Genomic DNA, 144,179 nt, shown 5'->3' on the forward strand with positions numbered 1-144,179 from the left:
TGGTATAGGACAGTGTTCACAAATAAAATCTTGTAAACAACTATCAGGCTGGCAGCAACAAAACCATCAGGGAAGTTTTTAAAAAATGAAACCCTTTGAATCTTGGAAATTGTGGTTTGAAATGTTGGAAATCGTGATTCCTAAAGTTAGTGGTTTTTTCCCAACATCTGTAATTTTAAATGACTCACAAGTTAATTCAGTTCTCACACAACCAGGTTTTAGAACCTCGATTATCAGCCGATGTATCTTTATCAATTTGTAAAGCAAGAGAAGAGGAAAGTTCTAACTCATGCTTCAGTCTGTTGATGCAAATCTACATGTGGATTCCCTACATCATCAGAGGAAATTGATTAAACTTTGGCAATAAAATGTCGGCATATGACCACAGTAGAAAGCGTCCTTGAGGCCAGATCTCCAGAGTATAGGGTTAACACTTGTTGCCTGACTGTCATAAGCAAGCAACTTGTCTTGGAGTCATTGAAATCATGAGGGAATAAGCTATTAATCTGAGGTCATATCTTATCAGTAAATGTCAGTCACTGCTCTACATGTTAGGATACAGTGCTGAAAAACATAGACTCAGTAACAGCAAGACTTCTTAACACTCCCTCTGATTTCAACTCAAAACCCTTGTCTGACATCCCATTGAGTTATACCACTGGCCTGCAATGGATACGTAAAAATATTGGCCTGTATTAAAATATCCAAGAAAATGGAACTCTCACCTACAGAAATACCCTAGGATGCTTTGCTAAAGATCTTTTGTTTCAGGTAGTGTCCAAAGAACAAAATTGACAAAATAGACCATAGAGATGACAACATCTGCCCTTCATATTTACAAGGACCACCTGAGACTGGCATGGGCCTTATAAATGAGGTCAGGGTTGAGGACCTATTTCTGACTTTTGGAAGGAGTCCAGGAAAACATTCATCCCAGTTCAGCCCCTGTCCACCAGAGGGAGTGGCTTCCTAACACAAACTCATTTCCTGCTATCACTGTAGGTTTCACTGTGATTTCTTCATGTTAAGGATCAAGACCATTATTTGGGTAACACACTAAAGATGAACTATTCTCCAGGCTTAGTATCTGTGATACTCTTACTGCTTGGTAAGTAAGATGCCTTTTAAAATTTGGTCTCTGTCTTCTATCAAGCCAAAAAAATCTTTAACCATAATTTGACCTAAGAGCATTATGCTCAAGGCTAAACAGATCTCTCTCTCTCTCTCTCTTTTTTTTTCCCTAGGAAGAACCCGTGGAGATTCAGTGACCCAGATGGAAGGGCCAGTGACTCTCTCAGAAGAGGCCTTCCTGACTATAAACTGCACGTACACAGCCACAGGATACCCTTCCCTTTTCTGGTATGTCCAATATCCTGGAGAAGGCCTACAGCTCCTCCTGAAAGCCACGAAGGCTGATGACAAGGGAAGCAACAAAGGTTTTGAAGCCACAAACCGTAAAGAAACCACTTCTTTCCACTTGGAGAAAGACTCAGTTCAAGCGTCAGACTCAGCGGTCTACTTCTGTGCTCTGAGTGACACAGTGACAGGGACTGCAGGGGGAGCTGAGCACAAACTCTGAGCAGCACAGGGGGCCCAGCTGCTGAGTGTCAGCCACTGTGATCCACTCTGGTTCCAGCACAGTCTGTGGTTGTTTGTGCCTCAGTTTCTCTGATTGATGCAGTAATCATACACATGGCCAGAGGAGAAAAACAAGAAATGAACATCCCCAAACCCAGCTCTTGGTTAGTGAAATTAAAAACAGACATTGACACCAAGTAGTTCCTCATCCAGTGCCAAAGTAATTTCAAGGTTAAACCACAGAAACAATGAAGCTGTCTCTGTGATCATCCTTGCAGACAAAGTTCAACCCCCACCTCTTGTTCCAGGTCACTCTGGTAGATATTGGAGGTGGATGTGTTCTATTACATTTTTACAGAGCCAAATGTGCCAGAGAAGGTGGCGTCTGTATAATGTCTCTGTAACAGAGTACAGCAGGAGAGATGACAGGAGAGCTACAGCTCCTCAATTCAGTTCAAATGTCTATGCAGGATTCTTAATAGAGAAAGAAGGGAAGAGAAGAAAGGAGGAGGGACAGAATGTCACATGTAAAAAAATAATACAGAGAGGAAAGCGACAATTGTCAGAGAGAGGAAAGGTTTCTTTTTTGGTAAGCCAGATGGTAGAGAAAGGCTGATGTTCCAAAAAGAAAGGGAAGGATCAAAATCATTATTGAAGAAATGACTCATTTGTAAATCGTAAGTATTCCTTGCTTGTTACATTGATCAATTGGCTTTCTAACAACAAGTCCTTAAGTGAGTTAGTTTTGCAGTGCAAATGGAAGATTAAGCATACAGATTTATATCTGTATCCCTGTGAAATCCTATTAAAGACACAGTAAAGAAATTGAAAAGGGCATAAAACCACAAAAAGAATAGAAAAGGAGGTGACAGCAGATGGTGATACCAATACAATTTTAGAAGGCAGGAGTGTATGGAGAAATGAAAACTTGCATAGCAGACCAGATAAAGAAGAAACCTGGGCCTAGTGAAAGAAGACAACAAGGAACACCCAATGTGTGTTGAGCCTTTGTGGAAAGGTTTAGAAATCAGAAGTACCAATGACCTTTGAATAATTGGTGAAGATAATGCTTTGTGTGTGTGTTTCTATTTTGAGGGTATTTGAAAAGAGGGTTTGAAAAGAGGAGGAGAAAGTGAGAAAATGTATCATTAATTGACCACCCATGCTCTCCACCACTGCCTGTATAACAAGCAATGCTCACTTCCCAAACCCAGAAGAAAGTTGGAATTTAATATTTCATGAATTGAAGTGCAGAACACAATAACACAAGAAAGCAGAATAAAATTAAAATGTAAAAATATCATAGTCAATTATTTAATATAAGAAATATAAAATATTGTTTATGAAATATTCTCGTAGTAGTCTATGTGTTTCAACCCAATTGTCTTCTAGATAAGTTTCACTAATTTATACTATCAGTAGTGGTGATTTGGCAGGATACCTATTTTCCTTAAACCTTATGTATTACTAAACTTTTTGACATTGGCTTATCAGTTAGAATTTCTTTCATTTAAAGAATATTTCATTTATTTATGAATTAGATGGAGCATCATTTAATATACTTAAAAGCTATTTACATTTTTTGATATATTGCCATTTATATATCTGCCCCCTCCCTTTTTTTTTTTTTTTTTTTTTTTTTTTTTTACCATTTATTGTCTTTATTTTCCACATCTACCATTGTTCCAACTATGAGATACTGGCAAACCCTCACCCTTTGAAAAATTCTTTATTTTTTAAGAGCAGTTTTAGTTTACAGCAAAATCGAGAGAAGGGTACAGAGATTTGCCACATACCCTCTATCCCTTCCCAGATATATATCCTCTCCCATTATCAACATCCACCACCAGAGTGGTACATTTGTTACAAATGATGCACTTACAATGACATGTCATAGTCACTCAAAGTTCATAGTTTACATTAGGGTTCACGCTTAGTGTTGCATAATATATAGATGTGGACAAATGTGTAATGCCATACATCTATCATTGTAGTATCAGACAGAGTAATTTCGCTGTCCTAAATGTGCTCTGGTATTCATTCATTTCCCAATATAACCCCTGGCTACCTCTGATCTTTTAGTGTTTCAATGATTTTGCCTTTTCCAGAATGTCATATACTTGGCATTATACAGTATGTAGACTTTCCACACTGACTTCTTTCACTTAGTAACATGGATTTAAGGTTTCTGTTTCTTTCATGCCTTGATAGCTCATTTTTTTTAGTATTGAATAATATTCTGTTTTCTGGATACATCATAGTTTATTTATCCATTCTTCTTCTGAAGGGCATTTTGGTTGCTTCAAAGTTTTGGCAATGATGAATAAAGCTGCCACAAATATCCCTGTGGAGGTTTTTGTGTAGACGTGTTTTCCACTACTTGGATAAATACCAGTGAGGAAAACTGCTGGATCATATGGAAAGAATTTTTTTTTTTTTTTAAATCTGCCAAACTGTGCTCAAAGTGGCTGTTCCATTTTGCATTCCCACCAACAATGAATGAGAGTTCTTTTTTGTTTATATCCTTGCTAGCATTTGGTGTTGTCAGAGGTCTGGATGTTGGCCATTCAAATAGGTGTATCATGGTATCTCATTGTTGTTTTAATTTTCATTTCCCTGATGCCATATGATATGGAACAACTTTTCATATGCTTATTTGCCATTTATATATTTTCTTTGCTGAAATATGTGTTAGAGTCTTTTATCTATTTTTTTTTTGGTCAGACTGTTTTCTTATTGTTGAATTTTAAGATGTTTTGCATAACAGTTCTTGATCAGATATGCCTTTTGCAAATATTTTCTCCCGGTCTGTGTTTTGTCTCCCATTTTCTTGACATTGCATTTCATAAGAGCATAACTGTTAAATTTTAGTGAAGTGCAGCTTATCAATAATTTTTTTTCCAGAGAACATACCTTTGTCTTTGTATAAGTCATTGCCAAACCCAAGGTCATCTAGATTTTCTCCTACATTGCCTTCTTGGAGTTTTGTTTTGCATTTTACATTTACATCTATGGTTGCTTTTTGAGTTAATTTTTGTGAATAGTATAAGGTCTGTGTCTAGAGTCTAGACTAATTTTCTTTTCTTTTTCTTTTTCTTTTTCTTTGCCTGTGAATGTCCAGTTGTTCCAGCACCATTTATTGACAAAACTGTCTTTACTTCATTGTATTGCCTGTGCTCCTTTGTCAAAGATTAGTTAACTACATTTATGTGGGTCTATTTCTGGGTTCTCTATTTTGTTCCATTGATCTATTTGTTTACTCTTTTGCCAATGTCACAGTGTCTTGATTATTCTAGCTTTACAGTAAGTCTTAAAATCAGGTATTGTCATTCATCTGACTTTATTCTCCTGTAAAACCTTTTTTTGTTTTGATAATTCTGGGTCCTTTGCACCTCCATATAACCTTTAGAATGAGTTTATCAATATTCACAAAAAATTGCTGGGATTTTAATTGAGATTGCATTGAACCTACAGATTAAACTGTGAGGAATGAACATTTTGACAATATTGAGTCTTCCTACTCATGAACATGTCATCTGGGAACAAAGTTATACTTCTTTTTTTCCTAATCTGTATACTTTTTTTTTTTTACTTGTCTTGTTGCATTAGCTAGGACTCGCAATATGATGCTGAAAAGGAGTGGAGAGAGGCCCATCTTTGCCTTGTTCCTGATGTTAGTAGGAAAGCATCAGTTTCTCATAATTATGATGTTAGCTATAGATTTTGGAACATATTACTTATGAAGTTGAAGGAATTCCACTCTATTTCTAGTTCACCGAGAGTTTTTATCATGAATGGGTGCTGAATTTTGTTAAATGCTTTTTCTGCATTTATTGATAAAATCATGCGATTTTTCTAGAGACTTGAAAAGTTGAGAAGTTTATAGCTGATAGACGCAGGCTCATTAAAAGACTGAGAACAAATTGTGGGCCTATAGAACACTTCCTCTCCCCTCACACCTTACCACCATAGCACTAACAGCCTATTTACAGCGGTTCCTTTTACCAAGTACGTCATGTCTGGCTATCAAGTAAAAAATTACAGGGTGTATTAAAAGGGAAAATACAATTGAAAGAGACAGAAAAATCATCAGAAAAACACATCAGGGTTGTTGGAACTATCAGACCCAGGAATTTGAAACAAATATGCCAACAGCTCTAGTAATGAAGTAGAGAGCATGCCAAAACAGATGGGCAATGTAACAGACAGACCGACCTTCTAAGAAAGAACCAAGAAAAAAAAAAGCTAGAGATCAAAATACAGCAACAGAAATGAAGAATGTCGTTGGCTGACTTATTAATAAACTGGACGTAGCTGAGGAAAGAATTTCTGAACTTAAGGATATATCAGCAGAAACATCCAAAACTGAAAAAGCAGAGAAAACAAAGACTAAGAAAAACCCAGGAAAGAGTATCTAAAAATATTCAAAAACTGTGGAACAACTATAGAAGTGTACTATACATGTAATGGGAATGTCACAAGGAGAAGAAAGAGAGAAATTAACAGAAAAAATATTTAAAACAATGATGGAGAATTTCTCCCAAAATAATACCAGATGCCAAACCACAGATCTAAGAAGCTCAGAGAACACTTGGTAGCATAAATGCCAACCCCCTCCAAACCCTAAGCGTATCATTTTCAAACTAGAAAATCATAGATAAAGAAAACATCCTGAAAGAAGCTGGCAAGGGGTGGAGTGGGGAAAGTGCCTTACCTATACAGGAACAAACATAAGAATTACATCCAACTTCTCTTCAGAAATCATGCAAGGAGGAGAGAGTATAGTGAAATATTTAAGGTATTAACAGAAGAAACCACCAACCTAGAATTGTGTACCCAGAGAAATTATCCCTCAAAAGTGCAAGAGAAATAAAGACATTTTCAGACAAAAATTGGGGATATGTGTTGCCAAGTAGCCCTGCCTTGCAAGAAATGTTAAAAGTTCTTTAAAGATAAATTAAAAGTTCAGGTTTCTTCTATGGCAGAGTTGTGTAAATATGAATACATTCAAAATATAAATGTATAAATAAAGATAAACCTCAAGTAAGTCTCAGTTCAACTACAGAAAAATAAGAAAGTGCTTTTATGAGATATGTAGCTAAAAGTGCAATTCCTGTTTGTCTTTTGCACACTAGTTGAGACTGTTCCATAACCAGAGAACCCACTTGCAAATTTGAAAACCTAATTAGCTTCCTTCTTAGAAACACTCTGCTTATTCTTACATTTATCAGCTTCTGAGAACATGACAGCAGGTGTAAGAAGCTTCTCCATCAGTAATCCAAACTCGGTGCCTGTCATTGTAAGGAATATGCAACTGATGCTGTAGACCAGGGATTTCATTCCCGCTTTTGCAGGGACGAAGTGAGCTTGTGTAGACCATGATCTCTCTCCTGAATCTACAACAAGAATTCTGCTACTGCTTGATGAAAAGGGGGTCACTGAGAACTCTGGATTTTTTAATGCTTATTTGATTCCAATGAGGGGGCAAGTAAAGGCTCTGAGAGACTGATGGTTGCTCTCTCTGAACTCGGTAAAACATTGTAAAAATAGTACATGAAAATAAAATAATAAAATTTTATTATTGTCTTGTAAGTGTGCAGAAAATGATACTCTGTCTTAGTTTTCCCTTAGTCGTATCAAAGTCTTGAAAATTTAGCCTTTACCAAAGCATTTCCTTTTCCATCTAGGCATAACACTTCTGCTCTAAACTCATATAAACTATTAGAACATCCCTCAATTACCACAAAAAATCCTTCGATTTCCTAGTAATTAGTCACAGAAGAAAGCTATTATGATAAAAACAGATGGTATTTGTTCTAGCATATAAGTGAATAATTTATGTTTCATGAGAGTAGAAGTCACAGCATCAAATGATCAAAGCTGAATAGAATTTTTAGCAGTAGGTTTTTCGTATCCTCCTCTCCAAATTTCATCCTCTCCTTTCTTGAAGGGGTTAACAAAGACAAAGTGTGGCCTGCCTGTGTTCTCTCTCAGCTCAGTCACTTTCATGTCTTTGAAACCAAATAATGCCATGGGGCTGAGTCCTTCTCAGCTGAATCCATGAAAAATAGTTCATCTTTTCACAAACTGGTAAACAAGTGAAGCATTTCAATTCACACATTGGGAACGTCACCATTTACCATGTGATTTGTTGATTAGGGAACAAAAAGGAGAGGTGGTGAAGTGAGCAGTTAAGAGTAAGAATTTAGGAGCCTGTTTGCCTGGGTTTGAATCTGATCTTGAATGCTTATAACTGTATAATCTTGGCTAAGTTGCTTAACTTTCTGACTACCATTTGTTGTGGGGATTAAATGAATATATGTATTTGAAATTCTGGCCCATGATAAGTGCTCAGTAATTGTTAGCTGATTATAAAAGCTACTATAAAATCTTCTATAATATTGAGAAACTAAGAAGTCACTTGTGTTCAGGGAGAGAAAAATTACCATTTCGGTAGTTAATTATTTAGTAAATAAGCAAGAAAAGAAGAATACATGTTGACCTAAAATAATAATGAAGCCCTTATATGTACAATGTGCTGTATCAGGACATTTGTCTACTGATAGCAGTATAAATTATTGCTTTTACGTGGAAAGAACTTACCAGAAAAAAATTATTCCATAAATTGAGGAACAAGATAAAATACATAAAAACTTAACCAATTGTTAAAATTATAAGTATATGGACAATTAAGTTTCAAAGGTATTTTCAGGAGGAGATCACTGTGTTACAGAAAAGTCAAGGAGAGGCATCATGGGGAAATAGAAAATTTAATCAGGCTTTAAAGGACAGACACACATTAAATTTGTTCATTATACAATTATTTCTTAAATAGGCAACAGGGGTTTTTGTAGGTTTGATGAATAGAATAATAAACAAAATAGACAAATTCAGACACCAAAAGAGCTTCCCTCATGAGGCTTGAGTCTAGCTTTGTCTACAGTGTTCAACTTTCTCTTACAGAAATATCCTACGAAGTTTTCGTTCTAACATAGATATTGCTCTTGCTTACCATAACAATTGGCCGGTTTTATGTGATGATTAAAAGGTAAGATTTTTGTTTTGTTTTGTTTTTGGAAACAGGTATCACTACGTTGCCAAGGCTGGTCACAAACTCCTGGGCTCAAGCGATCCACCTGTCTCAGCCCACTGAGTAGCTGGGACTATAGGCCCACACTACCACACCTGGCCAAGGTCTAAGCATTTAAGTGCTGTATCTGTCACTTACTAAATTATGTGGCCATGGACAAGCTACTTAATTTAGAGCATCTACACATCATCAATTTTAATAACACACAACTTACCACATGATTGTAAAGATTGAATTAAATTAAATGAATTTAATTACGTGATTGAATTTAGTCAAAAATAATTTTTCAGCTGATGATAGTTATTCTGGAATGTGGATGAAATGTTGATAAAACAGAACATAAGATAAAATAACTAAAAAATTTAAGTATAGATTAAGGTTTAGCTTTCCACTCTCCTGCTATTGATTATGTTATTTTACTATGGTTAAGGCTGAGTCACCCTTTATTTCATATTGACCTTATTCCATCCAATTATTTGAACTGACTGTAATGGCTTTCTTGTTTGGTTTCTTTAGTTCACAGGTTTTATGCACAGAATGAAACATTCTTGCCCCTGGTGTAACTTAATGTAAATTCTAAGATGAATTCGCATGAGCCTTATGGAGCAGGTCTCGGATATAGTACTATTACATTGAGCTATGGTGCCAATAATTAGATCCGTATCTGGGGGCTCATTTAACAGGTTTCTGCATTGAAAGGAGAGAAAATAACCTTTCTAGGCTTTCCTTGGGGAGGAATGCTTTTTGGATATTCAATTTATGACTTGTACATACATGGTAGATGCTCAGGAAGGATTATAGAAGAAAAAAAGGAAGGACAACAATCTGGCAGACAAACAAGCATCACTCTCCAACAAATCAACACCTGGTCCTACCAAGGTCCTTTTCCATGTTACCTCTTCAGACATCAGGAGGAGCTGTGTGATCTGTGCCTGGGGGAATGGATCTTGTTTGTGGTTGGCTGGGAGGACTCTCAGCTTCCTGTAATAACAGAACTATGAATATTCACTCAGAGAAACAGGCTATTGGCTTGGTAGTGTTTGAGGGCTCCCAGACCCCAACCAGAGTCCACAGTAAGTCTCATGGATAAAGTGGAGAAGCCCTTGGGAGTTTTGTTCTTGATTTTCTCTTGGCAGCTGTGCTGTGAGTTTTGGGGCTCTGGAAATATCATTGAAAAGAGCAGTTTGTAGTATCTTCTTTAAAAGTCTGCACTTGGACACAGGAAGGGGAGCATAACACACTGGGGCCTGTTGTGGGGTGGGGGGACAGGGTAGGGATAGCATTAGGAGATATACCTAATGTAAATGACGAGTTAATGGGTGCAGCACACCAACATGGCACGTGTATACGTATGTAACAAACCTGCACGTTGTGCACATGTACCCTAGAACGTAAAGTATAATAAAAATAAATAAATAAATAAAATAAAATAAAATAAAAGTCTGGAAGTTATAGAAGGGTGGTTAGGGCCTCTGTGCTCACCTGTGGGAACTTGAAAAGAGAGTATATCTTCCAAAAGTAGTCAGCCATGAATGAATGTCCTCTGTTTGTGGTTCTCTGTTTAAACAGGGGTGAACAGCCTCCGTATTCTGGAGTAGAGTCCTTCATTCATTCCTGAGCATCCGGGAGGGACTGCACAACATTCTTAATTGCACTTATGAGGAGAGAATGTTCTCTTAACTTCTACTGGTTCTGGCAGGGTCTGGAAAAGGACTTGTGTCTTTGACCTTAATTCAATCAAGCCAGATGGAGGAGGGAGACAAACATTTCAAAGAAGCGCTTGGAAAAGAGAAGTTTTATAGTGTTTTGAATATGCTGGTCTCTCATCCTGGAGATTCAGGCACCTACTTCTGTGCTTTGAGGCACAGGGTCCCCAAGCACCTGCAGCCTGTACCACAACCTGCATCCGGGACCCTTGACACAGCCTTGCCTTGCAGGTGGGAGTGAAGGTGTTGTCTTTATATGTAGAGAGAACTTCTTTATAACCTCTGTCTCCAAACAGAAGCGAAGGGTAGTGCAGAATCTTTCTTATGTGATGAAGCTGAATTTATATTAAATTAAATTGCATTTTGTTATTATTGAAATTTCATTCTTCAATGTAGATTGTGCTGTGCTGGTTCTGGGCCTGTTTGCCCACCGATCCCTTCCACAGCTCTGTCCTTTACTCTAGAGTCGCAAACCACTGTGGCACAGGCTCTGAGGCCAAGAGGCAAGTTTTCTCCATGCTATACTCTCACCAACAGTATTTTACCCATTTGCTTGTAAATTCATGATGTTTCTTGTATTTGTATCATCTATACTATTATTTACTTTATTAAATGTTAAATTAACTTTTATGTTGAGTAGACTTCAAAACTATGTAAAATATTGTTCTTATTTTAATGGATACTATCAGTGAAATAATATTTTATATAAACTATACATCTGATGTGCAGGCTATGTTTGTTCCTGATACAAATTAAAATAACATTACATGTATAACAGTTAAAAAGACCATCTGTGTACTGCCTAACATGACCTCCTATGTTAACCACAATTTAGAAAATACTGATTCAGCTCATGTCCCTCATTTAATAGATGAAAAAAGTAGAATCAACAGGGACAGCATCACTTACTCAAAGGATGAATTACAGCAAAATGGAAGCTAGGAATGGAACACAGACATTGTGGCCCCTTGTCACTTGCTTTTTCCATGAAGGATGTAAAGTAGGATTCAGTGTTTGAAAAAAGGAGTGGTATGTTGTAATTTTAAATTAAATTATACTTTTATTACTTAATTATATGTTCATTAGAATAAATTAGGAGATATAAACACCCAGAAAACATAGAACACTCCTATAATTTCATAACCTAGAAATGATAGCTATTCGCATGCAAAAAAATTTTTGGTGCACATATAAAGCTATATTTTTGTATAAATGTGGTTTATAATACATCAAGTATTTATTAGCACACTTTTCTTTCAACTTTATATTTAGGTATTTTCAACTCAGGAAGCAAATATTGAGGAATAATTTTAAATTATTGCTTAGTTTCCATTACATAAATATGCTTTTTTAAAAACTCTTTTTTTTGGTATTGTTTCTACTTATACAGTATTACAGACAATGTTTTTATTAACATCATTAAAGTTGTAGTTTTAATGGAAGTGAAGTTGCTTGAATAAAGAAAAACACATGATACTGAATCCCTTATTTCCATGGAGCTATTTCTCACCAAACTGTAATTTCAACAGTAGCACATGATGATGCTAATTTTCCAATATTTTACCAATTGTAAACATTATTATTTTAGATTAGCTTCCATTTTGTTAAGTAAAATATTGTTTTTTATTATTCTTTTCTTTTAATTTGTGATTTTATACCTTTATTAAAATAAATAAATAAAACGAGATGAGAAAACATCAGATTCCATACACAGAATAGGTATCCTTTCATACAGTAACATGTATTTTTTGAAAGTGTGAAAAATACTGCTCTGGTCCAAGCTACCTTCTAACTGGTCTCTCTTTTCTCAAGGCAATCAATTCTCTATGTCCTTGCTACTTGAAGTGTGAGCCAGCATTGTCTGAACTTGTACTGATTCTCAGGCTCTACCCTAGGCTGATTGAATTTGAATCTGCATTTTATCAAGATTTCCAGGCGAATTCTATCACATCAAAGTTTAAGAAGCACCCATCTGATGAGTTGCCAGAATGATTTTTTAAAGTATAAATAAAGAGCTTTCTCCACTTGTCAAACGTGCTTCAATGGCTTTCTACTGCTCCTGGAATAAAGTGTGGTGGCTTTCAGGCTGTGATATAAAAGGATCTATATAATTGGAACCTCCCTTGGCCCTTTGGCTTTAAATTCTCTTTTCCTGGCTCTCTGTGCAGCAAAACTTCTGATTCTCTTTGAATTTTCTGAACTCGCTGTGTCCTTTCCCACATGTAGGCTCTCTTTCATCCATCTGAAATGCTCTTTCCCTAAATCTTGTTGAGCCTGACTCAACAAGAGTCATCCTTCAGGTCTCAGCTCAAATGTTACTACTGTAGAAAAAAACCTTACTGACCTCTGCTGCTCTTCCTGACTAATATATCTGTCTGTAATCCTCCCCCTAACTCTGTCAGAACACTTTAGTTATTTCTCCTATGTTAATTATCGTAACTTACAGTTACATTTTTGGTTTATTTGCCAGTATGTTCATTGGCCATACCTTCTATTAGAATGCAATCTTTATGATATCAGGGGTATTGTTGGTTTAGTTCATGGCTTGATTCTTTTTGTTTGTTTTTCTTTTTTTTTCCAATTTTTATTTTAGGTTCTGAGGGTACATGGAAAGGTTTGTTATATAGGTAAATTGCATGTCACAGGGACTTGGTGGAAAGATTATTCCATCACCCAGGTAATGAGCATAGTACTTGATAGGTAGTTTTTGGATCTTCACCCTCTTCCTACTCTCCACCTCCAAGTAGGCCCCAGTATCTGTTGTTTCCTTCTTTGTCTTCATGTATAATCAACGTTTAGCTCCCACTTATAAGTGAGAACATGCAGTGTTTCATTTTCTGTCCCTGTATTAATTTGCTTAGGATAATGCCCTTTAACTGTATCGATGTTGGTGCATAGGACATGATTTCATTCATTTTTATGGCTGCATAGCATTCCATGGTATATATGTACCACATTTTTTTCCAGTACACCACTGATACGCATCTAGATTGTTTCCATATCTTTGCTATTGTGAATAGTGCTGCAATGAACATGTGTGTGCGAGTGTCTTTATGGTAGAATGATTTATATTTCTTTGAGTATATACCCAGTAATAGGATTGATGTGTCTGATAGTATTTGTTTTATGTTATTTGATAAATCTCCAAATGGCTTTCCACAGTGGCTGAACTAAGTTACATTCTCACCAGTGGTATAAAAGCATTCCCTTTTCTCCCCAACCTTGCCAGCATCTGTTATTTTTTTTACTTTTTAGTAATAGCCTTTCTGATTGGTATGAGATGGTATCTCATTGTGGTTTTGATTTGCATTTATCTAATGATTAATGATGTTGAGCATTTTTTATATGCTTGGTGGTTGCATTGATGTCTTCTTTTGAGAAGTATCTGTTCATGTCGTTTTCCCATTTTGTCTGTTCATGTTGTTTGTTTTTTGCTTGTTAATTTGCTTAAGTTTCTTATAGAGTCTGGATATTACACCTTTGTCTGATACATAGTTTGCAAATATTTTCTCACATTCTGTAGGTTGCCTGTTTACTCTGTTGATAGTTTCCTTTGCTGTGTAAAAGTTCTTTAGTGTAATTAGGTCGCATTTGTCAATGTTTGGGTCTTTTTGCAATTGCTTTTGGAGTCTTTGTCATGAAATCTTTGCAAGGCCTCCAGAATATAATTTCATAAGTTTTCTTCTAGGGTTTTTACAGTTTTAAGTTTTACATTTAAATCTTTATTTAGTCCATCTTGAATTTATTTTTGTATATGGTAAAACAAAGAGATCCAGTTTCAGTCTTCTGCATATGGCTAGACAGTTACCCCAGTACCATTTATTGAATAAGGAGTCCTTTCCTCATTGGTTGTTTTTGTTGGCTGTGTCGAAGATCAGGTGATCATAGGTGCGTGGCTTTGTTTATCGGTTCTCTATTCTGTTCCATTGGTTTATGTGTCCATTTTTGTATTATTACCAAGGCTAAGTTTTGGTTACTTAGCCTTGTACTAGAATTTCAAGTTGGGTAATGTGATGTCTCCAGTTTTGTTCCTTCTTTTGTTAAGGATTGCTTTGGCTGTTCAGGCTCTTTTTTTGGTTCCGTATGAATTTTAGAATGGTTTCTACTAATTCTGTGAGAAATGACAATGATAATTTGATAGGAATAGTGTTGAATCTGTAGATTGCTCCGGGCAGTATGGACATTTTGATGACACTGATTCTTCCAATTTATGAGCATGAAATGTGTTTCCATTTGTTTTTGTGGTCTATGATTTCTTTCAGCTGTGTTTTGTAATTCCTATTTTAGGTATCTTTCACCTCCCTGGTTAGTTGTATTCCTAGGTAACTTTTTTTGTATGGCTACAGTGAACAGGATTGTATTCTTGATTTTGCTCTCAGTTTGGAGGTTTTCAGTTTATAGAAATGCTACTTATTATTGTACGTTGATTTTGCTCTCAGTTTGGAGGTTTTCAGTTTATAGAAATGCTACTTATTCTTGTACGTTGATTTTATATCCTAAAACTTTGCTGAAGTTGTTTATTAGGAGCCTTTTAGCAGAGGCCACGGGGTTTTCTAGGTAAAAAGTCATATAGTCTGTGAGCATAGAGAGTTTGACTTCCTCTCTTCCTATTTGGATGCCATTTATTTCTTTCTCTTGCCTGAATGTTCTGGCTAGGACATCCAGTACTATGTTGAATAGGAGTGGTGAGAGTGAGCATCTTTGTCATGTTTTGGTTCTCAAAGGGAATGCTTCCAGCTTTTGCTTGCTCACTATAATATTGGCTGTGGATTTGTCATAGATGGCTCTTATTATTTTGAGTTATGTTTCCTCAATGCCTACTTTGTTGAGGAGTTTTAACCTGAAAGGATTTTGAATTTCATCAAATGTTTTTTATGTCCATTGAGGTGATAATGTAGTTTTTTTTAGTTCTGTTCATGTAATGAACCACATTTATTGATTTGTATATTTAAACAACCTTGCATTTCAGAAATAAAGACTACTTGATTGTGCTGGATTAGCTGCAGGATTTGGTTTGGTAGTATTTTGTTTAGGATATTTGCATGTATATTCATCAGGGATATTGGCCTAAAGTTTTCTTCTTTTGTTGTGTCTCTTCTAGGCTTTGGTATCAGAATAATGCTGGCCTCATAGAATGAGGTAAGGAGGAGCTCGTATTCCTCAATATTTTGGAATAGTTTCAAAAAGTACCAGCTCTTCTTTATATGTCTGGTAGATTTTGGCTATGACTCTTTCTAGTCCAGGGCTTTTTTCTTGTTGTAGGTTTTTATTACTAACTCAATTTCAGAACTCCTTATTGGTCAGTTCAGAATATTTATTTCTTTCCGAGTCAATCTTGGGAGGTTGCATTTTTCCAGGAATTTATCCATTTCTTCTAGGTTTTCTGGTTTATCTGCATAGAGGTGTTCGTAATAGTCTCTGAGGGTTTTTTGTACTGCTCCTGTGTCATTTCTGATTGTATTTATTTGGATCTTCTCCGTTTTTTTCTTTATTAGTCTAGCTATCAGTCTAGCAATCATTTTTATTCTCTCAAATAAAAATCATTTGGTTTTATTCATCTTTTGTATGGTTTTTCATCTCCATTTCATTCAGTTCAGCTCTAAGTTTGTTATTTCTCTTCTTCTGCTAGCTTTGGGGTGGGTTTACCCTTGGGTTTTTTTAGTTACTCTAGATGTGATGTTAGGTTGGTAATCTGGGATCTTTCTAACTTTTTGATGTGGATGTTTAGCACTATGAACTTTCTTTTCAACACTATTTTAGCTGTGTCTCAGTGATTCTGTTATGTTGTATCTTTTTTTTCATTAGTTTCAATGAATCCCTTGCTTTTTCCTTAGTTTCACTGTTTACTGAAAAGTCATTGAAGAGCAGGTTGTTTAATTTCCACATAATTGTATGGCCTTGAGAGATCCTCTTGGTATTGATTTCTATTTTTATTGCAGTATAGTCCAAGAGAGTGGTTGATATAATTTGGAGTTTTTTGGAATTTTTTGAGAATTGCTTTATAGTCAAGCATGTGGTTGATTTTAGAGTGCAGCTAAGAAGAGTGTGTATTCTGAGGTTGTTGGGTGGAGTGTCCTATAGACGTCTGTTAGGTCCATTTGGTCATGTGTCGAGTTTATAACCCAAATATCTTTGTTATGTTTCTGCTTCAATAATCCGTCTAACACTGTCAGTGGGGAGTTTAAGTCTACCAGTATTATTGCATGGTTATCTAGGTCTCTTCATAGGTCTCTAAGAATTTGCTTTATGAATCTGGGTGCTCCAGTGTTGGATACATACTTATTTAAGATAGTTAGGTCATCTTGTTAAATTGAACACTTATCATTATTCATTATTTAATGCCCTTCCTTGTGCTTTTTCATCATTGTATTTAGAAAGTCTGTTCTAACTGAAATTAGAAAAAGTAACCTCTGCTCTTTTTGGTTTTCTATTTACTTTGCAGATTTTTCACTGTCTCTTTACTTTGAGCCTACGTGTGTCACTGCTTGTGAAATGGGTCTCTAGGAGACAGCATACAGTTGGGTCTTGCCTCTTTATCCAAATTGCTACCCTCTGCCTTTTAAGTGGGTCATTTACTCTGTTCATGTTTAAGTTTAATATTGATATGTGTGGATTTGACCCTGTCTTCGTGTTGTTAGCTGGTTGTTATGTAGACCTGATTGTGCAATTTCACCAGGTGTGGTGGGTGATGCCTGTAATTCCAACACTTTGGCAGGACAAGGTGGGCAAATTTCTTGAGCCCAGTAGTTTGAGACCAGCCTGGGTAATATGGCAAAACCCTGTCTCTACAAAAAAATAAAAAAAATTAGCTGAGTGTGATGCTGTGTGCTTATAGTCCCAGCAGGCTGAGGCAGGAAGATTGATTGAGCCTGACCGGTCAATGCTGCAGTGAGCCATGATTGTACCACTGCACTCCAGCCTGGGTGAAAGAATGAGACCCTGACTCAAGAAGAAAGAAAGAAAGAAGGAGAGAAGGAGAGAAACAGAGAAAGAAAGAAGGAAGAAAGAAAGAAAGAAAGAAAGAAAGAAAGAAAGAAAGAAAGATAGATGGTGGAGCTGTTTTACAGTGTCAATGGTCTGTCTTAATTGTGTTTTTGTGGTGGCTTGTAGCAGTCTTTTTCCCCCATGTTTAAGCATTCCTTTAGGGACCTCTTATAAGGCAGGCCTGGAGGTTACAAATTTCTTTAGCATTTGCTTGTCTGAAAAGACTTTTGTATTTCCTTTGCTGATAAAGCTTAGTGTGGTTGGCTATGAAATTCTTGTTTGGAATTTATTTCCTTTAAGGATGCTGAATATAAGCCCCTAATCTCCTCTGGTTTATGGGGTTTCTACTGAAAAGTTCACTGTTATCTTGATGGGGGTTCCTTAGTAGATGACCAGCCCCTTCCCTCTAGTGGCTTTTAATATTTTTTCTTTCCCATTAACCTTGGAGAATCTAATGACGATGTGTCTTGGAGATGGTTGTCTTGTACAATGTCTTGCTGGGGCTCCCTGAGTATCCTGAATTTGAATGTTGACCTTCCTAGTGAGGTTGGGAAAATTTTTATGGGCAATATTCTCAAATATGTTTCCCAAGTTCCTTTCTCTTTCTCTCTCTCTTTCAGGGATGCCAGTGAATTATAAATTTGGTCTCTTTACATAATCCCATATTTTTCAGAAATTTTTGTTCATTATTTTTTATTCTTTTTTCTTTATTTTTGTCTGACTGAGTTGATTCCAAGAACTATTCTTTGACCTCTGAGATTCTTTCCTCAGCTTGTTGTATTCTCCTGTTAATACTTAACAATTGTATTATAAAGTTCTTGTAATGAGTTTTTCAGCTCTATCAGAACAGTTTGGTTCTTTCTTAAAATGGCTATTTTGTCTTTCAGATCTCATATTATTTTATTTCTTTACATTGTTTAGATTCCTTGGATTGGGTTTCAATTTTCTTATGAATCTCGATGTTCTTACATCCAAATTGTGACTCCTCTGTGTGTCATTTCAGCCATTTCAGCCTGGTTAACAACCATTGCCTGGGAGCTAGTGTGGTTGTTTGGAAGTAAGAAGACACTCTAGCTTCTTGAGGTGCCAAAGTTGTTGTGTTGGTTATTTATCATCTGTGTAGGCTGATGATCCTTTAATATTTGAAGTTCTTGTCCTTTGAATTTTTTTTTAACTTTTATATTATTTTATGCCCTTGAGGGATTTGACTGTGGAATAAGTTGCGTTCAGTCAACTGGCTTCATTTCTGGATGATTGCAGGGGTCCCGGGTTCAGATGAGCATTCCTGCACTGCATGCTCTAACCCTATGGGGTTGGGACCAGGCCCACTTCTTTGTTCTCTGGCCCCTTTAGGTTAAGTACCGACTGAACCGGAGGGGCTGAGGTGTTACTGATTTGCTGACATCAACACTCCACTTGGGGGTGCTGGCAAAAGCACTTCATTGAACTTGTGGCAGCAGGATCAGGGCTCATGTACACCTGTGCCAGGGGCAATGGCGGGAGGGTGTGGATGTGTGTCAGCAGTGGCCTGTCTGCAGAAGCTCTCTGATGGTTAGGCAGAGTTTGCTGGTGAAGTAGCTATGACACCAGTCACCAGGAAGTGCCCTGGTTGGACACCTAACGCAGAGTTGCAAGTAGGCATGGTCAGGTAGGGACCCTGGGAGAGGTCGGCAGACAAGGGGGTGCTCAGATCAGACTAGTCCTGACCCATGGGCAAGACAACGCTACTCTGTCCAGGTCTGACAGTCAACAAAGGCTAGAGCCACGTAGAGGAGCATGGTGCACCTTGGAGAATGGGCATCCCTACTGGGCTCACTGCCTCTATTCCCATGCTAAACACTCTGGGCTTCACACAGTCTAGAGTCCTGTCACTGCCAGCACTCCAAGTAGCTCTCCCTCCCAGCTCAAATTTCTATGGGCATCATGGGGTCTCCTGCAGTTAGGATTCGAGAGGTCCATGGGAGGAGTTAGCAAATGCTCACCTATCTAATTCAGCCTTTCCTCTGGAGACATTGAGCATCATGAACGAGTCCCAGTGCTTGGCAGCCCTGTGCAGGGTTCCCGGGTTCCTCTCACTTTGGTCCAGGGTCTGAGTCTTCTCTCCATCCATTCTCAATGCATTCTTTCTGACGATACCCTCAGAGAATGCAAGTCTTCCTGATGGTCTGATCTCTTGGTAGGAGAAGCTCTTTCTAGCCGTGTCTAATTGACGATCTTGGAGCTCCTCTTCCTGGCTTTATTCTTAGTGCCTAGAATAATGACTAGCCCATAGTAATCAGTCAAAAAATCTACTGAGTGAATGAAGAATGAAATTTGTTTGGCCCTCCCCTCTTTCTCCCTTTTCCCTTCCTCTCATTCCCACTCTAGCAACTTTGACCTTTGTGTATGTTGTCTCTACTTCACTATGTGGGGCAGCTCAATTTTCTCTGGCCCTCACCCCCAGACTCAGAACCCAGTCTTTTTGTATTTAGTGGCTTCTGTCAAATAGATTCACTCAGGGCCTCAACCTTTCCTCACTTAATTGACCTCACCTTATCAGATGTGATGTGAAGGACTGAGTCAACTCTTAAGGCTAGTAACCCATAGCGAAATATCTAAAAGAAAAACGACATACCTAAAAGATGTTTGGAAAGTATAAAAGTAACTTCTCAAGCCTAATAATTATGAGCACATATCAAAGTTTTATTTCAAATTACTGCAAGAGAAAAAGCTCCTCAAGAAACAAATTCAAATAATTAGCCTTGGTATATTGTTACAGGAATCCAGATTTTTAAAAATCTGGTTAAAGATCATTATTACATTCAAATGACAGTTGCATAATTACCCTGCTTTTGACTGCCTGTGTAGTGGCTATTAAGCTTCTCACAAGATTAATGGTCATTTGAGTTTGTAACACTAATTTCCCAGAAGGAATCTTTATTTCATTAAAGGATATTAGAAAATTGCTCAAGCATTTTATTAGAAGTGATGGTTAATTACCATATGGGGCTATGTATATTATATCCTCCGAAAAATGCCTGCTTCATACCAGTTTGGAGAAACTTACCTTTCTCCGCTATGTATGTTATATCCTCCATAACAGGCCTGTTTCACACCAGTTTGGAGAAACTTACCTTTCTCACATGTAATTTAAATCTTTACTTTACAAATCTTTACAACTCCTTTAGTGAGGATTTGTCAGGTCTTGGATTTTGTCCTTTCTTACAAGCTAATAAGCTTGTTTCATTGAGGCTGTCAATAAAAACACAGGGCTCCTTAGTAAGAGACAAAGGATTTTTATTACTTATGGCACAACAAACAGCATGAACATTGATATATTTCCATCAGTTTCTCCTTCCTTTAAGTCCTCAAAAGATGATGTAATGGGTAGTAAGGGATGCTATCCATGAAGTGGTATTATGTCACAGGTGAGGAACTCTGAGCTTAGGAAGTTCATTGCTTTTATAACAAGCACTCAGCCAGCTTGCTCTTTGTCTCAGAGGGAGACATTACCTCATCTCCCAAGGTTGCTTGCTGGCATAACTCTGAGAAGCGATCCAGGTAGAATGCTCATGTCATTACACTGTTGGCACACTCATCAAGTCACGTTAGAGTACAAGAGAATCATGGTGGACTGCCTTTCAATAATATCCACTCCATGGTCCTACACTGGGTTAGTTGCTAGAAATTTATTTTATGAGTATGCCACTTTGTCAGTCATTCTGATTTGTGTAACTGAGAGATGTCATGACTAAATGCATTACATTTGTCTCAAATAGCATTTAATTAAGGCTACTATCAGCAGAACTCTAAGAAGCAGAATGAGACCAACATGCAGTATTAACCTTAATTATGCTTGATCCAGTCAAATGTAAGTTCCAAAGTACAGACAGTTAGCATGTAGTATTTTATCTATTATAACCCATACATGAAAGTTCAGACTGAAATGTTGGTCTTTCTTTGAATTACCACAAAGAAAAAAAACCCTACCATTCCCAATATAGAGATGTTATATGGCCCCTTTCCCCCGGGCATAACCCAAAATGCACAGGTTAATCAAATTTGGGATTTATTATTAAACTTGATTTGGATAAGCATTGCATCACTTTGGTTAAACTACGTGAGCAGTGTCAGTGAGTATTTGCAATATTTGCAACCTCTGTAGCCATTCATGACATAACCCAACTGTCAAGATATCAGGGGAAGCATATACATTTGTGTCAGTCAATTTGAGACAAGGTTGTGCTGATTCTTGTGTTTGTATACTTATGAAGATGGGGAATCTATATTGGAAAGCTGCCACTGATAAAATAGTCTGGGAGCCATATTCACAAGAGTTTTCCTGTTTTCATGGGATGTGGGAGGAGATAACAAACCAATAGCAGGTCACAGAGTTGCTGCTTGGCTCCAGAAGACAATATGTTTGTTTTTCTATACTTGTTCTAGCATACAAAGAGAGCATTAGACCCTCACTTCTCCCCACTGGCCAGGGTCTAAGAGTTTCTCTTGCTATGTGCTCATCATCACTAATCATCAGAGAGATATCCATCAAAACCACAATGAGATATCATCATCTCACACCAGTCAGAATGGCTATTATTAAAAAATTATAAAACAACAGATCCTGTTGAGACTGCAGAGAAAAGGGAACACTTATATGCTATTGATGGGAATGTAAATTAGTTCAGTGCCTGTGGATAGCAGTTTGGAGATACCCCAAAGAACATAAAATGAAGCTATCATTTTACCCAGCATTCCCATTGTTGGATATATATGCAAAGGAAAATAGATTGTTGTACCAAAAGGATACATGGCTTATTATTATTATTGCCATGCTATTCACAATAGCAAATATGTGGAATAAAACTCTGTGCCCATTGATGGTGGATTGGATAAAGAAAATGTGGTACATATATGCCATGGAATACTATGTTGCCATAGAAAAGAATGAAATAATTTCTTTGCAGCAACATGAATGGATCTGGAGGCCATTACACTAAGTGAATTAATGCAGAAATGTTAAACCAAATATCACATGTTCTTACTTATAAGTGGGAGCCAAACACAGAACCTACGTAAACATGGCAACAACTTTGGATTACCAAAGGGAGCAGGAACTGGGGGGTGCATTTAATAGTACCTATCGAGTACTATGCTCACCACCTGGGTGTAATATACACATGTAACAAACCTGCACATGTACCTCTTGTACCTAAAATATAAACTAAAATATTTAAAAATAGACACAAAATTAGCACCATTTTCAGAAGCGTTTATTTTAAGATAAATTGCTTTTAAATGAAATCTTGTTTTGCAATACTCTGAGGTTCACAAGACATATCTAGAAAATGTACTATTGCGGAAGGTGAAGACAGTGTAAAACCAGTGGGGGAGAGGTCAGTGGTTTTTCTTATTGGTTGATTATCAGAACACTGTTCTTTGGGGATATGAAAGAGTTTTATATATTCTTTAGACATAATTAGGCAAACAATGGTCCATAGGACAGGTTTGATGCTGTACAAAGTCTGTCATTTTGCTAGCACTGATACGGCTCTTGGGTCCACCACAGCATTAGATCTGTTGACGCATTTATATTATGTTTTGTTACAAATCTTGAAAAGAGGGGTGCTTCTTACAGACTTTGCTTCAGATATTAGATTTTGTTTTAGTAAATTTTCCAAGACTGTAGTGGCTGCCAGCTTGTGTTACTTTCACTTTTCCTCTGGTTTTTGTATTTACCGAGAAATGGTCATGGTTTCTGTCAAGTGCAATGTACCCTTGGAGAAAGGAATTTCAATATTAGCATCTATTCCCTCATTCTATTTCCTAGGTAGTTGTTGGTGGGAATGGGAAAGGTTAGCCTCAGCCATCTTTGGTGAATACCGATTGCATGGCTCTTGAGTGGAAAAAAGCCTGCTTCATTGTTGGCCTCTTCAAGGACATGAAACACGTTGTGGAACAGAAGAGAACAGTAGTTGTCTGTCCTTGTTTATCTATAGACTCAATTGAGTTTCTTGCATAGATAGCTCCCTGATAGATTTGGTTTGCTGGTTATGTCAGGATGAACAAAATCTATAACTTTTAGAGATTGATTCCTAGGTATCAGCTTTATACAAGAAAGGCAATAAGAGGGACAGGACAAATGAACAGGCACATTGGGTTTTATTGACAGTCTAGGTACTAAAGGCAGGTTCATCTCAATTGCACCAACCCAAGCAAGAGCTGTTTTGGCACAGATGCATCATTGGTGCAAAATGGAATGACAAAGTCCAAGCTCCTCCAGTTCCTGGCCTTGTTAAAAAATATTGCTTAGGCTGTGGGCTGCAACCATGTTTGTTTTGTTCAGCTAGATTTTAGGCCATTTCATCTTGGAAGACTTATTTTGAGTTATAAGAAATTTCTTTAAAAGTTGTATATAACAGAGTAGTATAGGAATATGTGGCCTGACATTAAGAAGAGCTATACAGTGTGAAATTCTCCTTGAATTGCAAGAATCTCACTCAGATTTCTATAATAGAATCTGTTATGTCTGATTTTTTAGTTCAGGAAAGTGGCTATTAGAAATAAGTGGTCTTACTGACACAAGAGTTGCCATTTGATGGAAACTCATACACACATATATACCCCTCTGCCTTTCTCACACATACATTGACTTTGACTTTTAATATAGCTTAAAAGCTTTATTAAAAGTTTTTATTTTTAATTGATTCATAATATTTGTACATATTTATGTGGTCCATGTGATATTTTGTTAGGTGCATAGAATATACAATAATCAAGGCAGGGTGTTTAGAATATCTATTACCAAGAGCACTTATAATTTCTGTATTGAGAATATTTCAAGTCCTCACTTCTAGCTATTTTGAAAGTACAATGTGTTGTTGTTAACTTTAGTCATTCTACTCTGCTATTGAAAATTAGAACTTATTCCTTCTGTTTCTACCCATTAACCAACCTCTTTTTATTCCCCCAACCACATCCATTTCCTTCCCGGTCTCTGATAACCATCATTCTAGTCTCTGTCTCCCTGAGATCAATTCTTTTTTTTTTAAGCTCCCACCTATGAGTGAATTCATGCAATATTTATCTTCTTGTGCCTGGCTTATTTCATTTAACATAATGACTTCCAGTTCCATCCATGTTGCTGCAAAGGACACGATTTCATTTATTTTTATACCTGAATAGTATTCCATTCTGTAACTATACAACATTTTCTTTATCCATTCACCAGTAGATAGACACTTTGTTGATTTAATATCTTTACTATTGAGAATAGTGCTGCAATAAACATGAGGAGGCAGGTATGCCTTCAAAACACTTCTTTCTTTTGGATAAATACTCAGTAGTTGGATTGCTGGATTGTATGGTAGTTCTATCACTAGATTTTTGAGAAATTTCCCTACTGTTTTCCAGAGTGGCTGTACTAATTTACATTCCTACCAACAATGTTTGAGAGTTCCATTTTCTATGCATCCTCATCACATCTATTATTTCCTATATTTTTAATAATAGCGATTCTAACTGGGATAGGATGATATCTCATTGTGGTTTTGATTCGCATTTCCTTGATGATTAGTGATGTTGAGCATGTTTTAAATACCTATTGGCCATTTGTCTTCTTTTGAGAAATATCAATTTAGATCTTCTGCCCACTTTTAAATGGGATTGTTTGACTTTTTTTTTTTGCTGTTGAGTTGTTTGAGTTCCTTGTATATTCTGAATTTAACTAAAGTGTCATATTTTCACTTTTAGCAGTTCACATAACACAGGTCTGTAGTTGGAATACATCTTTGATCACTTTCATGAATCCTCAAGATGGCAGTGTCTTCTCAGGGACCTTGAGGCAAGCTCTCATGTGCTCCTGCGGTGGGGAGGGGAGGGGATGCATGTGCACTTGCAAGTGCACACACACACACATGAATAAGAGCAAGACAGAGGGAGAGATGAGGGAGGAGCTTAATGATGGAGCAGAGGTGTTAAAAAGAACATCCTTTTTCTAATTGGTAGGACAGATTTCTTTTGTGATTCCTACAGCAGAAAAATGAGAAACATTTGTTATTATTTTTTTTTTTCGTGTTTAAGGTTTGAATCCTCAGTGAACCAGGGCAGAAAAGAATGATGAAATCCTTGAGAGTTTTACTGGTGATCCTGTGGCTTCAGTTAAGCTGTGAGTTTTGGGCATCTCTGTAGAAACATAATGTATATTGTTTGCAATTATTGTGTATTCTAGGCCTGTGGGTAGAAACATGAGTGGTTTTTTCTCTAACAAAGGGAGACTGGGGAGAGTGGGGGGCCCATGAAAAGATGATTTAAATTCTGGGTACGAAGTGTCCCCTACCCAATCTGTCTTCTCTGTCTGACTGCTGTCTTTTTTCACAGGGGTTTGGAGCCAACAGAAGGAGGTGGAGCAGGATCCTGGACCACTCAGTGTTCCAGAGGGAGCCATTGCTTCTCTCAACTGCACTTACAGCAACAGTGCTTTTCAATACTTCATGTGGTACAGACAGTATTCCAGAAAAGGCCCTGAGTTGCTGATGTACACATACTCCAGTGATAACAAAGAAGATGGAAGGTTTACAGCACAGGTCGATAAATCCAGCAAATATATCTCCTTGTTCATCAGAGACTCACAGCCCAGTGATTCAGCCACCTACCTCTGTGCAATGAGCGCACAGTGCTCCCCAGACACTTGCAGTCTGTACCCAAACCTGCTGGGCCCCAGGAATGCCTGATGTAGAGCTTAGACTGCAAGGCAATGAAGTTCTATTTGCTCTCTAGATGCAAATGAAAACTAAAAGCAGTAGTATTGAAGGTTTGATTAATTTGGGACATATTTTCATAATTCTGAAAATTATTGAGACCCCAAAGGAAAATAAAAGACACCATTTGGTCTACTTGAAATATTTTCTAGTCTTCTCTTTCCACTTTAGTTTTGAAATTTTTTTTTTGCTGACTTTGTGGCTCATGTCTGTAATCTCAACACTTTTGGAGGCATAGGGAAGAGGATCACTTAAACCCAAGAATTTGAGACTAGCCTGGGCAACATAGGGAGACCTTGTCTCAAAAAAAGAAAAAAAATCACCAAGAGTGGGGACATGCACCTGTAGTCCCAGCAACTTGGGAGGGAAGAGGTGGGAGGATTTCTTGAGTCGGAGAGGTGGAGGCTGCAATGAGCTGTGATCACAGGACTGCACTCCAGCCTGGACAACGGAGTGATACCCTGTCTCAAAAAAACAAACAAAAACAAAACACAAAACAACAACAAAAAACAAATAAAATATTTTTATTGAGGTGTTATTGACACACAAAAAGGTGCACATATTCACTTTATACAGACAATATAATCGTGCCATAAACATATGTACCATTTCTAAAAATTTGCTTCCTCCCTGGTTTCTTTTTATTAAGTTATTATTGCTATACAAAAAGGTACATTTATTTAATCCATGCCCAGTCTACTTTTATGCCACATCTTTACTTTATGAGATTGGTTTCATGATTCTTTTTATCAAAGACAAGAAAATATTTCCATACAATAACAGATATGCTCTCATGGTTCCTAAGACATTTTGCTCTTTCCCCAAGGCATTTGATAGGCATTGCTTTAGGAATGAAACAGCAAAGCAGAAATGCAAAGAGAAGAAAAATCATAAGCAGACTACTTTGAAAATCCCATAAGTCATAAACTTTTTAAGTTACAGAACCCTAACTCCATCTCCAGCCTCAACTGCAACATCACTCCTGAGTTATATAAGGGTACACCTGATGGACAGCTGGAAGAACTAGAGTGAGAGGGTGAGAACTGGTTGAGAAAAAGCCTAATTAGTTGCACAAACTAAAGATTAGAGAGGGTCTATGTTGCCATTTTGGGGTAAAGTTTTAATCAAATTCAAAACTCCCAGCTTGAGCCTGATGCGATAGTTTTTTGATTCCTATGTACTTGAGTGTGGCCTGGAAATGGGAGGGAGGATTGGCTGTAGTTATAGAGTGCCTCATCTCCCCAGGAGGGCATGACAGCACAGAAGGACTTAAAATTTTTTTGAGAAGGGTCTCTAAGTATCTTAAAGAGATCCAGACACCAAGGTCCTTTGTTATGATGAGTAAAGACCTGTATGAATAAGATACCAAAGACCATATGGAATTGAGAATGCTTCAGGAAATGTTTGTCTGGAGAGTTGGAAACACTAAACATCATATGAATATCTCCATCCCCTGACTACAAGGCACCACAGATTTGCCCTGCAGTGTATGTCAAGTATGGGGAAAGTATTTGTGGCCTGACGAAATAAGGCCTTTTAGTAGATATTACTTTGAATTACAGGCAAAACATTTGAGAATCATATTTACTGTAAAAATGAAGTTGTGGTCTGATAGGCATAACATTATTTATGTAGCCCAGAAGGTGGGAAAAGCTTGGAAATGAAGAATAAAGGTTTCTGTCCAGTTTTATTGACAGTCACTGATGAAAATGATGAAGCCAAGTCAGAATTTGCTGCAACTTCTTACTCTGCAGAAGTGAAGACTCTGAACAAATACTTCCCAGTCATAGAAGAAAGATTTAAAAAGCAAGGAGGAAGAGCAAACAGTTGTGCTGGAATCAAGGTACTTAAATTTTTATTCCACTTTTATGATTTGCCTTCTGGCATCATGGCACTCTGGAAAGAAGTCAGGCTGTGGTGCTGGTTTGAACATCGATCATATTACTTATGGTCTTTTTCATATTAAGCTCTACTATTATATATATTTCAGGACTGGTTTCAGGATTCCGTGAGACAAAATATTGTCTTGGGATGAGTTCCTTAAAAGCAGAGACTGCATTTGGAATTCTCTGTCTGTAATTTATTTGGGAAACCAGGTTGAGATGGGGGAAAGGCTAAGCATGGACATGGTCCAGCAGAGGTCTTGGTCCAGCCTGACCTCATGGGGAGCTCTGGAGCTTGAACTGTATCACAGGGTTGATTCCTCCCACCCTGAGGCAAGGAGGCCAGACTGCTCGGATCTATTGTGGGTAAGAATAAAGTCATCATTGGTTGTGGTGTTTCTTGGGGTAGAGGTATATGCTACTGGACAATGGTGACTCTCATTGGCTAAGGTCAATTTTCTAGGGAAAGAGGCAACTGTGAGCCAAGAGTAGCCAACACTCACAGTAGCCGGGGATGGCTACACTGTCCTAGGAAAGGGGATCTAGCTTGGGGATCAGCAGTGCTCATTATTAACATGGAACTTGCCTGGTATGTGGGTAGCATTTGAGAAATAATAGACTTTGAGCAGAATAAATGATATCAGAGATTGAAGATCAACTTACTGAAATAAGGTGTGAAGACAAGATTAGAGAAAAAAGAATGAAAAGGAACGAACAATGTCTCCAAGATATATGGGACTCTGTGAAAAGACCAAACCTACGTTTGATTGGTGTACCTGAAAGTGACAGGAAGAACAGAACCAAGTTGGAAAACACACTTCAGGATATTATTCAGGAGAACGTCCCCAACTTAGCAAGACAGGCCAATATTCAAATTTAGGAAATACAGAGAACACCATTAAGATACTCCTCAAGAAGAGCAACCCCAAGACACATAATCGTCAGGTTCTCCAAGATTGAAATGAAGGAAAAAATGTTAAGGGCAGTGAAACAGAAAGATCAGGTTACCTACAAAGGGAAGCCCATCAGACTAACAGTGGATCTCTCTGCAGATACCCTACAAGCCAGAAGATAGTGAGGGCCAATATTCGACATTCATAAAGAAAAGAATTTTTGACACAGAATTTCACATCCAGCCAAACTATGCTTCATAAGTGAAGGAGAAATAAAATCCTTTACACAGAAGTAAATGCTGAGGGATTTTGTCTCCACCAGGCCTGCCTTGCGAGAGCTTCTGGAGGAAGCACTAAATATGGAAAGGAAAAACTGGTACCAACCACTGCAAAAACACACCAAAATATAAAGACCAATGACACTATGAAGAAACTGCATCAACTAATGTGCAAAATAACCACCTAGCATCATGATGACAGGATCAAATTCACACATAACAATATTAACCTTAAGTGTAAATGGGCTAAATGCCCCAAGTAAGAGTCACAGACTGGCAAATTGGATAGAGTCAAGACCCATCGGTGTGCTGTATTCAGCAGACCCATCTCATGTGCAAAGACACACATAGGCTCAAAATAAAGGGATGAAGGAATATTTACCAAACAAATGGAAATATTTTTTAAAAAGCAGGGGTTGCAATCCTAGTTTCTGATAAAACAGACTTTAAACCAACAAAGATCAAAAAAGACAAAGAAGGGTATTACATAATGGTAAAGGGATCAATGCAACAAGAAGAGCTAAGTATCCTAAATATATATGCAACCAATACAGGAGTACCCAGATTCATAAAGCAAGTTCTTAGAGACCTACAAAGAGACTTAGACTCCCACACAATAATAGTGGCAGACTTTAACACCCCACTGTCAATATTAGACAGACCAAGAAGACAGAAAATTAACAAGTATATTAGGGACTTGAACTCAGCTCTAGACCAAGTGGACCTAATAGACATTTACAGAACTCTCCACCCCACATCAACATTCTTCTCAGCACCACATAGCATGTATTCTAAAATCAACCACATAATGGGAAGTAAACCACTCCTCAGCAAATGCAAAAGAACAGAAATCATAACAAACAGTCTTTCAGGCCACAGTGCAATCAAATTAGAACTCAGGATTAAGAAACTCACTCAAAACCACACAACTACATGGAAATTGAACAACCTGCTCCTGAATGACTACTGGGTAAATAACAAAATTAAGGCAAAAATAAATAAGTTCTTTGAAACTAATGAGAACAAGGAGACGATATACCAGAATCTCTGGGACACAGCTAAAACAGTGGTGAGAGGGAAATTTATAGCAGTAAATGCCCACATCAGGAAGTGGGAAAGATCTAAAATCGACGCTCTAACATCGCAATTAAAATAACTAGAGAAGCAAGAGCAAACAAATTCAAAAGCTAGCAGAACACAAGAAATAACTAAGACCAGAGCAGAACTGAAGGAGATAGAGACCCAAAAAACCCTTCAAAAAAATCAATGAATCCAGGAGCTGTTTTTTTTTTTTTGTAAAGATCAACAAAATAGATGGATGACTAGCCAGACTAATAAAGAAGAAAAGAGAGAAGAATCAAATAGACATAACACAAAATGATAAAGGGGATATCACCACTGATCCCACAGAAATACAAACTACCATCAGAGAATACTATGAACACTTCTACACACAAAGCAATAGAAAATCTAGAAGAAATGGATAAATGCGTGGACACATATACCCTCCAAAGACTAAACCAGGAAGAAGTAGACCAATAACACATTCTGAAATTGAGGCAGTAATTAATAGCCTACTAACCAAAAAAAGCCTATGACCAGATGGATTCACAGCCAAATTCTACCAGAGGTACAAAGAAGAGCTGGTACCATTCCTTCTGAAACTATTCCAAACAATAGAAAAAGAGGGAATACTCCCAAACTCATTTTATGAGGCCAGCATCATTCTGATATCAAAACCTGACAGAGACACAACAAAAAAAGAAATTTTCAGGCCAATATCCCTGATGAACATCCATGCAAACATCTTCAATAAAATATTGGCAAACTGAATCCAACGGCACATCAAAAAGCTTATCCACTACGATCAAGTTGGCTTTATCCCTGGGATGCAAGGCTGGTTCAACATACACAAATCAATAAACGTAATCCATCACATAAACAGAACCAATGACAAAAACCACATGATTATCTCAATAGATGCAGAAAAGACCTTTGATAAAATTCAATATCCCTTCATGCTAAAAACTCTCAATAAGCTAGGTATTAATGGAACATATCTCAAAATAATAAGAGCTATTTATAGCAAACCCATAGCCAATATCATACTGAATGGGTGAAACCTGGAAGCATTCCCTTTGAAAACCGGCACAAGACAAGGATGGCCTCTCTTACCACTCCTATTCAATATAGTATTGGAAGTTCTGGCCAGAGCAATCAGGAAAGAGAAAGAAATAGAGAGTATTCAAATAGGAAGAGAGGAAGTCAAATTGTCTCTATTTGCAGATGACATGATTATATATTTAGAAAACCGCATAGTCTCAGTCCCAAAACTCCTTGAGCTGATAAGCAACTTCAGCAAAGTCTCAGGATACAAAATCAATGTGCAAAAATCACAAGCATTCCTATATACTAACAATAGACAAGCAGAGAGCCAAAGCATGAGTGAACTCCCATTCACAATTGCTACAAAGGGAATAAAATATCTAGGAATACAACTTACAAGAGATGTGAAGGATCTCTTCAAGGAGAACTACAAACCACTGCTCAAGGAAATAAGAGAGGGCACACATACAAAAAAAGAAAAAAAATTCCATGTTCATGGATAGGAAGAATCAATATCATTAAAATGGCCATAGTGCCCAAAGTAATTTATAGATTCAATGCTATTCCATGAAGTTACCAGTGACTTTCTTTACTGAATTAGAAAAAACTACTTTAAATTTCATACAGAACCAAAAAAGAGCCCGTATAGTCAAGACAATCCTAAGCAAAATGAATGAAGCTGGAGGCATGATGCTACCTGACTTCATACTATGCTACAAGTCTACAGTAACCAAAACAGCACGGTACTGGTACCAAAACAGATATATAGACCAATAGAACAGAACAGAGACCTCAGAAAGAACACCACACATCTACAACCATCTGGTTTTTGACAAAGCTGACAAAAACAAGCAATAGGAAAAGGGGAAAGAATTCCCTATTTAATAAATCGTGTTGGGAAAACTAGCTAGCCATATGCAGAAAACAGAAACCGGATCCCTTCCTTATACCTTATACAAAAATTAACTCAAGATGGATTAAAGACTAAAATGTAAAACCCCAAACCATAAAACCTCTAGCAGAATACTTAGGCAATACCATTCAGGACATAGGCATTGGCAAAGTCTTCATGACTAAAACACTAAAAGCAATTGCAACAAAAGCCAAAATTGACAAATGGGATCTAATAAAACTAAAAAGCTTCTGCACAGCAAAAGAAACTATCATCAGAATCAACAGGCAACCTACAGAATGGGAGAAAATTTCTGCAATCTATCCATCTGTCAAAGGTTTAATATCCAGAATCTACAAGGAACTTAAACAAATTTACAAGAAAAAAAACCAAACAACCCCACCAAAAAGTGGGAGAAGGATATGGACACTTCTCAAAAGAAGACATGTATGTGACCAAAAAAATATGAAAAAAAGCTCATCATCACTGGTCATTAGAGAAATGCAAATCAAAACCACAGCGAGATACCATCTCATGCCAGTTAGAATGGCGATTATTAAAAAGCCAGGAAACAACAGACGCCGGTGAGGATGTAGAGAAATAGGAACACTTTTACACTGTTGGTGGGAGTGTAAATTAGTTCAACCGTTGTGGAAGACAGTGTGGTGATGCCTCAAGGATCTAGAACCAGAAATACCATTTGATCCAGCGAACCCATTACTGGGTATATACTCAAAGGATTATAAATCATTCTACTATAAAGACACATGCACACGTATGTTTATTGAAGCACTATTTATAATAGCAATAGCCTACCCTAGTAAAGTTTAATATTTCGAATGAAATATATTATGTTGTCTTACATTTGAAAAGAAAATCTACAGGCAGAATCAAGGAATAGATCAGAAGTGCAAGGGAGAACTGATTTCCGACTGGCATGAGTCAACAGAGTACACAGAAAGGAAGGAGTTTGTTTTGACCTTTGAATTCTTGTTGGCCTGTTCTTATTTCACCTGAGTTTTTTTCTTTATTTGATTTTTTCAATTTTAGGATCCAATGATCTCTATGCTAAAATAAGTTGGGTGAGGAAGTCTTTTCATTCAAGAATTTCATCTTCTTAGGCCATAGAGTTGACTGCTCTGGTTCAATGCATCCTGTCTCCCACCAACAGGGGACTGCTTCTTGCCTAGCTCTGTTGAGTGTCACTGTCAACCTATCCTAAGTCTTCTATACCTCCCATTTTCTTGGTCATCTCATTTCTTGTCTGCTGGTTGCACTCCTCCCAGCTTTACTGAGTTCACGTAGGCTTACTTTTCTTTCTTTATCTTTAATTCTTCCCATAATTACTTATTTATATGTTATATTTTATTACCTTCATTATTCTGCTCAAATTTCTCCATAAATGGGCTTCTGTTGATGTTCTTTTTAAGGCGAGATACCATAATTTGGCATAATGTATCAGTCTATTCTGAGTGTTGATAATTCAAATGGGACTTTTCTCTAAGTTTTTTCTCCTAGCCTTACAAACATCCAACTTGATTTGAAACCAAGAAGTCTTTTTCACACTTTCTGCTTCACAAAGAAAATTATTACCTATTAGTTTGCATTGATTAATTAGCTAATGACACGTGATCCAGGCTGATTTTAAGTATGAGTCTCTAGTCATTTTTTTTTCCTTTAGCACCTAATAAAAGAGAAATCTCTTCCATCCACTCTAATGCTCATGTGAATCCACTAGCACAGTGCCACACGAAGCTTAGCTAAGCCTGAGGCAATTGATCTTCTCCCCTCTCCTTGATGAGTGCCTCTAAAAAATAACATAGAGCATCTTAATGGTATTCCAAAATCTGGAATATTGCCTTCTGTGACTAATTTCTCAGTGAAGTAAATTACTTTTCTAGTTTTACATAACTCCAATTTCTTGTCTATTTTTTGAGGGGAAAAACATTTTTATTTTCTAATTTTTAAATTTTATTTATTTCAACTTTTATTTTAGAATCAGGAGTACATGTGCAGGCTTCTAACAAAGGCATATTGCATGATGCTGAAGTTTGGACTATGAATGCATTGTCACTCAGGTTGTGAGCATAGTTCCTAATAGTTTTCAGTCCTTTTCTCCTTCCCTCTCTTCCCACTCTAGTAGTACCCAGTGTCTATTGTGACTATCTTTATGTTCATGTGTAGCTAGTGTTTAGCCCCCACCTATAAGTGAGAACATGCAGTATTTAGTTTTCTGCTTCTGCATTAATTCCTTTCAGATAATGGCCTCTAGCTGCATACTTGTTGCTGCAAAGGACAGGATTTCATTTTTCTATGGTTGCATAGAAGTCCATGGTGTATATGTGCCACATTTTCTTCATCCGATCCACCACCGATTGGCACCTGAGTTGATTCCATTTCTTTGCTATTGTGAATAATGCTGTGATGAATGTATGGGTGAATGTGTCTTTTTGGTAGAAAATTTTATTTGCCTTTGGGTATATACCCAGTAATGGGATTGCTGGGTTGAATGTTAGCTCTGTTTTAAGTTCTTTGAGAAATCTCAAAACTAATCTCCACAGTAGCTGGACTAATTTATATTTCCACCAACAGTATGTAAGTGTTCCCTTTTCTACACAGCCTAGCCAACATCTATTATTCTTTGACTTTTTAACAAAAGCCATTCTGATTGGTGTGAGATGGTATCTCATTGTGGTTTTGATTTACATTTCTCTGATGTTAAGTGATGATGAGCAGTTTTTCATGTTTGTTGGCTGTATGTATCTTCTTTTAAGAAGTCTCTGTTCATGTCCTTTGCCTACATTTTAATGGGGTTGCTTTTTGCTTGTTGATTTGTTGAAGTTGCTTTTGTTTCTTTCTTTTTTGGAAAGACAGGGTCTCACTCTGTTGCCCAGACTGGAGTGCAGTAGCATGATCCTAGCTCACTCTATCCTTAAACTCCAGGGCTCAAGGGATCCTCCTGCTTTAGCCTACTGAGTAGCTGGGACTACAGGCACGTGCCACTATGGCCAGCTGATTTTTTTCTTGTCCTTCCTTCCTTCCTCCGTTCCTTCCTTCCTTCTTCCCTTCCTCCCTCCCTTCCTCTCTTTCTCTCCTTCTCTTTCTTTCTCTTTCCTTCCTTCCTTCTTTCCTTCCTTCCTTCCTTCCTTCTTTCCTTCCTTCCTTCCTTCCTTCCTTCCTTCCTTCCTTCTTTCCTTCCTTCCTTCCTTCCTTCCTTCCTTCCTTCCTTCCTTCCTTTCCTTCTTTCCTTCTTTCTCTCACTTTTTTTTTTGAGTCAGATTCTTGCTATGCTGCCCGGGCTGGTCTTGAACCCCTGGCTTCAAGCAATCTTCCAGCTTCAGCCACACAAAGTGTGGGGATTACAGGTATGAGCCATCTCACCCAGCCTGTTACTTATAGATTCTGGATATAAGACTTTTGTCAGATAAATAGTTTGCAAATAATTTCACCCATTCTGTAGGTTGTCTGTTTACTATATTGATAGTTTATTTTCCTGTGCACAAACTACGTAGGTCACACTTTTCAAGTTTTGTTTTGGTTGCAATTGCTTTCCAGGACTTAACCATAAATTCTTTGCCAATGCCGATGGCAAAAGGGTATTTTTCTGTTTTTTTTTCCCCTAAGATTTTTATAGTTTTGGGTATTACAATTAAGTCTTTAATCCATCTGGAATTAATTTTTGTGTATAGTGACGGGTTGGGGTCCAGCTTCATTCACATACACTGGTATGTGGCTAGCCAGTTATCCCCAGCATCATTTATTGACTGGAGAGTTTTTCCCAATTTCTTATTTTTGTTGACTTTGTCAAAGATCAGATGGTTGTAGGTGTGTTACTTTATTTCAGAATTTGCTATTCTGTTCCATTGGTTTATGTGTCCATTTTTGTACCAGTACTATGCTGTTTTGGTTACTGTAGCCTTGTAGTGTAGTTTGAAGTTGGGTAGTGTGATGCCTCTGGCTTTGTGCTTGTTGCTTAGATTGCTTTCACTATTTAGGCTCTTTTGGTTCCATATGAATTTTAGAATAGTTTTTTCCTAATTCTGTGAAAAATGGCATTAGTAGTTTGATAGGAATAACGTTGAATCTGCAAATTGCTTTGAGTAGTATGGACATTTTAAAGATATTGATTCTCCTAATCCAGGTTATGCAATGTTTTTCCTTTTTTGTGTGCCATCTCTGATTTCTCTCAGCAGTGTTTTGTAGTTCTCTTTGTAGAGATCTTTCACATCCTTGGTTAGCTGTATTCCTAGGTATCTATTCTTTTTGTGTCTATTGTAAATGTAATTTTGTTCTTTAGTCTTTAGGACCCTGCTCAAGGTCCTGCAGCATTGCCACTGCTGAGCCATGCTCCTGCTGCTCGTCCCAGCACTCCAGTGTCCCAGCTGTCAGCTTGAACGTTATTGGTGTATAGAAATGCTACTGATTTTTGCAAATTTGTTTTGCATCCTGAAACTTCACTGAAATCTTTTATCAAGTCTAGGAGCCTTTTGGCAGAACCTTGGGGGTTTTTCTAGATATCAAATCATACTGTCAGCAAAGATGGATAATTTGACTGCTTCTTTCCCTATTTGGGTACATTTTATTTTTTTCTCTTTCTTGAGTGCTCTGGCTAGGACTTCCAATACTACACTGAATAGGAGTACTGAGAGTATACATTATTTTCTTGTTCCAGTTCTCAAGGGGAATGGTTCTAGCTTTTTCCCATTGAGTATGATGTTGGCTGTTTGTCATAGGTGGCTCTTATTATTTTGTGGTATATTCCTTCCATGCTTAGTTTGTTGAGGGTTTTTATCATAAAGCGATGTTGGACTTTATTGAAAGCTGACTGCATCTATTGACATGATCATATGGTTTTGCTTTTAATTCTGTTTCTGTGGTGAATCACATTTATTGATTTGTCTATGTTGAACCAACCTTGCACCCCAGGAATGAAGCCTACTTGACCTTGAATTAACTTTTTGATGTACTGCTGGATTCAGTTTGCTAGTATTTTTGTTGAGGATTTTTACGTTTAAGTTTGTCAGGGATATTGACTGATATTTTCTTTTTTCATTGTGTCTCTGCTGGATTTTAGTATCAGAATGATGCAGACTACATTGAATGAGTTAGGAAGGAACCCTTCTCCTCCATGTTTTGGGAATAGCTTCAGTAGGATTGGTACCAGTTCTTCTTTGTACAACTGGCTGAATTCTGTTGTGAATCCATCTGGTCCAGGGGTTATTTTTGGTTGGCAGGTTTTAAAAAATTATTATTACTGACTCATTTCCAGAACTCATTATTAGTCTGTTCAGGTTTTCAATTTCTTCTTGGTTGAATATATAGAGGTTATTTTCTTCCAGGAATTCATTCGTTTTCTCCAGGTTTTCTCATTTTTATGAATAGTGGTGTTCCTAGTATTCTCATAGGGTCTTTTGTATGTCTATGGGATCAATTGTAACGTCTCCTTTGTCATTTCTGATTGATTGTGCTTATTTGGAACTTCTCTCTTATTTTCTTCATTAACCTACTTAGTGGTGTATCAATCTTGTTTATTCCTCCAGAAAGACAACTTTTGCTTTTATTGATCCTCTGTATGGATTTTCAAGTCTCAATTTTGTTCAGTTCTTTTCTGATTTTGTTTATTTATTTTCTTCTGCTAGCTTTTAGCTTCGTTTGTTCTTCTTTTTCTAGTTCCTCTAATTGTGATACTAGAATGTTCACTTGAGATCTTTCTAATTTCTTGATATAGGTATTTAGCAGTATAAACTTTCCTATTAACACCTTTAGCTGCAAACCAAAGACTCTGGAATTTTGTCTTTCTGTTTTCATTAATTTTTGCTCTACTTTGTTGTTTACCCAAAAGTCATTCAGGAGCAAGTTGTTTAATTTCCGTGTAACTGTGTGGTTTTGAGAGATCTCCTTGGTAATGATTTCTATTTTTATTACACTGTGGTCCAAGAGTATGCTTGGTATGATTTTGGTATTTTTGAATTTATTGCGATTTGCTTTATGGCTGCAATTTCTCATTAATTTTGAGATTAATACCATGTACCAAACAGAAGGTAACATCATCACAGATTCAGGAGGAAAGAAACGCTTTCTGTTGAAGTTTTGATATCATGTCTGAAATGAGAAGGAAACAGCTTGCTCCCTTGGATCCGTGGTTCCGCCTGTGGCCTCTAGAGGGCGATGTTGCATCAAGTAGGCATCTGTTTTCATCGCAGACCATCCTCATCCACTGAGCCTCCTCCCTGCAGCTGGCTGATGTAGCTCATTGATGTCTGTGTAGATAGGGAGCTGTGACGAGAGCAAGAGGTCAGAACACATCCAGGCTCCTTAAGGGAAAGCCTCTTTCTGTTTCTGAAACTTTTCAAAGCCAGGGACTTGTCCAATCCAACCTCCTCACAGCTCCTAGCTCCTGAGGCTCAGCGCCCTTGGCTTCTGTCCGCCCAGCTCAAGGTCCTGCAGCATTGCCACTGCTCAGCCATGCTCCTGCTGCTCGTCCCAGCGTTCCAGGTGATTTTTACCCTGGGTGAGTAACATTCCATTCTTTTTCCTTCCACAGAAGTGACTGTGTTGTAATTGAATCTAAATTGAGACACATTTTTTACTCAAACAGCATTGACGTTGCAGGAGGAACCAGAGCCCAGTCTGTGACCCAGCTTGACAGCCAAGTCTTTGAAGAAGCCCCTGTGGAGCTGAGGTGCAACTACTCATCGTCTGTTTCAGTGTATCTCTTCTGGTATGTGCAATACCCCAACCAAGGACTCCAGCTTCTCCTGAAGTATTTATCAGGATCCACCCTGGTTAAAGGCATCAACGGTTTTGAGGCTGAATTTAAGAAGAGTGAAACTTCCTTCCACTTGAGGAAACCCTCAGTCCATATAAGCGACGCGGCTGAGTACTTCTGTGCTGTGAGTAACACAGTGCCCGAGACTGCAGGAGAGCTGAACACAAACCTCCTGAGATGCTGAGACTTTCTGTGACTCAAGAACTCAACCTGTGGAGCTTTCAAGAGGGTCCCTTTTTTCTGTGCCCGTTTTGAAGGCACATAGGGCAGGGTGGCCTGAGCCCTTGGTAGGGTTTGTCTCTGGAATAATTGCTCCAATGTCAATGTCATGCCACATTCAGATATGCTTTGTCCCACATGGAGGTTCCCTGATGAATTTCTTCAGTGGGGACCTCCTCCACACTCTGAAGAAAGCACATCATAAGGTGTCAGAGCTCCGAGATAAAAGGCAACAACATTTTTATACAAAATTATTTCTAGCATCCATTATGATTAGTATTGCCTCAGGTATTAACTTGTGAATAACCGATGTAATTGATTAGAATGTTAGCTCAAAGCTGTGCAGGATGGATTCTCAATTAGGGTAACCCATACAGCACAGATTCTCAATCAGTGTTGCTGTAGATTCTCAACCTAGATTTGAAGCTTAACTTCTAGCACATACATAATATCCCACTGTGTGGTTGACATATTTAAAGTAAATTAGACATAATATCAAGATTTTTAATCTTGTGAGCATTATGCAAAACAGGAAATTAAACATAAATCTTAATACAATATTGAAAAACTAAGCCGTCAAGTTGTGATCTTTTTTAAAACAGCTATTCCAGTGATTTCCAAGTTACAAACTTGAGGGATAAAAATGTAACCAATATAAAGATATCAAATACACTAGATTCAACTACTTTAAAAACTACTTTAAAACTCTGAGGCATTTTATTTTAAGAGATTACACAGATTTATTATATAAAATTACACAACAAAAAATTCCAGTTACATTATCAGAGCGTATATGAATTCTAATGGGCATATCCAAGACCAGGGTACCCTATTACTTACTCTGAAATAATTATATCAAAAAACCAACATGTTTAAGATATTTTATGTACATGATTATTACTCCAAATTTTTATTTGTAGTTTGATCACATGGTAGAATTAAAAAATGCCTCTCAAAGTATTATAAAATGTTCACACATACAGAAGTTGTCTTCCTTAATTCAACATTTTATAATTTTTGATGACAAAAATTATGAAATGAATCATCTCACTTTTAAAAATATTTACAATTGCCTAAATCTCCTCTTTTAAAATGAGATGAAGTTGTATTCTTCCCTTATTATAAAACATGCGTTTAAAGTAGTTTAAAAATATTCCTATGAATTGAGCTAAAAGAGGGTAGAGGGTTTATAATAAAAAATATTTAGACTTGGCTTCTTCTCTTGCACCAAAGACTCAGGTTCTTGCTTATGGTTTCTTTGGCTGCTGACATTCTTTAGTTACTTCTTAGGGTGCCACCTCTTCCAGTTTTACTTTCGTCCTCATTTCATTTTCGTTTATAGTTTTTCTTACAGATTTGTCTTTTCATTGTGCCTTTTATGGCCTGTTATTTTGATTATGTTCAAATTTTACAGGCCAAGAACACTTAACATGATGTCTATTTTAACAAATTTTTGAAGTGTACAACTCAGTTAACTATTGGCCCAATGTTGAATAGCAGATCTCTAGTAATTCTTCATCTTATCTGATAGAAACTTTGTACCCCTTCATCAACACCTCCCCACTTCTTCTTCCCCCAGCCCCAAGAATGGTAACCACCATTCTACTCTCTACTTCTATTAGTTTGACAGTTTTAGATATCTCATGCAGGCCTTCTATGACTGGCTTATTTCACTTAGCATAATGTCCTTAGGGTTCATCCATGTTTTTGCATGTGGCAGAATCTCCTTTTTTAAAGGTTGAAGAATATTCCATTTTATGCATATATCACATTTTCTTTATTCATTCATCCATCAGTAGATATTTAGGTTGTTCCCATATCTTGGCTAATGTGAATAATGCGGCAGTGACCATGGGAGAGAAAATGTTTCTTCAATATCCTGAATTTAATTTTTTTGATAAATAACCAGTAGTGGGATTGCTGAATCATATGGTACATTTTTAATTCCAGGGGGAAACTCCTTACTGTTTTTCATAATTGCTGCACCATTTTGCAGCAAGGGTTCCAACTTCTCCACATTCTTATCCACATTGTTGTTGTTGTTTTATAATAGCCAACCTAAAAGGTGAGAGGCAATAACTCATTGCGATATCTAATTTCTCTGGTGATTAATGATGTTGAGCAGATTTTCATATAACTTCAGCCATTTGTATGTCTTCTCTGGAGAAATATCTACTCAAATCCTTTGCCAATGTTTTAATCAAGTTATTAAAACATTGATAGTTATAGGAGTTCCCTATATATTTTGAAGATTAGCCCCTTATCAGACATATAGTTTGCAAATATTTCTTTCACTCTACATGTTGGCTTTTTTTCCTATTGACTATTTTCTTTGATGGGCAGAATCTTTTAAATTTTATAAAGTCCTGCTTATCTACTTTTGGTTTTGTTGCCAGTGCCTGTGGTGTCACATACAAGAATTGGCTGTTGCTTAGACCACATGTCATGGAGAGTTTCCCATATATTTTTCCAATAGTTTTACAGTTTTGGGTTTTACGTTTTTAATTAATATTGAGTTGATTTTTGTGTATTATGTTAGCTAGAAGTCCAATTTCATTCTGTTGCAAGTGGATATTCAGTTTCCACAGCACAATTTGTTGAAGAACTACTCCTTCCCCATTATGTATTCTTGATGCCCTTGTCAAACATCAGCTGAGTGCATATGTGTGGGTCTATTTTTCAGCTCTCTATTCTGTTCCATTGGTTCGTATGTTTGTCTTTATGATAGAACTATGATGTTTTAATTACTGTAGCTTTGTAATATATTCTGAAACCAAGAAGTGGGGTGCTTTTAGCTTTGTTTTTCTTTCTCAGGATTGTTTGAGCTATTCTGGGCCTTTTGTGTTTCCACAGAAATTTTAGAATTAAAATTTTAGTTTTTTCTATTTCCATAAAAATTTCATTGGGATTTTGATAGGGATAGCATTGTAGATTGCTTTGGGTCGTATAAACATCTTAACAATATTAAATCTTCCAATTCATGAACATAGACTATCTTTCATTTATTTGTGCCTTCTTTAATTTTTCTTATGACTGTTTTGTTGTTTTCTGTGTACAAGCCTTTAGACTAATTAGTTAAGTTTACTTCTAAACATTTTAATCTTTTGTAGCTATAATAAATGGATTGTTTTCTGGATTTTTTTTCAGATAGTTTATTGTTAATGTGTAGAAATGGCACTGATGGGCCTGGTGTGGTGGCTTATGCCTGTAATCCCAGCACTTTGGGAGGCCGAGGCAGGCGAATCACGAGGTCAGGAGTTCGAGACCAGCCTGGCCAACATGGTGAAACCCTGTCTCTACTAAAATGTAAAAAATTATCTGGGCATGGTGGCAGGAACCTATAATCCCAGCTACTTGGGAGTCTGAGGCAGGAGAATCACTTAAACTCGGGAAGCGGAGGTTGCAGTGAGCCGAGATTGCGCCACTGCACTCCAGCCCAGGCGACAGTGTGAGACTCTGTCTCAAAAAAAAAAAAAAAAAAGAAATGGCACTGATTTTTGTGTGTTGATTTTTATACCCTACAACTTTACTGGATTCATTTGTTATTTCTAATAGGCTTTTTTGGTGGAGTCTTCAGGGTTTTTAATGAATTTATGTCATCTATGAACAGAAATAATTTTACTTCTTTTCTGATTTGAGTACTTTTAATTTCTTTTTCCTGTCTATTTACTCTGGCTAGGATTTCTAGTATTATCCTGAATGGAAGTGGTGAGGCTGGTTACCCTTATCTTGTTCTGATCTTAGAGGAAAAGCTTTTTTGTGTTTCACACACCATTGAGTGTGATGTTAGCTGTGGGCTTTTTATGTATGGCCTTTATTATGTTGGGATAATTTCCCAATTTGTTGAATATTTTTACCATAAAATGTGAAGCAGGTTCACTGTGTACTGGTTACCAACTCGTCTGAGTCCAGTGAGACAGAATACGCATGCATACAACAAGGTACGTGAAACAGGTTTATTAATTACAGATAAGCAAGGGACAACAGAAGCTTAGGTTTCATTGCAAACAGGTCCCCCAAGGCTCAGGAAAGCTGTCTAGGGTGGATAGGGTGTCATCTGCATGTGGCCCAGTTGTACCACACCTCAGGGACCCCAGAAATTAGCATGCCCTAGGTTTTAGACCCCTGGGTAATATGATACCCTGGGCCAAAAAGTACTGAAGGACACTGTTTCTAGGGGGTATCTGAAATACAGCCAGCCTGTTCCAGTCATTTCATTCCTGTCTGAAGATGTTACATTCCCAGTAAATTCTACAGTTATTCTTTTTTTTTTTTTGAGAAGGAGTCTCGCTCTGTCTCCCAGGCTGCAGTGCAGTGACGCGATCTCGGCTCATTGCAAGCTCCGCCTCCTGGGTTCACGCCGTTCTCCTGCCTCAGCCTCCCAAGTAGCTGGGACTACAGGCGCCCGCCACCACGCCCGGCTAATTCTTTTTTGTATTTTCTAGTGGAGACGGGATTTCACCGTGTTAGCCAGGATGGTCTGGATCTCCTGACCTCGTGATCCACCCGCCTCGGCCTCCCAAAGTGCTGGAATTACAGGCATGAGCCACCGCGCCCAGCCCATTCTACAGTTATTCTTGAGAACCACAAACAAGAAAGTGGAGAGAACTGGGTTGGTCCAAGACCACCCAGAGAACCATCCTGCATGAAAGGATGTTGAATGTTGTCAGATTCTTTTTCTGCATCTATTGAGATGATCATGTAATTTTTATCCCTCATTGTGTTATGTAGTGTGTCACATTAATTCATTTTTATACGTTAAAACATCCTTGCATCCCAGGGATAACTTCCACTTGGTTATTGTATGTGATCCTATTAGTGAGCTATTGAATTTGGTTTGCTAGTATTTCATTGAGGATTTTTGCATCTATGTTCATCGGGAATATTGGTCTGTATACCTTCTTGTAGTGTCTGGCTTTGATATCAGGGTAATAATGGCTTCATAAAATAAGTTTAGAGGTATTCCCGTTTCAATTTTTTGGAAGAATTTAAGAAGGATTAGAGTTAATTCTTCTTTAAATGGTTGATAGAACTCACTAATGAAGTTGTCAGGTCTTTTGTCTTCTTTATTAGGAGGTTTTGGATTACTGAATCAATTTCCTTACCAGTTATAAATCTGTTTAGATTTTTTTATTTCTTCATGATTCAGTCTTGGTAGGTTATATGTTTGTATAAATTTATGCATTTCTTCTAGGTTTTCCAATTTGTTGGTGTATAATTGTTTGTAATAGTCTCTTAAGATTCTTCTTATTTCTGTGGCATCCATTGTAATGTCTTCTCTTACATTTTTGGTTTATTTGAATCTTCTCTCTTCTTTTTCAGTCTAATTAAAAGATTGTCAATTTAGCTTATGTTTTCAAAACTTAGTTTTGCTTATTTTTATGTTATTTTCTACTCTATGTTTTATTTATTTCTGCTCTAATATTTATTATTTCCTTTTTTCTACTAAATTTGGACTTCACTTGTTCTTTTTTTCTAGTTCTTTGAGATGTAAAGTTATGTTTTTTGTTTGAGATCTTCCTTTTGAATTCAGGTATTTATTGCTATAAACTTCCCTATTAGTACTGCTTTTGCTCACTCTATAAATTTTGATATGTTGTGTTTTTGTGTTTGTATCTCAAAACATTTTCTAATGTGCCTTTTGATTTCTTTGACCAATTTGTTGCTCAAGAATATGATGTTTAATTTCCATATATTTTGGAATTTTCTAGTTTTGCATCTGCTATTTATTTCTAGTATTATTCCATTCTCATTAGAAAAAAGACGTGGTATGATTTCACTTTCTTAAATTTGTTGAGACTTGTTTTGCGGCTGGGCATGGTGGCTCCCACCTGTAATCTCAGCACTTTAGGAGGCTGAGGTGGGAATGCTTGAGGCCAAGAGTTTGAGACCAGTCTGGGTAACAGTGAGACTCCTTCTACACAAAAAATAGAAATATTGACCTAGTGGGGTAGTGTGCAGATACCTGTAGTCTCAGCTACTCAGGAGGCTGAGATGGGATGATCACTTGAGTCCAGCAGTTTGAGGCTGCAGTGAGTCATGATGGTGTCATTGCACTCCAGCCTGGACAACACAGTGACATCCTGTCTCAAAAAATGAAACGACGAAAACTGCCCTCTTTGTTTTCAGTGACCCTATGCATCAGGAATACACTGGGTCCTATCAATGCTCCTTGACAGGTGTGATGGAAGCCAGTCTCTCAGGTAGCCTGTGGCAAAGCTAGAATGTTGGATGTAATGTCCAAGTCTTTCCCTTCCCAGGGAGAGGCTGAAACTGGGGCTTTCCTCTTATTTATGGGACACAGTACTGGGGGTAGGAAAATGTCAGAAACCCTCCTGTCATCTTTGATGTGGCTGGTTGCTTGCTCATTCAAGGTACTGGAGACTCTGAACTAGTTACTGGATTTTTCACAAGTGAATTGATTTATTTATTGCTATTGAATTGGTGTGTCCATCGGGGAAAAGAGGGTCCAGGGATTTCTGTTCTGCCATCTTTCTGATGTCACACCTTTCACGGACAGAATTCTTCCTGTTCTCATGGGCTTCTTTATTTGCCCTTCACCAGAACTGACCTCCTCTTGGGCATCTAGTTGAATGTGGTGTTCACTGTGGGCATGGTGGTCCTGCCTGAGTGCCAGCAGGCCACCCTGCAATGAGAGCTCCATCGTACACTTTAAACTTTCCTTGATATTTCTTTTAGCTGTGCCTCTTAAGCAGTAGAAGGCTGGATATGAAAACCATTCAGATAATTTCTATATCTTAATAGAAAAATTTAGCCTTTTAAACTTATATATGCATGCATTTATGGCTACAACTAATATTTCTGACTTATCTTACATGGCATAGTGACATTTGACATTGTAGAACACTTCCTTCCTGGAATGCTTTCTTTATTGGCTTTTAGAAATCCCACTCCTTTTTCCCTCTGCTTCAGTATTGTCAGTTGTTCCTTCTCAGTCTTTTTTGCTGTTTTTTCCCCACATTTAACTAATCTTTAAACATTGGCAAGCCTCAGAAATTTATCCTTGAAAATCTTTTTCCTCTATAAATACTTTATTCACAGCTGGTTTTATTCAGTCTCTTGGCTTTAAATCCCATTTAAATATCCAAATTTATAACTGAATCCCAGATAACTCATCTGGATTCTGGATTCGAGTATCAAATAATCTATTTGACATCTTCTTTTTGACATCCTCCACTTAATATATCTGAAAATAGTCTACTGAATTTGACCTCTATACTCACTAAGTCTTCCTTACATCCCACTCGCTTCTTGTGAACATTTCTTCATTTTGGTGAAAGACAACTCCATTTACCAAATCTTCTAATCCCCTTAGCCAAAAACTTTGAAATCATCATTGTCTTATCACTTTTCTCACATCCCCACTTGATCCACTAGGAATTCCTATCAGCCATTTCTTCAAAATATCCCCATAATCAACCAGTTCTCATGACCTTTACTGCTACCACTCTGATCCAAGCCACAGTAATCTCTTGCCTAGTTGATTGAAAGAAACCTAACTGAACTTCTTTCTTTTGCCATTGTTCCTCTTCTGTCTGTTCTCCATGCAGCAGGAGAAGCAATCTCTTTAAAACATAATTCAGATAATTTCATTTCTGTGCTCACAACTATGAAATGTCTTACCATCTCACTCAAAGGAAAACCAAATTCTTTACTATAATATACAAGTCCATTTAGCTCCCTGCCATATCTTTGACATTTGACATCAGCTACCACCTTCCTACTTACTCCCACTCTCCAGCCTCAATGCACTTATTGTTGCTCTAACATACCAATTATTTTCCTGCCTCAAGGTCTTTGCAGCTGCTCATTTCTCTGCCTTGTGTACTAGTACTCCAGGTAACCACATGGCTTATTTCTACACTTTATTCCACCAAATAGCCATGCACAAAATATTTACTGCAGATTATTTTTGTAATAGTGAAAATTAAAACACAAGATGTTTCTCAGATAATGGCTACAGAAACTGTAATAAATCTTTACTATGGAATATTAGGAAGCAAACATGTTAACATCAATAGGTTATCAGGACATATAATTGGGTACCAAACACATTGCAAACTGCTGTGTGCTTGAAAGTTATAGTCAGACAAAAATTTAAACTGTATATATATTGAGTATGTATTCATCCATGTGTTCTGCAATACTTTTAAATTAATAATAAAAAATAGGCTCCAATTTCTTTCTACATCTTTGTCCATTTGCTCTTCTTTCATTTACATTTAGTAAGGGCCTCTATTCAACTCGCAAGCTTATTTAGCTTCTTGATTGCATTCTGTTTTATCTTTTCTAGGAACAGACAACAATGATCATATTCTCCTTAAATCTTTGTCTAACCATCCTTTGTTTTAAGAAATGGCTCCTTATTTCTGGGTTCATTTTGTACTTTTTGAGGTGTTACTTGATATATATGAAAACACACACATGTGCACGTTTGTCTTTCCCACTAAACCGCAATGTCCTGTGAGTAGAGAAAATGTCTTACTAATTTTTTAATTTCTTAAGACCTAGCACAAGATCTAGCTTACAGTAGACCTCAGTAAATTACTAAGGACTTACTTTGAAATAAATTGGAGAAATCACATTAAACCTTGAGGAAGCAATTTGATAAAATATTTTAATATGGTAATCTCTTTTACATGGAATTTGGAGGAAGAAACCAGTTTCCTTTTTAAAAAAAAAAAAATCACCATAAGCCTGACAGATTTTTTGCTCTTGACAATCTGGGTGGTTCCTCAGGAAAGAATTGGGATGAAGGCTCTGGGACTCCACAGATGAGTTAGTGGGCCTGATGATTTCAGACCACTAGGAGGCTCTCTAGGCTTTACTCTAAATGAGGAACTTTTCCCTCAAGTTCTGAGATAGCTGACTCAGCGAAAAACTGAGAGTTAGCATCAGTTAGCAAAGCATCTGAACTAGTCATATATGAAACGGACAGGGGGAGTCTCCATTTATTCATCTGCAAAGATGTTCTGTGGCTGTGATGGGTGTCACAGAGACGGTCTCCCAAGAAGATTGATCTTAGAAATCAGCAAGGGAAATGATAAAGCTGGAAGCCTTACAGCTTTAATTTTTATGACTAAAACTTCTAAAATATGAGTCTCCATTCTGACTTTGAAATTATTTCAATAATTTCCACCTTCTTTTATACCTCCTTTGAAACTAGAAAAACAAGAAAAAGGAAATGAGAAGAAATGAGAAAAAAATAATGAAAATATTCAGAGAGAGGATAAAAGAGAGTAAAAGAAATAAGAGGTTGGGGGAAAAAAAGATGACACATTTAATTGAATTTCAAAATGTGGTCTATGCCTCATATAGTTTCTGTGTTGCAAGTTTAAAAAGTTCTAGAGATCTGATGCACGACAATGTGAAGATACTTACCACTACTGAATTGTACATTTTTAAATAGTCAAGATGGTAAATTTAATGTTATGTGTTTTTTTACCACAATAAAAAATGTGACCTCTACCTCTTGTTCACAGAGCAGAATTGACCAGGTGGGGCTGCAAAGTGAATGGAGAAAGTGTCGGATAGAAGAAGAGAGATGGAAATAAGCTGGGGTGGCCATCATATACACGTGCTATTTCTCTATCAACCAAAGTCTCATTGGAGACATTTTATATGTTCATGATGACTATATGTCCTATGTTAACAGAATTCTCTTAATTTAATTGTATTGTATTTACTGCTTTAAGGGTGATTAAATAAACGATGCATTCGATGAGACATTCTTTCTTTGTGAGAGCTTTCTTATAAATAAAATCACAATCACTTTTCAAATCACATGTCCTGATTTTTTTGGCTAAGGAAATTGGGCCACTGACCCTGATAATTTTTTCAGGCTATACTTGATCCAGATGAGGCTCCCATTTGTCTCTGAGATATCTTTTCCCTTTCTTCACTCCCCTCCTGACTTGTCCGATTACTGGGTACTTTAAGTGGAGGCAATCCTGAGAGCATAAAAACCTAGACATTTCTGTGTCTCTAGTCAGCAGTGCAGCACTCAGCGGGGTACTGACGTCAGCAATTATGCCGGTACACTGCAGGAAAACAAACTAGAGGAAAATCTCTTTGCTCCCTGATCTCATTGTATTCCACCTCATTTAAGTAACAGCATATCTCTTACTTTTTCTCAGCTATTTGGAGGCCAGAGGAGAGACTTTCTCAAGAGAATTAGTTTTCTTTTTAGAAAAAAATATATCTGCAGGAGACGCTATCTCCATGACCCATAGTTTTCTGCTCTTAATCCCGGAGCTTCTGTCTACTTGACCCCAGATTTATATCTGACCCCAAAATGGGACACCTCACTTGAGCTCTCTCAACACAGCTTGACTGGGCCCGGAGAAAATCGTTGGTTAAGGACCAGGGATTGGGGACTCTTTCAATCTACCATTTTTCTAGAATTTCCGTCTTTCTGAGCCAAATGATTGTTCCTTTTTTATGGCCTTCTTTTCTTTTCTTTTTTCTTTTTTTTTAAAGTTTATAGAACTAAAATCCCAAAGGGCCATTTCCTGTGTGGGGAAGGTCAGAATCAATGATGGTGGACGGAAAATAAAACAACTTGATCTGGCAATGTTTAAACATTTCACTAAAATATCTGTGTAGAAATTTAAATTTCTATGAAATGTAATCGATCAATATTTTTTCTTATGTTTTTTGACTGTCATGCTTAGAAAATCCATCATCATTCTAAATTTAGTTTAAAAGTTTTTTATTTTACTTAAAATATTAAATGTTATGTCCTTGGAACTTTATTTGATAACAGGTATTAAGGTAGGCATCCTAACTTATCTGTTAACTTCCAAATGATTGTTAGGATTGCACATTTTCCCCCATTTTAACTAAGTTTCCAAAAGTATTCGTATATTTGAACTTTGTATTCTACTTCATTAAGCCCTATATGTGGACTTTAAAAATAACATTCTATTGCAATTAGTATAGCATCACACTTTTACTGAGGAGGAAATTCTCATTCTCTGAATTTGAAGGCTTCCTGAAGCCTGAGTTAGCTGCAGTATTGTATTTGGCCTCTAGAGAGAGATGTTACACAAATTGAATTTGATAGCCAAAAGCAACCTGATCTTTTTGAAGAAGAGCTTTGGCTGGGTAAACTCATCCACCTCTCTGTCAGAGTGTCTATGTGGCTGAATCGTTTCCAGAAAAGACCTCCAGAAAATAGCTTCCTGTTTCTACACAGGTCAGACATGAAGCCCACCCTCATCTCAGTGCTTGTGATAATATTTATACTCAGTAAGTAAAGCCTCTTTTTGTTCTATTTTTCTATGGTATTCTGATTCAGAATAACTTTAATGAATATTATCCCCAGTCTGTAAGACTTTTCCTGATCCAGAATTGGTGTTATAGGAGGAACAAGAGCCCAGAGAGTGACTCAGCCCGAGAAGCTCCTCTCTGTCTTTAAAGGGGCCCCAGTGGAGCTGAAGTGCAACTATTCCTATTCTGGGAGTCCTGAACTCTTCTGGTATGTCCAGTACCCCAGACAACGCCTTCAGTTACTCTTGAGACACATCTCTAGAGAGAGCATCAAAGGCTTCACTGCTGACCTTAACAAAGGCGAGACATCTTTCCACCTGAAGAAACCCTTTGCTCAAGAGGAAGACTCAGCCATGTATTACTGTGCTCTAAGTGGCACAGTAGCTGGTTTTGCAAGGAAGCAGAGCACAAACCCTTTAAATACACGAAATATTTCTTTGCAAACTCTCTGTATGGCCACAGCAGGGCATTCTTTCTCCAGAAATTAATATTGAGTTTATCTCCTAGATATTATATCATCAGTCGTCAGTTAGCTATAGATTAACCTCATAATTTTGTCCAAAAAATTCTCATTATTTACCCTGCTTAAATTAATTTTAAAAATAGTAAATGTATTTATTTTGTCTAGTAGTGCTGGAAACATACTTTTGAAATAAAAACTATATTGCACTGCATAAAAAGTATTCTTTTCTTTGTTCAGAGGTACTGTCCAGGCTTCCATGGTGCAGTCCTATCTCTTCAACTCCTCTGCTGCCCCACATGATCCCCACATGTGGTTGTCACCACATACCTGGGCACAGTTCCTTAAAGTGCTCTGCTGTTTCATGGCTTATGATTGTTCATCTTTCTATATCTATTACCTTTCTTTCCATGAGTTTCATAGACTCCTCCTATCTCAGTTGGGGTCCAGCCAGGAAAAAAGAAGCCCAATGAAGTTTAATATAAAGATTTATTAAATAATAATAAGTAATTAACTACTAATGGGTAAAAAAAAAAAAAACCTCTAAGGAATATAGGAATGCACATGTAAGCAGAAGTTCCTGTCTCTAGGACTAAGGTAGAATCCCAGGAAAGGAACAGATTGGCATAAGCATGACCCCTCCTGCCAAGGCTATGATTCAGATCTCATTGGGAGTGTGTAGCTGGAGCCTGCTGGATAGTGGAGTAGTTTGCTGAGGTGCCAGAGAAAAATACTGACAAGCAGAAAAATACCTACCAGGATTACAACACAATTCATGGGAAGCCCGCAAAGGAGTGCTGCTGAACTTGCTTGTGGTGGCTGTGAAACTTGCCAAGAAACCACCTGTCGGGCTTGCTGGAGGGGAGTGCCACTGGTGTCCTACAGGCCAACGAAGCATAGTGGACAAGAAGTGTGGAAAACATACCAGAACCAGGAAGAGAAGCGTCATCCTTCTGCGGGGTCCTTCCAGCCCCCTCTACTGACAAAGCTTAATATCAAATATTTAGAGGGTCCAGATCCAGTTCACAAATAGGGTAATTAGGGTGGATTTGGAGCTGAGAGGTAATACATTGATAACTGTCACACCCTATCCCTTGGGCTACTGATCTTTCATATGCATTCCTTTTTTTCTTTCTTCTTTCTTTTTTTGAGACGGAGTCTCATTCTGTCACCCAGGCTGGAGTGCAGTGGCGCAATCTCCGCTCACTGCAATCTCTACCTCCCAGGTTCAAGTGATTCTTCTGCCTCAGCCTCTCGAGTGGCTAGGACTACAGGTGCCTGCCACCATGCCTGGCTAATTTTTATATTTTTAGTGGAGACGGAGTTTCACCATTTTGGCCAGGCTGGCCTTGAACTCCTGACCTCAGGTGATCCACCCGCTTCAGCCTCCCGAAGTGCTGGTATTACAGGCATGAGCCACTGCACCTGGTCCATATGCATTCCTATATGCACATTTCAACTTCCAAACAACAGTGAAATGACACTATGTTTCTACCTAATAAGCTACAGCTGTCCTTGAACAAGTGGAGTTCTCATTCTTTCTCCCAAATGAGATGATCCATAGTCCCAACAACCACTGTATGAATCCCTGACTGTATCAGCCACATCTCAAGTTCAGAGGAAGTTCTACTGAATATGCTGTTATATACAGATTAAATTATAAAGTTAATCTCCAATAATTTACATATAAAATAATTATGATAAGAAAGAGAGAATAAAATGGCAGCATATACAAAGAAACACTTACATATAATGAGCAAAGATAAAATACAGAAAGCTACCACATTCCTTGATTCCAGACTTGGTCCTGGGCTTCAATTGACATAGACAGCTTCCTTCTCTTGCTACGTATTTTATATTCTTCTGCCCTCATCCACATCGTCGGTGGATTGGAGTTATTTACCTGGTGGAATGACAAAAATCTTCATTCTCGAAGAGTCTGAGTTCTCAATAGTCATGGCTTTTAATTTGTTGCTGTAGGTTTCCCTTAACTTTTACTATTGGGCATGAAAGTGCCATTAGGCTCCTTAAAAAAATCCCCCGGGTTTTAGATGTCGCTCTCTCTACATGTGTTGTATGGCTTCTGGAGCTACTCGCCCCCTTCCTAACAACTTTGCAACATGTTCTGGTAACCATCACGGTATATTAAAACTTCATCTTATCTCCTCTTCCTATTGAGCTGAATGTCCCAGAGAAGGGCCATTATGTTCTCTCTGGCTTTAATCTAACCTTCTAACACAGTATGGAGCACACAATATGTACACAGTGAAGGAATGTTAAATAAATTCATTTAAGCAAATATAAAAATCAGCAATCCTCTCCTGTGAGCATGTGAGTCAACCTCCACTAATGTGATTTCACTGGTTTCTTCAGGGAACCGTGTCAAACCAATTAATACAGGCAAACAATATGTTCATCTGGGCAAACAGATGCCTAATCAGGTTAAGAGTTTTCTTAATTGGAAAAATAGCTTGCTTATGAAGACAATAGTTTTATCAATAAAACTCACCTCAAGACCTTCGGCACATCATTGTACCAATCCTAAACTCGTATATCATGAACTAGAGAAAATAGCTGAGAACTAGAGCTAGATAGTGAGTTCTTGGACATGCACACAAAAAGTGCAATCTATAAAAGAAAAAAACGATAAATTAGCCTTAAATAAAATTAAAACCTTTGGCATTGTAGAAAGACCTTGTTAATAGAATAAAAGGCAGCCTATAGACAGAGAGAAAATGTTTATAAATCACACATCAGACAGAAGTCTTATATCTACGATGAATAAAGAGCACGCAAATCTCAATGTAAAAAAGAAACAAATAAATAATCCAATTAGAAATAAAATAGATATTTCACCAAAGTAGAAATATGGGTGAAAAATAAGCAAATAAAAAGATATTCAATATCATTCTTCACTAGCAAAATGAAAATAAAAATCACAATGAGATATCACTATAAACATATTAGAACAGCTAAAATACAAAACAGTAATAATACTAAATGTTGGTGAGTATGTAGAGAAATGGACACTTTTATACATTGCTGGTGGGATTGTAAAATAGTACAGCCATTCTGGAAAATAATCTGGCAGTTTTTTTATAAAACTAAACATGCACTTATCATACGACCACACCATTGTGCATTGGACATCTATCCCAGTAACATTCACATAAAGTCTTATACAACATTCATAGTAGCTTTATTCATAATTGCCAAAAACTGTAATCAACCTAGATATTTTTCAACGGGTAAATGGTTAAATAAACTATCGTAGTTCATACCATGGAATAATATGAAAAAAAAGAACAAACTATTGATACATGGAACAATCTGTATGGGTGAATTCCCAAAGGTTACATACAGTTTGATTCCATATATATAACATTCTCAAAATAACAGAACTATAAGAGATGGTTGCTAGGGGACAGAGACTGGGCATTGGAGGGTGTTTGTGCATATAGAGGGTTAGGATGAGAGAATTCTATGTTGATGGAACAGTCTGAATCTTGATTACGTTGGTGGTTATATGAGATAAAATCAAGAACCACACACAAGTATGCATGCACACACACGGAGAAAAGCAGGAAAATAGTGACAATTGAATAATACCTGTAGTGTAGTTAGTGGTATTTGAACAATGTCAATTTCCTGGTATTTATATTGCATTTCAGTTATATACGATGTCACCACTGGAAGAGGCTATGTGAAGAGTACATAGGGTTCTATAAACTATTTTGGCAACTTCCCATGGATTTATAATAATTTCAAAACAAATACAGTACTATAGTTTCAAAAATTGCATTCTTTACTCTCACCACCAATTTTATCAGTAAAACCGCTAAGAATTGGGAAGGTGTGAAGCTGATGGTAGTGGATGCAAATTTTCCAAAATTCTAATTTTCACTTGGAAGCTCAAATATTATCATGGGCAACAACCACTATTAGTTGTTTTCCTCAAAATGGCAGGCTCACATTTTATCATTTTCAAGAACATACCTTCCAACTACCCAAATCTGCTGTTCTGTCACTCATGCCTTCAAGTAAAAAAAAAAAAAAAAAAAAAAGTTCTATGAAAAACAGCTAGTTTACCTCACAACTCAAACAATGCTCCAGTGTCTTTCTCTCTTGAGGCACCACTGTGTTAGTACACCACAGATGAACTTTATGCATACGTCCTATGTCATCACACAGAATATTTAAACGGTGTACTCTCAAGGGTCAAGATTTAATTTAAAAAATTTTGCTTCTACATCTAGGACATTGTTGAGTAAAATCTTTTTCTCTCGCCAGTGTGGTGGTAATGATTATGTACAATGACTACTAGAATATTTTGGGTTCATTTATTTTCCCTGTGTTAAAACGTCAGCAATTGCATTTGCTTCATCAGTGTAAATGTCAACACAGTGAAAGACTCAAGTAATATCAGCACTATTATAAAAACAGTTTTATTCTACCTCACAGTTTTACCTCTATCTCACAGTTTTCCCAAGAGGTCAGCAATATTTCTGGTTACTTTTTGCAGATACAGCTAAATACATACAAATATTGAAAGTACTATATTCTTGACCTCCTCATTGTGAGACATTAGACACATCATTTAATTTCTTTGAACCAGGGTACATCTTTTAACTACTATTCTAAATTTCCTCACAGACTGTTTCAAAATTATCTGGAAGAGAGCAGACAGATTAAAATTTCAGTTTGTTAAATAACACTGGTTCTTTGCTCAAAAAGCTTTCATATGTCTTTATTTCGCACTGAAAAACATAAAGATTTATTTTGGCAGTCATCTGACCCAGACCCTTCCTCTAGACTTATGTCTTGGAACTCTCCAATCTACATATTGCTCTAGCCAGCAATCTCTTCTTCTCTTCATTTATTTTTTTCCTTTCTCTGTTCTCCTGTCTTCTCCTCTTTCCCATCTCTCCCTCTGTTTTACACACAAAATACCTTAAAATCAATTTTTGGGAACATTTATAAAATACTCTAGAAGATTCTTGCTATTCTTTTTGACTGCTCTGCATCAGGACCCATTTTCTTATAACAATAATAATTTTTCAGTCACTAATGAATGTCAGGCACTGCGCTAAATGACATTTTATGATCTCATCATTAACCTTCAACAGCTCTGAAAAGGTAGTATTATTATTTACTCATGATCCATGTTCTACAGCCAAGATAATGTAGGCACAGAAGACAGAAACAGCTACTGAATTGATAGATGTAAACCTGACTTCGATGGCCTGACTATAAAACTTCCTCTCTTCCTGGACCCGCCTGCCTCCTGCCATAGAAACTAAAACTTCTAGGTATTCACTGCTATGGGCTGAGCTGTGTTTCCACAAAATGTGTACGTAGAAGCACTAACCCCCAGTACCTCAGAACATGACTCTATTTGGAGACAGAACTTTTAAAGGTAAAGTTAAAAGGTGGTCTTGAGGGTAACCACTAATTTAATAAGACTGGCATCCTTAAGAGGAGATTGAGACAGATAGCACAGGCAAAGGGATGACCATGTGAAGACACAACAAGAAGGCAACCATTTATGAGTCATGGAGAAAGGCCTCAAAAGAAACCAAACTTGCCAGCACTTTGACCTTGAACTTGTAGTCCCTAAAATCATGAGAAAATAAATGTTTGTTGTTTAAGCCATGCAGTCTGTGATACTTTGTTATGGGAGCCCTGGTAAACTAATACAGCCTACTGGTTAGGCTTGATGTGGGCACATGGCTTGGGCTCCAACAATTAGATGAATTGTTCCCTAACTTTCACTCAGGAGTTACTTTTGCAAAAAAACAAAAACAAAAAATAAGTAAGAGTTTCCTTTTTGAGAGTGGTGGTAATTGCAACAAGGTGGACATGAGAGTTTACAGAGCTACAAGGCAGTGGAATTGTAGCTGCATACATTGTCCTGCGTGAACAGTCTTGCATAAACTACGGGCAGTATCTGGAGCTCAGGAGAGGAGCCAGTGGGATACTCAGAGGAGTGCTTCTCCAGAGTGATTTTCTGTACTGCTGCTGGCTTCATAGCTTTTGAGTTCAGTTCTCTGACCCTATTGGAGATTCTGAGGCAAATCCAGTATTCATTAATTTATTCCTTTTCTACTTAATTTAGGCAGAGTCCATTTCTGTTGCCCATCAGTAAAATCCCTGACTTGTATATAATCTCATTCCAGGGAAAATTTTTTAAAAGGAAGCTCGTAGGTACATGATCAGAGGTGATAGTAACTACAGGGAATTTAACAGTGCTTCTCAGAGGTAGTCTGCAAATATTGAGCACCAACTGTCTTTCGTAGTTGAGTTCTTACCTGAATTGAAATGTATCTGTTCCTATTCTAAGTTAGAACTAGATTTCAATAAAGGCAGAGACTGGAATAGCTTTGTAATTTCTTCTGAGTCAGCTCTGAACACACGTCCTGATGGCAGCAGGATGATGTTGCGATCACAAGAGGGCAGTGCCTCCCTCTCCTCAGACTAACTTGGCTTTAAATCAGCCTATCTGCATTGAAAGGAAAGGACTGAGCTTGCCTGTGACTGGCTAGGGAGGAACCTGAGACTAGGGGACAGAAAGACTAGGGATTCACCCAGTAAAGAGAGCTCATCTGTGACTGAGGAGCCTGGCTCCATTTCAGGTCTTCTGTGATTTCAATAAGGAAGAAGAATGGAAACTCTCCTGGGAGTGTCTTTGGTGATTCTATGGCTTCAACTGGCCAGTGAGTTGGGGATTTTGGTGATGGGAATGGCAAGACCAAACTTTAGAGCCCACAGGGCTGAGGGGTGAAGTGTTCTTATTAATTTGGAAATGTAATTTGAAAATGCAATGACTGACTCCTGGTCCCGGACCTGTGTTTCTGCCTAGGGGTGAACAGTCAACAGGGAGAAGAGGATCCTCAGGCCTTGAGCATCCAGGAGGGTGAAAATGCCATCATGAACTGCAGTTACAAAACTAGTATAAACAATTTACAGTGGTATAGACAAAATTCAGGTAGAGGCCTTGTCCACCTAATTTTAATACGTTCAAATGAAAGAGAGAAACACAGTGGAAGATTAAGAGTCACGCTTGACACTTCCAAGAAAAGCAGTTCCTTGTTGATCACGGCTTCCCGGGCAGCAGACACTGCTTCTTACTTCTGTGCTACAGACGCACAGTGTTCCCCAGGAACCTGCAGCCTCTACGCAAACCCTGCCAAAGCAGCTTCTTAGAAGCCCTAACAGTGGGTAGAATTAGTGGTTATGTCTTTCAGTCAAGAAGAATCTACAAACAGCTGGCAAAGTAAAAGGGGAACTCTTTCAAATTCGTGATTTTTTAAAAAGCATCTTGGACTAGGGGAAAAGGCATGAAATTTGGAACAGGAAATGGAAATGCCAGGCTCAGTTCTGCTAATCCTGGCTACATAGGGACATTGTCAGTGTAGCAGCCTTCAATTTCCTCACTTGAAATAAAGGATATGGATCAATGAGCCCAAAATATTACTTAATCCCTAATTTTATTAGGGAAAAAAATCACTGGGCACTTGTGGAAGAGGAGGAAGGCTGCACAGTTTTAGAAGGTCTCATTTGTCTTATGTGCAGCCCTCCCAAGACATCAGTGGGTCTTTAAGATGCATGAGGTGGCTCTTACATTCCTCTAATTCTTGTATAAGAAGCAGTAGATTCATTAGGCATTAGAATTGGAAGGGGTCCTAGGACTCTCAACCAAGCTTTTCATTTTAGAGCTGAGGAGTAAAACCATTGCATAATAAGACAGACAATTTTCTGAATCTTTGGAGTGATAGTGACAAATATCTGGATCTGATTTCACCATTTATTAGTTGTATGATTCCCAAGCTTCAATGTCTCTATTAGGTAAAATGGGAGTTTATAAGAAAGTAACAACTTTTCCCCATCCAAAGGAGAGATAGGTGTTTGACACTACCAGGTCCTAAAACGCTGTGTTTTGAAAGCAGGCATTTTTAGTACCAAATACATAACAGTTTTTCAGCTATTTATTCTTGCTCCTACTGAGAAATAAATACTGACTATAGTTTTCTTGACACAGTTTAGATACTACTGAAAATGTGTTTGTGGAGAAAATTAGAGCATTTGTATTTAGGTGCATGCTTTGGTGAGAAAAGTGGGGGAGGGCAGGGAAAGGTTGTATAGGACAGTGGTTCCCACAAGTCAGACCTTGACCCATTAATATTAGCTGTACCAGAATCACTAGAGTATCTTTGAAGATCTGGACTATTAAGCTCAATTCTGGCTTACTCAATCAGCCTCTGATAAAGTGATGAATTTCAATTGTAATGAATATCTTCTATATATGTAAGAGATTGGCTCAGGTTCACATTTAAAAAACCCAAACAATAATGTTTTTAACAAGATTGACGAGTTTTTTTCCACATAAAGGAGCTCTGTAATATTCAGGGCTGGTGCAGTAGCTTCATCATGTTACAAAGGAACTAGGGTCTTTCTAGCTTACTGTTTTTCACTCTCAATGTGTCACTCTTGTTTTTACACTTTCAAGAGACTGATAGAGATCCTTCCACTTTATACACCTTCCAGACTGAAAGAAGGAGAAAGTCAAGGGCACATGTACATGCTGGCTGAGTCAGTCTTTTCCAGAAGCTCCGCCCAATGGCTTCTGCTTACACTCATTTGCTAGAGTGTTATTCAATGTTTCCACCTCCTCCTATCTGCAAGGGAGGCTAGAATATCAGGATTATTATCTAAGTATATTTCTATTCACAGCAAAATTCGGGTTCTATTAGTAAAAAAAATAGGCGATGATGGACATTTTACAGACAATTAGAAGTTTCTGCCAGACCCTCAGTTTAGGACATATTAGGACTCATAATATTTTTGGTTCATAGTTATTTTTGAATTACCATATCCAATGTATTTTCAAGTTCTATTGAGTGTACCACCAAGTTTTCCAGAAGACATCACAACCTCTATAACCTAATTCACCTCCACACCCAAATTTAAAATTCTCCCTAATCGCTTGCTCCTCTGCCCCCAGCAAGCTTGACAGACCCCATCACTTCTCAGTATAGTGCTTTGTACACAGTGAGGGTGACCTTTTCAGAGTGCAAATTTGACCATGTCAACCACCTGGGTCCTCACTGGTTCTTAGAGTAGAAAAAAAAATTGCTTCATGTGATTTACAAAACCCTCCGTGATTTAGACTCTTAATACCTCTCCAGTATCTTTCCACAATAAGCTCCTACTTTATCTTTTTCTTCAATACTGGTCCTATCTACGTTTCTTGAATGCACTTTGTTTATCTTATATAACCCCCTCAAAGCAATTTTAGGATACATTCTTACTCTTTTTAAAAAATTCTTTTCTCTTTCCTCGAGAGTAGAACCCAGTAAATGCCTACTTGTTCTCATATGTCTGTTCAAGAGTCAGTAATAGAAGAAAGCTCAATACGCTTTCTTAGAATTGTGGACCACTGCCTTTTTAAATGTGCAGTTTCTCCTTTTATTTCTTTATTTAATTAATAATTGTCTCTATTATTACTCTATGTGCTCCTTAAGGGCAGGGACCATTATCTGTGCAGCTCAGCCTTGAATCTGTAACACCAAAGTAACTTAAGCACTAAGATAATCAATTTTTCCTCTTCTTTCTTCCTATTAATTTATTTAATATAATATCTTTATTTTAAGCCTCCTCTAAGAGTTAAAATAATGTTGTAGTAAAAGAACACACAAGAGGTCGGGCGCAATGGCTCACGCCTGTAATCCCAGCACTTTGGGAGGCCGAGGAGGGCGGATCACGAGGTCAGGAGATCGAGACCACCTTGGCTAACATTGTGAAACCCCGTCTCTACTAAAAATAAAAAAAAATTGGCAGGGCGTGGTAGCGGGCACCTGTAGTCCCAGCTATTCGGGAGGCTGAGTCAGGAGAATGGCGCGAACCCGGGAGGCAGAGCTTGCAGTGAGCCGAGATCGCGCCACTGCACTCCAGCCTGGGCGACAGAGCGAGACTCCGTCTCAAAAAAAAAAAAAAAAAAAAAAAAAAAAAGAAAGAACACACAAGAAAATAGGGCTGAGTTTTTCAAACTATAGTCCATGGGTATTTGGAATTGTATGAACAAATTGTTGGTGTATAATGGGGGTCAGAAAACTATGGCCTAGTGTTCAAAACAACCTGCCACCTATTTTTATAAAGTTTTATTGCAAAATAGCCATGCTCATCTATTTACACATTGCTTATGATGTCTTCCATGCTATAACAGCAGAGTTTAGTACTTGCAACAGAGAGTGTATGATTTCAAATATATAGTATTTGTCCTTTTATAGAGAAAAGTTTACCAATCCCTGAGGTATAGAAATTAAATGAGAATTATTAGATATGTGTGCTTAGGACAATGTAAAATAATGAAGGTATATTTCTAATAATCTAGATGACTAATAGAATAACCCCCTTGAATTTGATTTTTTTGTCACTTTTACCAAATTAAGGATAAATGGGATAATAATACTCTACAAATGAAGACATTGCAGCTGTTTAAATGGTGAAAAGTTTTTGGAAAATTTTGGTTATGATATAGAACATAGCACATAGCACTACAGATATATCACATAGTACTACAGATAGGGCACACTCCCAAGAACCTGCATCTTTCCATTGAAAGAGGATGTGTTGCAAACCTTCATTGTTTGTATGCATCAATGTGCAATTCAATAGACATAAAAGTAGCAGTAAATAAAAAACATTTTTTTCAGTGCTGAATTCTTGGGTGCTTCATTAAATAAAAAAATTGTATAATGGTGACTGACATGAGTATTTCTAAATAGAAAAAGTGAAGAAAAAATCCTAGTAATCACTAATCACAATAACTCAGACAACAGCACATCAATCTCCAAATAACATTAATCAATTCAGTTATTCAACTATACACATCCATAGCTTTCTTTTAATAAATCTACACTAACCGTTTAGTTTCAGTGAAAAATCATTTCTTACACTAATGTTTTAATTTGAATTTTATCGATTTTATATTTTGTTTGAAGTTTTTGTCTGATTTGGTAATTGTATAAAACCTATGAGCCTAAAAAGTTGATACCCAATTTTATTGTTGGGTATATGAAAGCACCATAATATTAAAAAAAATGGTTAGTATGAGAGTGGCCCCTTATAAGAAGACCTGCACCTTACTCAATTTTGAAGAACACGGAATGCACCTGCTACCAGGCCCTGGATCTACTCCTAAATGAAGCCAGTCACACCAGGGGCCTAAGACACTAGACACATCTTCCCACAGACTGTCCTTCATCAAAGATAATTTTGCCCACCAGATACAGCCATTCATTCATTTTTTCACCAATTTTTAAGGGTTTTTTTTGAGCATTTCCTATGAGCTAAGGTCCTAGGAAAAGGGCTGCTGATAGTAATAGGATTCAACTTCTGATGCAGGAGCACTAAGTGCAGCTTGAGAAACAGGACAGAAATGATTCTAATATGATGTGATAAGGACAGAAAATGTGGTGGGAAAAAGGAGAGCACTAACTCAGCTCGAGAGATGGCAGAATGTTTTCACATGGAGGTGATGCACTGGTTTTCAAAGAATGAACAGGAGTCGTCCAAGTGAAGGGGAGTGGGGAGAAGGAAGGGCATTCTAAGCAGAAGTGCTCACCCCCTGGTTTTGGGGGAACAGTGGGAAATATGTCGAGAAAAAAATCTCACATTTTCTTTTTTTTATATTCTCAGGATATCCTGAGATGCCTAAACTAAATTAACACTTGTTGTGAACACATTAGATGCAGGGAATGGGGAGATTCAAGGGAATCATATTGCTCTGCGCCTTGAAGAAGGCGACAGGAATCACCCACACGATGAAGTCAGCAGAGTGTTTGATGCTCCTTCCTTGAGTCCCACCCTTCACCTCGGACACCGTTTTCTTTCTGAGTCTGCAGGTTAAGCCGCACCCCAGGGTGAAAATGAACATCATTCCGAGACTCAGAGCAGGCGTCAGGGACAGAGAGGAGCCTCAAGAGGGCGCTGCTGCCTTCAGCTTGTGGTTTGACACAAATGTCATCTTTCCTTCCTTCGCACGTCTCTTTGTTCCAGCCTGTGGCCTGATCTTGTAGGGCAGTTTACTCTGCTTAACACGTGAGTCAAGATTTTGTAGAAGATTCCGCCAAAGACTCAACAACATAAAGAAATATACCTCTCGGTTTGGATATCTCTCAACAAAACCTTCTACTGCTTCTCAGCCAGCCATGCTGTCTGCTTCCTGCTCAGGACTTGTGATCTTGTTGATATTCAGTGAGTAATGTTTACTCAAAACTTCTGAGATGTTCTATTCCTTAGCTTTAGGATGACCTTTATCCCCTTCCAAACTGGAGACCATGCCTCTTCTATTGCCAGTATAATAAAGTCTTTCCCTTTTTTAGGAAGGACCAGTGGAGACTCGGTTACCCAGACAGAAGGCCCAGTTACCCTCCCTGAGAGGGCAGCTCTGACATTAAACTGCACTTATCAGTCCAGCTATTCAACTTTTCTATTCTGGTATGTCCAGTATCTAAACAAAGAGCCTGAGCTCCTCTTGAAAAGTTCAGAAAACCAGGAGACGGACAGCAGAGGTTTTCAGGCCAGTCCTATCAAGAGTGACAGTTCCGTCCACCTGGAGAAGCCCGCGGTGCAGCTGTCGGACTCTGCCATGTACTACTGCGCTCTGAGAGACAGAGTGGGAGGGACTGCAGCGAGAGCCCAGCACAAACCCTGGGGAACGCAGGTGGGGCCTGGGTGTGAGCCGCTTTGGGAGATGAATGAATATGGACTCTTGTTCACTGGGACCCCAAATGGAAAAAATAATCTCATATTTCTCTGCATCAAAGAGCACAAAACAGAAATGTGGGCCCCTCACACATGGGATGTAGCTCACCACGAGAAACTTTTCCTAATATTCTGGAGCTCTGTGAGCCTTGTTTGTCCTTTGTCTACCCTGCATGATTCTGTGAGTTTTACACATAAAAATGCAGGTTTTGCAGGGCCTGGTGCTTCTTTGATTTCCGGGGCTCTCTTTAAGAAAAAGAAAATTAAATTATAAATTTAAGTTTCTAGGTTCGGGGGTAGAAAGGGGCCTTAAAATCAAAGCCGAATATACTTCATAGTAAATCTGCATTTGAGGTTACATAGAGAAGATCTTCTTTAAGACTGAAATATTATAATAGTCTTAGTTTGTCCTGATACTGGGAGGTTCCCTAACTCCAAGTCCTCTTTCCCACGGCAGTACTAGAATCACTTTAGCTATCATTAATATGAGTATTTTCACTTCTATCTTTAAAGAAATAACAGCTTTATTGAGATATAATTTGCATACCTTAAACTTCATTCTTTTAAGTCTACAATTCAGTGGTTTTAGTATATTCACAGTTATCCAATCATTATTGTGATCTAATTCCAGAACATTTTCACCACCTCATAAGGAAACTCTGTGCCCACTAGCACTCACCCCCATTCTTTTCTTACCCTAGCCATAAATCAAATAAAAATATTGATTTATGAGGAATAATAACACAAAATTTTGATGTACCCAGTCTTATTGTAAATACAGGACCTCTTATGAACCTGTATCTAGAGGGATGAAACATAAGTCCCAACATTTAAGACTGCAAAGAGTTTAATGACTGTGATGCAGGGGACAAAAGCCAGTGGAGATTGAACTCTGCTGGTATTTTAACAGGATTTCTCTTGTTTTTGGTAATGCTTTGGTTACAAATTATATATTTTTTGGTGTTTCCCATCCTAATCTCCACCATAATTAATATGCATGGATTGGAATAGCAAGGGGATTTTCAAGAACACACATATTGAGTTATAACAGAAACTCCTGTCTTTGAGCAGTGAGTAGAATTTCTGGAATTTATTTTTGTTTACACACACAAAAAAATATGTGTGCAAATAAACATGTAGGTATTTTTCTCTGGTGTTACTCGACATGGCAAACACTGAACAGATTTGGTGACTCAGGAGGTATGTTGTGAAATCATTTATTAACAATAAACTATTTCTTTTTTTTAATTATACTTTAAGTTTTAGGGTACATGTGCACAACGTGCAGGTTTGTTACATATGTATACATGTGCCATGCTGGTGTGCTGCACCCATTAACTCATCACTTAACATTAGGTATACCTCCTAATGCTATCCCTCCCCCCTCCTCCCACCCGACAACAGGCCCTGGTGTGTGATGTTCCCCTTCCCGTGTCCATGTGCTCTCATTGTTCAATTCCCACCTATGAGTGAGAACATGCGGTGTTTGGTTTTTTCTCCTTGTGATAGTTTGCTGAGAATGATGGTTTCTAGCTTCATCCATGTCCCTACAAAGGATATGAACTCATCATTTTTTATGCCTGCATAGTATTCCATGGTGTATATGTGCCACATTTTCTTAATCCAGTCTATCATTGTTGGACATTTGGGTTGGTTCCAAGTCTTTGCTATTGTGAATAGTGCCACAATAAACATATGTGTGCATATGTCTTCATAGCAGCATGTTTTATAATCCTTTGGGTATATACCCAGTAATGGGATGGCTGGGTCAAATGGTATTTCTAGTTCTAGATCCCTGAGGAATCGCCATGCTGACTTCCACAATGGTTGAACTAGTTTACAGTCCCACCAACAGTGTAAAAGTGCTCCTATTTCTCCGCATCCTCTCCAGCACCTGTTGTTTCCTGAATTTTTAATGATCGCCATTCTAACTGGCATGAGATGGTATCTCATTGTGGTTTTGATTTGCATTTCTCTGATGGCCAGTGATGATGAGCATTTTTTCATGTCTTTTGGCTGCATAAATGTCTTTTTTTGAGAAGTGTCTGTTCATATACTTTGCCCACTTTTTGATGGGGTTTTTTGTTTTTTTCTTGTAAATTTGTTTGAGTTCGTTGTAGATTCTGGATATTAGCCCTTTGTCAAATGAGTAGATTGCAAAAATTTTCTCCCATTCTGTAGGTTGCCTGTTCACTCTGATGGTAGTTTCTTTTGCTGTGCAGAAGCTCTTGAGTTTAATTAGATCTCATTTGTCAATTTTGGCTTTTGCTGCCATTGCTTTTGGTGTTTTAGACACGAAGTCCTTGCCCATGCCTATGTCCTGAATGGTATTGCCTAGGTTTTCTTCTAGGGATTTTATGGTTTTAGGTCTAACATGTAAGTCTTTAATCCATCTTGAATTAATTTTCATATAAGGTGTAAGGAAGGGATCCAGTTTCAGCTTTCTACATATGGCTACTCAGTTTTCCCAGCACCATTTATTAAATAGGGAATCCTTTCCCCATTTCTTGTTTTTCTCAGGTTTGTCAAAGATCAGATAGTTGTAGATGTGTGGCATTATTTCTGAGGGCTCTGTTCCGTTCCATTGATCTATATCTCTGTTTTGGTACCAGTACCATGCTGTTTTGGTTACTGTAGCCTTGTAGTATAGTTTGAAGTCAGGTAGTGTGATGCTTCCAGCTTTGTTCTTTTGGCTTAGGATTGACTTGGCAATGCAGGCCCTTTTTTGGTTTCATATGAACTTTAAAGTAGTTTTTTCCAATTGTGTGAAGAAAGTCATTGGTAGCTTGATGGGGATGGCATTGAATCTATAAATTACCTTGGGCAGTATGGCCATTTTCACAATATTGATTCTTCCTATCCATGAGCATGGAATGTTCTTCCATTTGTTTGTATCCTCTTTGATTTCATTGAGCAGTGGTTTGTAGTTCTCCTTGAAGAGGTCCTTCACGTCCCTTGTAAGTTGGGTTCCTAGGTATTTTGTTCTCTTTGAAGCTATTGTGAATGGGAGTTCACACACGATTTGGCTCTCTGTCTGTTATTGGTGTATAAGAATGCTTGTGATTTTTGCACACTGATTTTGTATCCTGAGACTTTGCTGAAATTGCCTATCAGCTTAAGGAGATTTTGGGCTGAGACGATGGAGTTTTCTAGATATACAATCATGTCATCTGCAAACAGGGACAATTTGACTTGCATAATAAGAGCTATCTATGACAAACCCACAGCCAGTATCATACTGAATGGGCAAAAACTGGAAGCATTCCCTTTGAAAACTGGCACAAGACAGGGATACCCTCTCTCATCACCCCTATTCAACATAGTGTTGGAAGTTCTGGCCAGGGCAATCAGGCAGGAGAAGGAAATAAAGAGTATTCTATTAGGAAAACAATAAACTATTTCTTATGTAACTTTTGCTAGATTCCACGACTGGCAAAGTAGTAACAAAGATTGAGACTAAAAGTCTTGCCTTCCTGCTAGAAAGTGAAAACTCCGTATGGTTAGTTTGTACCTTGATTCTATCTGGAGAAAAAGACACATGTAAGACCAAAAGGTGCATAACTGTATCATCCCATGTATTCACTATAGCTCATAATAAATTGTAAGTCTCACATTTTCCACCAAAGATGAATTAACTAACCATGATTCAATTTTACCACTGTATATTTACAGTCCAGTAAGTTATATTGAGACAAAATTGGTACTTAGGACAGTCTAGCATCTTCCGTCTCTACAGGAAGTATGTGACATGACACAGTCAAACTCATCATATATCTGTTAACTATACTTCCTGTAAAAGGCAGAAGCCTCACACAGCCCAGTAACTTTGCTAGTACCTCTTGAGTGCAAGGTGGAGAATTAAGATCTGGATTTGAGACAGAGCAGGGAACATTTCACTCAGGGGAAGAGCTATGAACATTCTGACTGCCAGCCTGCTGAGGGCAGTCATAGCCTCCATCTGTGTTGGTAAGCGTGACCACTAGCACAGGACTTAGGCTCCTGTTAGTTCAGAAGGATGTGGAGAGAGGCAGATCTTTTTAGTCTAATGAGGCTTAGAAAGAAGGGGCAAAGGGCAATGAAATCAGAGCACTAGGTCTGAAGCCACTTAATCTATTTTATCCCCAGAGTTACAAATAAGGGATCAGTCTATTTTTTCCTCTTTTTCGCAGGATCCAGCATGGCTCAGAAGGTAACTCAAGCGCAGACTGAAATTTCTGTGGTGGAGAAGGAGGATGTGACCTTGGACTGTGTGTATGAAACCCGTGATACTACTTATTACTTATTCTGGTACAAGCAACCACCAAGTGGAGAATTGGTTTTCCTTATTCGTCGGAACTCTTTTGATGAGCAAAATGAAATAAGTGGTCGGTATTCTTGGAACTTCCAGAAATCCACCAGTTCCTTCAACTTCACCATCACAGCCTCACAAGTCGTGGACTCAGCAGTATACTTCTGTGCTCTGAGTGAGGCCACAGTGAGACGGGTGCCTGTGGGAGCCCTACAAAAACCTCAACAAGAGGCAGGGCTCCTGGGGAGAGACTCCGTCACAGACAGGAAGAAGCAAGGAGGGTCTGTGTCAGCACAGGTGGTTTGGCAAGGAAACCTGAGTTCAATTCATGTACAATGTCTAGATATAACATTTATTAGAAGCATGTGTATCTTCTATTCTTTAGAATAGATTAAGACAGAATGTATAGCACATATTTTTATATCACATATAGAATTATGCAACAAAAAGTGCAATAACAAAATATATTAATCTTGTGTTGGTTTTATTGAGGGTGGGAAACTATCCAATTATCTTCAGACCAAATGGATGATTCCATTCATAAGCTGTTAAGTTTTTAGAATCACTTATACATTTATGCATTAATTACTATGTAGAATGCTTTAATCCAAGAGTAATAGAAATGCCTTTCATTGATTTTTCTTAAGAATGGTATCAATACTCAATGAGGTAAAAAAATTAAATTTAAACTTCTTTCCATAATCATGCCAGCAACCTCTTGTATATCAGAATAGATGCGAAATGTTTCTCAAATTTCCTTTCTCTGGCTCCTCTCTTTCTGTGACATGATTATGATATTTTAAAAGTATCTAAATATTTTGCTGTCATTTAGAGGCTGCCTACTAAGAGAGATGTCTAAGGTGGGAATTTGTCCTAACGGATTGAATATCTTGCCTTCACCCTTTCCCCTTTGAGTTCTGGCCAGTTTGAAGCTGAGAAGTGGTTAGGGCCAGAATTACAGCTGCCATGGCAACCAGAACCCACATGGTGTGTCCAGTGTCTACTTCCTGTCTAAACACATATTTCTCCTTGGATGTTACGACAGGCGCTCAGGAACAAGGATTTTTATTTCTTTTGCTCCACACAAGTTTTTAGAAACCTGAGTTTTTAACATTAAAAGAAAACAGACATCACATTAAAAACCAGATTTCTAGCTTACCTATAAACATGGGAAGAGCTGGGAAACACTACACTCCCTGGGGTAGAAGTCAAAAGTTCTGTTTGGACACATAATGGTTTTGATGTATATGTATTTTATTTTTAAAATTTATGCAAATTTACCATTCATTTCACAGTATGAATTAATTTAAAAGTAAAAATTTAAATTATTAGTTACAAGACAAACTAATCTGCAAGACAAACAAATCTGAATTACCATTTCATGAAACTATACCTGGTTTTCCCCCCATGATTTCATGTATCATGGGTGTGTCCCAGCTTGAGAACCTTAAGTATAGTTTATTCTTAATTCAGGAGACATTTGTAGCTATAGTAAGCATTGGAGAAACATTAGTTAATAAGACAGACATGGCTCCTGCCTTTATGGAGGTCATGTTCTAGGGGGCTATATCCACTATAGAATGGTAGGCAGAGGGAACTAAAGTTTTACACAAACAACCTATGTGACCTTAAGAAAGTTATAACTCCCCTGAACCTGTTCTCTCATTTGTAAAATGTAGAGATTTAATTAGGCAGTTGCTACTGAATAATATTTTCCAAAATTTTACAAGCCTCACAAGAGCACATAGTCCACTGCCTTTTTGAGTTCCTAACACTTACTAGCTGCCCTTCTTTTTTGGGAAAGGACAATTAGTTGTTATAGACATATTCATACTGTTCCACATGTTGCATGATAATGTAACAGTAATAACAAGAAGCCAAAGGAAGCAGGCAGAGAGGAGAGTGGCTTGGGAGGTCATCTGCTTTCCATACACAGAAGCTACTATTCTGTGTAGCCGGGCAGCAGAGGAAGAGGGAGAGGAAGAAGGCGAGAGGGAGGGAGAGGAGAGAAGAAAGAAGGATGAGGAGGAGAAGGAGGAAGGGGAGAGGAGGAAGGCAGAATGAGGGATAGAGAAGGAGAGATGAAGGAAGGAAGAAAGAAGGAGGAAAGCACAGAACAGGTACTAATTCAAAAGTAAATATTTTTATTTGAATTCGAAGTTTTTGTTTCTTTCACAAGGCATTAGACACACTTTCTTTCCTCAGCATGAGAGAATGAGAAAAATTAGAAGATTCCTATTTGACAAGCATGAGGTCACACTGAACTTGGACTAGCTGGCTGAAACTCCAGAGGACACAGCTCCTCCAGTTAAGTTCTAAGGCAGGTTGAGAGACAGATTTTCTAGTAATTCTGGTTGTCCCTTGTAAAATTAATATAATTCATCTGTTCCTAAAGGAACTAAGAACATCGTAACTGGGAAAAGTTCCTTCAATATTAGAGTTCTGTCTAGAGCTAAGTAGCAAATGCAAATGCTCATAGGTGCCTAGAGTAGAATGAAATGAGTGTGGTTGTCCAAGTGTTTAAAAAGGTACAGGCCTGATAATGTGTCACTAGGCACTGGGCCTTCGCATCAGACGATAAACAAAAATGATGCAGTAAACCCTCCCATTCTTCTCCTAAGCAGAGTGGGTGTCCTGAAAGGTTATCCAGAGATTGAAGCTGTGTTGTTTGTTCCTGAGTCCTGTCAAAGTCAGGCTACAAGCTGTTAGATGTAGACAGGCCAATGCACAAGAGCTTTTATACAGGAAGCTTCTGGATGAGGGGCTGGGGAGATGAAGCCATCACAGTCTGCAAGGCAGCTGAGGCTTATTCCAGCCTCTGTGAATAAAGTCAATGATAATGACCATTAGGCTCCAGCCCCTGCTATTTCCTAATGATCCTCATCAGGGAACCTCTTCAGGTGTTCCCTGAAATTAGTCACCCTCATACCCCACATCTCAGAGCCTCTGATCTTGCATACGATGGATGTCTTCACTGCAGAATTGTTCCAGTATCCCTGGGCTAAAGTTAGACTGAGTTCAAATAAAGCATATCACACACAGAGAGAGCTGGTTAAGCTAATGAGCTGTCCAGGGTCCTTAATCACTTGGCTTACATAACTTCTGGACATGATCCATTGTCATAAGCATTTTTTTTTAAAAGAATGAAAGCATATATTAGGCACATATTATGTGTGATACAAAGAATCTCTGAACCTTACTTCTTATCCCTCTTTATTACATGTAGTAGTTGCCTTCTGCCTGACCCCTAGTACAACCTGCTTACCATCTACATCCTTTGTGTGTTTGCCCTCATTTCCATCTTCTACGACACAATAAGACACAAGTTCAACAGCTCAGTGCTGCTCCAACCCCAAATGGTAGCATTAGGAGCCTTTCCACCTGATTTCATAATTAAAGTTTCCTTTTCTTTGGAAAAGAGGAAATTTCCCCATCAGAATTGGACACCCTTGGGAGTGAACAGTAAATTGTCAAATGTGTACTCTCCCAGAAGTAGAGTGGAATTCTTGATGTTTCCCACCATCGTTATTACACAACCTCCAGTCTCTTTCAGAATTTCCAAACAGAGGGAAAAATTAGGTGGACTTGAAATAGTAACTCAATCCAATAGATTTCCCACATTAGTGAAAAATAGCTTTGTTTTCTGTTCACTGTATTAAACAAAATACTGCCCTCTAGACCCAATCGCCAATTTATAGTAAGTACAAAGGACAGCAGAACATATTAAACCCATCACAAATATACAGTAAGCAAAATCTATAGTGTGAAAAACTCTGCAAGACAAACACCCTGGGTCTTTTTTTCTTCCCACAATAAACTACAAAGAATGAGTAAGGGGATCTATGGATTAGAAGAGCCTTTAAAAAACATATCAACCAGAACTGTGGCTTTCCCAGTGCCCCATGCTCGCACCATGTAGAAGTGCAAGCAGACGAAACCTCAGCATGCCAACTTGGAGGAGGACCAGGGTGAGCAGCAACTGAATCCAGAGTTCGCAGATGCAGCCTGAATGGCACCAGTGGTGGGGGCCCGGGGTGCTCCAATGGATCACCAAGGGAATGATGATGAAGCGAATGAGGACAAAGCCACGTGGTAAAATGGCTTCATCAGGAGGAGACGGACACCTGTGAGAAATACTGTGCAGAGTTATTTAGCATCTCTGAGTTCTTGGAACATAAGAAAAATTGCACTGAAAATCCCCCTGTCCTCTTCAGGAATGACAGTGAGAGGCCATGACAGCTCTCTGGAGCCGGACTGAGCCATACCAGCCACCCAGTCCAAGTAATAAAGATGGCCACAAGGAGAACAGTGGCAGCTCAGGGGACATGAAAGAGAAGCTGGGTGTGGAGTCTGTAGTGCACTTACAGACAGAGATGGCCCTGCCACCCACACCTAAGGACATAGGCTATTTACCCACAGGCAAAGTAGCCAACACTAATGTGCCCATGCAGGCTCTCTGGGGCACCAAGGTGGCAGTGAATCAGTGGAGTGCAGGTGCACTGCCAGTCTGTGCCCAGTGCCCACAGCATCCCATGGGTCCTCGAGCAGATCTTGTATCTGCAACAGCAGCTACAGCAGATCCAGCTCACCAAGCAGATCTACATTGAGATAAACATGTGGGCCTCCCACGTCCTCCACTGTGGCAGGGCAGGGGCTGACACCCAGAAGACTTTGAGCAGCCACATGTCCCAGCAGGTTTCTGCAGCTGTGGTTTTGCTTAGCCAGAAGGCTGGAAGCCAAGGTCTGTCTCTGGATGCCTTGAAACAAGCCAAGATACTGCACACCAACATCCCTTCTACCTTCAGCACTCTGCCCCAGGACTGATGCCTTTTGCTCTGAAGCCAGATGGGGAAAGGGTACTCTCTTCCCTTTCCCTGTTTGGGAAAACATCATGTCTCCCATACTGAGTGCTTTGCTCCCTCAGGCTCTGGGCTTGGTGCTCTTCCAGGGTACTTTCTCCACTATGGCATTAGACCCGTCCAAGAAAGGGAAAGGAAGGCTATGGAACATCTCCAAGCACAAGTGTAAGTACTCTAGCAAGGTTTTTGGGACTGATAGCTTCTCATGGATCCACCTCTGCTCCCACACTGGAGAGAGACCCTTCGTGTGCTATGTCTGTAGTCATCACTTCACCACCAAGGGAAACCTCAGGGTACAGTTTCACAAACATCTCCAAGAGAAGGTGAACCCCCAGTTGTTTGCTGAGTTCCAGGAAAAAATGGCAACAGGCAATGGCAACCCATATGCACTCTGTACCTGCCCCCATCAATGAATCGAGTCTCTCTTTAAACAGCAAACTTGTTCTTGTAACTTCCTCTCTAAGGCTACCTCAGAATCTCTCTTCAGAGACTAACCCGAAGAACCTCATGGATGGCCTGTTGCCCAATTACCTGTAGCCCAGTCCTTCTGCAGAAAGTGAGGGCAGGCCTACACTCCTTGAGGTAAGGACAAACAATAATTCACCAAGTATTGGTGGCTTCTAAGTGAGTGGGACCCCCGGCCAGGACCAGAGACCCTAAAATTGCTGTAGCTGTTTGAGAACATCCACAATGCCGCCACTGGCTTCATTTTCTACTGATTCCTAAGCTCTCTCAAAATGTATTACTGCACATGCACCCACACACCAGGGAGAGACTATTCCAGTATAAGATTTGTGGCTGAGCTTTTTCTACCAAAGGCAACTTGCAGATGCACCTTGGGGTTCACTGAACCAACACACCCATAAAGAGGCAGCATTCATGCCTCATCTGCCAGAGTTACCAATGCCGTGATATTGCAACAGTATATTCGGATGCACACGGGCAGTCAGATTCCCAATATTCCCTTGCCAGAGGATCCCTGTGACCTTATGATCCTGATCCAATGATGGTCAGTGAGGATGGCAGTACAAGTGCCATCTGCTATGATGATGTCCCCAAAAGCACCGATGTAGAAGTCAGCTCCCAGGAGGGCCCAAGCAGCTCCTCAAAGATCCCCGTACCTCTTTCCATGACGGCTTCCTTAGATGCCCCAGGTAGGGGGAGTGGGTCCTATCCCTTTTGGCCTGCAGTGCCAGAGCAGCTGAAAAATGGTTCAGTGGAGAGCAATGGCTTGACCAACCACTCATCCTCACTGAAATGAGACTAGGAGTGTGAGAACCAAAGTCCAGACACCATGGAAACTAGGTCCTTCCAGGTACTCTCTGGCCAATAGTGAGGCACAAATCATCAAGTCAATGTCTCCTGATGCTGGGGGCAAATCAGAGAGCTTTGAGAACAGATGCAGGGATGGAAGGTCGGAGCAGGCTCTCTTCAACGTTTATCTGAGCCCAGCCAACCTATGTCAAACTTGAAGTTCCAGGTATATTTGTAGGACCCTCAATCTTGTCTCCAGGGATGACCCCTTTGTTAGAGGCCCAGCTACACTGACAGGTCAAGCAACACGGCTGCACCCAGTGTGGGAAGAACTTCCTGTCCACTAGTCTTTTAAGATTCACAGACAGACTCACACTGGAGAGAAGCCTTTTGTATGCAACATTTGTGGGACAGCTTTTACCACCAAAGGCAACTTGAGGGTCTACTATATGACACATGGGGTGAACAATAACTCAGCACACCATGGGAGGAAGCTGGTCCTGGAGAACACCATGTCTCTGTTAGGTACAAAAGGAAAAAGAGTCTCAGAAATGTTTCCTAAGGAAATCCCAGCCCCTTTGGTGAATGTGGACACTGTTGTAAGGAATCAGTATACCCCCACACTTGACTGTGGTCTGGCAGTGAAAACCAGTGAGCTCTCTCTGATCCAGCGTAGCTGTATTCCTACCCTCCTGGTTTCCCTGGAGGCTGTCTCCATCATGAATAACACCACCATCTCCAAGATGATGGCTCCCAATCAGGTGTCATTGCGGTTGTGGAAAAACCAGGTGCTATTGACAGCATTCCCAAACACCAGTTCCTTTACTTCCTGGAAGAAAACAAGGTTGCAGTCTTTTTTTTTCTTTTCTTTTTCTTTTTCTTTTTTTTTTTTTCCAGCTTAGCTTAACTTGCATGGAAGGATAAATGCAGACAGAGTTAAATCTCTAGAATCTGCCTTTTTTTTTTTTTTTGTAAAGGCCCATCTCCTCCTGTTTTCTTTCTTTTTTATTTTTATTTTTTTCGAGATGGAGTCTTGCTCTGGAGGCTGGAGTGCAGTGGCGTGATCTCAGCTCACTGCAATCTCCACCTCCCAGGTTCAAGCAATTCTTCTGCTTCAGCCTCCTGAGTAGCTGGGACTACAGGCATGTGCCACTGCATGCAGCTAATTTTTGTATTTTTAGTAGAGACAGGGTTTCATCATGTTGGCCAGGCTGATCTCGAATTCCTGACCTCGTGATCCACCCACCTCGGCCTCCCAAAGTGCTGGAGTTACAGGTGTGAGCCACCCGCGCTCAGCCTTCTTTTTCTTACTGGTATGCAAATGACGTTTATGAAGGTTGTGACCACCACCTCAAGCACGATTGAAATGAAAATGAAAAAAATGAATAAAAAATTATACCAAAACAAATATACACTGGATTTTTTTTTTTTTAAGCAGCAGGTTTTGCAAAGTAGCCTTGTTACTTGTGACAAACTATATACATAGGACTTTCGTAAAACCTACAGTGACTTTTTCTAAGACCATTATCTATTTCAAGGTGGAATCATTGGAACTTATTGAACCACAGTGGAAGAGACAACTACTTAGCCTAATTGGGGTGAAGGGTATTGGTAACCGTATGCAGGTAAACGGACAAGATCTGTCATCTATTTAGGGAACTGTTTTATATTCCCCCAATCCTGTTAACATCTTTCTTTTTCTTTCTAAAAATATACTTTTAAAAGAACAAAAAACTAAGGTTGTACAATTATAAAATTGCTTCAACCTTAGAACCTTAAGTAGGATGCCCTCAGATGGACTTATGTTAGTGCTTAGGGATTCATTGTGTGTGTTGCTGTTTATTCAAATGCAGTTCAGTCAGAACCGCAAGAGTGCCAATGTCCTCCTCATACTTCCCAAATGCCTTTTTCTTCCTGAACCTGAGGTGGACACCTGAATGGGGAATCTCAGGTGACTTAATTTAGTTTGCCAGTGCCTACCCTATTGAAAAACCGGGTTTTCATTCTTGAGAAGAAACTCATGGAAGGGTGTGTTTCCTGCCATAGGTTCACACACTATTTTTTTGTTTTGTTTAATTTATTTGGTGCAACTTAGGAAGATTATTTTTTCTTGAGGATTTTATGAAGGCTATGAAGTTGGAACAGGTGAGTCCTGGGTAGGAAAGCTTTTATTTATCTCCCTTATTTATTTATTTGTTTTTTAGCCATAGTCTCTATTTTCCTATTTTAAGACTACTGAAGTATTCCCAGGTTCTGTCTTAAACCTAAAAGTCAGTGTATTGGTGGAAAGAGTTGGATGTTCAAGGTGTTTTGTGATTCCTTTATTTGTAATCTCCTTTTGTATATGTAATAATATTGAGCAAATGAAACATCTCTCTAATGGTTTAACAAGAAAAGAGAAAGAAAAACCCTAACTTCTGGGAGAAGTCTATCCCTTCTATGTGGAAGGCCCTGAATGAAATGTAGATCAAGACTGTTAGCTAATGTTTTGCCTCTTGGTTATTGCACCTGATTTTAGGCCTTTTTTTTTTTTTGCCATTTGTGCCTTTCCTTCTGGAATTGTAAGTGAACACAATAATGGTATCTGCTTATACTGCGAAGCGGATATTGTTACAGAGACCACACCAGTGGCTTTTTCACTGTTGAGCTAATAATGCCTTGTGAATGTATGATCTTTGGAGAAACTCCTACAGCTGTGCTGCTAATGCTGTCTGTCTGTTGGAAAATAAATTTTGAATGTTTTCTCTTTGGAAAACATGTCCACAAATCACAATATGTGACTCTTAGGTGAATTCTGAATCAGATAAGCTGTAAAATAATTGAAAATGTAAACACATTTACCAATTTGGTTGTGTTTTAAAAAAGTCAAAATTTAGTGATAGTACTAAAATAAGCAAAAGCAAAATAATATGATATTTTAAAAATATATGAATGGCTTTAAAAAATAAATGAATGCATAAATGTAATTGGGGCATAAATAAAACAAGATTGACCAAGAATCAATATTTGATGAACATGGGTGATGGGTACATGGGGTTTCATTGTTCCATACTGTATACTTTTCTATATGCTTGAGAAATTTTCCTTAAAAAAATTAAAAATAGAAATTGGCTAGATTCAAATCCTGTCATCTCCATTGCAGCATGACTTTTGATTCTTTAACCTGTTGATGTCTCAGTTTCCTCATCCATTAAATGGTGATAATAGAATTTACCTCGTGAAGTCGAGTTGAGAATTAAAATTATACATATTTACATACACCTATATGTTTAAATTAAACTATACATGATTTTATACAGACAGTTTTCCCACGGTACATAGCATGGCATGTCGACGCAGTAGAGACTCAATCTGTGACAGCCAATGTTAATGGAAAGGGTGGAATTTGTTCAGGGCCTAAATCAGATTTTCAATCATGTGCTAGTTTCATAACACCACACTGCTCCTTGACACGTTTTTCAAAGGAAAGAGCCAAAACTCATTGATAAGGAAAGGACATCTTGGCGCTGCTTGAAAATCACCCCAACATGTCCCTAAATCCCCATTTGCAGCTGCTCCACCACCAGTACCTACCCTGCTGCTAAGGCCCAGGCCCTGTCGGAGAAGCAGCACATGACAGATGTTTAACATAAAAGTGTTTTTAGGGGGCAGGCAGGGCTGCTTTAATTCCCCTAACTAGGTAATTTAAGGTATATTTTCTCATATTTGCCAACAGACCAAAGAAGAAATGCTCTAAGATGTAATCAATATTCACATCAGCCTTCAAACCAATTTGATTTCAGTCTTTCACACTGTTGAAATAAACAACCCTGTGAAGTCCCACACATCAAGATAAAAGCCAACAAAGAAATGGCATTTTTCCCTTGAGCAACTATACACCTAAAAGATGACTTGTGAAGCAATAAATATAGGTTATGGAGATTTTCCCCTCTTACTCTAAGAGTACATAAACACTTTAAAATGTATTTGAGATATTATTGATTGCTGAATTAATGTATTTTGTAAGATGAGGTAATTATTGACAAAGAAGATATTCTCATCCTGTATTCAGTTTAAATGCAAGCTGTCATACAAAAAAGAGATTTAAGAGGAGATTTATAACCTTCTCCAGGAAGCTAGGAGAAGGTTTCATCCACCCCCAAAGCGCAGACACCTCCTCACTCTTCTGCTTGTTAACAGTAATATGGATTCCACTGTGTCTGGTCACAGATCTATGTCTCTGCTTAAATTGTCCCCATTGCACAAAATGTCCTTTCTCCATCTCCACAGGCTAAACTTCTGTCTCAACCTCCTATGACTGTACTTTCGGAAAGGAAAGTGGGGAACACAGTAGGTGAGAAAAGACATCTGTTTTGCTGGTTGATAGTCTGGAAGATGTGGTCTAGACATTGAATTATTCTCATTTCATAATTTATAAGAACAACTATTAAAATGCCCAGTGGTCCTGGATAATGTATAGTCACCATTCTTATCTCACAAGACATAGCTGTCCTGATGTAAAGATACAACGTGTGTAATCTTTCCTTCTCTAAACTTCTCAATCACTCTTTAACCTTTGTTGCTACTTGCCACTTGATATGTTGCATTTTGTCTCTGAAAATTCATATCTATAACTATACCATGATCAGAATGTCTAAAGTGAAAAAGACTACACAAAATATTGACAAGAACATGGAGCAACAGAAATTCACATATTCGGCTGGAAGGAATGTCAACTGGTACAATTTCAAAAACATTTGGCAATATTTACTACAGCTGAACAGGGGCATTCCCTGTGATGCAGAAATTCCATTTCTACCTATATGCCCAATAAGAAGTTACATATATTCATTTGTAAAACATGTACAAGAATAAGAACATGTATTACATCAGTGATTATAATATCCTAAAACTGGAAAGCAACTCAGATGCACATCAGCAGTTTCAAAGATAAATAAAGTACGATAATGAAATGCTACCCAGCAATGAGAATGAATAAACTTGCCATATGCTCAAGGCAGATTGAATCACACAAATATTACTGAGTGAAAAATGAAAGCAAAAGAAATTCAAGAAAAGGCAAGACTAAGCTATGAAGTTGTAAGTCAGGAGAGTGAAGATAGGGGCTATATTTACAAGGAGATAGTGACTCAGAAAGAGTACAAGGGAGGCTTCTGGATGTTGGCAATGCTGTTTCTCAATTTGGGTGCTGGTTACATAGGCGATTTCACTTCGTGAAAATTCACCAAGCTCTACATTTAAGTTTTGTGCACTGTTCTGAATCTATATTATACTTCAAAAGTTTTTAAAAGAAACCTTATCCATCCCATTGACTAAATTTTGAGAACATACTTCTTATTCAATCCATCTTCATAGCCCCACTGCCCTTCACATTAGCCTTCATTTAAAACATGCTTCATAATTGTATTCTCAATAAAGGACTGAGCTACATGTTTAAACAGATGCTCTGGTCCCAGGTCCTAGGATCTAGTATGTTATTAGATGGACTTGAACTTCCCCGTGTAGCTTGCTAATTACTGCTTTGAGTTTAGACCTTTGGTATTGATGTGGTTTTTCTCTTTGTCTCCACTCAAATCTAATGTTGAATTGTAATTCCTAGTGTTGGAGGAGGGGTCTGGCGGGAGGTGATTGGATCATGGAGGTGGCTTCTAACGGTTTAGCACCGACCCCCTAGTGCTCTCTCGTGATAGAGTTCTCAAGAGATCTGGTTGTTTGAAGGTGTGTGGCACCTCCCCCTTTGCTCTCTCTCTCTCTCTCTCTCTCTCTCTCCTGCTGGGCATGTGAAAATGTACTTGCTTCTCCTTCACCTTCTGCCATGAATTTCTTAGTTTCCTGAGGCCTCCCAGCCATGCCTCCAGTATAGCCTACAGAACTGTGAGTCTATTAAACATCTTTTCTTCATAATACCCAATCTCAAATAGTTCTTTATAGCAATGTGAGAATGGTCTAATACAAGTATGTTACACATGGTTTTCTGTAACAGGCTTTTAACTGGCCTCCCTCCTTCTAGCATTCCCTCCCCATAATCCGCTCCCATACCCTACAAATGACTTATTCTTTTAAGAAACACAGCATCAATCACATCAGTCCTCTGTTTAACAACCTTCAATGACCCTCCTTTTCCTGTAGGAGTAAGGTTAATTAAAACTCATGGTGTGTCTCTCGATGGCCTCTACAGTAGTCATGAACTTTCTGCTTCATCAGATTAAGTCTAACTTGTGAATGAGGCTGGGAAACATTTACTGTCCTCCATTAACAGCTCTGCTCATAGTCCTTTGCTCCCATGATTACACCTGTCTGAATGCTTACCATCATTCTTTCTCCTGATCCTAGAGACTATCTCAGACCATTATTACCTTGTGAAGAATTTTCTGGTCACCCCAGCTCACAGTGATCTCTTCCTTCTGATAAATTACCCCAAATTTTTAAAAAATATATTTCAAAAAATCTTTTTTTCAAAAAATATTTTTGAAATGTATTTTTACATATTTTATGTATGTTTTTAAAATATAGTTCACTTAATTTTACAGTGCACTTTTATAAGCATTATCTCATTCACTCTTTATAATAACATTGTGAACAAGGCAAGGTACAAAGAATTAATCTCATTTTGTAGCTTAAAAACTGAGATTCAGAGAAGTGAAGGGGCCTAAGCCAGTGTGCTCAGCCAAGGGTAAAGCTCACTCTTCTCACCCAAGCTGTCTATACCAAATTACCTTATTATGAGTATATACGTTATCTCCTCCCAAATATACATTTTTTTTCTAAATGTTCTTACACGTTTGTATGTCTCATAATACTGGACAAGACATTTATGGAGCTATGTAGAGCTGAGTGATTTTATTTCAATATTGTTCCCAGCAAGCTCAAGGACTGACAAAGCTGTACCACCTCGGCTCTATGGGACTACTGTAGCAAAAACTGAATTGTAGAAAAAAACAATCACTGCATCTCCAAAAAAACTGCTTTTGGAAGTAAGAAAGAGACAAGAAAAATAATCTTTTAAAGGTCAGGGCAGCCTTAATTTTACCTTTATATCCTAGGCTCCATATTGAAAAGTTTCAAAGAAGGCTGTCAGAGGTAATGACAATGGGCTTCAAGAACTACAAATGAATCACAATGAAATAAGTTTCAAATTGATCAAATTCCAGAAACCACTCCTCAAATAATTTAACTAGTAAGCAAAATGGAGAACTTTTTGATTTTGAAGCCCAGTTTAACAGAATTTAAACTATATTAATATAAAACTTAATTTTCTTTATTCCAAAGGCTATATTATACTAAATCTTTCTGGAAGCTAACCACAGAACTAATGTGATGAAATTGAAAGAATGGGGAACAAACTAGGTGGATGTCTGGACACCCCAAACTGAAGGTAAATGCTACCTTCTACCCTAACATTCGTGACTTCCACAAACTCAGGTGTTAGACATCTGAGCACTGGAAGTTAAACAGGTAGATATGAAGACTAAGAAAAGAAGAGGGAGATAGAGGGACCAAAATAAATCTGAATATTGTAAAGAAGGTATTCACACAGTCTTTATTTGCCTAGTGCTAAATGCATCCAGTGTCTACTTCTAGTCTGACCCTTCATTCCAAATGCCTGTGTCTGGGCTAACGGGAGCATAGAGAGCAAATAGAATTTGCTTTACTATCTGATCTTCACTCAAGTGAAAGCAATTTGAGGCAGGAATCATGTTTTGTTTTGGTTTATGTGGTTTTTTGCAGAGCTTTACACGTCATGTAAGTCTGAATTTCTGGAATGAGTACTTGAGCTTAGGGATTCCTGAGCATGCATAAACATTTAAGAGTGGCTAGGTGAGCTGTCTAGCCAGAGAATCTTGTCAGCATGTAACTGTACTCAAGACCATAATTTTACTAAGAGTTGAAGTGTGTAGGTAATTTTAATTGGTGAGAAAATTCATTTAGGATAAATATTTATTATTTGAAGATTATTTTTATGTTCACTTTATTTTTGCCATAGCTATTGTTACTATACTGACAGCACTTCCAATCAGAGCCCGTGTAAAAAAAATAATATAGTGGTCCTCAGTAAAAAAGTCCCAATGCTTTAAAATGGTTTATGTAGGCAGAGAAGTATGCTTTAACTTCTTACTATAATACAACCATAACTTGCATAAAGTAAATCCAATCCTAGAGCAATTATGAGCTATGAATTCTGCTGGTCTTGTTTCATTAGCACAAATAATTTTAAAAGCGCTAGACAAACAGGCCAACAGATGTCGAGCAAACAGAACCTTTAACTGAGATTCCTGAAATCCCTAATAAAACAAATAAACAGGAGACAGCTATAATAAAATAAATGCCTCTGTGATGAAGAGAAGTGTGTAATAGTAAGCATCTAAACCTGGCATTATAAAAGAAACAAAAAGTAAAAAGATGGTGTTTCGAAAACCAAGTCACTAAAGTAAGGTTACCTATTTATCATAAGGCTAAAGGTGTAAGGCTGCTGTCATCCAAGTATGATCCAGGGAACCCTAGACAGACCTTTTAGGGAGTCTGGCATTCCAAAACTATTTTTATAATGATAATAAGACATTATTTGCCTTTTTTACTTTCAAAGTCTCGCAGGTGTATATGCAAGGTTTCCAGTCTACATGATATGTGATAAGGTCATCACTCTGATGGTTAATGGAATATATCTCTACCTCTATCTCTATGCCACATAAACAAAACCTCTTTAGAGTCTTCTTGGAATCTCTCAGTGAAACTATAAAGGGATCCTGAGACCAACAAGTTTGAGAACTGATGGTTTACAGGCTACAAATTCAATTTATCACAATATGACTTTGAATAATACTTTACCACTTCACACACAGTGTAATAAATTGACAGCATTTCACCTCCATTCTTTGTGCTATTGTTGTCAACACATTTTTATTCTACATAAGTTAAAAGCCCCACAATGCAGTTTTATGGTTTTTCCTTTAAAAAATTATCTTTTAAAGTTTTTTTTTTAGCACTTTAAAGTTTGGTTCTGACATACATTGTTTCTGAGGAAAAGCTGGCTGTTATTCTTAGCTTTGACTCCCCATACCTAAAGTGTCTTTCCTCATTTTTCTATCCTGTCACCCCAACTGCTGTTAAAATTTTCCTTTTTATTACTGGTTCTCAGAAATTTGATTACAATGAGCCTTGGGGTAATTTTCTCTATATTTCTTCTCTGTATCTATGAAAAACTTTCAGCCATTATTTCTTTAAGTATCTTTCTTTCTCTCCCTCTCTTCTTCTGAGGCCTCAGTTACACCTATTTTAGATTATTTGATTTTGTAGAGTTCAGGAGCACTATTTCTTTTTTTAAAAAAACTAGTTCAACCATTGTGGAAGTCAGTGTGGCGATTCCTCAGGGATCTAGAGCTAGAAATACCATTTGACCCAGCCATCCCATTACTGGGTATATACCCAAAGGACTATAAATCATGCTGCTATAAAGACACATGCACACGTATGTTTATTGCGGCATTATTCACAATAGCAAAGACTTGGAACCAACCCAAATGTCCAACAATGATAGACTGGATTAAGAAAATGTGGCACATATACACCATGGAATACTATGCAGCCATAAAAAATGATGAGTTCATGTCCTTTGTAGGGACATGGATGAAATTGGAAACCATCATTCTCAGTAAACTATCGCAAGAACAAAAAACCAAACACCGCATATTCTCACTCATAGGTGGGAATTGAACAATGGGATCACATGGACACAGGAAGGGGAATATCACACTCTGGGGACTGTGGTGGGGAGGGGGGAGGGGGGAGGGATAGCATTGGGAGATATACCTAATGCTAGATGACGAGTTAGTGGGTGCAGCGCACCAGCATGGCGCATGTATACATATGCAACTAACCTGCACAATGTGCACATGTACCCTAAAACTTGAAGTATAATTAAAAATATATATATATATTTTTTCTTTGCTTCAGTTTAGATCATTTCTACTGATTTTTCTTCAAGTTCTCTAAGCTTTTTCCCCTGTGATTTCTAATCTGCTGTTAATCTTGTCCAATTTATTTTTCATTTTATTTATTTAATTGTTTTTTATTTCTACAAGTTCCACTTGGATCTTTTTATGCCTTCCATTTTTCTCCTCCTTACGTTTCTATATTTTTTTACATCTTTGAATTCATTTTTATTGTATGTATGTAGTGTATATGCACTGTTTTAAAGTCCTTTTATAATAATTACATAATCTGTGTCATTTTAAATTCCGTTTCTGTTTATCTTTCTCCTGATTATAGACTTTATTTTCCTGGTTCTTCACCAGCTTGATAATTTTGATTGGGTGCTAGATATTATGTATTTTACATTGTTGGATGCACAATTTTGTTATATTACTTTAAACACCATTGGACATTGTACTGATCATTAAATAATTTGCTTATCATTTTGATTTTTTGAGACTTCTTTTAATTTTTATCTGAACAGCCTCTATTCTGGGACTAATTAAACTCACTACTAATTTATCACCTTTCTGAGGATTCTAGTGCCTGCCCCGTGCATTACAATGTCTCTTGAATCCTGGATCCTAGTAATACAAACTATGCCCAGCACTATGTGAACTCTGGAAATTATTTGGCCTGTTGCTTCTCTTTGCCTGAGTTGCCTCTCATGTATGTACAGATCAGCCAAAGACAAAGAGTGACCCCTCCAGAGCCAGAGTTCTCTTCTGAATCTCTCTCTCCCCCTCTTTCTCTTTGTCTCTCTCTCTTTTTCTCTCTCCCCAAATCCCTCCTCTCTGGTACACTTATTCATACATTCTAGATGCTTTAGGATCCCCAATCTCCTATTCTATTCCTCAACACAACGAGGCAGCTGTGCTGTGTTGTGGTTAATCCTCCCTGTGCTGTTGCCTAGAAACTGCCTCCAGGAAATAAGTGGAAGCAATGTTAGGACTCACTTCATTTATTTTCATTATCTCTGCATTATCTGTAGTTCAAGGTCTGAAAATTTCCTTTATTTTGTCCAGCTTTTTAATTTGAAGATCAATTTCTGTAGCAGTGTACATTTATCAAGGAAACAAAAGTCAAAGTAATTTATTTGTGTTGTATTTTACAGCTGTAGTGGTCCACGATAAATTGGTGAAAACACTGATTCTTTATCATAGATTATTTGAAAAGAGCCACATTAGATAATGTTTCTAACATGCACTATCATGTTTATAACATGGCATGCTGATTGTGTCTTGGGGACTTAATAGAACCGATTCAGATAAAGGAATAAAGGAGAGTAGAGAGGACTTTCTAGGCAGATGTTCTCTGTCCCATGAGAACCATAAAGACATGTGCAAGGAGGAGGCCTCAGATTTTTCTACTTAAAAGTTGTGCCTGGAATTATTTGGGATTATTATCTGTACCCAAGGAGAAAATGATGCGAGTAATAACTGAACATTGCCCCAATTATTGCTGTGAATCTATAAAAAATGAATGTTTAGTGCTTTCTTCTTAGAGTCCTATTCCATTCTTCTTAGGTATCTACCTTCCCTTCAAGCTATTTTATTAAAAACGGGGTCAAGGTTCTTTCTGGTTTTTATTTTCTCCAAGATGGTGGATTGGAGGCATCATCAACATGCTTCTCCCACTTGGGAAGACAAAATAGTGTGTAGAGACTCACACTGTGAACTTTCTTCCAAGAAGCAACACAGGAACTTAACAAGAAAATGGAAAGAAACCACATACCTTTTGAATGAAGCAGCAGGTTGGCTGGGCACAGCGGCTCACGCCTGTAATCCCAGCACTTTGGGAGGCTGAGGTGGGCGGATCATGAGATCAAGAGATCGAGACCATCCTGGCCAACATGGTGAAACCCCATCTCTACTAAAAATACACAAATTAGCTGGGCGTTGTGGTGCGTGCTTGTAGTCCCAGCTACTAGGGAGGCTGAGGCAGGAGAATTGCTTGAACCCGGGAGGTGGAGGTTGCAGCGAGCTGAGATCGCGCCACTGCACTCCAGCCTGGTGACAGAGCAAGACTCCATATCAAACAAAGAAACAACAACAAAAAGCAGCAGCAGGTTGCAGCCTGCACTGTGAGCTAGTTGGAAAACTCTAAGTCCCCAGAGTGTGAGAGGGTTAGAAACTGCTTCTGGGATATACATGCCCACTGGGGAACCTGGCAATCCAGGCTACGGGGAAAGACTTAATCCTACCAAGCCCTAGAGCTGATTTAGTGAGCTGCAGGGGTTACATGAGAAGGAGCAGCATTGGGATGTGCTTTGCATGCATTCCCAGTCTCCAGTGGGGACAGAGAGAAGCCATTTCTGATCCTCACAGGGGACCTCGCAGACATCTGCCAGCTAGCTCAGGTGGTGGTTGAGAGAAGCTCCCAACTGAGATTTGCAATATAATCTCAAGTGGGGATAAACCCCTTTAGCCCAAACTCAGGGACAAGCAGAAAGTGTACTATAACCAGGAGCACAGGAGCTAAATGCCCCTGCCTTGCAGGTGGATCAGGAGGGGCATGGCCTGAAAACCACAGTTTCTGTCTCTATGGGGAAGCCTTGTGGCCTGGAGAAGCTTTGAGTTCTGAGTGCAGACTGCTTGGAATCTAGCTAGCTGCTGATAGTGAAACACTGCAGGTGTGAGACCTGCCTTGCCAAGTGTGTGGGGGCTGAGTGAGGCTTACTGCTGCCTGCTACTCCCCACTCCCTATGTGGAAGAGTCCACATGGGGAAGTGCCTTCTGTGCAATAGAGGCAGCTGTACTCCTCTGCTTGTGCCAGCTTGTGCCTCCACTTGTGCCAGCACGCAGAACACGGACTTCCCTGACCTAGCCCAGCCTAGCTTTGCCCCTCCACCAGCTCCAGTTGCTTAACACAAAGGTCTGAGTCTTTTGGGAGCTATATCGCCCTTCCCATTGCCTGAGACACCAAAGTACCTCTCCCAGTAACATAAGGCAAGCACAAATCCGACCATCATTACCACAGTTGGTAGTCCTTTGCAAGCACTATCTCCTGGCTGGAGGCCAACCAACACAGTCCTTCACAGCATTTGTAGACAGAATAAAACAGCACCAAGAAAGAGGAAACTTGAGTGTGATCTCAACTATCACCATTGCCTGCAGCACCCTGGCTAACCAGGAGGTCCTCAGTGTGTCCACATGATCAGTTCGTTTACTAGTAAAACTGGCATTTGAGGAAGCCAACACACTAAAGCTATTCATAACCAAGCAATCTCTCAGAGTCTAAGTCACTCTCCTGCCACTCCCATCAGAGCTGGTGCTGGTAGCCACTTCTGGGAGACTTGAGAACAGGTCATATCACTAGATCCCTTGCAGACATTCTGCAGCACCAGCCTGGAGGTATCAGTCCCACTGGGTGGCCAGATCCAGAGGAGTAGCAGCATTCACAGTAGTCTGGCTCTCAGGGACTCCTACTTCTAGGGGTAAAGGGGGTGCACTACATCAAGGGAGCACCCTGTGGAACAAAAGAACCCAGATGGCCGGTCTTGAGTCCCAGAATTTTCTGTTTTGGGGAAGTTTCTTTCAACAGAGTCACAGGTGCAGTGCTGGGCTCAGCAGGGAAAGCTTGTGGCTCTAACTAAACAGTCAGTCAGCCCTGGTGCTAGTGAAGGGTCTTGAAAAGTAGAATTCTTTTTCCCCCTCATCCACCACTGCAGACACAGCTGGAACTTCTCCCACGGAAGCTCAGTGTGGGTGCATCTATAGACAACCTTTCCGGAACACTTCAAGGTAATTGCATCCCCACAGGAAAAATGCCTTCCAGGTTTAGTCTTACACAAGGGGGAGAGTCACAATCCCTGTCTACATGGAACATCAGCACTCTTGCAGGTGAGAAGCGGTGCCTATATGATCTGTATAGCTGGAACACTGGGCCAGCAGTATGACTGGGAGATGGATCACTTTCCTGCTGGGCTGGCGGGGTAGCTGAGGAGGCTCTCTCCTTCCCCTTGAAGAGGACTCAGTGCATTACACTGAGAGTTCCCCCAGCTGCTTCTGTCAAGGCTGGGACCTCTGCCCACCTCTAAATATTGCATTTACCCATCTGCTTTAGCCACAGTTGTTTTTTTGTTCCCCTTGGACATCTCTTACTGGTCTGAAGCCTGAACTGTTCCACCCAGTGAATAAAATACTGGGGAAAAAAAGTAAATAAATAAAAGGGTGCACACCACTGGAGAATGAGACAAGCGTCAAGACGCCTCTGCCATTCAAGCCCCACAGGAGACAATGAACCTGCTCACATACTGGGAACATTGCTACTACAACAAGCATCCAAGAAAGCTGTCATACAAGGGCTCTTTATAACCAAGGAGCTCATACAGAATCCATCTCTGAAAGCACCCAGAGCCAAACCAGATTATAATAAACTATAATCAAAGTCACATCCTCAAGGGGGCAAAAAAGAAATTAAAAAACCCACAAATGAGTAAAAAATAGGTTTAAAAATAATTAGAAGAAATGGTCTATCCAAATCCAAGAAGTGCAAAGAATCACTGGGAGATTCAACCATACACACAAAAATGTAACCCATGGTCGAAAGAGAAAACTGTTAATAAACCCAAAAAGAGATGACCCAGGTGTTGGATTTATCGGATGTACTTTAAAATAAATATAATAAAATACCAATGGATCTAATAGAAATTGTAGACAATATGCATGCTGAGATATGTAAGTTTTGGAGAGAGAAGAACAAACATATGTATAGGGAATAGGTTAACCAGTATATTTAAAAATATGTATACAAAATATGCTAACCAAAAAGAAAGATTGACAAATAGGACACGAATACAATTTTAAAATGGTGCTCATCCAACGACAGTACTAAGAAAGTCAATTAGCAATCTAAATTCTGAAAAAATATTCAAGAAGATACAGCTGAAAAAATATTACTTCCAGAATATATTTAAAACCTCCCATAAATTAACAATTAAAAATTACACAATAATAAAATACATAAATGGTGTAACGAGTGAGTACTGCTATAGACTGAATGTTTGTGTCCCCCCAAATTCATATGTTGAAATCTGTTGTGATTTTAATTTATGTCTTTTTTTTTTTGACGGAGTCTTGCTCTGCTGCCATGCTAGAGTGCGGTGACGCGATCTCAGCTCACTGCATCCTCACCCTCCCGGGTTCAAGCAATTCCCCTACCTCAGCCTCCGAGTAGCTGGGACTACAGGTGTGCGCCACCATGCTCAGCTAATTTTTTGTATTTTAGTGGAGACGGTTTCATCACGTTGGCCAGGATGATCTCGATCTCCTGACCTCATGATCCACCTGCCTCAGCCTTCCAAAGTGCTGGGATTACAGGTTTGAGCCACCTCACGTGGCCAATTTGTTGTGTCTTCTTAATTTGGACTTGAAGTCTCTCTCCTGAGAATGACCATAAGCCAAGATAACCACTGCCTAGGACAGCCTTGACTAGGGGAAAAATTAGGTTTAGGTGGGTGGGTCAGGTAAAATGGAATGGATCTTTAAAACTTCATGTTGAGGAATAGAAACCAGGCCCTCCTCCCAACATGCTATATAAGGACGTGAAGCGTAAAGGCATAAAATAGAAGGAATTTATTTCTCACAGGTCCCAGAGAAGTTATAGGTGCCAGTGGGAGGCTGATAGGAAGTTCAGAGGCAGCAGGGAGCTCAACCAGTAGGTGAAGAGAGAGAGAAACAGAGGGAGAGAGAGGCCTGTGGGATTATACGTTTATTAAGGTTCATGGGTATTACCCCTTAGGCTTATCCATGGGTATTGAGGACTGTCTAGTTCAAAGAAAACACATAAAAAGGGGAGAAATTATGTACACGACTCTGGCGTTGGCCGTTAGATTTATCATGGTTAGCAGCTGTGGAAAGTGTTGGATTTTGGGTCAGTGAGATGAAGAACAACCACAAAGGGAGTGGAAGTTCTAACTAGGCCAAGGGAGATGAAGTATGACTTATGTCAGGCCTGAAAATGGACGCCAAGGCAGCAACCACATTAAACAAACTTATGACAGAACTGAATTACCAGTGTGGTTGTATTTGGAGGTGCGGCCTTTAAGAGGTGATTAGGTAATGAGAATAATGTCCATATAAAAGACGTCACAGAGAGCTTCCTTGCTTTTTTGGCAATGTGAGGACACCGCAAAGATGACTACCAACCCAAAAACAGGCCCTCACTAGGCACTGAATCTTCTGGGAACTTGAACTTGGACTATGCTTCCTCCAGAACTTTGAGTTTCTGTTTTTATAAGCCACCTATCTATGATATTTTGTTACAGTGGCCCAAATAGACTAAGACAAATCCATAAAATATGTTAAACATCATAAGTCATTAGGGGGATGCAAATAAAATCTACATTCCGGTGCCATTCATCCCCACTAGAAGCACTAAAAACAAGCCATCTGACAACCCCAATATTGGCAAATATGTGGAACAACTAGACAGTTCATGCAGTGCTGGTGAGAATGTAAAATGGCACAGCACAATCACTTTGGGGTCTTGCAATGGCCCAGCAAGAACACTCACAGATATTTAGCAAAGATAAGTGAAAACATAGGCCCATAAATGATCCATACAAAAAATTTTGTATGCACCTCATTTATATTTGTTGTAACTGGAAACAATTTAAATGTCCATCAACAGGAGATAAAAAGGAACTACTGACTGATACACACAACAATATTAATGGATCTCTAAAGCCTTATGTTGAGCAATGGAAACCAGGTCCTTCCCCCAAAATACTTCATGATACCTTTTATATAAAATTCAAGAACAAAAACTAAACTATGGTGATAGAAGTAAAAATGTGGTTTCCTCTGGGAAGGAGGAGTTGACTAAAAAGGGGCACAAAGGGATTTTTCTGCGATCATGGAAACGTTCTACATATTGTTTTAGGTGATAGTTACACAGGTGTATAAAATTCTCAAACTCATTGAAATGAATATATTGTATCTGTGCATTTTATTATGTCAATCATTCTTCAATATAAAAGAAACCAAAATAAAATAAAATAACCTATATAGAAAGAAATGTGCCCCTGCACAATTGTAGAGCTAGGTAAGTTTTCACAGTTTGGAAAAGCCCATGTAACCAGCACCCATATCAAGAAAAAGGGCATTACCCACATGGCAGGCCACTCTTGTACCTGCTTCCTGTCTCTACCAGCCCAAGTAACCATTATCCCGACATCTAACTGCACAGACTAGTTTTGCACTTTAATTAAATGGGATCATTTAGTATGTACTCTGGTTTCTAGCTAATTTTACACAATCATAACTTTATGAGATGTATTTGTATTATTATGTGTAGCCATAAATCTTCATTCTCAGAGCTTTGGGGCATTTTACTGTCTTTGGTCATTTCATTTGTGTATATTTAGCATCCCAGGGCATATTAACGACCAGCTAGTCTTTGTTGATTCCAAGTCTCAGAGAGCTATCAGAGTAGACTATAATCACGACAGACCACAGCTGCTCTAGCAATTAGAAAAGTATAGACAAATTCCTGCAACAACTGTAGAAAGCTAAAAATATTAATTTTTCTATGTGTATATATTATTTTATTTTGGTTCTTTTTTATGAGGTATAATTTTTTCTACAATGAAATGCACTTACATGTTTAGTTTAATGTGTTTTGAGAACCATATACACCCATGTAACAAGATAATATATAGAACATGCCCTACATCCCTGAAGTCCCCTTGTGCCCCTTTCCAGTCTAATTTTTCCTCCTACAGACAACCACTTTCTGATAATTTTATCACTAGTTAAATCATCCTGGACTTAAAAAAAATTAATTTTCTCATAAGAGGGACTTTAGGTCATTATATTATATGCAATTATATTCACTCAAAGAAGAGAGCATAAACAATTAAAAGCTGCAGTCAACTGAATCACACTCACATATCTGCACATTGACACCACACAAATCAGTCACCAACTTTCATGCTGCTGAAAGGTAAAACTATAGAGTTGCCCCCAGTGAAAAAAGTCTTTCAGCCACATCTGCCGCAGCAATGGGCTGACAGAGGGATTTGCAATGTTCCAATTGCTTTATTTATGATATAAGAGAATAAGAATGCATGCTCTGATGAGTTTGGCTGCACTCATTTAGACTATCGGGTGCAATGTTTGAAAGCCAGATTTTTCCTAGCACAGACTTACTATTGATTGCTATTGGGCACATGCAACGGGACAAATTTTGTCAATCAAGAAACTTGCTGTAATGCCATTAAGCAAACAAGAAACTTTATCTAATATAAATTTTCCCAGAATCCAATGGCTTGGTGCACAGGAAGAAAGAGTTATAATGATTGAGAGTGAAAAGTTTTGTCTCCCTGTCTGGAAGAAAAATCTGGGAATATATTTCACTGTAGATTTCAGCCAGAGACCAAAAAGCATACACCATGCAAAAAGATGGATGATAACTTGTTCTCAGTAGTCATCATAACCCATAATAAATTGTTATTTCTTATGAGACTTATGAGTCTATCTCTGATGCATTGGCTGAATGTAGCAAATGGTTGAATCATTAAAACCTTCAATTTAATTTAACTCATGTATATGCAGATATAATTTCTGTCTATTAAATTAAAATAAGACCAAATAGGCAGGTTAGAATCTCCAACTGTGTCAAAAAGCTATGGCTTAACACAGGCAAAGTGATATCAGCAGATCACATTTTCTCTTCTGGCAGAGGAGCACCTTACAGCTCGGTACTCAGAAGAACTTGCAACATTCTGCTCCTCTGCCTACTGAGGATAGTCATAGCCTCTTTCTGACAAAGGATGGTAAAGATGGCCACAAATGCAGGACTCCGGCTTTTCTCAGCTTTAAAATCTGGGGGCAGCAGCAGGTTGTTATTTTCTCCTAAACCTGATGGGGTTTAGGGGAAAGAGGTAACGGACAGGGAGTCACAGCCCCGTCCTACATTATTTCCTTACAACCTCATGGGTACCACCAGGAGAATCAGCATAATTCTCTCTCCCTTCCCCCTCTCTCATCTCTTTTCTCTCTCTTTTTCAGGATCTAGCTAGTTCCAGAGGGTAACTCAAGCCCTGACCGAAATTTATTTTTATGCTTTAAGTTCTGGGTTACATGTGCAGAACTTGCAGTTTTGTTACATAGGTATACACATGCCCTGGTTGTTTGCTGCACACATCAACCTGTCACTCTTCCAATGTTATCCCTCCCCTACCCCCCAACCCCAACAGGCCCCAGTGTGTGATGTTCCTCTCCCTGAGTCCATGTGTTCTTATTGTTCAACTCCCACCTACGAGTGAGAACATGCGGTGTTTGGTTTTCTGATCTTGTGATAGTTTGCTGAGAATGATGGTTTCCAGCTTCATCCATGTCCCTGCAAAGGACATTAACTCATCCTTTTTTATGGCTGCATAGCATTCCATGGTGTATAAGTGCCACATTTTCTGAATTCAGTCTATCATTGATGGACATTTGGGTTGGTTCCAAGTCTTTGCTATTGTGAATAGTGCCGCAATAAACATACGTGTGTATATATCTTCATAGCAGCATGTTTTATAATCCTCTGGGTATATACCCAGTAATGGGATTACTGGACCAAATGGTATTTCTAGTTCTAGATCCTTGAGGAATCGCCACACTGTCTTCCACAATGGTTGAACTATTTTACAGTCCCACCAACAGTGTAAAAGCATTCCTACTTTTCCACAACCTCTCCAGCATCTGTTGTTTCCTGACTTCTTAATGATCACCATTCCAACTGGTGTGAGATGGTATCTCATTGTGGTTTTGATTTGCATTTCTCTAATGACCAGTGATGATGAGCATTTTTTCATATGTCTGTTGGCTGCATAAATGTCTTCTTTGGAGAAGTGTCTGTTCATATCCTTTGCCTAATTATTTGATGGGGTTGTTTGCTTTTTTCTTGTAAATTTGTTTAAGTTCTTTGTAGATTCTGGATATTAGCCCTTTGTCAGATGGATAGATTGCAAAAATTTTCTCCCATTCTGTAGGTTGCCTGTTAACTCTGACGATAGTTTCTTTTGCTGTGCAGAAGCTTTTTAGTTTAATTAGATCCCATTTGTCAGTTTTGGCTTTTGTTGCCATTGCTTTTGGTGTTTTAGTCATGAAATCTTTGCCCATGCCTATGTCCTGAATGGTATTGCTCAGGTTTTCTTCTAGGATTTTTACGGTCCTAGGTCTTAGGTTTAAGTCTTTGAGCCATCTTGAGCTGATTTTTGTATAAGGTGTACGGAAAGGGTCCAGTTTCAGTTTTCTGCATATGGCTAGCCAGTTTTCCCAACACCATTTGTTAAATAGGGAATAGTTTCCCCATTGCTTGTGTGTCTTGATGGGAATTTCTATACTACCAGGAGAATCACTATAATTTTCTCACTCTTCTTCTCCTCTCCTCTCTCCTCTCCTCTCATCTCCTCTCCTCTCTTTTCTCTCTTTTTCAAGATCTAGCCAATCCCAGAAGGTAACTCAAACCCAGGCTGCAATTTCTATGCTGCAGAAGGAGGCTGTGACCTTGGATTGTTATAAGAAGCTAAAACTTAATTATTATTTACTCTGGTACAGACATCCACCAAGTGGGAGAATTATTTTCCTTATAGATCAGGAGTCTTTTAATGAGCAGAATGGAAGAAAGGGTTGGTATTCTCTGAACTTGCAGAAACCAGCCAGTTCCATCAGCTGTATTTTCACAGCCTCACAGCTTGAGGTTTTGGCAATGTTCTTTCATCCCCTGAGTGAAACTACAGTGAAATATTCACCTGAGGGGGGCCTAAAAAATTCATATCTCAATGTCCCCCGATATAAACACCTGGGCAAGAGTCACAGTGTGAACAGGAAGAGGCAGGGAGGCACTGTCAATGGAGATGGAGATTTAGGAGAAACTTCACTCTAAGGAAAATGTTCTCTCTGGCTCAGAGAACATATCTTAAATTGTCATTAATCAAAAGCGTGTTTATCTTCAGTTCTTTATCTTGAAGTAGATTATTCGGCAAAAGATATATATATGTATGTGTGTGTGTGTGTATATATATATATATATATATATTTTTTTTTTTTTTCCAAGATGGAGTTTCACTCTTGTCGCCCAGGCTGGAGTGCAATGGCACTATCTCAGCTCACTGCAACCTCCACCTCCCGGGTTCAAGCAATTCTCCTGCCTCAGCCTCCCAAGTAGCTGGGATACAGGTGCACGCCACCATGCCCGGCTAATTTTTGTATTTTTTTGTTAAGTAGAGGTGGGGTTTCACCATGTTGGCCAGGCTGGTCTTGAACTCCTGACCTCAGGTGATCTGCCAGCCTCAGCCTCCCAAAGTTCTGGGATTACAAGCGTGAGCCACCGCGCCCAGCCAACAAAAGATTTTTTTTAGAAATTTGTGGTGACTACATTAAAGTGTGAAACTGACTCTTAAAAAGTTCAGAAACACTTGGCCAAATCCATATGCGAATTGTTAGATGATTTGTCTGTATATTGCCATGACTTGCTCTTCTTCTTTTTATATTTTTTTCTTTCCCATTGAGTGACCTACTTGATTTACTTAATTTCTGGGTGGATATTCCTTCCATTACAAGTCCTAGCCTAAGACTTAAGGAAAATGAGCTTGCTTTTCTACTTTCCTGACTCTGGTTCCAAAGGCCGTATTATTTCCATTGGAATAAAAACTTCTTGATTCTTAACCCTTAAGGAGACTTTTAGAAAGTATTATCCTCAATTGTAATATTGGTCTTTTCAAAATTCACCCATGAGAGCAAAATGAGGACCCTGTTCTGGGAAGAAGCATGACTACGTCCCAGGGAGCCAGGCCATTTGGCCATGAAACTGTGATTGTGAAAAGACGTAGATGAAAGCATATGACTTTCACAAAATGTAATGACAAGAAGAGGGATTTCTTATTCTTGGGACAATTTGGAGAGAATTAGTCTTTTCTTCAGGAAACATGTGCCTAAATATCAGAAAAGAAGTCATAGAAGAAGAAAGAAAATCTCGTTTTCAGTTCATTTTGATGACTTAAAGATGGATGGGCAATTTTCCTGGGGAATATTAAGGTTTAAAAGAACATAAATTTTAGGAAAAGTTTCCAGTTATTCTCAATAATAAGACAGATATAAAACTATTTTCCAAATCTATAATACAAAATTGCCCTGTGATAAATGACAGGAAATTTCCGAAGGTGATGGGTTGAAAAGGGTGTGATGTGGTCCCTATATTTCTAAATTAAATTTTCAGGTAGAATAATCATAGTGAGATAAAAAGGAAATTTTTCAGCCTCAAAATATAAAAGGTTTTAAAGTCATCTATTAAAAGTCTTTGATATACATTTTGATTATTCAAAGCAGAATAACCACTGTACAATTCCATTTATATAACATTCATGAAATAACAAAATTGTAGGGATTAATAACAGACTAGTGATTGTCAGGGGTTATGACTGGGGAGAAGGAATAGCTGTGGCTATTAAGATAAAAATAATGACCTATTCCTCCTATCCAAAAAATCTATTTATAAATAAACATCATAAAAAATAAACTCAAAGTGAATCATGAAATTAAATGTAAAATGTAAAACTGTGAAACTTTTGGAAAAAATAAAGAAAATCTTCAAGATGCAGAGCCAAGCGAAGAGTTCTTAGGTTTGACACCAAAAGCACAATACACACACACATATACACACACAAATTGGATTTCATCAAAATTTAAAACTTTTGCTCTGTAAAAGATCCTGTTAAGAAGATCAAATGATAAACTACAGACTGGGAGTAAATATTTAAAAACCAGGTATCTGACACAGAGTTGTAGCTAGAATATATAAAGAATTCCCAAAATGAAACAGTAAAAAAAAAAAAAAGTTAGAAAATAGCAAAAAGCATTAAACAGATTTCACTTTGAGGATATACATATTGCAAATAAGCATATGAGAAGATGATCAACATTATCAGCTATCAGTGAAATGCAAACTAAAACCACAATGAGATATTATTATATACCTATCAGAATGGCTGAAATAAAAAATAAAGATAACATCAAATGCTGTTGAAAATTTAGGGAAACTGGATCACTAATATGTTGTTGGTAGGGATATAAAATGATACAAACACTCTGGAAAAGGTTTAGCAATTTCTTATAAAATTATGCATGCCTTACCCCATGACCCAGCAATTACACTCTTTGGGACTTATCCTAGAGAAACAAAAGCTTATATTCACACCAAAACCTGTACATGAATATTAATAGCAGCTTTATTCATCACAGCCCAAATCTGGAAACAACCCAGATGTCTTCCAGTGGGTGAATGGTTAAGCAAACAGTGGCACATTCATAACATAGTCTATTATATAGCAATACAGAGGAACAAAAGCATTTATACACACAATAACTTGCACAGATATCATGCTTTTATCCCTCATGCAGAGTGAGAAAAGCCAATTTTAAAAGGTTACTACTGTACAATTCCATTTATATGACATTAATGCAATAACAAAATAGTAGGGATAAGTAACAGATTAGTGATTGTCAGGGATTAATGATGTGGGGAGGGGATGGGTGTGGCTGTGTGAAGGAGTAGCATGAGGAAAGCTGTGATTGTGAAACCATTGTGAGTCTTGATTGTGGCCGTGGTTACATGAATCTATACATACGATAAAATTGCATAGAACCATACACATACAAATTAGTGCATGTACAACTTCAGAAACCTAAATAAGCTCTACAGATTATACCTATGTTAATGTCTTGGTTTAGAAACTGTTCTATAGCTACACAAGTTGTTATCATTGGGGATGCTAAGTGAAGAATACGTGAGACCTCTATATACATTTTTTGAAATTCTAATACTATAATTATTTCAAATAAAAAATAAAAATATTTTTAAAAATTAAACAAAACTTTGCGTAAAACTCACAATTCTAAATCACCTTCTGTGGCTCTGTTACCCATCTATCACACATTCAGTCTAGGTTCTCTTAGTTCCTGCACTAATATATATAAATATAAATTGTCCCTGCACTATAAATAACCCTGCCCCAATCTTGCGTTTATCTTTCGTCTTTTTCACCTTTTTTCTTAGGTACATATATTCAGAAACAGAGAAAAACTGCCTATTGAAAATGATTTGTAAGAATCAGAGTTTGCTAATGTGGGTAAAATAAATCAAATCAGTGAATGATGAATTATATGCAAGCTAGTGTAATGATTTGTAGATAACTGAGAAATTATCTTATTCTCAAAAAAAAGTCAATGAACAACGTGTTTATACTATTAGTACAGTATATGCTGGGTAACTTTTTTTTCTGCTGAATGGAAGAAGGGTTGGAGGAGCATCAAAGTTAATGGGGACTAGCAGCAGACTGCTATTGGCACAAATCCAAAGAGAATTCGTATAAGTGATAGATAATTCAACGAGATGAGCACATATTTAATGACAAAATTTACCTACAAAATTATTGGCATATGATAAACACATCTCAATTATAAAATCCAGTGGTGTGTCATACAATCAAACTAATTAGGCAATACTAGTTTTGCCATGATATCTTAGCCTAGTATTGCTAATTTCAATGTTCTTGGAAAAACAGTTTAGGAGTTATGTCAGAATATTATTGAGGTTAATTTTCATTAAGTAACTACTCTTTTAATTCAGCAACTCTTATTTTTATAGTAGTGGGTATTGTCTAAATTATGATTACCTTGAAATTTTTATACATTTATTTTGAAACTAGACATGCTCACTCAAAAATTTAAATGAAGACTAAACATGTAGAAAATGAGAAACAGTCTTAAAACAGAAGGGCAATAGGGTGGAGACAAGTTCAATCATACATTAAATAATATTATTAAGCTGAAATAATTAAAAATAGTTGGCAATAGTGAAAGTATAACTAGATAGATTGATAGAAGACAGAAACAAATTACATAGAGAAAATTACTATACTGCAAAGATATTACTAATCAGGGAGAAAATAATAGATTTTTGAGCGCATAATGTTGAGTCAATTGTCTAGCCACTTGAAAAAAATTAACCCCTTACCTTATTCCTTAGATCAAAATAACTCCAAATGATAGGCTTAAAAGATTAAATATAAAACATACCAGAAATTTTCAGGATTTAAAAAAGTAAGCTTAGAGTGGGTCAGGTTTTCTAAGCAAGACCAAAATTTCAGGAGACATTATAAAGATGAATGCATTTGAATATACCATAAGTAAGAGATATATGAAAGCAAATATTTCTACGTGGCAAAAATACACTAAAACAGCAAAAACTAAACGCCAAAATGGAATAAAAAGCTTCAAAATATAAAGTCACATAAAACGTGACTTTAATATATAAAGAGCTTTAGTAAACCAACAAAAAATTAACTCTCCAAAAGAAAATTGTGCTAATACTATAATAGCTAATGTTACTTATTTGTTATGTTGTAGCCATTATTTTAATTTTTATCTAGGTAGTGTGTAATCTACCTATCTACCTATGTATCTATCATTATCAATCAATATATATCTGTTGGTTTCAATACATATTTCAAGTGATTCTCACAGTAATTCTTTAAGGTTTGTACTGTTCTTTCTCCACCATCCAATGATAAAACTAAGTTCAAAGATAAAACTAAGTCACAGAAAGTCTCTGAGCAATTTTTTCATAGAAAATAAATCATAGAGCTAGAGTTTGATCACTGGTATTCTGTCTCCAAAATGAACACTTAAACATAATTTTCAATAGACTATTCAAAGAGAGACATACAAATGGATTTTAAAATTATTTTTTCAACCCAGGCTTCAGTAATAATAGAGAAAATTTTGAAATGGTATTCTGAATTAGCATTTTTCACCTATTAACTTCAGAAAGATAAAAATGTTTAATAATACATTGTGTTGGCAAGGAAGTGAAGCTGACACTCACACATTATAAATATGTAAAGTGCTACTGCTTGTTAGAGGCATTTTGGCAATATTTATTAAATGAAAAATGCATGGGTTCTCTGTTATCATTTACATATTTTCAATAATTTTTATAAATATATTTGTTCATGTTGGCAAACATCTTTTTATGGGGATAACCATTTCAGCATAATCTTTGGTAGTAAAAGACTGGAAATGAAAATACAAAAATGCAAAACTGTTTAAATATAATATAGTACAGCCAAACAATGGAATACTACGTGGCCATTTTGCATGGACAAAAAACAAGGCACAGAATGATATGTATGTTTGTCTGAAAATAATGAGTATGTACGTGTATGAGAGTGTTTGAAAGAACAGATGCATAGATGCCTCTATAATGAGAACTGTGATACTGAAGGACAGATGAGGAGGAAAGACTTACTTTTGCTGTGTATTATTTATATTGTGTAAAATATTTATAATTTGCATGGAATAATCTCCCTCGCAACACACACACACACACACACACACACACAGTGACTTTCAGGTCTCTCTGAGGTCCAGAAATGGAGACCTCTTTTTTCTCTCTGCTATGCTTTTTCAAAACTTCCTTCCTTCTAATATCTACCAATTTTGTGACCCTGAATTTTGGTCACAGTTGGTCTCAATCCTGTAGTCACACAGAAAATTATTTGAAGACATGGATTTCTTAATTTATGTTCCAAATTCTCTGCACATTGCATCAGAGAGGTTTCCAGACACATCCACAAGCTATTTGATCCCCTCAACTCCATCTTTTATTTTCAGAGCTCTAGTCTTTTTAAGGTTTCACCTGCTGAGGTTTTGAGGTTTTAAGGTTTTAAGGTTTCACCTGCTGAGGTTCTTGTGCATTCTAGTGAGAAATATATTTTAGTGAGAAATATAATTACAGCTACCAGTCGGATTCAACTCCTTTGTAACTTCTGGTTGCAGCTTAGCTTTAAAAACCATTCAAAAAACAATCTAGAGAATTAAGAGTCCAAGTAAAATAAGGGTTTTCTGATTGCCACTTTAAACCTCATATGCACTATGCCCACCAAATATGAAGAATATTTTTCTTTGTAGGTGGCATGAAGTGGGTACTGTGGGACAGTACTGTGGCCACGAGGTGGCAGTGGTTCAATTTACTCTCATTCTACAACTGCCTTTAATTTCAAAAGCATGAAAATTACTAGAGGACTTGCATTTGATTGGTTGAGCAGCCAACAGAAAGGCTCTTTCCTGCATTAGAGAATATGAACTAAGATACAGAAGTGGCGCCTTTGAGAAAAGAAGGTTGGAATTATCGTAATTTGTCTCTAGGCTGAGATACCAGCATGGAGAAAATGTTGGAGTGTGCATTCATAGTCTTGTGGCTTCAGCTCGGCTGTAAGTTGGAGGTTAAGAAATGAGAACCATTCGTGCAAAGCTGAGGAAGAGAGATGAAGATTTAATCTCAGCTCATTCAGTTTTCCTGTTGGAATTTTTCAAAGCTGCTAAACTAAAAGCTGTGTATAATTTCTGATTTTGTTTTCCTGAACAGGGTTGAGTGGAGAAGACCAGGTGACGCAGAGTCCCGAGGCCCTGAGACTCCAGGAGGGAGAGAGTAGCAGTCTCAACTGCAGTTACACAGTCAGCGGTTTAAGAGGGCTGTTCTGGTATAGGCAAGATCCTGGGAAAGGCCCTGAATTCCTCTTCGCCCTGTATTCAGCTGGGGAAGAAAAGGAGAAAGAAAGGCTAAAAGCCACATTAACAAAGAAGGAAAGCTTTCTGCACATCACAGCCCCTAAACCTGAAGACTCAGCCACTTATCTCTGTGCTGTGCAGGCACAGTGTTCCCCAGGCACCTGCAACTTGTATCAAAACCCTGCAGCTGGGGATCTGAAATGATGGCAGAGGTATCTCTGCTGTTCTTCCTCTTGAAGGAGTATTTATTTAATGCCCAGGACCTTTTTCCAAATGGTCCTTTGGAGAATGAAGTCATGAGACAAAGCCAGAGGGCAGGGACTACTGTTCATTCTGTCCAGGCATCCTAGACAGTCCCTTGTGCATGTTCATGGGTCAGTCTACTCTTAATAACATCCCAGAACGTCCCTCACATAAATTCAAAAGGGCCAGATGCAATATGAAGAGTCCTGGTTTCCAGTTGTGGACTACTTGGAAAAAGACTGTACAGGTGCATACACTCCCTGCCGAAAAAAAAAAAATGTGTGTATGTGTCTGTGTTGTCTCACGATAATCTGGTCACATTAATATAAGTAAATCTTTTTCATTTTAATATAGTCTTCTTGAAACCCGCATCTCCACCAGCCACATCTCTATATTTCTCATCCCTTCATCATCACATTACTTGAAAGAATTGTCTGGACTCATTCTCTTAATTTCCATTCTTCAGTCTCATTCAAACCTGGCCCCTGTTAGCATCACTCCAAGGGAAGTTCTCACTTTAACACCAGCGGTTTTGGTATTGATAAGGCTATCAGATATTTTTCAGTACTCATCTTGTCTAAGATTTGCAGCAGTCTTTCCTCCCTTCTCATTAAAATAAATGTTACTTTAATCAAAATAATACTCACATATATTTACAAAACAACAGCACTGTCTGACACCCCAGTCATGTCTCCCCATTCTCAGGTGATGGTACTCACATTTATCTGAACATTTAAAAATGCTGTTTCTTCGCTTTCTTCTCTTTCTTTTTGAAATTGAGGTACAACACATAATAAGGTGAATAAAACTTTAGCTTACAGCTCAATGGAATTTTACACTTCTTTGTATCTGGGTAACACCATCCAGACCTACATATTGAAATTTTCCATTACTCCAGAAGATTTCCACATGCCCCTTCCAATTCAACGGCCCTTCCCCAACTCTCCACCTGGAGTAACCATGATTCTGCCTTTCATCACTTGGTCTTACACTTTGTGTGACTGGAATTATATTGTGCAGCCTATATTCTACTGTCTCAATTTCTTCTCTCAATATCATATCTTTGAAATTCATTAATGTTTCTGTATGCACGTTATTTTTAAATTTATATGTAAAATTCCCCTGTATAAATATGTAATAATTTATTTTTCCATTCTTCTTGAAATAGACTTTTGGGTTTTTTAGACCGTTTACAGTTTTGTGCCATTATGGAAAAGGTTGCTATAAACATTTATTTAAATTTTATTTGGTGGACATATAAACTCACTATTCTTGGGTAATTCCACTGGAATGGACTTGAATGGACTTAACTAGGCCATAAAATAGGCATGTATTTAGCTTTAGTGGTTATTATCAAATGTATTTCAAAAGGCTACCAAGTTGTATGCTCTTATGAACAATGTATGGGAGTTTTAGTTACTCCATGTCTTCACCAAAAAATGGTATCAGGTTTCTTTTTGTTTGTTTTTTAATTTAAGCCATTATGGTGACATGCAGTGGTATCTCATAAAATTGTGGTTTTAATTTGCTTTTCCTGAAGAATAATGATCCTGAGCACCTTTTCATATGCTCATTGTCCATCTGGATATTCCTTTCTGTCTAGTACCTGTTCAAGTCATTTGCTTATTTGTTTATTGTTCATATGTAGGCATTCTTCATAGATTCTGGCTATAAGCCCCTGTCAAAACCATCTATTGTGAATTCTCCACTAATCCATTACTTGACTCTTCACTTTCATAATGATTTTCTTTGAGATACAGAAATTCCTAGTTTTGATAAAGTCCAAATAACTATTTATTTTTCTTTATTGGTTAGTAGTTTTTGTGCCCTATTGAGAAATCTTTGCCTACCTCAAGTAACAGACACACTTTTTTTCATGTAGGTCCATTTGCCACCTCAAATCAATTTTCGTGATGCTATGCAAAAGGTGTCCAGGTTCCTATTGCCCCATGACCATTTAATGAAAAGATCTTCCTTTCCCCCACTGAATTGCAGTGGTGTTTGGGTCACAAATCAGGTGATCCTACATGTATAGCTCTATTTCTGCACTCTATTTTGTTTCATCTGTTAGTTCAGCCTCCCAGCTATCTCATAATGTGCTTATTAATATAGCTTTAGAATAGAATTTGAAACTCATCAGTGTTTTTTCTTCATCTGTGTTCTTCCCCTTATTATTTTATCCATTCTATGTCCTTTCTGAATCCATATAAATTTTAGAATTAGTTTCTAAATTCTAAATCATTTTCAAATCTACAAAATTGCCCTTGCAGTTTTGATTGGTATTGCATTAAGCTTATAGATAACTTTGAGGAGAATTGCTACCTCAAAAATATTCAGTCATTGTGTCAAAAATATAGACTATCTACCTGCTAAGGTCATCTAATGTCTTAAGCAATGATTTTAGTTCTCAATGTAGTGATTTGCACATCCTGTATCAGATTTACTTCCATGTATAGACATTTCATGCAGATTTAAAAATTTTATTTTCTAATTGGTGCTAGTGTATAGAAATACAATTGGTTTTTACATATTGACCTTATATTCATTGAACTTGCTACACTTACTAATTTTAATCATTTGGTCATACATTATTTTGGATTTTCTAAGTCCACAATCATGCCATCTGCAAATGAAGAAAAATTTGTTTCTTGCATTATAATCTTTGTATCTTATTTATTTTCCTTTCCTTCCTTATTGGCCAGACTTAGTGGAAGAGTTGGCCACTTTATTTAGATCTGCTTATCATCCCAGGGAGGCAGGGACTTAAAAATGTAAGAGATATAAAGTGAGCGAGTGGTTTATGGAGTTCTAGCTATTGAGTCAAAGTAATGACTAATGCCCTACTTATAAATAGACTCTAAACAACAGAATCGGCTCTTTCCACCTCTGCTTTGTGTAGAAGAAATGCAGGGAGGCCTAGAAACAAGGGAGCAGAAGTAGAAGCTTCCTGATTTAGGAAGAGAGGCACAAGTGTTATTTTACCCACGTCATCTGGTTTTGTTGTATTTAACCCTTTGGGTTTACAGCCTTACAGTTTGCCCAATGTGTTCAGGTGAAGCGATACAAAAATCACCGAAGGATTCCTGCTTTACCTGGTACCAATTTTGTCATTCTCATCATCATCTTTATCGTCACAAAAACTATGAAGTAATATTAACCCATTTCTCAGATTGGGAAACTGAGGCTTACATAAGTTTTGAGATGAAAGCATTTCTGAGATAAAGTAAATGCTGCAGGTACCATAAAATAAGACGAAGAAAAACACATAAAACTTCGGGGTTAACCAACTAGGCAGCACTTCTCTAATTTTACTGTACATTTAAGAATCACATGAAGAGTTTATTTTAAAAATGCTTTATTTCCATAGATTCTGATTCTACAGGTCTGATACGGGGTCAGGAGTCTGCTTTTTTTAGTGAGTTGTCTAATGATTTTGATCATTAGATCTGGAGATCTTACTTTGAAAAACACTGCAACTGGGAGAGTACTGCATTTCAGGAGGATGGATGATATAGACATGCAGGTGATTTTGTGTTAACTTAGATAACAGGGCTTAGGGAACCAGGAAACACACCTGGGAATGCCTTAGTGTGGGTTATGCCTATTCTGATTAAACTACATCCTATCATAATTAGTAGAAGATACTTTGTTTTGATGATAAAGAAGGCAATGATTTTTGTTTCAACAACAGAAATTTATCTATGATTTGAAAAGCAGCAGAGAGATTAGGGGATAGACAAGCCTTTTAGTTGCAGACTTTCCAAGAAGAAAATAGGCTAAAACAATACATGAGATTCTCCACTATGAGTTAAACTTTTTTATTCTTTATTGTCAATTAAAAAATAAAACTTCTATATATTTTAAAGGCCATGAACCAATTATCTTAGTGTTTCCTTCAATGTTCTAAAATTTAGACAGGTTTTATCTAATTATTTTATTTACTCTTTTTACTCTGCCTGGATTCTTTACAACATTTTAACTTTCTATTAAAGAAAGTTGGTTCCAATACTGTTAAGGCTCTGTTTATTACAGAATATGGCACAATAGTGCTCTAAACTCCACCTGTAACATGCTCATATAATTCCAGTGTAGACCATGCTAATACTCATAATTGTTTAATGACCATGGTTAATCTTCTGTTGCATCCTCATAGCCAGGCTTTCCTTTTCCTGAATCCATGATGAGTTTGGTTGGTGTGAGGACTGTAATTGGCTTTTGTCCCCAAAGCTCACCTAATATTATATTCCTAATATTATTGGAATACAAATATGTCTATTTACTTTTATATATTTATAATCTGTATGTTACACATTACACATTTATATTTATTTATATGTTATATGACATCTAATTATTGGAATATATTTTTATTTTGTCTTTTGGAGCATTTGTTATGGAATCAAACAGACTTATTTTCCCTGTGAGATCAATAGGACATATTGTGGGACATTTTCTGTTACGAATTTGGCAAATAGGACCCAAAGCTAGGAACCAAGAGTCATTAGGCAGCCACTATTTTTCATTAAGAATGGCTCACATTTTAAGCACAGCTGCACATCTCAAAAAATTTTTTTAAATAAAAAAATTAAAAAAAGAATGACCCACAGTTGGACATTCTCTGTTGAGGTAAAAAGCAGCAACTGAACAGGCTCTGCAACCTCCAATTCTCACCTCTTAGCTGGTGTGAGGAGGTAGCGAGGGATGGGAGGAGTCAAGAGAATATCATCAGAGTATTCCCCTTTTCCCACAAGCCACTGGAAGGGTCAATATTCCAAAATAATTACTTCCAAAGACAGAGATCTGCTGCATAAAAAGGAACATTGTGTGACATTTTCGTCTGTTCTGAAGCAGATTTTGACCTATGCTTACATCTACTTAAGCAGAAGACAAGGAAACTGGAGAGAGATGGTGGAGTGGACAGGGGCAACCATGGCCTGCCTGGGTTTCTGCACTGGGCATGGTGAGGAGGCACGTGTATTCTGTGGGCAGGTGCCGCCTCTGAGGTGGCAGGGTTGAGCTGTCCTGCCAGAGCTTCACCCAGAGGAGAAAGTAAGGGGCTGTGGAGGTTCTACTGAGTGAGGGGCTGGCAAGAAGGGGAGACACCTCCCTTGAGGAGCCCCTGAGGTCCCCTGGGTGCTCTCTCATAGGGACACTCACCATACACAGCCATCAGTGGTCGGCCAGGGAAGCAACAACACTAGAGGTGCACAGTGGTTAAGTGAGAACAGTTTTGTTGTTTCTTCCCCTTAATCTTTTTCTTTCACCTTAATCCCGGGAAGTTAAAATCAAAGAAAAAGGAGGAAAGAAGAGAACAAAGTAGGCCATGTCCACCTCACTGTAGCTCGGGATCAGGCCTGAAGTGTGGAGAGCAGAGGAAAGGTGAAGACTGGAGTGTTAAACAGAACTGCCCTGAGGTTTATTTAACCACTGAAAGTGGCCCAGAGGTTTGGAGTTTTTTCCTAGACCTCTTCAAGGGCATAAGGACCAGCGCCCCTCTGAAGGACCCGACCATGCTTAAGCCTCTTTGATGCTCTTTTCTTTGGCATCCTTTCCTCTCCCTATCGCTCCACCTAGAAAATGTTTATATAGACTCGGGTAGGCAGACTTGCATTATATCTTTGTATCATTTCCTATAAGTCAGTTTATGCTGGATTCCTTAATTTGCCTATAAAGCTGAAAGTTTTGAAATAAGATGGTAGGAAATACTTCTTTATTTTTGGTTTCCAGCTATGCCTCCTTTCCTGAAAGTGATAAGCAGAAAATCACCCAACTGACTCAATGGAGGAAAAATTATGAGGTTAATTAAAAATCATAATATAAAAAGGCAACCACTGTTAATATTGCAAAAATGGCTTGCCACACATGGTGATCATTCTGAAACCACAAATGACCAAAATTGGTGAAGTCCTTTCTGTAACATCACAGGCACGTCTAAGTGATTCTTTTCCATATCTGTAAAGTAACTTTACAAAAGCAGGTGGAAGACCTGCCCAGGACCTGAATGAAAGCATTCATGTATTTAGTCACAAGAGGGGGCTGCTGTGTCTGTCAATACGATGTCTGTTCAGTTGGGGAAAGAGTGTTTGGCTCACAGTCAGTAGTGAAGTCATGCAGAAACTGTGAAAAATGATACATTTTATTCTCTTTGTTCTAAGCAGAGTAGTCTGCGCATAGCTTCCAACATTCAATAATTCGTGGCCTTGCCTCAATCCATTATGAAAAGTTTTGTTTCTACTCAAAATAGGACAATATAGAAAGACAGAGACAGGAAGTAGTTACACAGCTTTCGAGTTGAATTGATCTATTTTTGTCAAGTTTTTGAAATAGAGAAAAGTAGATATTTTTGGTGGGGAAGATACTTTTTTTTCTCAATCTATTTCATTTCTCTTAAACTTGAGAAGATAATGAGAAAAAGTCTTCTAGGTTGCTCCCTTCCTTCTTACAGTCCCCTCCTTTCTTCTGTCTTTCCTCTTCTCTGCATTTCAATTCTTAGTGTGTGTCACCACTAGGCACACACATGGAGAATGGGGAAAGGTGGGTCAGGGATAGGGTTTCTGGGGTGAAAGGATGAGTGTGACCCCAAGTCTCTTGTTTCCTTTGTACCAAGATATGCAGTCTGTAAATGCTCTCCTAGTGATAGATGATATCTAGAGGCATTTCAGGCATCTGGAGACATGGCTTCCTGATCAGGTTCTGATTATACTTTTCTGGTCACTTTGGACACATTACTCTCTGCATCTGAGCCTCATTTGCTCTTTATTGTTATTTAGATGGGCTTTCTCCATCTTCTTATGATGGTATAAGCCTTGGTGGGGTTTTCCTGAATATAAAGAAGCTTGTGACAGAGTGGACTGTACTCCTGGGTAAGAGTTTTAGGCCTAAGAAAGGATGGTGTTCTAAACCAAGAAATCAGAAGAGGAACCTGCTGCCTGCACTGTCTTACTCTCCTTCACCCAAGATGCTAAGGGCAACCGATCAAATAACAGCTGTTTACTTTTTGAGGAGGTCACCTCCTCAGTGTGAGGGGCTACATCATACCCAGTATATTAGTTTGTGCCATAGGCTGGGGACTTAAAAATCAGAAATTTATTGTCTCATGGTTCTGGAAGCAATGTCTGAAGTCAAGATGCCAACAGAATCCAGGAAAGGAGGATCTGTTTCAGGCTTCTCTCTTTGGCTTATAGATAGCCATCATACCCCTGTGTCTTCATATCATCTTCAGTCTGTGTATTTCTGTGTCCAAATTTCTCCTTTTATATTGCATTAGAGCCCGCCTCATTTTACTTAGATACCTCTATAATCAAGAAATAATCTTGAACCCAACTCCAAATAAGGTCACATTCTGAAGTACTTGGGGCGAGGAGTTCAACATATAAATTTTAGAGGGACAAATTTTAGCTTATAACCCTCAGTGAAAGCTCACAGAAGAGTTTTCTTTGCTATAGAATTTCCTGTTTTATTGAGCCCAAGGGAAAATGACAGACAGATCCAGGGAGTCCTGCCTCTTAACTAGTGAGTCTACATGACCCCAGCCATATTTGGCTCTTTCTAGGGGAAGGGAGTCATAGATAAAATTACTTCTCAGTACTATACCAGGGGTCTTCAACAAGTTCATGAAAAATGCATATTACAAAAAAATTATGCATAATTTTAAAATTTTTGCATCAAAATAAACTCCTACTAACTTGTTATGACATTGTACACAGTATCTAATTTGAGGCACTAAGAAGGATGAAGGACAAAACAGTTTGAAAAGAGCTCCTATCAGAGCAACGTGAATTCTGCCAGTATTGAAGCAAAAACAAGCACCAAATTTAAGGTAAAGCTTGGGTGGAAGAATGGTGAAATCATTGACAAGTTTATGGGGGCAATTCCCCAAAGAAATTAGCAGTTTACAAATGAATAACTCATTTTAGGAAGAGACAAGATGATGTTGAAAATGAAGCATGCAGCAGCAGACCATACACATTGATTGAGAGGAAAAAATTCATCTTGTTCATGCCCTGATTGAAGAGGACTAATGATTAGCAGCAGAAAAAATAGCCAACACCATAGACAACTCAACTGGTTCAGCTTACATAATTCTGACTTGAAAATTAAAGTTGAGCAAACCTCCCACTCAGTGGGTGCCAAAATTGTTGCACCCATATCAGCTGCAGAGAAAAGCAGACATTTCAATGGAATTTTAAACAAGTGGGATCAAGATCCTAAAGCAGTTTTTCAAAAGATTTTAACAGAAAATGAACACAGATTCACCAGTGCAATACTGAATACAAAGTACTATCAAAGCAATGACTGCCAAGAGGTGGAAGTGGTCCAGTCAAAGCAAAAGTGGGCTGGTCAAGAGCAAAGGCTGTAGCAACAGGTTTTTTTGTTTGTTTGTTTTTTGTTTTGCTCAAGGCTTGTTGCTTGTTGACTTTCTGGAGAGCTGAAGAATGACAACATCTACTTATTATTAGAGTGTTTTGAGAAAGTTAGCCAAGGCTTTAGCAGAAAAATGCCCAGAAAAACCTCACCAGAGAGTTCTTCACCACGACAATGTTCCTGCTCATTCCTCTTATCAAACAAGGGCAATTTTGTGAGAGTTTCAATGGGAAATCATTAGGCCTCCATCTCACAATACTGACTTTCTTTCTTCTGACTTATTTTTGTTTCCTAATCTTAAAAAAAATCTTTAATGGGCACTTATTTTTTCTTCAACTAATATATAAAAAAACCTGCATTGACATGGTTAAATTCCCGGACTCTCAGTTCTTAGGGATGGACTAAATGGCTGATATCATCACTTAAAAAAGTGTCTTGAATTTGTTAGAGCTTATGTTGAGAAATAAAGTTTATATTTTTTAATTGTTACCTTTTAATTCCATATTTCTATAAACTTTTTGAAGCCCCCTTATACCTTGATCTGAAAAATCTGCCTTGACTTGAGGGTCTGGGGATAAACTCGTTTTTCTCCTCAGGGATTATGTGTAATGTTAAAGCCACAAGAGTAGGGCAGTGCTGAAACAAGAAGTGAATATACCCTGTTCCCACTCTACCACTGGAGGAAATGAGGACACAATCTGGTATCAACAGTTTGATAACCATGGCTCACAGTATCTGATTGGAGGTTTAAAGAACGAGGTGATCAGTCAAATGGCTTCACTGCCTGTATTAGTCTGTTCTTTCATTGCTATAAAGAAATACTTGAGACTGGGTAATTTGCAAAGGAAAGAGGTTTCATTGGCTGTTCAGGTTCCGAAGGCTGTACAGGAAGCGTGTTGTTGGCATCTGTTTGGCTTCTGGGGAGGCCTCAGGAAACTCTCAATCATGGCAGAAGGTGAAGGCAGAGCCAGCACTTCACATGGTTGGAGTAGGAGGAAGAGAGAGAGGACAGGGAAAGTGCCACACACTTTTAAATGACCAGATCTCAAAAGAATGCACTCACCAACACAAGAACAGCACCAAAGGGAAAATTTACCCCCATGATCCAAACACCTCCCACCAGGTCTGACCTCCAACATTGGGGATTACAATTTGAAATGAGATTTGGGTGGGGACGCAGATCCGAACCATATCACTGCCCATTCCTGTGGACAATAAGGCTAGTACCCTGGTCCCGCACCAGATAACCCTCAAAGGCACCACCATGTGTTACTACACTGTGGGCAGATTGGACCACATCTGTCTCCCAGGTGAAGAGGGGAGATAAGATCCATTTAAAGAGGGCATTGCCCAAGAAAATGTGAGATTAATGGAAGAAGGTAGAAAATGAAATGAGAAGAAGGAAAGGGGAAAAATAAGGAAAGGTACATGAAATCAAGAACTGCACCAGTAAAGAAAAAACAAGGAGAGAGAAGATCCTGGATATTGCTCTTTCTCCAATCTAACATTTTCATTCTTGGTAAACGTCCGGTGTCAAGTTCATAAATTGAGGATTATTTTTCTGAGAAATATCTGGGCTCACTCGATTTTTTCAACTATAGCACATGCATTGAAAAGTAAATGAATTTTGAAAATTTGCTAACATGAAATCATTATATTAATATTTTTATTTCAACATTTCGCTAGTTTTCTATGCACCTGTATTCCATTTTTATGACTAATCACTTTGTAAATTAATATGTAATTGTTTAAGTATCTAGGCAATATAGAATAAAAAATGATACTTCATTGATTTTCTTCTGACAAGTTCCTAATCACTGTTAGGTTTCATCACACTTCCACTGTTTCTATACATTTAAATACAAACTCACAGTAAACATACTTTTAAAAATCGTAAATAGGATCACACTATATATAAAATGCTGTGGTTCAATTGAATAAGAGACAGAAGCTTTTGCAACTCAGAAAATTTAACCCACCTTATACTTTTTTGCAAGTGTAGTAAGTAACTCACAATACAGAGCTACCATAATGTATTGACTATCTATATTGAAAGAATATTTAAATTTTTTTCCACTTTTTTTAACCATTGCATGCAATGTACAGTGCTGTAAGTGTATTTATAAGAGTATTTCTTAAGAAAAATTCCTAGCCAAATGGAAATTTTGCATTCAGTAATATGTAAATAACATATGTAGACATTTATTAATTATATTTCAGCTATCAGAATATCAGAGTATCCATTTCCTGACATTATCAACAAAACTGAGTATTAATAGTATGATTCTGAACTCCTTTTGCAATATGACAAGTAAGAGATGATAGAAAGGGCCTTTTCACAAAAATGCAAGTTACGGGAAACCAGTCCTTAAGCACTGAAGTGGCAAGAAGAGACAGCAGTCAGAGGAATCTGGAGAAAGTTGCTGTAACAGTATGGAAAACATTTATATATTTTTTCTTTTCTAACATAAGCATTTAAGAATATATATTTCTCTCTATTCACTGATTTGGCTGCATTCTACAAATCTCATATTCAAACATTTTTGTTTCTTTAGGAGAAGGAGGAGTAGGTGAAAGTGGAGGAGAAAGAAGCATTTGTCTAGCAGTACTGTGCTTGGTTCTGAAGTGGCAGTGTTTTCATTTCTTTCATTCCATTTCCACCTCCCATATTTTGCAGATCTGTGTGTGTGTGAGAGAGAGAGAGAGGAGAGAGAGAGGAGAGAGAGAGGAGAGAGAGAGGAGAGAGAGAGGAGAGAGAGAGAGAGAGAGAGACTTGTCTCAGATTGGCTGGGCCAACTCTGTGTTTCCTGTAGAAATGTTTGAACGTATGAGATAGCAAAGCAGAGTGTTTATCTTGTGAGCCATTCTCCATATTTCAGATATAAGATTTCAGTTCTCGGTGAGTCTAAGTGACGGAATGGAGACCCTCTTGGGCCTGCTTATCCTTTGGCTGCAGCTGCAATGTGAGTTAGAGGGAAATGGAAATGAGCAAAGAGCAGGCTGACTCCAGGACGTTTCTCCCAGGAAAGAGGGAGAAAGAAAGGGAGTTGTTGTGCCTGTATGGTTTACTGGGAATTTCTGTGGAAATTGAAAAAATACATTTAAAGGTAATTTCTAAGGAATCATTAGCCACTAACCAGTCTATTGCTCTTTTTCTGAACAGGGGTGAGCAGCAAACAGGAGGTGACGCAGATTCCTGCAGCTCTGAGTGTCCCAGAAGGAGATAACTTGGTTCTCAACTGCAGTTTCACTGATAGCGCTATTTACAACCTCCAGTGGTTTAGGCAGGACCCTGGGAAAGGTCTCACATCTCTGTTGCTTATTCAGTCAAGTCAGAGAGAGCAAACAAGTGGAAGACTTAATGCCTCGCTGGATAAATCATCAGGACGTAGTACTTTATACATTGCAGCTTCTCAGCCTGGTGACTCAGCCACCTACCTCTGTGCTGTGAGGCACAGTGCACAACAGGCACCTGCAACCAATACCCAAACTCTATAGCTGGGGCTCTAACTGCATGTTTTATCTTGAGACTGAGCAATGTTTTTGCATTAAGAGGACTTCTAAACTGACACTGTCTCCACATAGAAACAATTAAATACACAAAACTCGATGTAATAACCTGAAATTAAACTATGAATTCTCTGATCTTTAGATTTTTATCAATTTTAATATAAATAATAGTTTTATTTCAATTAATTTACATGCCATGAAGTTCAGTCTTTTAAAGTGAACAATTAAGTGTTATTTAGTGTATTCACAATGTTGTGCAGCTTTTATCTCTGTGTAGTTTCAAAAACTTCTTAACATCTCAAAAGGAAACCACATGTCCATTAAGCAGTTACCTTGCCCACCCTCCTCCCAGTCCCTGGCAGCCACCAACCTGTTTTCAGTCTCTATGGATTTTCCTATTCTGTACATTTCATATAAATGGAATAATATAGTAGGTAGTGGCCTTTGTGTATGGCTTCTCTCACATGGCATAATTTTCTGAGGTTTATTCAATGTAGGAAAGACCAGAGGAAGCTAAACATGAACATCTAACCAATCACATGCTTATATCTCCCCCATGCAAGAGCCTCCAACCAGGGCACACCTGAAGCTTTGTTAGTTTTCTTCCACTCTAAAGCTTCCCTACTCCTCTGCCTATCTTTAAGTCTCTGCCAAACACAAGGGACGGTAGCTGATTCCTTTGGTATAGCAAGCTCTGAATAAATTGCCTTTGCTTTTTTCATTTAGGTGGTCTTCACTTATATCCACAGAACTCTTGTAAAGACACTGAGTTTTTCTTCCCTGCCAAGTTCTCACTTCACCGTAAGAGTCACTTTGCACATGAAAAATTAATGAATCACCATAAGAAATGTTAAAGCTGGAGGGCAGCTTGTCCTCCATTCAGATAGGTCATTGAAGCCTACATCAATCAGATAGTACTTCTTAGATAAGTCAGAGAGATGCATTGATGTAAAGCCCAGTTCTCAATATTTACATGTCAAACTCTGTCCTCAATAAAAGCTTGAAACTCCAAACAGATATCTTGGCCTTCCTGGAAGATTTTATTATCAACAAGTTCTTGTTCTCATCTATTGCTTTTACTAAATATTCAGGCTCCATATTGTGTGATGAGGAGTTTGCATTCACAACCTCTGCCATATCTGGGCTACAAGCTGCTTTCTTTCTTGACATTACAAACCAACTCGTGGGTAAGTAATACATTCAGATATATGAGCTACAAAGGAGCTTAAATAGTGGGGGACTTCACCACCCCACTGACTATGTTAGGAAGATCATCAAGGCAGAAAACTAACAAAGAAATTCTGGACTTAGGGCCGAGCGTGGTGGCTCAAGCCTGTAATCTCAGCACTTTGGGAGGCCGAGGCGGGCGGATCATGAGATCAGGAGATTGAGACCATCCTTGCAAACATGGTGAAACCCTGTCTCTACTAAAATACAAAAAAATTAGCCAGGCGTGGTGGTGTGTGCCCGTAGTCCCAGCTACTTGGGAGGCTGAGGCAGGGGAATCACTTGAACCTGGGAGACAGAGATTGCAGTGAGCGGAGATTGCGGTGAGCCGAGATTGCGCCACTGCACTCCATCTTGGTGACAGAGTTAGACTCCATCTCAAAAAAAAAAAAAAAGAAAAGAAAAAAAGAAATTCTGCACTTAAACTTGACCAACTGGATCTGACAGAATTTTATAGAATACTTCAGTCATCAACCACAGAATATATATTCTTCTCATTGGCCATAAAGCAAGCCTCAATAAATTTTTTTAAAAATTGAAATTATACCAACCATACTCTTAGACAACAGTGAAATAAAAATGGAAATCAATACTAAGGAGATCTTTCAAAATCACATAATTACATGGAAATTAAACAACTTGCTCATGGATGATTTTAGATAAACCATGAAATTAAGGCAGACATCAAAAAATTATTTAAAATAAATGAAAACAGAGACACAACATACAAAAATCTCTGGGATGCAGCAAAATCAGTGATAAGAGGAAAGTTTATAGTGCTAAATGCCAACGTCAGAAAATAAGAACGATCTTAAATTAATAATCTAAAATCATATGTAGAGAAACAAGAAAAAGGACAAACTAACTCCAAAGCTAGTAAAAGAAAAGAAATAACTAAAATCAGAGCAGAACTAAATCAAGACACAAAAATCCATACAAAGCATAAATAAAACCAAAAGTTGGTTCTTTGAAAAAAAATAATAAACAAGATGTATAGACTGCTAGCTAAATTAACAAAGAAAAAAAGAGAAGTTCCAGATAAGCACAATGAAAAATGACAAAGGCAGCATTACAAATGATACCACAGAAATAAAAAGATCCTCAGAAACTATTATAAACACTTCTATGCACATAAACTAGAAAATCTAGAGAAAGTGGTTGAATTCCTGGAAGCACACAATCTTCCAAGATTCAATCAAGAAAAAAATTAAATCAGTCATTAAGAATCTAGCAACCAAAAAAACCTCCTGGGCCAGAAGGATTCACAGCCAAATTGTACCACATGGACAAAGAAGAGCTTGTACCAATCCTGCTGAAATTATTCCAAAATATTGAGGAGGACGGACACCTTCCTAACTCATGCTATAAAGCCAGCCTCACCCTGAAACAAAAACATGGTAAAGACACAAAGAAAAAAGAAAACTACAGGCCAATATTCCTCATGAATCTAGATGTGAAAATTCTCAACAAAATACTAGCAAACCGAAACCAGTACTACTTCAAAACGTTAATTCACCAGAATCAAATAGGTTTCATTCTTGGGATGCAAGGTTTGTTCAATATATGCAAATCAATAATATGATTCACTACATAAACATAATTAAAAACCAAAGCCATAAGATCATCTCAATAGACACGGAAAAAACTTTTGATAAAATCCAACATCCCTTCATAATAAAAACCTTTAACAAACTAGGCACTGAAGAAACATACCTCAAATTAATAACAGCCATCTATGACAAACCCACAGGCAACATCATATTGAACAGGTAAAAACTGAAAGCATTCCTCTTGAGAACTGGAACAGGAAAACAGTGACCCTCTTACCACTCCTAGTCAACATAGTATTGGAAGTCCTAGCCACAACATTCAGGCAAGAGAAAAAATAAAAGACTTTGAAGTAAGAAAAAAGGAAGTAAAAGTATGTCTCTTTACTGACAATATGATTCTATGCCTAGAAAATCCTAAAGACTCTGCCAAAAACTCTGCCAGAAGACCCCTGGAACTGATCAATCTTTCACTTCCTTGGTTAGATGGATTCCTGGGTATTTAATTTTTTTTGTGGCTATGGTAAATGGTATGAGAGTGAAAGATCTCTACAAGGATAACTACAAAACACTGCTGAAAGAAATCAGAGTCAACACAAATAAATGAAAATCCATTCCATGCTCATGAATTGAAAGAATCAATATTGTTAAAATGACAATACTGCCAAAAGCAGTCTAGAGATTCAAAACTATCCCTATCAACCTCCCATCATTATTTTTCACATGATTAGACAAAACTATTCTAAAATTCTTATGGAACCAAAAAAAAGCCCAAATTACCAAAGCAAAAAGAACAAAGACAGAGGCATCACATTACTCAACTTCAGATTACACTATAATGCTACAGTAACCAAAATGATAATGGTAACAGTACAAAAACAGACAGATAGACCAATGGAACAGACTAGAGAACTGAGAAAGAAAGCCATACACCTACAATCATCTAATCCTCCACAAAGCCAAGGAAAACAAGCAATGGGGAAAGGATTCCCTATTCAATAAATAAACAGAATTAAAAACAAAAGATTTACAGTAAGACCTCAAACTATCAAAATTTCAGAATAAAACCTAGGAAATGCCATTCTTGATATCAGTCTTGATTTTTGGCTTAAGTTCCCAAAAGCAATTGCAACAAAAATAAAAATTTACAAGAGGGATCTAAATAAGGAGCTTTTGCCTAGCAGAAGAAACTATCAACAGAGTAAACAGACAACCTACAGAATGTGAGATAATATTTGCACACTACACATCCAACAAAGGTCTTATATCCAGAATCTATAAGGAACTTAAACAAGTCAATAAGAACAACACAAATAACTGCATTAAAAGATGGACAAAGGACAAGAACAGACACTTCTCAAAAGAAGATATAGCCAAGTGGCCAACAAATGTATGAAAACAATTCTCATCATCGCTAATCATCAGACGAATGCAAATCAAAACCACGATGAGATACCATCTCACACCAGTCAGAATGGCTATTATTAAAAAGTCAAAAAATAACAGATGCTGGCTAGGCTATGGGAAAAAAGGAACACATACTCTGTTAATGGGGATGTAAATTAGTTCAGCCACTGTGAACAGTTTGCAGAGCAGTTTGGAAATTTCTCAAAAAACTTAAAATAGATCTACCACTCAACCCAGCAATCCCATTACTAGGTATATATCCAAAGAAAAATAAATCATTATACCAAAAAGACACATATACTCGCATGTTCATTGCAGCGCTATTCACAATTGCAAGGACATGGAATCAACCTAGGTACCTGTCAAATGTGGATTGAATAAAGAAAATGTGGCACATATACACCATGGAATACGATGCAGTGACATAAAAGAATGAGCTCGTGGCATTTGCAGCAACATGGATGCACCTAGAGGCCAAATTTCTAAGTGAATTAGTGCAGAAACAGGAAAACCAAATACCACGTTTTCTCACTTGTAAGTGGGAGCTAAGCATTGGGTACACAAGGACATAAAACTTGGAACAATAGATACTGGGGTTTCCTGACAAGGGTAGGACTGAAAAACTACCTATTGGATACTATGCTCACTACCTGAGTGACAGGATCATTCATACCCCATACCTCAGTGTCACACAATATACCCATGTAACAGACCTGCACATATACCCTCAAACCTAAAATAAAAGTTGAAATTGTAAAAAAATTAAAAATAAAATTGGATATAGTTATGAAAAAGGGGGCTTGATTAGTGCTACTTTAATAGCTATTATATTCCATAATATAAATGAACTTCTATTGTTAATGAAAATTAATGAACTACATTGCAAGAATAAATGTGAGAGTTCACATTTGAAAGAAGTTGAAAGAAGTTACTTTCTCCTGCACATGGGGTAACAGCATCTTAGGTAGGCAAACACTTTGCTGTTGGCAATACGGCAGTGAACAGTTACAATTTAACAGGGAAGATGTATACACACAACAAAGCAATTCAAACAAATATATAATTTCAATGCATGATAAGGACAATAAATTTTAAAAATGGATATGAAAGATGATAAAATTGTGTTTACTTTGGCAGGGTGGGGATTATGCTGCTGGTGGTCAGACAAGGCCTCTCTGAGAAAATAGTTACATTGAGATATGTAGGAAAGATCGCAATAGCAAAGCTAAGGTTCCTGCTAAAAAGAGCTGCAGGCAGAGAGAACCACTTGTATGATACAGTGAACTTAATCAATAAATCTTTTGTGTGTGTTCTGTCTTCTCCACCAAGTGACTGTTTGCCCTTCTCTTTCTCTCTCCGCAGGCCTTTCTATTCCCTAAGACATAACAATATTGAAAATTGGCTAACAGTGACTTCTAACTGTTCAAGGGAAAGGAAGAGTCGCATATCTCTCACATTATTTATTGTTCTTTTTGTGGAGATGGGGTCTCACTATGTTACCCAGGCTGGTCTCAAACTCCTGGGCTCAAGCAATTCTCCTGCCTTTGCCTCCCAAACAGCTGGGATTATAGGCATGAACCACCATGATGGGACTCTCATTTTAAGTCAAAAGCTAGAAATGATTAAGCTTAGTGAGAAAAGCATGTCAAAAGCTGACAGATAGACCTCTTGAACTAAACTGCCAAGTTGTGAATGCAAAGGAAAATGTATTGAAGAAAAGTAAAAGTGCTACTCCAGGTAAACACATAAATGATAAGAAAGTAAAACAGCCTTACTGCTGATATGGAGAAAGTTTTAGTGTTCTGGATAAAATATCAAACCAGTTACAATATTCCCTTAAGCCAAAGCCTAACGCACAGCAAGGACCTAACTCTCTTCAATTCTGTGAAGCCTGATAGAGGTGAGGAAGCTGCCAAAGGAAAGTTTGAAGCTACGAGAGGTTGTTTCCTGAGGTTTAAGAAATGAAGTCATCATCATGACATAAAAGTGCAAGGCGAAGCAGGAAGTGCTGATGTAGAAGCTGCAGCGAGTTATCCAGAAGATCTAACTAAGACCATTGATGAAGGTGGCTACACTAAACAACAGATTTTCATTGTAGACAAAACAGCTTTCTATTGGAAGAAGATGCCACGTAGGACTTTCATAGCTAGAGAGAGGAAGTCAATGCCTGACTTCAAAACTTCAAAGGACAGGCTGATTCTCTTGTTAGGTGCTAATGCAGCTGATGACTTTAAGTTAAAGCCAATGCTCATTTACCATTCTGAAAATTCTAGGGCCCTTAAGAATTATGCTAAGTGTACTCTGCCTGTGCTCTATAAATGGAACAACAAAACCTGGATGACAGCACATCTGTTTATAGCATGTTTTACTGAATATTTTAAGCCCAATGTTGAGATCTACTGCTCAGGAAAAAAAAGGTTCCTTTCAAAATAGTACTGCTGATTAAAAATGCACTTGGTCACCCAAGAGTTCTGATGGAGATGCACAAGGAAATTAATGTTTTCTTGCATGTGAATGTAACATCCATTCTGCAGCCCATGGATCAAGGAATAATTTTGGCTTTCAAGTCTTACTATTTAAGAAATACATTTTACGAGGCCATAACTGCCATAGATAGTAATTCCTCTGATGGTCTCAGCAAAGTAAATTGAAAATCTTCTACATGATACCATTAAGAACATTTGGAACTCATGGAAGAAGGTCAAAATATCAAGATTAACAAGAGTTTGGAAGAAAGTGATTCCAACACTCATAGATGACTTTGAAAGGTTCAAGACTTCAGTGGAGTAAGTAACTGCAGGAGTAAATACTTCAGTGGAATAAGTAACTGAGATAATTTTGAAATGATATTGATGGTTCTTGTTTATTTTAACAATCTAGGACACTGCTGTAGAAAGCTTTTAAGAATGGGAGGGAAATCATGGTTTGGCATGGTTAAGTTGTTTTCTTTCCTGGAGGCAGTAAACGAGTTGAAAGGCTCTTGAGGTGCCCTCTGGAGCTCAGAATTTTTAAATGCCAGTTTTAAAAGATCCAAATGATAATCAAAATATAGTGGTAGATAGCAGGAGAACTAGAATTAGAAGTGGAACCTGAAGATGTGATTGAATTGCTTCAATCTCATGATAAAACTAACAAGGAGTTTCTTTTTATGGGTGAGCAAACAAAGTAGTTTCTTGAGATGGAATCTATTCCTGGTGAAGATGCTGTGAACATTGTTAAGATAACAACAAAGGATTTAGAATATTATATAAACTTAGTTGATAAACCCACAGCAGGGTTTTAGAGGCTTGACACAGATTTTGAAAGAAGTTCTACTATGGGTAAAATGCCAACAGTATTGCAGGTTACAGAGAAATCTTTCATGAAAGGAAGTATTAACTGACGCAGCAAACTTCATTGTTGTCTTATTTTAAGAAATTGCTATAGTCACCCCAACCTTCAGCAATCACATCCTGGTCAGTCAGCATCCATCAACGTCAAGGCAAGACCCTCCACCAACAAAAAGATTATGACTTGCTGAAGAATCAGATGATCCTTAGCATTTTTTAGTAATAAAGTACATTTTAATTAATGTATGTACATTGTCTTTCATAGTGCTATTGTCCACTTAATAGACTACGGTGTAGTGTAAACATAGTTTTTATAAGCACTGAGAAACCAAAAAGTTTGCATGACTCACCTTATTATGGTGGTCTATAATCAGCAATATTTCAGAGGTATGACTGTATTTGACTTTGCCATCAACTCAATGACTTACACTCCAGAAATTGTTATTAGCAGAAGCATACCAAAGGTCAGGCAATGGGAGTGGTTTGTCCCAGTTGCAGGTAATAACAGGGTGCTTTATAGAGAGCTTTTTAAAAACAATATAAAAATGATTAATAGCCAATCTGATTTTTATTACCATATGCCAGGAATTCTAAACAATGTCAATGATAAAAAATATTTTTTGGCCTAAGTTCTAAACAAATGCAGAGGTTACTATTTAGTTTTAATAATAAATGTATGCTTCAAATTATCACATTTTTATTTCTTATCATGTAATAAACAGTTTTCTACATGGAAGTTATTTTGGAGAATTCTCAGTTTTGCAGCTGTCTTCAACACACATGGATTGTAATACAGCGATTTTCCATGTACCTTTTATCCAGTTTCCTCTAATAATATATTATCTTTGATATGTTGTATATATATCAAAACAATGATATAATTACAGCCAGAATATGGATGTCAATATAGTCAAGATACAGAACATTTCCATCTCTACAAGCATCCTCATGTTTCCCTTTTATAGCAATAGCAACTTCCATTATGCCACCATCTACTATTTGTGTAGATGGCAACCACTAATTTGTTCTCCATTTCCATAATTTTATCATTTCAAGAATGCTATTTAAATGGAATCATTCAGGATATTTATGAACATGAATATTTTTCACTCTGCATAATTATCTGGAGATTCATACAGGTCATTGTATATATTAATGTTTCATTCCTTTTCATTGCTGAGTAGAGTTTCATGGTATGGATATGCCAGTTTGTTTAAACATTCACTTAATGAAGGACATTTGGGTTGTTTCCAGTTTTGAGCTATTATGATTAAAGCTTCTATAAGTGTTCATGTTCAGGTTTTTGTATGAAGGTGAATCTTCATACTCTGGAATATATACCAAGTAGTACAATTACTGAGACATGGAGTAAGTGTATGTTTAGTTTTATAAGCAATCGCCAAAGTATTTTCTAGATTGCTGTACTGTCTTGCATTCCCACCAGCAATGTTTGAGTAATCTAATTTCTCCACATTTCTGCTAGCATTTTGTGTTGTCATTGGTTAATACTTCAGCAACTCTAAGAGGTATGGAGAAATCATTGTAGTTTTACTTTGCATATTTCTAATAGCCAGTGATGTTAAACATTTTCGGTTTTTCTTTCTTTTTTAAATTAACTAAAGCCCACACTTTATTCCTATTTCCTTTGTTTTTGCCAAATGTCCTTTTTATGTCTGCAGGGTCTGTAATAACACTCCCTGTTTCATTCCTAATATTAGTAATTTGCCTTTTTTTCTTTGTTTTACTACAAGTTTGTCAGTTTTACCCATCTTTTTAAAAACGGCTGTTTAATTTTTGTTTCTGTTTTCAGTTCTATTGATTTCTGCTTTTATCTTGATTAATTACTTCTTTAAATTTGGTTTGGGTTAATTTTTTCCTTCTTTTTCTTGGTTCTTGAGGTGGGAACTTAGATTTTTGTTTGGATACTTTTTTTCATTTGTAATATTTGCATTTAGGGATATACATTTTCTCTCAATGCTGCTTTGACTATGTCCTACAAATTTTGGCATGTTGTATTTTCATTTCCACTCGGTTCAGTGTATGATTGATTTCCCTTGAGCTTCTTTGATCCTTGGATTATTAGGAAGTATGTTGTTTAATTTTCAAATATTTGGAGATTTTTCTGCTCTCTTTCTGATATTCACTTATAGTTGTATTCTATTGTGGTTATAAAACATAGTCTTTATTGTTTCAATTCTTTTACATTTAATTTTTTGAGGTTTGTCTTGTGGCCTAAGATATGGCATACTTGGTATATGTTCTACAGGCATTTGAAAAGACTGTTTATTCTGCCATTGGTAGGTGCCATGTTCTAGAAATGGCTATTAGATCCTGTTGGCTAGCAGAGTTGTTGAGTTCGTCTATGTCCTTGCTAATTTTCTGGCAAGCTGTTCTATTAGTTATTGAGAGTGGGGTGTTGAAGTTTCCAACTATAATTCTAGAATCATCTGTTTCTTCTTTCATTACTATGAGTTTTTCTTCCATGTATTTTTCAGCTCTTTTGGTTGGTGTATACACATTTAGCATTGCTATACCTTCTTGAAAGACTGACCCTTTCAACAATATATAATATTCCTTTCTGTCTCTTCTGTCTCTGGTACTTTGCTTTGCTCAGAAGTCTACTTTACCTGATATCGATATAATTATTTTGACTTTCCTTTGATTAATGTTTGCACGATATATATTTTACTTTCTTTCTTTTCTTTTTTTTTTTTTTTTTTTTTTTTTTGAGAGGGAGTCTTGCTCAGTCGCCCAGGCTGGAGTGCAGTGGCGCAATCTTGGCTCACTGCAGGCTCCGCCTCCCGGGTTCACGACGTTTTCCTGCCTCAGCCTCCCAAGTAGCTGGGACTACAGGCGCCCGCGACCACGCCCGGCTAATTTTTTGTATTTTTCGTAGAGACGGGGTTTCACCGTGTTAGCCAGGATGGTCTCAATCTCCTAACCTCATGATCCGCCAGCCTCGGCCTCCCAAAGTGATGGGATTACAGGCGTGAGCCACCGCACCCGGCCTATATTTTACTTTCAACATGCCTATGTCATTAAGTTAGAAATGAGGTCTTCGTAGACAGCTGTAGTTGGATCATATTTCCACTCTTTTCACTTTCTCTGTATTTTAACTCTCTTTTCATTGCTGTTTGTAGACCAATCTCTGTATCTTAATTGGTATATGTACATCATTTGCATTTAATGTAATGTATATTTTAGTGATTAATCTTCCATTTAATTTTGTTTGTTTGTTTGTTCTGTTTTTTGTTTCCCTGTGTTTTATCTCCTAACTTCTTGTGAATTATTTGACATTTTCTAAAATTCCATTCAATTTACCTATAATGCCTTGGATGTGTATTTTTGTGTAGCTTTCTTCAGTGTTTGCTCTAATGGCTATTATAAATAGATAACACAGTTGTCTATTGGTGATGTCATTCCACCAATTTAAATGAAGTATAAAAACATTGTCTCCCTTTACATTCAGTTGTCCTCACCAATTCATAATACAGTTTTCTTTATGTTTTCCCCAATATATATTTAGAACCTCATCAGACAGTGTTATTATTTTTGCTTGATCCATCAACCATAACTGTGAATTAAAAAAATTGATCAAACATGTTTGGAGTAAAGACTTCATTATCTTATTTTTTCTATATAGGAAATATTACAAATTTATTGTCATATGAAGTGAATTAAGAAGTATGGAACCAAAAAGTATAAAAACAAAAAATATTAATTGTGGCAAGGACGTGGAGAAAAGGGAACTCTTGTACACTGTTAGTAGGAGTGTAAATTAGTATAACCACTATGGAGAACAGTATGGAGTTTCCTCAAAAAACTAAAACCTGAGCTACCGTAAGATCCAGCAATTCCACTGCCAGGTATATATCCAGAAGAAAGGAAATCAGTATATTGAAGAGGTATCCGCACTCCTGTTTGTTGCAGCACTGTTTACAACAGCTAAGATTTGGAAGCAATCTAAGTGTCCATCAATACATGAATGAATAAATAAAATGTACATATACACAATGGAGTATTATTCAGCCATAAAAACAATGAGATCCTGTCATTTGCAAGAACATAGACAGAATTGGAGCTCATTATGTTAAGTGACATAAGCCAGGCACAGAAAGACAAACATTGCATGTTCTCATTTATTTGTGGGATCTGAAAATCAAAACAATTGAACTCATGGACATAGAGAGTAGAAGGATGGTTACCAGAGGCTGGGAAGAGTAGTGGGGGAATGAGGGGGGAGGTGGGGATGGTTAATGAGTACAAAAATATAGAAAGAATGAGTAAGACCTACTATTTGATAGCACAACAGGGTGACTATAGTCAAAAGTAATTTAATTGTGAATTTTGAAATAATGTACAGTTAAACTAAAAGTGTAATTGGATTGTTTGTAACACAAAGGACAAGTGCTTAAGGAGATGAATACCCCATTCTCCATGATGTGATTATTTCACATTGCATGCCTGTATCAAAACGACTCGTGTACCCCTAAAATATATACACCTACTATGTACCCACAAAAATTGAAAATTTAAAAATAAAGTATTATAGAAGTGTGTCAGATAAATAAGAAAATATGTAAATTTCTGAATTCTGTATTTATGGTATTTGTGTTTTAAAATTTACAGTTTGTTGTGATTTTCTCACCTAAAATTATTTTTGTACCCAGTTTTATTCTTATTTTTATGTTATTCTTTTTAAAATCCTCCATCTTGTAAGTTTCAGGCTTACAAACGTAAATCCTCCTTTGTACATTATCATAAATCTTTGAAATTCAACACTAGAAGGGCAGGAAGGATGTGGAGGAAGTTCACAAAAATTGTGAATTTCTCCTTAGCCCTCTATTTGGCCCCTGGAGGGCGCTGTTGCCTAAATTGGAAATGGCTTTTCTTTAAAAGATTAGAATAAGCTTCTTCCTTCTCTACAGGTTAAAGAGGTGTCCTTTCTGACTAAGCATTCTTTTAGACAGCGATGTATAAAGAATCTCAGACACCAGAGGCAGGCAAGTTTGTCAAGAGAGCATCTCTTACTAGCAGTTTCTACAAGAACCCTAAGAAGAAGAAATCTAAATCCCTGCCATTTCTCCTTAGTTTCAACCTGGATTCAAGTTACCCCGTGGTCAGATTGTGTCTGTGGGGAATCTCCTGGAAAGGTGCATGCTGCTCCTTCAGTGCTTGGCTAGATCTCATTGTGTGTCTTGATGCTTGGGGTACTCCTGTTCCCAAGTGGGTATCATTCCATTTTACTCTCTTGTCCACAAATGGAGCATTGTCTATTTGACTCTGAATACGGACTTTTTGTGTTAGCTGAGTTCACTGACATAGCATTGGCATTGTAGGAAAAACCACTGCCCATTCTGTGACTCAGCCTGACGTTCATGTCGCTGTCTCTGAAGGAGCCCCTCTGGAGCTGAGGTGTAACTATTATTGATCTTCTGTTCCGACATATATTTTCTGATATGTGCAATACCTCAGCCAAGGACTCCAGCTTCTCCTGAAGTACATATCAGGATATAGGGTTGTTTCAGGAATTAACGGTTTTGAGGCTGAATTTAAGAAGAATGAAAACTGCTTCCTCCTGAGGAAACCCTCAGCCTATTGGAACGACACGCTGAGCACTTCTGTGCTGAGTCCCGCATTGCCCAGGACTGTAGTGGGGGCTACATAAAAACTACCTGAGACACATAGCTTAAACAACTAAGGATCTCAGCCTCAGTTATTTTCAGGAAGTTGACGTGTTCTGTGAAAGCAAACAGTACAAAGAAAGTAGAATCCTGTCTAGCATTTAGTTCCTATGGACATCTTAGATTTCTTTAGTTTATTTTCTTATTTGCCATTTTGCAAAGGAAAGAGCTTGTACCTGATTCTAGAAGAAATTAGACTATAGGATTTGTAACAAGCAGGAGGAGGTGATTTGCACCATGGTATTTCAGATAGTGATGGACTGGGATGACTTAAGGTTGGCCATGTGGATTGGTATAAGGCAAATCAATTTGCTTTTAGTTATTAATCTCATCTCTCAAACAATCAGAAACCCAGAATGAGTGTTTATTTCAAGCTGCACTATCTACAGATTATTTTACCCAGTATCCTGACTTCAGTGAGCTACAGTCCTTTGAGGAAAGAAGCCTCTTCAAAGGACTTCAGCTCACTGATGAAAGTATTTGAGACTGGGAGACTTAGTTAAAGCTGACATTTAAGGATGTGTGCAAGGCAATCTTTCCAAAGACAATATAAAAGGGAAAAAAAAGGCTTTATTTTTTTAATCTGGTGGTCCCCAGCGAAAGGCAGTCTAAATTAAACACAACATCATGGCAAAGTTCCATGTGGAATCTTGGGGTTGGTTTTTCTGTGGATGACCTACCCTTTATCAGTTCTACCCAGATTACCTCTCTCCTGTTTTTCTCCCTTTCAATTCAATTTCCCTAATACTTGCTGAGTGTCCAATAACTATTATTGATTCCTTAACCATATTTAATTATTTCTCTACACCATTCCTCATAGTGCCAATAGTAACTATTTGCAACATTCTTGAGCAGTTAATCCAATGTTGTGCCTGCAGAACTTTTATTTCTACTTCAGTAAAAATATAGGTGTTCTTATTTTTCACCCCCTTTGCCTCCAAATCCATTTCCAGATAATTATTATTATTTATGGAGTCTGGGGCAAAAGCAAAAACAAATTATTTTCATAACTTTTAAAAACAGCTAATTTTCTTTTAAACCATTAGAATAATCTAGTAAACCTAAAAAGCAAAATATAAATAATAATTAACAATGAATAGTTTTAATAAAATATATTTAAATAAAATTAGAATTTGTTTTTAAGTTTAATTCGATTACAGTATTTAAAATAAATGCTAGTTTCAACATTCATCTAGTATATAAAGAAGCTAATCAGCGTCACTCTTTATGCAGATTCAATCTAGGATAAAATATATGCAATTTAAAACTAATGTTGTTGAATATTACAAAGTGTTCCAGCCATCATGAGCAACTATAGTGAATACTATGCTGATTCATGAGTACCCTGAAGAACCACAAATGAGTACATAAGAGATGCAAGAAAATAGATCCTCAGCACCCTCGGGAAACAGTATTTCTTTTTGTAAGAATCTATTGCCTCCATGCTGAGAGGAAAGATGGGGCTAGCTAATTAATTTTTTCGTTCTCTTCCTTGAAACCCCTCCACCCTCGGCCCCAATTCCAAATCAGAGTCATATGAAGTCAATTAAGAAGTATGGAACCAAAAACTATAAAAACAAAAAGTGTTAATGCTGGCAAGGACATGGACAAAAGGGAACCCTTGTACACTGTTGGTAGGAGTGTAAATTAGTATAGCCACTCTGAAGAACAGTATGGAGGTTCTTCCAAAACCTAAAACCTGAGCTACTATAAGATCATATTTACTTATTTCTCTACACCATTCCTCACAGTGCCAATAGTAACTATTTGGAACGTTCTTGAGCAGTTAATCCAATGTTGTGCCTGCAAAACTTTAATTTCTACTTCAGTGAAAATATAGGTGTTCTCATTTTTCATCCCCTTTACCTCCAAATCCATCTACAGATAATTATTATTATTTATGGAGTCTGGGGGAAAAGCACAAACAAATTATTTTCGTATAAACAGAGTCTGCCTCCTATGGCAGCAGCGGCACAACCCACAAATATTTCTAATATTCGAAAAGGACAAAGGTCAAGGTATGTGAAGAAGTATTTTTCTCAAATCTGAAAAATTGTGTTAGTGGTTTTTTAGGTTACAGATTGTGCCCGGTCCTGAGTGACAGAGACAGTCCGTGTTCTTCAGTACATTTGTGTGTGTGTGTGTGTGTGTCTGTGTGATTGAGTGGCCCTGTAAAATATGAGGCTCTGGGCAGGGCTCTTGCCTGAGTCTAAGGGTCATATGGTCCACAACCTTGCTCATCTTCTGTCCTTCTTGTATTTAAAACAAAGGGTCACTTTTCAAAGTTTGCCATCTTTGCTTTTGTTACTCTCCAGTCTTGTCACCTCCACAGAAGGCATGTAGCATCACATCCCCCAACAAGTCACATCCTGTAACAGAAGTTTGACATGATTGTTACTGTCTTGGTGCTCATGTGGTGTTTAAGGATGCTTTTTAAAAATGATATCCTGTAAACCTTTATTACATTCAGAGAGATGTTTGTCTCCTCACTATATCACAAGCTCTCTGAAGGAAAAACCGTATCCATTTCATTTTTTTTTAATTTCCAAGGTCTCAAACACTCTTAAATATATTGGCTTAACTATAACTGAATCAAATTGGTAAGCTCATATTTTTTCAGTTCATGGGTATGAATTAAATGGATGTTCTAATTACATAAAATTACATTTAAAGTATTTATCTTCATAAAAGCCACCGTGGGGTCTCATGGTCCTATTTATGGTACTCTCCATTCTGTGGACACTTCTGTTGGTTCATGTCAACCCACAGGTACAGCCCTAGGAAAAGACAGCTGGGCTGAGCTGTCCACATATGCTGAGGAAGATGTGGTCTTTCTCAAGGTTTAGCACGTCAGGAGGCACTATAGGCTTCTCTTAAATTGAGGGACGGCTCTGAAGGATCTAGTAGTGAATAGTTGTTGAAAGATTTGAGAAATATATTGAGTATAAGGACGAGGGCCAGTAAGAGTAAAGAGGGAAGAATAATTATGTGTAAGGACAAACTAAATCATTATCAGCACATAAGAAACATATTTTTGCTGAGTATTCTTTTCAATTGTAGCTCTGTCCTCTAAAACAAGACAAATGACATATGAATATTCAAGTTCTAGGTTATATTTGAAATGCATATATATATATGCCTGTATTTAAATTTTTGTCTTTATCTATATTATTATCTTTATCTGTATCTATCAGAAAATCCTGGATCAAACAGAATCATATACAGCAAAAGGGAAAGTGGAGAATTCCAAAGAAGGGAATTCGGATTTTAAAAAATTTTTATTTCCTAAGATTTCCTAAGAAAAAAATATGAACTTTTATTTCACAGGTCCAAAATTATTTCTAAACTGTTGAAAGCCATCTTTTCTTTAGTATTCTTCTGTCCCTTTCATGTAACTAGAACCCCCTACCCTCAACCAAAAATAAATAAATAAATAGATAGATAAATAAGTAAATAAATAAAGGAGAGAGAGAGAAAAGGAAGAACATGGAAACAGAAGGTAATGATAGGAGAAAGTGGAAGGAAAAAAGGAAGACAGAAAAAAAAGATTTACCGGACTGTAAGATGAGCTATAAAGGAAGTTTGTATAAAATAAGAATTAGAAAAATAAAACATATTGCCCATCCAGGGTAATACGTAGAAAAAAATTTGAATTGATCTTATTTTTTCTCTCACAATTTACAGTCTTACTAGGGTCATTTCTTATAACAATATTTACCACAATTCTTGATTATTTCAGAAGAGTCCTAATCCACACTTTTCATATATTCTAATAATAAAAATTATTACGTATATAATACATAACATGTATGTTCTTATTACTTTACATGACTGGAATGACTTTCACCTAAATTGGCTAATAAAGACCCTCTTGTCAGAACACATTCTTGTTTTGGGGGTTTAAAATGTGGACACTCATTCTGTGATCCTCTCCAGGCTCGAATTAGTATTACAGTTGAGGCACGTTGTCCTCCCGAGGAGGCCCCTCCCTTCCCTTCTCACAGGATCTTTCACATTCTTTGCTATATCCAGAATTATTAGAAAACATCCCTCAGGTTATGGAATAATGACCTTTCTTTTTCCCTTCCACTCCACCCCTTTCCACCCCGGCTCTCAGCCAGGTTTAAGTCGGCGGGTGGGGCTTCCTGTCACAGAACGCGGTTTAAAAACTCAGTAGCATCTGGGCGTGAGCAGGCTTTGTCGGGTGGAGCTGATTGGTTGCAGGAGCAGCAACAGTTCCAGAGCCAAGTCATGACACCGACCTCCCCAAGGTTTAGTTAAATATATCTTATGGTGAAAATGCCCGGAGCAAGAAGGCAAAGCATCATGAAGAGGATATTGGGAGCTCTGCTGGGGCTCTTGAGTGCCCAGGTTTGCTGTGAGTTGGGGCTGTCCAAGGTGGGAATCTGAAAGGATTTAGCAGCTGCAGCCTTGTTGAGGGGAGGAAGGGCAAGGAGTTAAAAAGTCATGCAGTCTTTCTATTCACACAACCTGTGGGGGCATTTTCAGGATTCTTCAGATGTTAAACTGCCCATCACCTATGACTTTTTCTCCATTTCTGACCAGGTGTGAGAGGAATACAAGTGGAGCAGAGTCCTCCAGACCTGATTCTCCAGGAGGGAGCCAATTCCACGCTGCGGTGCAATTTTTCTGCCTCTGTGAACAATTTGCAGTGGTTTCATCAAAACCCTTGGGGACAGCTCATCAACCTGTTTTACATTCCCTCAGGGACAAAACAGAATGGAAGATTAAGCGCCACGACTGTCGCTACGGAACGCTACAGCTTATTGTACATTTCCTCTTCCCAGACCACAGACTCAGGCGTTTATTTCTGTGCTGTGGAGCCACAGTGCTCCCCAGGCACCTGCGGCCTGTACACAAACCCTCATCTGGGCTCAGTTCCTCTACCAGTAACAACCACATCACGAGGCCACCGCAGCAGCATTTTGCACAGCTTAATATTCCTTTTGTACATAGGTAGAGTTTTAACCGCAGATTCTTTTTGGCTCTACAGGTTTGAGACTTTGGTCTTTATTTTCCCTTTTCAATACACACCTCCTCCTACCCTATAAATATGTAACTTGGAAGGAGTACAGTAGCTGATAAGAGGACAGAATCAAAATAAATATTTAAGTGACAGTATGCAGGACTCCAAAAGGGTAAAAAGTAAAAAGAATAAAAAGAAAAGAAACACCATTCCAATAAGCATGTTGTTAGACATTAATTGGACCGTGATCCAGCTTAGTTGTGTGTCTCAAGCACATTCAGGTCTACCTCACCACATTATGTACCAACAGACAAGGGCAAATATTTGCATACTATCCCACTAGTGCAGCAAAGTAAAATTTCTTTTAATATTAACATATTGATAAATAGCTGTGGAGAAAAAACTTTAAAATGTTATGTTCCACTCAACTATGTCCCATATGTGTTTTTCAGGCTTGTTGTAGAACCTAGAATATGATCTATCCTGGAAAATATAACTATGCATGATTGAGAAGAATGTGTAATCTGATCTTGGGTAGATAGATGTCTGTTAGGTCTACCTGGCTTTTGTGTTGTTCAAGTCTTCTATTTCCTTGTTGGTATTCTATTTGTCCTATCTATTATTGAAAGTGAGGTATTGAGTCTTCACCTGTTATTCTTGAATTTTCTGCTTTTCCCTTCAATTCTGTCAGTTTTTGTGCATCATGTATTTTGGGATATGTCATTAGGTGCATATATGTTTATAACCGATATATTCTTAATGCATGCCCTTTTATCATTATAAAATTTCCCTTTTTATCTCTAGTAACATTTTTTGGTTTAAAGTATACTTTGTCTAATAATAACGTAGTGACTCCAGTTATATCTTTTCCTATCCTTTTACTTTCAACTTATTTGTATCTTTGTATCTAAAGTGTGTCTCTGACAGTGTATATTGTGTGTGTGTGTGTGTGTGTGTGTAGCCATTCTGATAATCTCTGCTTTTTGATTGGATTGTTTAATCCATTAACATTTAATGTTATCATTGATATAGATTATATCTGGCATTTTAATTTTATTTTCTTCCTGTCTTATGTCTTTTTTGTTCTTCTGTACCTCCTTAACTGCTTTCCTTTGCATTAGGTGAATATTTTATAGTATAATATTTTCATTCCTTAATTTTTTTCACTATGCTTTTTCAATTATTTTCTCGGCGGATGTTTTAGTACTTACAATATATATACATCTAAACTTGTCAGAATTCACTTCAGATTTTATGCTAACTTAATTCCAATGGGATTTTCAGATGTCACTTCTATATAGGTATATTTCTTATTCCCTTTATTATTGTTATTCACATTATATGTATATATGTTACAAACAATAGGTTATTATAATTATTTTTATATAATTTTATAATTATTTCTTTATATAATCTTATGTTTTATAAGCTGAGAAGGAAAAAAGGAAAGCAAATATATATTGAAGTGTTTGTTGTTAACCTTCTTACTTATCATTTCTGGTTCTCTTCATTTGTTCCTGTGCACTTAATCATAGCCAAAAGGTCGAGAAGTGATCATTTGTTCCTGTGGATTCAAGTTGCCATCTGGTGTCACTGTCTTACTCCAATATAGTTTTGCAATCTGCCTTCCTCCTTTTTTCTTTTATTGTCAAATATGTTACATTCCTGTAAGTCCAATAATATAATTATATATGTATTGTTTTATACAGTAGTTATTTAAATCAGTTAATAGTAGAAAGGGGATAAATATGCAGTCACACTATCTTTTTAGTAAGTGTGTGGATGCAAATTACTGTTTGAAGTCCCTTGCTCCCAGCCTGAAGATCTTCCTTTATTATTGCTTGAAGGTGAGTCAGCTTGCAATAAATTCTCTCAGTTTGTATTTATCTAGGAATGTCTTTATTTTACCTTCATGTCTGAAAGATACTTTTGCTGAATATAGGATCTTCCTTGATGGTATATTTCTTTCAGCACTTTGAATATATCTTCCCACTGCCTTCTAGCTCTGTTGTTTTTGTTGAGAAGTCAGCTGTTAATTTTACTGAGTTTCTCTCATAAATATTTGATTTTCTCTTTCTACTTTGAAGATTCTATTTGTCTTTCAACATTTTTGCTATGATGTGTCTGAGTGTGGATCTCTTTGCATTCATTTTACTTAGAGTTCACTGAGCTTCTTAGATGAGTAGATTAATGCTTTTATGAATCTGGGAATTCTCAGCCATTGTTTCTTCAAATTTTTTTGTTCCTTTTTCTTCCTTTCCTTTTTCTGGTACTCTCACTATGCGTATATTGGTGTGCTTAATGATGTACCACGTTTCTCTGAGTCCCTGTTTATTTTTCTTTATTCTTTTTTCTGTCTGTTTTTCAGATTGCATAATCTCTATAGATGTATCTTTAAGTTCACTGATTCCTTGTTCAGGGAGCCCAAACCTACTGTTTGACCCTCCAGTCAATTTTTTTATTTGGTTATTGCACTTTCCCAACTCTAGAATTTCTGTTTTGTTCCTTTCATTAAAAAATAATTTTTACCACTTTATAGATATTCTCTGGCTGATAAGATGTCATCATCATATCTTTTTTACTTCCCTAAGCATGGTTTTATTTCTTTGAGCATACTTAAAACAGCTATTTTGAAATTTTTGTCTGTGAAATCCAACATCTAAGTCATAGAAAAGGAAGTTGCCATTACCCAATTTATTTCTCTTGTGTAAGAATCACACTTTCCTGTTTGGGGTATATCTTATAATTTTTTGTTTTACACTAGACATTTTAGATAACATATTATATTAGTTTTCTATGGCTGCTCTTATGGGTTGAATTGTGTTTCTCAAAATTCAAGATGAAATCCTAACTCCCAGTACCTCAGAATGTGACCTTATTTGAAAATAGGGTCATTGCAGATGTAATTAGTTAAGATAAAGTCATAAGAATGGACTCTAATTGTCATGGTTAATGTTAGGTGTTATGTTGATTGGACTGAAGGATGCCTAGATAACTGGTAGAGCATTGTTTCTGGGTGTGTCTGTGAGGGTGTTGCCAGAGGAGATTGACATTTCAGTCAGTGAACTGGGAGAGGAAGACCCACACTCTCTGTGGGTGGGCACCATCCAATAGGCTGCGCAGCTAGAACAAAGCAGGTGAAAGAAGGTGGGAGGCTTCTGGCTGCCTACTTTCTCCCATACTGGAGGCTTCCTTCTGCTTCTCTTGTCCTTGCGTTCCTGGACCAAACTGAGGTTTGGGCTGCTACTTTTTTACAGACAAATAACGAGATGCAGATGAACTGGGGAGGAAGAGAGTTTTTATTTCTGTAGTCAGTTACAGGGACACGGCCCGGAAATTATTGCCAGACTAACTCAAAATTACAAAGTTTTTTCAGAGTTTTATATACCTTCTAAGTTATATGTCTATGTGTAAGTGTGCATTCATTTAAAGACATAAATGATTAACTTCTTTTAATTTATGACTAAGGTCTGAGTCCTGAAGACCTTCTTCTAGAGTCTCAGTAAGTTTACTTAACCTAAATGGGTTTAGGTGCTGGGGTGATTAGCCTTATCTGGTCTTCTGCCAAATCACAGAGGTTTGGGGAGTTCCTTCAGACCTCCAATAAATGTGTTTGTGGAGGCCTGGAGAGTTTCTTCAGACCCCCAATAAAACTTGTTTAATCCTAAAGAGGCCCTGTTAAGAATTACTCCGTTATTTTGTCATGCTTAAAAGCCCAGGAAAGTCCTAGGCAAAACTCTTGGTGGGCTTTTGCTACATTCCAGCCTTTGTATAAGGGCACTGGCTTTTAATATTTATCTTAACCACTCAGTCAGTACCAAAACAGTTGTTATGGAGAGACCTGCCACACTTGGACATCAGACTCCAGGTTCTTTGGCCTGTGGACTCTGGGACTTGCACCAGTGGCTTGCAGGTGGCTCTCATGCCTTTGGCCGTAGACAGAATGCTTCACTGCTGGCTTCTTTGGTTTGAGGCTTTCGAGCTTGGACTGAACCACTACCAGCTTCTCTTTTCCCCAGCTTGCAGACGGCCTATCATGGGACTTGGCCTTGTAACTGTGTGAGCCAATTCTCCATAATAAATAAATAAATAAATAAATAAAGTTTATTAGGGAGAATTGGCACACACAATTACAAGGCCAAGTTTTATATATATATATGTGTGTGTGTGTGTGTATGTACGTACATGTATACACACACATACACGCACACACACATACACATATATCCTATTAGTTCTGGAGAACCCTGACCAATACACTAATCTAATATGACTGGTGTCCTCATAAACAGTGAAAATTTGGAAACACACACACACAGAGGGAGAATACCATTTAAAGATGAAGGCAGAGATCAGGGTGGTACTCCAACAAGCCAAAGAATGCTAAACATTGCCAGAAAACCATGAGAAGCTGGGCAAGAGGAATGGAGTAGATTCTCGTAGCCCTCACAGGGAGTCTCTCAGACTTCCATTCTCCAGAAATGTGAAACAGTAAGTTCCTATTGTTTAAGTCACCTAACTTGTGGTACTTTGTTATAGCTCTAGCAAACTAATAAAGCTGCTATAACAAGTTACTGCAAATTTGGTAGCTTAAAACCAAACAAATTTATTCTGTTACAGTTCTGGAAGCAAGAATCTGAAACCAGTTTTACAGGGCTACAGTCAAAGTGTTGGCAGGGCTGATTTCTTCTGGAGGCTCTCAGGGAGAATCTGCTTCCTGGCCTTTTCCAGCTTCTGCTGTCCACCTGAATTCATGGCTCATGCTCTTTTTCGAATCACTCCAAACTTTTGCTTCCATCATCACATCTCCTTTCTCTTCTGGAGCCACATCTTCCCCTGTTTCCCTCTTATAAGAGCACTTGTGATTATATTTAGGGCCCACTCAAATAATCCAAAATATTTTTCCCATCTCAAGATCCTTAATAATGTATTCAAAGACATTTTTGCCATATAAGGTACCATTTGCAGGTACCAGGCATTAGGGCTTGGTTACCTTTGGGGATGATAATCCAGGCTATCACATATAGTGACTCTGGATATTGTATCTCTACCCCATCCAGGGCTTGTTGTTATTTGCTTGCTTATTTATTGTAACAACTTTACTTGACTATTTCAGTTAAGTCCATTTTCCTGCGGGGTGCAGCCTATGATGTTATTCCTCAGAGGACAGTCTTTGGTATGTGCACAGACATCTTGATATGACAGTGGTTTCAGCAGTGTTTTCTTTAACTGTCTTTCTTCCTGATTTTTCTGTTAAACTACCTGCATCTGTTTGTATCACACTTAGCCATGAGCCTCCACACTTATCCATAGTCTGGTTCAATTAAATTCAGGCCCCTTTGCAGAGGTAATCTTTGAGGTCAATCTTTGAAACTTCTTATAACCTCAGGAGGACTCTTCCCAGCTGTCTTTATTCCCGGTTCTCTCTATTAGATTTTTAGCTAGTCATCTGTGGTTTAGCTTGTTGCTTTCGTGGAGCTACCAGTCTCCTCTTAATTGCTTACCACAAAAATCTTCATTCATTTCAACAGTACCCTTAAGGCTTGGACTTCCTGAAGCTCTGTTCCAAATAGAGTCTTCCTAGTGGAGAGCTCTCTGTTCTTATAACTCCTCCTCTCCCTGGGCACAACTTCTGTGCCCCTGCTCTAGAGCAATGTGAGAAGAGACAGTGCTTTTCTTTCCTCAGAGTGATAACCCTACTTTAGGAGCAAGGTGCTTGATGGGGGCAGTATCCCATGGTCTTCTTGCTTGCCTCCCCCGGTATGAAACCTCCACCTTATGAGCAAGCTGGGGTGAGGGAAATAAGGACCCAGTATTCTTGGTCTGCCATGCCAGGGTAGAGCTTCTGCCCTAACAGTAGGTGCCAGGAAGTGAAAAGGAGCCCTAGGCCTTTCAGCTTCCCTGGCCCAGAATAGGACTTCTGCAATACAAAATTGAGGAAGATGAGAATTGTTGGCAGACTGTCCCTCCCAGGCAGATATCGTAGCTCAACACTGGAATCTGAGGGAAGAAGGAGCCCTGTATTCTTGGTTGCTCCCACTCGAAGTAGAGTTTCTATTATGCTGAGCTCTGTGTGGTGGGGGAAGTAGCAGTCATGGCTCATATTCCAAGGATTTTGTTCTTATGGTGATTTAGTAAATTTTCCTGAATAGATAATTCTCCATTTGCTATATACTCAGGACAATTTCCAGAGACTTAAGTTTTTAAAATAATTTTTACCAATTAATAGTGTTTTGTTACTAATTAGGGAGAGTAACCATGAACCTCCTCATATTGCAATTCTGAAAGTCACAGCCTCCCATTCATGATGTTATCACATAGAACAGGCCTAAACAGAAGATAATCAGAAGTTCAACTTTTCGTTGACTTTCTCCATTGAGAAATAAAGGTGAAGCTGCCATCTTGTTTTGATCCTAAATCTGCCACAGATATAATTATTCAAACACGTCATGTATCACCATCATAAAATAAGCATGTATTCTGAGAGTATTAAAGATGAAAAACAGGAACACTATATTTTCTTAAATCATAGTTTTTGTAGGAAGGATGGAGTGAGGTAGAATAAACAAGTCTAGGATTGCCTAGTTTGAATAATTTCGGTGGGCTCTGAGGCCAGGACTATCCCTAGTTGCCTGGTGCCTGGCCATGGGATGCTTAGGGCAGGGGGAATAGTGGATGGAGTGTAGGAGCCTAGTGACAGCCTGATAAAGGAGGTGCTTGGAGTATGTGCTCTATATTGGTTGGTTTGCATTTCAAAGATGTGCTCCCAAGTGAGTCTTTACTATCTCTAGGAATTAGCCAGAGATGGTTAAGGCCCTTAGATGTCAACACATTTGGGTAAAAAGACGTGGTTGATACACCAACACTGTTGGAATATGAGACTTCTCTATGCCTCACTTTCCTTTGGATACTCTTGTTCATTCATATTTTTTCTTTACTTAAAGTTAGGTACTCTGACTTTGCCTATTATGTTCCTTTTATGATTAATAATAACTTGCCTAAGTCTAGTCTTTACTAGAGACAACAATCATCAATTTAATTCACTCAATTCTCCAAAGCTAATGTTATTACAGCCAATTTGAAAAGTGATAAAAGGGTATGGTACACTAACACTACCAATAGTGATACTCTTTGTAGGCAATCCATAGGTGAAAAAAGTCCTTACATTACAAAAAGTATAACATATGATGGTCATTATTTGTCAAGAATGAATTCCATTTGAGTTCCATTCAAAATGGAATTTTCATTTCATACCTACAGCTACTGGGAACTGTTTTCTGTTTGGGAGTCAGTCTCTTCATGGCCAAAACAGAGCCAAGGCCAATCCTTCTGTAAGTCTATTCGTTAGGCTATTTTAAGGGCATGACCCCCAACAATCCTCAGTGGAGCACATTATTTTACAAAAATCATAAAGCAATGAAAATCTTTCTGAAGAAAAACTCCTGAGTGTAGTGACACCATCCATAACATTAAACAATTTGCAGTGGTTATCAAAAAGTATTTTCTCACATTAGCTAACATAATAAATATAGTAGTATATCCAAAATCTTGGAATCACAGCAAGCCAGTTAAAATTTCTTTATCCAAAGGCCTATGTGTAGTAGAATAGTCACATATTTTTGTGGGGTCAATCAGGGAGCGATCTTTGTCATTGCTAATACTTCATGTTGACTCTACATTAATACTGAAGATGAGTAAGAATACTTTTAGCATAGATAGATAGATAGATAGATAGATAGATAGATAGATAGATAGATAGACAGGTAGATAGGTAGATAGATACATAGATGAGACATAGATAAAAAAGCAACCTAGTTGTGTAAGATAGACTCAGAAAATCATTTGGACTTTTTTTTTTAATCAAGTCTGGGAAATCTTGGATCATGGTTGCAAAGTATCTTACCCTTTTTATAATATTTAATACTTCAGACTTATTCATTTGTTGCATGGCTCTGTTGGGGTTCTAAATATCACTGTCCCCACAAATGGTTGAACAAGTAATCCAAAGACAAAAATTCAATAAAAGTCATGCTTATAAATATATAAACTAAAAATCAAATCTCTACAGGCCAAAACTCTTTGTCAAGAAAATCGACAATAGTGGAGAAGACCTGGACAGTTCTTTTTTTTTTTTTTTTTTTTTTTTTTGAGACGGAGTCTCGCTCTGTCGCCCAGGCTGGAGTGCAGTGGCGTGATCTCGGCTCACTGCAAGCTCCGCCTCCCGGGTTCACGCCATTCTCCTGCCTCAGCCTCCCGAGTAGCTGGGACTACAGGCGCCCGCTACCACGCCCGGCTAATTTTTTGTATTTTTAGTAGAGACGGGGTTTCACCGTGTTAGCCAGGATGGTCTCGATCTCCTGACCTCGTGATCCGCCCGCCTCGGCCTCCCAAAGTGCTGGGATTACAGGCGTGAGCCACCGCGCCCGGCCCCTGGACAGTTCTTGAACATCTTTTCTGCAGCTTTGGCTGCATAAGGACCAAAAGGGGATGGGGGGTGGGGAGAGGGGAGGAAAATAAATTATTCCCATGGATTTAGGAAAAGATAGATTGTTACACAGCCATAGTAAGTAGCCACCAGAACCAGTTTTATACCTGTTCAACTGATTAACAACTCGTCTCAATGAACATGCTTTTGCAAGCCAGCTAATCAATGTCAGCTCCTGGCTTCTGAAAGTCAGCCAGTCAGTGCCCCTGAGTGCCAAGCAATCAGCAATAGCCTCACCCTAGTGACTCTGTTTCTGCAGATAATGTTAACTCATTTACACCTCTGAAGTTTGCCAATCCCTGAATTCCATGCTTCCCCAAAACCCAGTATAAATCAGCTATCTGTTGTGCGCAGCAAGATTGTGTCTGATTTTCATAGGTCTCCTTTGCTATTATTTCCAATAAATGCACATGGTCTTTGTATTTCACACACTGAGTAGTGTCAAATCCTTCGACAGCTGCCAAAGTATATTTTCTTGTGGGACATTTGGACTTGGACAACTTTTCTTACTATTTTTCTTCAATGCTCAAAACAAACCTAACATAAAGGATATTTATTCTTGTTTGAAATGATATTCAGCATCAGCAGAAATAGTTGACATGCTATCAGAACTTATAAAATCAACATTTAATATTATAAGAAAATGAATCTCTCTGCAGATCATTCCAGCCAGAATAGTGATGTTTATTGCTTTGTACATCATTGAAGTCACTGATTCCAAAATCAGCTATTTCAAAGCAGTTGTGGATTACATTTAGGGTGATTGTGTCCCACATAGCATAGCAACAAGATTCTTCACTGCTATCAAAAATATTCCATTAAAAAATCTATACTAGAAATGTTTCTTCTTATTTTACATAATATACTAAGTGCTTCCAGCATAAAACTTTTTGGTAATTAATTATGCCTTCATCTAAAAACCACATATATATTATGGTACTAGAGGACAAAAAAAGATATTGCAAATACTGAAAGAAGTCTCCAGTTCCTTTGGGCAGCACGTTTATCAAAACAGATTTTATCTATTTTGGCAAGCTATTCTCCTCTCTAATTGTAGGAACCATCTCCCAAACAATCTTCCAACATCAGTGGATTTAACTTTAAATATACATATAGGAGATATGTGTATATATAGGGGATTTTCAAATTTTTCTACAAATGGTTTTACTTTCTTATTAGTCTCAGCATTATAGCACAGTCAGACTTCCTCTTAATGAATGTATATATGTACATATGTATGCATAATATATGTCTGTGTATATATTTTTCCTTGAGAAAAATGCTTTTCACCAAGAACTAACATCCGGCTTGGCTGAAGATTATGGAAGAGCCCCATCTTATAATTATTAATTATGCCCATACGTACATGCTTATCCTGAATAGATCTGCTGATTTCAAGCCAAATATTAGTAGCCAAAAGAGTTTCTGCAGATGCTGTATATTTTAGAGTAATGGCATAATGTTCTGACAATGCCAACAATTGACCTATATCTCCATTCAAAATGTAATTGTATTAATCTTTTATTTAGAAAAATGATTCAGATCTAATTTTTTTCACTCTAGATTAGTAAAGCAATCTAAGAATTTCATTTTATAAATTAACCTTTTGTTTCCCCTCTCATTCTTTTTACCTTCCTTGGCAGGCTGTTTTTCTATTCTGTTCTGGTTTTTAAGATACACACACACACACACACACACACACACACACACACACACACACAGAGATATACCTTGGAGATAATGTGGGTAGGGTTCCAGATCACCATAGTAAAGTGAATATCACAATAAAGTAAGGCATATTTTTTTTTAGTTTCCTGGCACACATAAAGGTTTAAAGTATACTGCAGTCTGTTAAATATGCAATAGCATTAGGTATAAAAGTGTACATACCTCGACTTAAAAATGCTTTATTGCTAACAAATGCTAATTATCATCTCAGGTTTCAGAAAGTTGTTACTTTTTTTGCAAATGTAGGGTCTTGCCTCAATGTTGGTGGCTGATCAGGGTGGTGGTTGCTAAAAGTTGAAATGGCTGTGGCAATTTCTTACAATAAGATAAAAATGAAGTTTGCCACATCAGTTGAATCTTACTTTCATGAAAGGTTTCCCTGTAGCATGCGACACTGTTTGATAGCATTTTACTCAAAGTAGAACTTTTTTCAAAATTGGAGTCAGGATAAAAAGAAGGAGGTTAATGGTTACAAAAATACAGTTAGAAGAAACAAATTCCACTATTTGATAGTACAGTAGGGAAATTATGGTTAACAATAATTTACTGTATATTTCAAAATAACTAGAAGAAGAGAATTGTAATGTTCCCCAAAACAAAGAAAAATGTTTCAAATAGTGGATATCCCAATAACCCTGATTTGATCATTGTACATTGTATACATGTATCAAAATATCACAAATGCCCCAGAATACATACTACTATAATAAATTGATTTCAAAATCTTTTTTTTTTTTTTTGAGACGGAGTTTCGTTCTTGTTGCCCAGGCTGGAGGGCAATGGCACAATTTCGGCTCACCGCAGCCTCCGCCTCCTGGGTTCAGCCGCCTGGGTTCAAGCGATTCTCCTGCCTCAGGCTCCCGAGTAGCTGAGTTTACAGGCATGCGCCACCACGCACAGCTAATTTTGTATTTTTAGTAGAGACGGGGTTTCTCCATGTTGGCCAGGCTGGTCTCGAACTCCTGACCTCAGGTGATCCGCCCACCTCAACCTCCCAAAGTGCTGGATTACAGGCGTGAGCCACTGCACCCAGCCTAATTTCAAAATCTTTTTAAAACTACTAAGAAAATTTAAAAAAAAAAATGGAAGTTAATCATCTCAAATCCTGCCACTGCTTTATCAACTAAGTTTATGTAATAATCTAAATCCTTTGTTGTCATTTCAATAATGTTTACATCATCTTCACCAGAAGTAGATTCCATCTTAAGAAAGCAATTTCTGTGCTTATCCATAAAAAGCAATTTATCATTTGTTAAAGTTTTATCATGAGATTGTAGCAATTCAGTCACATCTTCAGGCTCCACTTCTAATTCTAGTTCTCCTACTATTTTTAACACATCTGCAGTTACTTTCTCCACTAAAGTCTTGAACTTCTTGAAGTCATACATTTGGATTGGAATCATCTTCTTCCAAATTCTGACAACATTGATATTTTGACCTCCTCTTATGCATCGTGAATATTCTTAATGTCATCTAGAGTATGAATCCTTTCCAGAAGCTTTTCAATTTACTTTGCCCAGATCCATTAAAATACAAGCACGTTTTATTTTATTGCATCTATTTCTTGAAAACACTTTTTTTTTAACCCATTGAATTGTCTTGGTATCTTGCTTGAAAATTAATTGAATATGAATTTGTGAATCTATTTCTATTTTGTTTCTTTGATCTACAAATTTTATTTTCACAAATACCAAACTGTTTTGATTACTGTTCTTCATAATGTCTTGAGATCAGGCAGGGTGAGTCCTTCAATTGTGTTCCCTTTAAAAATTGTTTTAGTGGCCGGGCGCAGTGGCTCACGCCTGTAATCCCAGCACTTTGTAAGGCCGAGGCGGGCGGATCACGAGGTCAGGAGATCGAGACCATCCTGGCTAACGCGGTGAAACTCCGTCTCTACTAAAAGTACAAAAAATTAGCCGGGCGTGGTGGCGGGCGCCTGTAGTCCCAGCTACTCAGGAGGCTGAGGCAGGAGAATGGCGTGAACCCGGGAGGCGGAGCTTGTAGTGAGCCGAGATCGCGCCACTGCACTCCAGCCTGGATGACAGAGCGAGACTCCGTCTAGAAAAAAAAAAATTGTTTTAATT

The 144,179-nt window shown here is 37.8% G+C and overlaps 1 protein-coding gene, 1 pseudogene and 2 gene segments (V, D, J or C); all 4 read left to right on the plus strand.

The window, feature by feature from the left end:
• Positions 1 to 1,026: 1,026 nt before the first annotated feature.
• On the plus strand, positions 1,027 to 2,849 carry LOC743494 (T cell receptor alpha variable 9-2). Its single transcript, XM_001147409.6, has 2 exons — positions 1,027 to 1,108; positions 1,245 to 2,849. Exons 1-2 carry the CDS (start codon positions 1,063 to 1,065, stop codon positions 1,577 to 1,579), a joined length of 381 nt encoding a protein of 126 aa, XP_001147409.5. The 5' UTR covers positions 1,027 to 1,062; the 3' UTR covers positions 1,580 to 2,849.
• A 32,068-nt stretch (positions 2,850 to 34,917) lies between these two features.
• LOC743567 (T cell receptor alpha variable 8-6-like) lies at positions 34,918 to 48,883 on the plus strand. The segment is given in 4 exon segments: positions 34,918 to 35,513; positions 38,187 to 38,659; positions 38,761 to 39,041; positions 48,640 to 48,883. Coding segments are annotated over 3 exon segments (399 nt in total).
• A 13,648-nt stretch (positions 48,884 to 62,531) lies between these two features.
• Positions 62,532 to 67,948, plus strand: LOC741570 (T cell receptor alpha variable 18-like). The segment is given in 3 exon segments: positions 62,532 to 63,143; positions 63,272 to 63,612; positions 67,823 to 67,948. Coding segments are annotated over 3 exon segments (411 nt in total).
• A 3,906-nt stretch (positions 67,949 to 71,854) lies between these two features.
• LOC100612510 (sal-like protein 4) lies at positions 71,855 to 89,905 on the plus strand (annotated as a pseudogene).
• Positions 89,906 to 144,179: the final 54,274 nt, after the last annotated feature.

Source organism: Pan troglodytes, chromosome 15, assembly GCF_028858775.2.
Source record: "Pan troglodytes isolate AG18354 chromosome 15, NHGRI_mPanTro3-v2.0_pri, whole genome shotgun sequence".
NCBI lineage: Eukaryota > Metazoa > Chordata > Mammalia > Primates > Hominidae > Pan > Pan troglodytes.

Excerpts from the sequence above, each read along its gene's own strand:
- LOC743494 (XM_001147409.6), top strand. The coding sequence starts at position 1,063 with ATGAACTATTCTCCAGGCTTAGTATCTGTGATACTCTTACTGCTTG. Across the intron at positions 1,109-1,244 it reads TGTGATACTCTTACTGCTTG|GAAGAACCCGTGGAGATTCA; the intron begins GTAAGTAAGATG and ends TTTTTTCCCTAG.